Source organism: Bos mutus, chromosome 5 (assembly GCF_027580195.1).
Source record: "Bos mutus isolate GX-2022 chromosome 5, NWIPB_WYAK_1.1, whole genome shotgun sequence".
In the NCBI taxonomy this organism is placed as follows: Eukaryota; Metazoa; Chordata; class Mammalia; order Artiodactyla; family Bovidae; genus Bos; species Bos mutus.
In genome coordinates this window covers 81,240,675-81,384,853 of record NC_091621.1, presented here as the reverse complement: position 1 = coordinate 81,384,853, position 144,179 = coordinate 81,240,675, and the positions used below count along the sequence as shown (strand labels likewise).

General features: G+C 40.0%; 1 protein-coding gene and 1 pseudogene across 1 annotated transcript; both read right to left on the bottom strand.

The window, feature by feature from the left end:
• Nucleotides 1–49,954: 49,954 nt before the first annotated feature.
• LOC102272508 (C-terminal-binding protein 2-like) lies at nt 49,955–78,248 on the bottom strand (annotated as a pseudogene).
• A 5,067-nt stretch (nt 78,249–83,315) lies between these two features.
• On the bottom strand, nt 83,316–106,756 carry MGST1 (microsomal glutathione S-transferase 1). The gene is made up of 4 exons (XM_005907442.3): nt 106,597–106,756; nt 98,583–98,723; nt 95,682–95,776; nt 83,316–83,926 (listed from the first exon to the last, which is right to left on the bottom strand). Exons 2-4 carry the CDS (start codon nt 98,706–98,708, stop codon nt 83,680–83,682), a joined length of 468 nt encoding a protein of 155 aa, XP_005907504.2. The 5' UTR covers nt 98,709–98,723; nt 106,597–106,756; the 3' UTR covers nt 83,316–83,679.
• Nucleotides 106,757–144,179: the final 37,423 nt, after the last annotated feature.

Genomic DNA, 144,179 nt, shown 5'->3' with positions numbered 1-144,179 from the left:
GGAAAATAACATTTAGATTAGTAAATTATAGTGAAACATTTTATACATTTATAAGAACTAGAAAATCCATAATATTATTGAACTTTTGAATTCTGAACAATCAATTCAAGAAACCTCAACGGAGCCCCAAAGATGAGTTCTCTGTTTTGCTATGTATAGAAATAAGATTTCCATGTAAGCAAAAACAAGAAACAATCTCTATCCTCAACTCGTTTATAGTTTTTTAATTTTGATGTGTGTGTGTGTGTGTGTGTGTGTGTTGTGTGTGTGTGTGTGAAGATCTGGAGGCTTTTAGGGGGGAAAAATAGTTTAATTATCCAAGGCCAAGTTTCAGCTTCGTTTTTCGTTTACAAAGTTTAAAATACATCCCTATTTATTTGAGGCAGAGTTACAAATTGCATAACCAACAAAGAGCAGCTCACTCTGATCATCTGTGAGACTCTGGCCTCTGAGTGCACAGTGCCTCTCTACAAGGAAGACTTAAGCTTTGACAAGGTTTGCCCCTAATTTACTTGTGAGCGGGCATCCTTAACACATCCTTGAATATCTCCACTCTGTGCATTCTCAGTTTCTGGGTTGTGTCTGACATTTTATGACCCCATGAACTGTAGCCCCCCAGGCTCCTCTGTCCATGGGATTTTCCAGGCAAGAATACTGGAGTGGGTTGCCATTGCCTCCTCCAGGGGATCTTCGTGACCCAGGGGTCAAACCCTGTCTCTTGCTGAGTCACCTGGGAAGCGCTCTCTTCTCTTCAACAGGCCACAAATGCTCTCACAAGTCAAGCCTAGCTGCTTTCTTAGATTATCACAGTCTTACTGGAGGACAGTGAGTGGGTCCATGGGATTCTAGGACGGCATCTTCGAAAAAGAACTGCGGTCCGTGGGGTCGCAAAGACTCGGACACGACTGAGCGACCGAACTGAACTGAAGTGAAGAGTGCTAGGGTAGCTACAGTAACAAAGCAACCTCAAAATACAATCAGTCAAATAAAATAGAGCTCCAGCTTTCTCACATTTAACAGTGCAGAGATGCGTTAGAGGCTCAGAATACATCATAGCTTTCCCGGTCAAGATTCTCTCCCCTTCCTTTTCTACAATCTCCTAAATGTTGCTCACTGTGCATGGGTGAAGCTGATTCACCACCACCCCTGGAAAGGTGAGAGAAGTAAAAGGCAGTTTCATTGTTTTTTAAAAGAAAATGTCCTAGACATTGAACATATTATCTTAGCAAGACTGAGAAATGTACTCCCTAGCTAGACAGGCATGCTGCTGCTACTGCTAAGTCACTTCAGTCGTGTCCGACTCTGTGCGACCCCATAGACGGCAGCCCACCAGGCTCCCCCGTCCCTGGGATTCTCCAGGCAAGAACACTGGAGTGGGCTGCCATTTCCTTCTCCAATGCATGAACGTGAAAAGTGACAGCCATGCACCCTACTAAAAATGGTGGCAGTGGGCAATGGGGGAGGGGGGAGTAATGTGAGGAGTGATGGGGGATTCTGTTCTTACAAAGAAAAGGGAGTGAATAGACACTGAGTGGGGCAATTAGCGATCTGTACCTTAAGCATTCAATACATGGTTTATAAAATGACGCTTCTGATTAATCTATCTTCCAACAAATATTTCCTGAGTGCCTGTTTTGAATACAGCACTTATTAAATCCACAGAGAATTTTAACTATACACAAATTTTGACCCAGAAGAAACTTTTGATATTTTAGAGACATAAGCTTTATACACCAATAATAATACTGTCAATAGTGTTGCTAATAACATTATATCATAGGCACTCAATCAATGGTGCAGAAAATGTGTGATATTAGTATTCAGTATTCTTTTTCCTGATAGGAAGACTAAAGGAGAGGCAGCAGCCAACTCATGGATGTCCATTCTTCCTTTGCACTTTTCACCTAATAATAACAAAGACACAAACTTCCCTGGTTGTCCAGTGGTTAAGAATTCGCCTTGCAATGCAGAGGACACAGGTTAGATCTCTGGTTGGGGAAGATTCCACATGCCACAGGACAGCTAAGCCCGTTTGCCGTAACTACTGAAGCCCACACGCCCTCGAGTCTGTGCTCCACAACAAGAGAAACCACCAAAATGAGAAGCTGGTGCATCACAACCAGAGAAAGCCCACCCGCAGCAATGAGACCCAGCACAACTGAAAATAAATAAATTAACTAATTACAGCAAATAATAAGAACCCAATACAAATAAGGCCATTCCAGTTCTTCAAATCATAAAATTATATTTAAAAAATTATATATATGAATTACACATATATGAAATTCTGTATCTACATATGTATGTGGAGCAGGAGAATGTTATTGGTATTAATTTTGGCATATATATTACTCCCATACTCACCTTTTAGTTAAGCAGCATCCGTTCTTATTGTTAGTGAGGTTGAATCAATCAACTGCATTCTCTAATGATGGAAGCAGATGGAAATAGAATGAGCTTCTGAATCTTCCTCAAGGGCATTGTAGAGAACGCTGCACCCTTAACTGAAAATTGCTCAATTTCGCAATAGAGTTGGCCAATGTAGACATAGTCTTATATTTTCACTAATTTTGAATTAATACTCGAGAAACCAGCAGCTGACAATGAGCCTGAACAGTTGGTTTAACACCTGAGGCCTCTTTTAAAGATGATTCTCATCACAGTCAAACAACAGGAAGATATATTAGAGGGGAAATGAGTGCGTTTTCTCTAAGACCACTTAAGTAGGAGTTTCTCTTGAACTAATTAAGATTCAATTCTATTTCAGCAACTAATGTCTGAAGCAGACATTCTGTTTGGGAATTATTAATAAACGAAAGCAGAAGGTTCCAGAGCACTTGGAATGGTAGTTTTTTTGCCTGGTGGATGCTCAATAAAAATGCTGTTGAAAACAATTAAGTAGAGTATAAGATTTTAAGCATAATATCAAACATTCAAGGTGAATGATCATGGTATAAAAATTGTTAGTAAGGTCTAAGAACTTTTTAAGGTGGAATAAGGGACACTCTTGACTATATATATATATATATATATATATATATATATATAAAATCCCTTATCCCCTCAACATTAAGATTTCAGCTCTTAAAATTCTTAAAATTTCCCCCCAGGTATTTGAGAGGAACAAAAGACTGCAATATGACTGTTATTATTTTTTTCAGAGTAGATTGGGTATAGTACGAATTATAGCTCCATTCCGAAGGGAAAAAAATGTTTAAATATACATATTAAACTTACATTTTGGATGTGATGGTTCATGCAACCCAATTCAAAAAGATGTGCTGGTCTAAACCAGAAAAATGCTAATGTAGCATGGAGGGAGATATTTTTGCCTGGCAACCTCAATAAGCGCTCCAAAGTTGTCTGAATTATGCTCTGCATTTTCATATAATAAATTGCTACACATGTAAGCAGTAGGCTGGGAAGCACTGTCTTGCCTTTCATGTAAAGCCTCTTTCACAAAGTCTTGAAGGTGGACATTGCATTTTCCTTTTAGTGATCATCACACTCCATGAGGTTAGTGAGTAACAAAAGCCCTTCCTTAGATTTGTATTTTATATCATGTGACAACCCACATTTTTTTTTTTTTCCAAATAAAAGAGCCCTCTCTGTGGTGTTTCCTGTCATTTTATTTTCACAGCAGAAATAGTCATTCACCAAGGCCATCTGCCACCCACTATGAAGTCTTAGGGTCAAACTGCCTTTTACAAGTTGCATGGAACAGGGGTTACTGGGGGCACAGGGAAGGGAGAAGTGATAGCCGTGCTACAAAATTGTGGGAAATGTGAAATCTTCAGGGAAAAATGGGGGAAACATCAAAATGTTCAATAGTCAAGATTTCAAGGTGGGCAGGTTTTTAGTGCCTGATACAAAAGAGAAGGTATATTAAGAGAAAGAAAAATAGTTAATTATTTAATTCCACTTTTGACATTGTTACCAGTTTCTAGCCAGAGGAAATGCATGTCTAATTGGGATCCTTGCAGTTTGAGGCAGTGGTTCATTCTGTCTCACGCTAATATAAACAATATCCTGTGTTTAACTCTCCTAGAAGACTCATTCTTCTTATGTTCAATTGGCTCATATCTAATGATCTCAAAATAGCAATCTTTTCTTCTTCAGTGTGGTGTCAAAACCAATCTTAAATCAAAGTTTAGGGGGAAAAAATCAAGGTTTATGAATTTAAGACTTGATGACAAAAGTAAGCAGTGTTAGTCAAGTTTCAATAGTGACATTCTCAAAAGTGTCTAAGTCCAATTATAAGTCAAATCATTATGCTATATATTTCACCTTATACAGTGCTGTATGTCAATTATATCTCAATAGAACTGGAAAAAAGATTTAAGTTTAATTATTTACAGCAGAGAAGCCTTTCCTCTTGGGCTTCCCTGTGGCTCAGCTGGTAAAGAATCTGCCTGTTATGCAGGAGACCCAGGTTCGATCCCTGGGTTGGGCAGATCCCCTGGAGAAGGGAAAGGCTACCCACTCCTGTATTCTGGCCTGGAGAATTCCATGGACTATACAGTTTATGGGGTCGCAAACAGTCGGACCTAACTAAGCTACTTTCCCTTTCATATACAGCAGAATCCTTCATTTTTCTTCATACTCATTATGCTTAATCTAGACAGCTATTTACAGATATCAGGGTTCTGTGAGAGGAGTAGTGGGGCAAAGATCATGCGCCATTCATATGTCTATTTTTTCTTTTTCCAGAGCACAAAATTTGACAGCTTCCTTTGAGGTTCAGTGTGGCCCTGTTGACTTCTGGCCAACACTTGTGAGCAGAAATCAGAAATGTTACATGTCTTTAAAAAATGTAATAACTGAAGCAATCAGTGTATTATGCAAATTAATCATTCTTTTTTTCTTTTTCTTTTAAATTTTATTGAATTATAGTTATGTTAGTTTCAGGTGTACAGAAAAGTGATTCAGTTATGTATATACATACACGTGCTCAGTAGCTCAGTTATGTTTGACCCCCTGTGACCCCATGGACTGTAGCCCTTCAAGCTCCTCTGTACATGGAGTTTTTCTCAGGCAAGAAAACTGGAGTTGGTTGCCATTTCCTCCTCCAGGAGAACTGCCTGATCAAGGCATCAAACCCGCATCTCCTGTGTCTTCTGCTTTGGCAGACATATTCTCTTTACCACTGTCCCTTTTGTAAAGCCCATATATACATTATACATACACACATACATATATACATACATACACACACACACATATATATATATATAACTTTTCTCAGATTCTTTTTCATTATAGGTTATTACAAGATATTGAATATGGTTTCTTATGCTATACAGTAAGTCCTTTATGTTTCTCTATTTTATATATAGTGTATATCTGTCAATCCCATGTACTCAGATGTGTGTGCTCAGATGCTTAGTCGTGTCCAGCTCTTTTTGACTCCATGGAACCCACCAGGCTCCTCTTTCCATGGAATTTTCCAGGCAGGAATACTGGCGTGGGTTGCCATTCCCTCCTCCAGGAGATCTTCCCGACCCAGGGACTGAACCCACGTCTCCTGCACTGGCACGTGGATTTTACCACTAGTGCCATCTGAGAAGCCCATACTCCTAACTTATCGTTCATAAGCATAGACGCAATTCAGTTTTCAAATATACACAAATATTTCCATTAAAATGAATTTTCACCCTTACAGCCAGAGAGACCTAAATAGTTAAAAAACTGAGAACACATACAAACCAAAGGGTATGAAAAAGAAAAGTGGAAAGAACTCAGGTTGAAGGGGTAAGAGATGTAAAATTTGGGGTAACCAAGCCTACCTATCACACTTTACGGACTAAGAGCTCTATCCAATTCACGTAAATGTTAATCAGTTATATTTAGATCTTAAAATATAAGATGGGCATAGAGTTGAATCTGGTTTATCATTCTTTCCTGTCAATTGCATTTTCTTCAGAATAAAATGAATAGAGAAACAGCTTCATCTCTTGACTTTGCTTTTCATAGTTTTTGAGTTCAAAGCATCCCACTTTAAAAAACAAAACAATCTCCTAGTGGTCAGTGGAGCTTTTATTCCTTGTCCAAGCACACATCATGTCACCACACTTCACTTTGCTGTTATTGAAATTCAAGTCCAATAAGGAAGGCTCCTGGCTTCCCTAGTGGCTCAGTTGGTGAAGAATCTGCCTGCAATGCAGGAGACCTGGGTTCAATAGGGCCCTGAGTTGGGAAGATCCCCTGGAGAAGGGAATGGCAACCCACTCCAGCATTCTTGCCTGGGGAATTCCATGGACAGAGGAGTCTGGTGGGTTACTGTCCATGGGGTCACAAAGAATTGGACATGACTGAGGGAATAACACTTTCACTTTCACCAAGGAAGGCTTCTAGTTTCATGGTTAGGGTACATCTGGAGGCCAGGTTGGTCACACAGACAATTCTCTGATAAGAGGCAATGATGATACATGAGTATAGTATTTCTTATTTGCTTTTTCCAGGTCTGTGGAACACACAGCACTGCTGTATCAGGTAAACACGTGCATGGGAGAAAATGAGGCACGAACTCAGAGAAGGAAGTCAAATGGAAATCAAACGGACTTTCTCTTTGAGAATTCTTGTCTTCATTTTTAAGGTTATCCAATCGTTTCTTTAATTACATCACATATATTGGATTTCCCTGATGACTCAGATGGTAAACAATCTGCCTGCAATGCAGGAGACCCAGGTTTGATCCCTGGGTTGGGAAGATCCCCTGGAGAAAGAAATGGCAACCCACTCCAGTACTCCTCTCTGGAGAATTCCATGCAGCCTGGTGAATGCTTATTTCATCACTGACTATGGGACCGTGAGCAAGTTCAGTTCAGTTCAGTTCAGTCGCTCAGTCGTGTCTGACTCTTTGCGACCCCATGAATCACAGCACGCCAGGCCTCCCTGTCCATCACCAACTCCCGGAGTTCACTCAGACTCACGTCCATCGAGTCAGTGATGCCATCCCGCCATCTCATCCTCTGTCGTCCCCTTCTCCTCCTACCCCCAATCCCTCCCAGCATCAGACTCTTTTCCAATGAGTCAACTCTTCACATGAGGTGGCCAAAGTACTGGAGTTTCAGCTTTAGCATCATTCCTTCCAAAGAAATCCCAGGGCTGATCTCCTTCAGAATGGACTGGTTGGATCTCCTTGCAGTCCAAGGGACTCTCAAGAGTCTTCTCCAATACCACAGTTCAAAAGTATCAATTCTTACTTAACTATTATAAGCTTCATCTATAAAGTGGGTATAAGCGTGGGAGCAGGCACATGTGTGCTCAGTCATGTCCAGCTTTTTGCAACCCCATGGACTATAGCCCGCCAGCCTCCTCTGTCCATGGGATTTCCCTGGCAAGAATAGTGGAGTGGATTGCCATTCCCTTCTCCAGGAGATCTTCCCAACCCAGGGATCAAAACCAGGTCTCTTGCATTGCAGGCAGGTTCTTTACCATCTGAGCCAGCAGGGAAGCCCCCCAAAATGCAGGCTAATCATTGAAATAACTCATATACTCTTAGTTTCAGTTGCCCCTAAAGCAAATTTCACTCCCCTCTGTTATTTTATCACTTTTATTTTATTTCACTATTACTTAATTATTCAACATCCCACCCATTTATCCTACATCATCTTCTTCTGAATATTCTCTCAAATCTCTTCCACTGTGCAGGTAGGTAAAAGAATCACCAATCTCCATATGATTTAAGAGACACCCCAGAAAGCTTCTCGTTTTACACTATATCCATTATCAGCCTGAGATAGATCCTAAAAGTTACCTTTTCCAAGTGGTTTATTAAAAGACTGCATCATCAGACCTATTCAAACACAAAAGCCTCACATGTGTGCATTCATTTAATTACCCACTCAAGAAAGACATATTTTTTAAAAATCCATTGCAATTTAATCTGAAAGTGGATATGAGATTACTTACCAACGATGGAGGTTAGAGAATGGTGACTAGAAGTGATTAAACTGAAGGTGATTCACAACAAAAAGCACAGCACCCAGAACATGAAGCATTGCTCCAAAAAAGCTGACCTGAAGTACACCCCATCATGGGAAGCACAAGGCAGTCTCAAGCAGTGTGGAACTGGCACACTCAGGAAGAGAGTGCCCAGCAGTAATAGAGACCATTCAAAGTGGGGAGAGAGCTCTTAAAAGGAAGGTAGAGTATATGAGACAAAATGTTTAGCAACTTCCCTTTGACTCTAGATCCGTCTGTGTTCAGGATAGCTCTCTCACCTTGCCCTCCGTGAACTCTGATCCTCCAGCCAACCATATGGCTCCTAGTGAAAGTGAAAGTTGCTCAGTCGTGTCCAGCTCTTTGCGACCCCATGGACTATACAGTCCATGGAATTCTCCAGGCCAGAATACTGGAGTGGGTAGCCTTTCCCTTCTCTAGGGGATTCCCAACCCAAGGATTGAACCCAGGTCTCCTGCATGGCTCCTACAGTTCTCTCAATTTCTGATTTCTTCAGCATAAAATTACTATGCCGGGCTTTTTACTCAACATTTTATCAAGGAGAAATGGGTTCAATCCCTGGGTCAGGAAGATTCCCTGAAGGAAATGGCAACCCACTTCAGTAATTTTACCTGTGAAATCCCATAGAGAGAGGAGCCTGGCAAGCCACAGTCCATGAGGTCACAGTGAGACCTGACTGAGCAACTGACACTTAACGCTCATTGAATAAAACTAGCTCAAGTGGACATTTACTCTTTCATCCAAACCATTGTAAGGGGACACTGTAAGAAACCAAGGCTGTAAGAAATCAGGCAACCCAGATGTATTAACATGTCATCCTACTAACAACTAATCTTTATTGAGAACCCCTCTATACCAGGCACTATGTTAAATTCTTTACATGGACTATCTCCTTAATCCTGACATCAATCTTACACACAAAACGTCTTCCGTTACTATCTTCATCCACTGAGGAAACTGAGGTCTAGAGAGATTTAGTAACATGTCCAGTTACTTTGGGTCTTCCCTGGTGGCTCAGATGGTGAAGAATCTGCCTGCAAGGCAGGAAACCCAGGTTTAATACCAGGCTTGGGAAGATCCCCTGGAGAAGGAAACGGCTACCTACGTCAATATTCTTGCTTGGGAAATCCCCTGGACAGAGGAGCCTGGCGGGCTACAGTCCATGGGGTCACAAAGAATCGGACGTGACTAACATACTTAGCCTTTGGTTTCTACAACACAAGTGGTTAAAAGCTGTAGCATTCAGATTCATAAAACATGCCTCTTCCAAAGCCCCATGTGAATAATTAGTCCTGTTTTAGATTGTTTAAGCAAAGCCCCCCTGTAGAATTTCCCCGTAGGAAAGACATGACCCAAGGCCACATTCAAAGTAAACTTTCCCTTTGGCTTTATGTATATCATCAACATCCCGAGGGCTAAAGATGTAGTTGAGAAGCTGAGTTCCAGAATCTTTTGAGATATTCTAGCAAAAACCTGCGCCCCATTCTAAGTCAGATAAGATTCTGCACCTTAACTCCATAGCTCTTGGCATTCTCTTCCCACTTTTTCTCCACCACTTCTCCACCATTCCTTAGGAAAATCCAAAAATAAAACTTGGTTCTATATTCCAAGGTTAAATAAATCTTAACTAATAAAAATCAGACAGAAAGGTTTTAATTCCACTTCCTTCCTCCTGTATCACATTGTGCCAAATTAGAGGGGCAGGCAATCCCAACACCCCCAAATCATGGGATCAGCAGAAAGTTTCTTAGATGATGGTGTTATCTTCACACATCTTGAGATTTAAAATTTGTAGGAGGTTGGGAATCCTCAAGAGTTTACTATCCTTTATTTGATTAGGAAGTGAGTAGAAAAGACAAATAGGAACTGATTAATTTGTGAAAAATTGTCTTGAAATTTTGGGCTTCCCAGGTGGCCCAGTGGTAAAGAATCTACCTGTCAATGCAGGAGACATGGAGATGCAGGTTCGATCCCTGGGTAGGGAAGATCCCCTAGAGAAAACAGCAACCCACTCCAGTAGTTTTGCCTGGAAAATCCCATGGACAGAGGGGCCTCACTGGCTACAGTCCATGGGGTCACAGAGTTGGAACAACTGAGTGACTGAGCATCCATGCACGTCATGAAGTTTTAATAGACACATAGTTTTAACCATTTTATAATTTATAATAATGGGTAGGCCAGAGTTGTTACAAAAACTTAGTCATGCTCTGGGTATACAATACTGTCCCAAATGGCTTTGGAACCACTTAGATTTCTGTTTGAATTCCAGCTTTCTTCTTCTCTCTGGGCCAGCAGGATATGTCATGTAGCTCCCTTCAACAAGCCGCTGCTTACCACTGAACATGGAGACTTCAAGATGTACTTAACCTTGATGGAGGGAGACCTTGTATCTAATAAAGAGGAATCAAAATTCCAAATTACTGCAAAGCACTGCAGCAGGCAAGCTGCAATTCCAGTCATATGAAACCTCTGTTTACAGTAAAATGATGATATGATTCATGATGACTCTAATAGAAGGACTCAACTGCCTACCTAGTCATATTCCATATATTTATAATTTCATTTTCATACCAGCTTATTACACATATTAAAGCAATACTTTTCCTTGTACAGCCAAGATTCATTGATAAAACAATGAAGTGAACTAACACCCTTCCTAAATAAAGTTTCACCAATAGCACCGTATGTTAATGGACCTATTTCATTGTTAATGTGACTGACTGCTTATTGATTCTTGCAGGAATCTAGCAAGGGCTTCAGAGTACAATTTAGTTTGGAGAGCTCTGGGTCCAACATCTATGCTCAATTACAACTTTCAGAAGGAGAGATCAATAAAATTTAAATTGCTTATGGTAATCACAACTTCAAATCATTGCGATCAGCATAAGCAATCTGCTGACCCCAGCCAAGCTCCTAAATTGAAACTTGTAATGAGTGGTCATTTAGTTTGGGTCCATTCATATTATTTTGGAGGCAGGTGATGAACAATTAAAGATCAGCCAGCACCTTCTCTGCACAACATCCCCATCTTTATTCCCAAAGTATTAATATGCAGTAACCCTTGGGTTCATGCTTTTGCACTTCTTTAATGGGTATTCTGTATGAATAAGCAATTATATTTTCTATTAAACAATTTCAGTGTAATTGAATTAGCAGTTATAATATTGCTAGGGCAAGCAAAAGCTTTCCTAGGGAAAAATTAAGTGATATTGGGTAGTGCAAATTAATTTATAGAACTGAAAAATGTAACCAATTAAATAGAATTGCCTTTGCTCCCCCCACCCCACCAAAATACAATTAAGCAGCACATTGTTTCAAAGACTATGTTTCAGAGCAATTTGTTTTCAATCATAATAGCTGTTTTTCATTCATTATGAAAAGCTGTCTATTATAATGAAAATTTCATAGGCAGTTTTCCTTGACAAAGCAGGTTGCAAGTTTAAACAAAGATAGCCTGCAGATTACTTCCTTGATAAGGAGTCACCTTAGAATTACATTTTAATAAATCATTGAAAATAAATCTTCTGCATTACAGCATGAAGGTTTAGAAAAAGAAAAAGCAAATAGAGAGAAACTAATCAATGGAAATCTCCAGCTGCCAATATAATAACAGATGGACCAATGCTAATATATAAAGTGTATTACACTCACACACACAGCCAAAAAGAAAAATGTAAGATAAATACCACGGAAGTCAACTGTCACAAATGAGACTTGAGTAATAATCCCATCTTTACCATTCATCATTCCTACTGGGCCTCCTCCAAGCACTTTGCTGAATTATAAACTAGGGTATTTAGGCCACATATTTTGCAATCGAATAAGATGGCCATCTTTAGATTACTACTGAGATTTAAAGCATCCTACCAAGCTTTTCCAAACAAAATAAAATATAAATATATACACATATATGTAATGTATGTGTATATAATACATATAATATATGATATATATTAATATGTATATAGTTAGAAAGGAATTAAAACTGTTGTTGGAGCAACTGTAAATATTTAATAAATGTGCATTAGTAAGAAATTTGTAGCAAAAATATTTAGTAATACCAATGTCATCTCTTTTATGAATGCCTGGATCTGAAAAGACCACAGGTCTGTCCATGTGAATTCCATAAAAAAAGAATGGTTTAGATTCTTTAGAATTGTTTAGATTTTTGGGATAGCACTTAAAAGGCTTTTATGTAGCGAATGACCAGTCAGGTTTCTAACTTGAGTTCACTGAAGGCTGACTGGAAGGGCAGAGTGGACCAGAGCCAGGAAGGTCGGGTAGTGACTCTGAATTAGTCCAGGTTAGGAGGTGAGCATTTAAATTAAGGAAGAAGTGGAGAAGGAAAGGAAGTCATCAGTTTTCAGAAGCTAAATTGACAGACTTTCACTTTTCATTGGCTGTGGAGAAGGAGACGACTCGAGAATAGCTTGAAGGTTTCCATTTTGAAAAAACTGAAAGTCTGGTATCACTACTTATGAATTAGAGATGTAGATCAAGGTGTATGCAGAGGAGGTGACTAAGTTCATGTGTTAATTATGAGTATTTCCAAAAGACTCAATTAGATTAATGTTATTCCTGGACTCTCTGCCTCTGCTAAGACAATAGTGATTGAAAAAGGCATTTATTACAGAAATAACTACTGATGTTCTTAGGTAAGTTAATCATCAAATAATCTCATCTACCTTTTAAATCAGTGTGAGTTAGGTTCATTGTCTGTGAGGCTGTGGCTTCAGCCCTTAGAATTTTTTTGCAACCTAATAATATAGCTAATCTTTGGATTGGTACTAAGGTTTAAAGGTATACTAACAATTTTCTCAAAATAGAGGGTGAATATATATTTTATTCAGCCTCTAAGATTTAATGATACACACAGTGAATAATGCTTGGAACCTGTAGGAAACTTCATCTAACATTCAGAAAATAGTTGACAAAATTTTATATTCACCTAAAGGAAGTGGATATCAAAATTCTGCAGTTGGGAACAATAGTGAAGCTAAGTGTTTCTAGGTTTCTAAAGTTGAAGAAACTATTAACTAGAAGGTTTAACAATTTTTTTTTAATTTTAAAAATAGGGAGACATCCTGGAGCCTGGCACAATATCTGGTACAGAATAGAACGTCAATAAATGTGAAATATATATATTTATATTTGAAATGTAACATGAACAGCTGCCCATACATTTTAACTTGCCTGAATATTAGAAGCAGTCATTTATGTATTTTCAGTTCAGTTCAGTTCAGTCGCTCAGTCGTGTCCAACTCTTTGCGACCCCATGAATCGCAGCACGCCAGGCCTCCCTGTCCCTCACCAACTCCCGGAGTTCACTCAGACTCACACCATCGAGTTGGTTATGCCATCCAGCCATCTCATCCTCTGTCGTCCCCTTCTCCTCCTGCCCCCTATCCCTCCCAGCATCAGAGTCTTCTCCAATGAGTCAACTCTTCGCATGAGGTGGCCAAAGTACTGGAGTTTCAGCTTCAGCATCGCCGCCCGTGCTCTATTTATGTATTTTAGTATCAAACAAATAAAAACATTTAATAACTCAGTATAACTCTAAACACTCACACTATACTTATTTACTCATCACCTATTCTGTTTTAATAACTTACTCCTAAAAATTTTTATGGTTATACAATATTAACAATATAGTTCATATTTGAATTTTTTGGAAATAGACAATTGCAAAATATATAAACTTCTTGGATAAGAAAAGTTTTCCATGAGTTTCATGATCATTAGAAACTTAACTTTCTTATACCTGTTTCTGGAATTTTTAAGATCTGATGAGACATGACAATAGACGATGAAGTGTTTTTCTTCTTACACAGTTATCTCATTTATCCATTTTCTTTAATAGACTATATTATTCACATGATGAGGCTTTTTGATTCTGCTGTTTCTTTTCATTCTGTAGCATCATCTGCTTTATCCTCTGAGAACTCCCCTATGCTATTCAGCATTCCCATAGACACAATCCTTAATGTACTTTAACTTAAAACTTCAGTTCACTTTATCCAATATTAAGTACCTACCATGTGCTGCAACGGGTGAAAAAAAGTTAAATTAAATTCTTTCTTATATCATTTCTTCCTCTTTGGTGATATCAATGACTACCATATGTTCCAGCTATCCTACTTCTGGATATTTATCTGAAGTTAATTTGAAAAGATTATGTGTATCCCTGTGTTCACTGCATTATTCACAATAGCTGAGATATGAAAACAACCTACCTGCCCATTGATGGATTTGGCAAAACTAATACAATATTGTAAAGTTTAAAAATAAAATTAAATTAAAAAAAAAAAGAAGATGAGCTATATATATGCAGTGGAATACTACTCAGTCATAAAAAGATGAATTGTTGCTATTTGCAACAACATGAATGGACTTGAGGGTATTATGTTAAATGAAATGTCAGACAGAGAAAGATAAATACCATATGATGTCTTTCATATGTAGAATATAAAATTAATAATAAATGAACAAAACAAAAGCAAAAGCATAGATACAGAGAATAGAGTAGTGGTTATCAGAGTAGAAGAGGGCTGGGAGAGGTCAAAGCGGGTCAGTTGTATAGTGATTGATAGAAATGAAACTTGGTGGTAAGCACACTGTAGTGTATACAGAAGTCAAAATATACTATACACATAAACACATAATACTACAAACCAATGTTACCTTAAAAAATCAGGAGTGACATTGCTCTGAAAATTCAGTGGACCTTTTACTCTATAGCTTCTAAACTTCCCTTTCCTCATTTATAGAATGGAGATCAAAATAATACCCACTTGGAAAAGAATAAATACATGTATATGTATAACCAAATCACTTTGCTATGTAGCTAAAACTAATACAACATTGTTAATCAATTACACTCCAATATAAAATAAAATAAAGTAGTACCCACATTATAAATTTGTGGAGGGAAAAAAAGGCAATGTTTTCTATAAACACTTTAAAACAGTCCCTGAAACATAGAAGGTATTTAATCAATGTTGACTTCTATTTTCTTTGTATGGATCCATTTTTCAAACCAATATGATAGATTATTATGGACTATGTATGCTTGATACACTTACATCTAATTATTGTCTTTAAAATTCTGTGAACAAATGCCTTCCTGTAGCCAATATCAAAATTTTCATTCCACCATATTTATACCTACTTAGTAATCATTGCAGACCATGGGTTGCTAAAAGTCAGATAGGACTGAACTACTTCACTTTCACTTTTCACTTTCATGCATTGGAGAAGGAAATGACAACCCACTCCAGTGTTCTTGCCTGGAGAATCCCAGGGATGAAGGAGCCTGGTGGGCTGCCATCTATGGGGTCGCACAGAGTCGGACACAACTGAAGCAACTTAGCAGCAGCAGCAGCAGTAATCATTTACTGCAGCCTTGGCCCAGATGATACAAATATTCGTAAGATCTGTATCAAGTATAGAATTTTAGTCCAATAAATACTCTCTTCCTTCATCTTTTCCTAATGTGAGACATCTGACACTAACTTTTCCTGGTTCTCAAATCTCCCTAGTCTTTCCTCCTTGTCTATTTAAATTTACTGACCATTTTTTAATATTAACTACAAATTGTATCAATGAATCAACTTTGCTGCCTTGAATTCTTCTTTACACAACTTTTTTACTCACATGGGGTGTTTTTTTCCAATAGGAAAATTATATCTAAAATGATTTATCCCTGATCTCTTCTTCCTCTACATCTGTACAGGTTATTTTGTGATATCAAAAATCAAGTTTGTGAGACAGCTTAGTAATTGTTGAGAAACAAAGGACTTTAGGGTCAAATAGACCTATCTGATTTCTACCTATGTAACTTATCTGCATGACCTTGGTCAACTTATTTGACATCTTTGTCCTTTTCTCATCTTTACAATGAAAATAACCGTACCTACTTTTGAGGGTTATGATGAGGATAAATTGAGAGAGTGAAGTAGAGAGCTTTGGCAAAGCCCTTGTTATCTCAGTATCATTAGAAAGAGAAGAATTGAAGGGAGATTAAATTATCGCTATTTAAATATTGAATTATTGAATATATTGTTCTTGTACGCTTCCAGAATTTTCTATATACAGGACATGAACTATGGAGTCCCAACTTTAAAAATCTTAGCAATTTAATTTGAATATTAGAAAAAATCGGTTTCTAGATGAAATATTAATGTATGCATGCTCAGTCACTTAATTGTGTCTGACTCTGTGACCCCATGAACTTTGTAGCCTGCCAGGTTCTTCTGTCCATGGGATTTTCCAGGCAAGAATACTGGAGTGGGTTGCCATTTTCTTCTCTAGGGTATCTTCCTGACCCAGGAATCGAAACCCGTGTTTCCTGCATTTGTCTCCTGAAATGACAAGCGGATTCTTTACAACTTGAGCCACCTGGGAAGCCCTACCTTATTTGGAAACAGTGTCATTGCAGATGTTATTTCAGGAGGGTGGGCCCCTCACGCATGTGACAAGTGTTCCTATAAAAGGGAATAATTTGGAGATAAACATGCACACAGTGAGAAAGTCATGTGAAGATGAAGGCAGAGATTGAGCTGATACTTCTGCAAGCCAAAGAACATCAACAAGAGCTGGCAAAGCACCAGAAGAGAGGAGAGGCACCTAACAGATTTTTCTTCATAGGTCTCAGAAGGGATCAAACTTTTTTTCTTATTTTTATTGAAGTATACTCTATTTGCAGGGTAAGTCACTTCAGTCGTGTCAGACTTTTTGTGACCCTAATGGACTGTAGCCCACCAGACTCCTTTGTCCATGGGATTCTCCAGGTAAGAATACTGGCGTGAGTTGCCATGCCTTCTTCCAGAGGATCTTCCCAACCCAGGATAGTATCTGCATCTCTTATGTCTCCTGTATTGGCAGGCAAGTTCTTTATCACTACCACTACCTGGAACTTGATTTTCAGTGTGTTAATTTCTTCAGTACAGCAAAGTGACTCAGTTATACAAATATATATTCATTTCCATATTCTTTTCCATTATGGTTTGTCATAGTTCTTTGTGCTATACAGTGGGTCTTTGCTGTTTATCCATCCTATATGTATCAGTTTGCATCTGCTGATTCCAAACTCCCATTCCTTCCATTGGATTTGTGGCCTTCAGACCTGTGAGACTGTACATTTCTATTGTTTGAGCCATCCATTTTGCTGTCCTTTGTTATTGCAGCTCTGGAAAACTAATATATCATATTGCATAATTAACTAGAAAATGCTTAGCTTCAATTATAATACAAACACATATACATACATATGCACTGATATGTATAAAGAATATATAAACCAGAAAATGTGTTTGATTGGCTGTTTAAAGTAGACTGTTGATTGAAATATTGAGCAATTAAACATAGAATTCAATTACAAACATTAGAGTCTTCAATTGAGAAGAATAAGGAAAGAAAAGCTTCAAAATTATAATGGCTTTTTATATCAGAAATGCCCCTAAATATGTTTCCTCCTCTTTGAAGTCTAAGAGGATGTAGCTATCTCTAAATTGCCTCTCTCAGTTTTTAACAACTCCCTAAATGGGTTTCCTGAGCCCATGAGAAGAGCAGAAGATCTTTCCCTGTCAGCATTCTTGGTTCATATCACACTGGCTAGTTGCCTCTGTGGAATTCTGATTTTCTTATGAGACTGCTTTTCCCATTTGCCTTGCATTTCTTTTTGTGTCCCTTTCTGTGAACCCTGTGAGGGTAAGATTTAGAACAGTTTTACAAAATTTAAGAAATACCTAGTTGACCAGTGCCTACAAATCAGCAAACCATGTACCCTTTTTTCCTGCAGAAAAACCATGATTGATCATTTAGGCACATCTTATCATAAAACCTTCCTTCCTAAAACTACGAGGGGATCACTTGTAGCTGAAAAGGTCTCAGTTCAGTGCCGCAACATTTTAATGTCTGGTTGTTCACTGGAACATAGTAGCAGCTGCTTCTGTTAGGAAAATATCTTAGGGATATTTTTTAGAAGATTTTTAGTTTATAGAAATATGTCATAGTGATTAAAAACATCAGCTCTGGAGTTAAACTAGACTAGATTCAAATAGCTGGTTGTTTTGTTCTATGGCTATAATAGCTGGTGGTCCTGGGATTATTAGGTAACCTTCATAAATAGAGTCCTCATCTCTTCTAATAATAATACAACCTTGCAAGGTTTTAGGGAGGATTAATGAGATAATGTATGTAAAGTACTTAACATAGCACTTGGAGCAAAGTGTTGAATATGAAATGCTCAATAAAGGCATATTGTATTCTTCTTAGCAGTAGTATATGCATTAGTCACTCAGTCATGTCTGACTCTTTGTGACCCCATGGACTGTAGCCTACCAGGCTCCTCTGTCCATGGGATTCTCCAGGCAAGAATACTGGAGTGGAATGCCATTCCCTTCTCCAGGGGATCTTTCTGACCCAAGGATGGAACCTGGATCTCCTGCATTAGCAGGCAGAGTCTTTGCAGTCTGAGCCACCAGGAAAGCCCACTTTGGTGGTGGGCTTTAGTCGCTAAGTAATGTCCGACTCTTGGGACCACATGGACTGTAGCCTGCCAGGCTCCTCTGTCCATGGGATTCTCCAGGCAAGAATACTGGAGTGGGTTGCCATTTCCTTTTCCAGTGGTAGTAATGTCAATAGTATTTCCAGTTTTCAGAGTCCTAATCAACAATGAGACATTTCAGCTTGGCAGACTGAATGGCTTCACAGTGATCATAAGGCAGCTAAACCTGTTCAGGATTATTTGGCCACTTCGTTATCGACACGATCTAAGTTGGACCTCTGAATATTAGGACATGGAATTTGAAATCATTCACTGGTATACGATGTGGCACTCTTTGCTACCCACCAGGATTCACTCAAGGAAAACCCAATGTGTGACACAAAGATATAATAAAGATGCGAACTGTAAATAATTACTTTTAATCGCATAGCTCATTGTAAGAGAAAGCAAGAACTTTTCAACACTCTACAGTTTTCAGGATTTTGTACTCTGCCCACGTTTAGTTCCTCTGTCAGACCTGCCATTTTGTGTGTAATATAATACTGCTTAAGGTTATCAATCTTTAAAAAAGTATACCATTGCTTTATAGCCACTCCTGCTTTGCAATACAAATGACATAATTACTTGTTCTGGCTGGAGGGGGTCCAGTTTCTCTAGTTCATTTTTTAAATGCAAATCTTATTAAGTATTTTATCCTAAAATGGCTAATGCAAAAAGGGCAGTCCTAGACTAAGATGGACAACATGCCTAAAAAATAAATACTAGGCAAATAATGAAACCTGAATTAAATCAGTGCACTGGAAACCAAATTGATTACTTATTGAAATATGTTAACATAGTGTAATGGGTAACAGCCAAAGTCAGATATACAATAATATTCCATGAATCATTGTCAGATAATCCCAAAGTTTTATATGAGCATTAAGAAATTTTAAAATCTTTGCCACCAAAATCTAGATGCTCATAAAAAAAAATTACAGGTAGTTATCTGTGTATTATATAGTTCAGTTTAAGGACTCTTATTTTTTACAGGTCCTCTTTTTTTTTTGCTTTTCTCTAAAAGTCATAGGTCTGTTGTCAAATAGAATAATGGACAATTCTTCTATAAACATCCTGCAAGAAACTTTTACAAATGATAAATGCATTATTTCTACTCAATTCATTTTAAGATTTCAGCTATGCAGCAAGGTTTTTTGAAAAATTCTTTTTATTTGGAAATGTGTAATACATATAAAAATATATTTTCATACTTTCATATGTGTGCAGTTTGAAGAATAGAAAAATAAATGCTTTTGCACTGTACAGACCACTGTCCTAGCCTAAAATACTTGTAGTTTCTGTCTTTGGAGACACCTGCATGGAGCGATGCCTTTTAAGAGACTGCTTTAATTTTGAAACTATACTGAAAACAACTAATTGTTGGGTTGCTTTAAATATTGGTTTCTAGAATGTATCCATTCCCATTGTAGTTTAAAAAAATTTTTTTTAATTGTTTCAAAGTCCAGTTCAAACAATTTGCAATGTAATTTTGGAAACCAAAATGTTAATACTTCCTATGTGGCTCAGCGGTAAAGAATCACCCTGCAGTGCAAGAAAATGCCTGCAATGCAAGAGATGCAGGTTCGATCCCTGGGTGGGGAAGTTCCCCTGGGGAAGGGATTCATACCCACTCCAGTATTCTTGTTGGGATAATCCCATGAACAGAGGAAACTGGTAGGCTACAATTCATGGGATCGCAGAGTTGGACATGACTGAGCACACGCGCACACACACACACACATTTGTTCAGTGTTTAACAACTACAGAGCAATTCACAACTGTCGTTCTTTTGCAAATTATTTGTAAACTTGAAAGGCATAATTCCTGAGCAATGTTTATTAATTTCACAACATTTAAATAATAGTAGGGAAAAGCTGGGACAGCAAATCAATGCAAATGCTAATAAAGTACTACTTTTGAACTTTAGATTTGGTCTTTTATGCCTCAGTTTCCCCATAGATATGCTTGAAAAACATACGAACCACCTCCCAGGATTGACAAGATACTTGAGTATTTCAGTATGCCTGATCAAAGAGAGCTCAACACAGAGGGGAAAGACCATTGACTCATGCTGGGAAGAAAGTGACTTCATTAGCACATCCTAGGGGTGCCCCTTTGAAAGTGTGTTAAATTGTGTTAACAGTTTGATTCAGAGGCGGGAGTGAGACTAGTTTGAACTTGTCTCATTAATATACTCGTGTGATTCGGAGGTGGGTTTTGCAAGCCTGTTACAGTATTTTCTCACTGCTCTCTCCGGAATTCTTACACTGTCTACCTCTCAGCAGCTGACTGTTATCAGGGCTCCGTTCTTGAGTGATTTCTAGCCGTAGGACTCTTCTTTTGTTTCAGTCATCACAGACTATTAGCAATTCATTTTCCCAAGAAAGGGTCATTTCAATGTATTATTCTCTTGTTTTAGCAGCCCTTTGTCTTCCCCTTGAAGAAGAAACTAACCATCTTGCTTTCCAGAGAGGCCGGCACTGAGGGAAGCATATTGTTTTTTGTGATGAGAGATGTAGAAGGAGGCCCAAGTGACTGGACACACACACCCTAAGGGTTATCTGTGCAACCAATAATTAAGTTCTTAGAGGCTGATTACTTTCTGTTGCTTAGATGCAAAGCAAACAGAAGTGTCGTACACAGGATAAAAGCCAAAGCGCTGAGTATGTGTAAACCTCTTTTGGAAGATTTATTACATGTCACAATGTGGCTATAACTTATTCTCATCTGTCCCCCTTGGCACTTACCAACAGTGATGAAAATGGAGAGTCTTTACTCAGGGAACTCTTGACTGCATTACTATTAAATTATTTGCATATTGGTAGCACAGAGGGATCCTAGGATGGCATTTTTCCAAGTTTCATTACCCTAACCCTCACCACTCAATAATAGTTCCCACAATTCCGATGAGGTGGAGAGAAAACCATGGAACTATTTGCCTTCTGAGTATTTTTACTGTTAACTAATGAAAAATGCAGTTAATGACACTAAATGAAAGAATGGAGAAATGGATGGGTAGAAGGACTCAGTTGTTAACAGAGAAAAGTATCTGGGTCATGGAGGGATGGGTTTAAATGAATGAGTACAATTCTGTTGCAAAGCTGCAGAGCCCCCTATTGGTAATACAATATAGTTTATCTTGCTTATTGCCATTCTATTTTGAAGAACACCCCCATCATTAGATCACTTGTTACGCCATCAACAGATAGCCATGGATCTTTCTCAGTCCAACTGTGTGCCTCTCACTAACTTCCAAATATATTCACCTGGATACGCACTACCATACACTCGCCTTAACAACAAGACTTAATGTAGAGTTCAACATTGCCATCATCTTTTTGTTCCATCTTCCTATGCTTAAAATTGGGCTTTCCTGGTGGCTCAGTGGTAAAGAACTGCCTGTCAATGCAGACTCCCTGATCTGGGAAGATCCCCTGGGGGAGGAAACAGCAACCCATTCCAGTATTCTTGCCTGGGAAATCCCATGGAGAGAGGAGCCTGGTGGGCTACAGTCCATGGGGTTGCAAAAGAGTCAGACTTGACTCAGTGCCTAAACAACTAATGTTTAAAATTACCAGTGTCTTTATGGGCTATTTCTAATCATTGTTAGCTTGTCTTTTAAACATCTAATCGTCCCCCACCTTACTTACAAATGAGATCTAATTTAAAGTGAATTTCTGCCTTTCAGATCAATTAAGGTCATGTTTCCTACTTTCCCCTTGGATTTAGAATCTTCCACCCTGCTCTACTATCAACACATTAATACATTTTATTAGCAGAATCAGGATAGCTTGGGATGACATCGGAGACAAATAAAGGGCTCTCAAATCTGTAGTAGCCTCCCAAAGTCATCTCAAGTTGATTCATATAATTATTTAAATAATAAGAGAATCAGCAAATATGTGTTTGAAATCATTTTCAACCCAGTATTATTTTCGCTGATCTGTGTTACACACTTTAAACTTTTAAACTATATTTGCTAGGGTAATGCAACCTGAAGGCAAGTCACCTGAATCTGTTTTCAGGTACAGATTCGCCCCGAACCTTCACCAACAAAAAAAGTCAGGAGCCATTACTCCTTCTCTTCCACCCTGACATTTTTCAGGTTGGTTTCCTCATATTGCATCCCTGCAGCAAAATCTTAATCCTGCTCATGCTCAGCTGATGGCTGAAATAACCATCATCTATCCCATTCCATACTGCTTTAATCCAATTAGTTCTCAAGTTAAAACTCTTACTCTTCTTAGAAATTCTTCCCCATTGAACCCAAATCCTTGGTTCATCCAAAAATCTATACAATCCCTCTTTTGTTAGTCATATAAATTATTTTAAAATTCAATAAGTATTTAACTAATTTCAAGTACAAGAGAGTGTTTAAATATAATATTTACATTTCTGTCCCATTTTCAGCCTTTTCTGGATTCTCTTAATCTGGTATCCTTTAAATATTGTTCTTCCTTAATCTTATTTTAAAAAATTCTTCTTTATTTGACCCTTGTACAATCTTCCTTGAAAAATCTCAACATCCCTTACAACTTCTTTTAACTACTACCCACAGACAGACAACTGTCAATGCCTAGTCAACACTCTTATCAGGGTGTACTGGAATTCGTTCTGACTCAACAAACCTATTTATTCAACAATCATTTATTAAGAGACTTTCAGTTTGGACCATGACAGAGTACTTAGTCTTGTAATTAAATTTCCACCATAAACAAACAGAAAACCTAGAAAAAAATATAAAAGGGAACTGTTAAGTATTCAACAGTAACTGAGGTAAGGCTACAACATATGAATAAGGAGAAGCCCACGAGTGAGCATCATAATCACCTATCAGGGCCTTGGATAGCTCCTGGACCAACCATAAGCAGAGAGAACTTCTGGGATACCTAGCTGAAAACAGCTGCTGGACAAAAGTATAGAGTACTCAGTTAAGCCAGTTCTGTTATGCCAAGCTTAGGACCTTTGCAGGGGAAGTCTTGAACACTTAAATCAAAAATCCAAAAGGAAACCAATACAAATAGAATTGCCCAATTTGCTACATAGTTTCCAATAGAAGCTAGTGGGAGTAAAGATGATCTTTTCAATAAGTGATTCTGGAGCGACTGCATATCTCTATGGGATATAAACACCTTGAACCTTTCCACACATCATACAGAAAAATTAATTTGAGGTCGATATTAGACCTAAATTTGAAAGTTAATCAAATTTCTGAAAGAACCACAACACACTATCTTCATGAAATTGGATGAGATAAAGTTTCCTTAAAAGAACATAAAAAGGACTAATAAAGGAAAAATAATAAATTGGACTCAAGAACTTCTGCTCATCAAAAGAAAGGCAAACCACATCTGAGAAAATATATTTGCAATACCTCTGACAAAGGAATTACATCCAGATTTATAGAGAACTCCAACAAATGAATAAGAAAAGACACCCAATCCAACTAAAAATGTGCAAAAGAATTAAAGAGGCAGGGATTTCCTTGGTGGCCCAGTAGTTAAGAATCTGCCTAATCTCTGTTCAGGGAACTAAGATCCCACATGCAGCAGAGCGGCTCCACTTGCTCCAACTACGGAGCCTGAGAGCCACAACTAGAGAGTTCTCGTGTGCCTCAAGGAAAGATCCTGCCTGCACCTAAGACCAGACAAATAATAAATAAATATTTAAAAATTAAAAAAAGAATTGGAGAGGCACTTTACAAAAAATGATATTCAAATGGCCAATTAGTATATAAAAACTTGCTCAACATCATTGCTCATTAAGGACATAAATGTAAACTCTATCTACAAGGCTAAAATCAAGGACTAACAATATTGATTCCTGGCAAGGATACAAAACAACTAGGACTCATATTTAATTTGGGGGTGTATAAACTGGCCCAGCCATTTTTAGGAAGCAATAATACATTACAAGGCTAATCATGTACCTATCAAATGACCAGTCAATCTAATGCCGAGGTATATACTTAAAAAATAGTGTGCCCTTAGGTACTCAGTCATATCCAACTCTTTGCCACCCCAGTACTGCAGCCTGCCAGGCTCCTCTGTCCATGGAATTCTCCAGGCAAGAATACTGGAGTAGTTTGCCATGCCCTCCTCCAGGGGACCTTTCCAACCCAGGGATCGAACCCAGGTCTCCCACATTGCAGGTGGATTCTTTACCATCTGAACCACCAATAGTGTAAACATCCACAAAAAATAATAGGTACAACAAATATTAATAGTAACTTTGTTCATACGAATGGAAAGCTATAAATGGTTCATATGCTCATGAATAAGACAATGGAGAAATTCATGACATATTTATGCAATGGAATTCTACAGCATAATAAAAAAAATAAACATGTGATACCATGGATGAATCTCAAGAACATGCTAGGTGAAAAAAGTCAGACTCCAAAAAAGTAAATATAGTCTGATTCCAATTATGGAGTCCATATGTAGTTTAAGATCACTAAAATTAATTCACTGCATAAGAGTTAGAACAGAAGTTACCTCTGGTGGTGCAGAGAAGGTGTTGACTAGAAGGGGCAATAAGGAATGTCCTGGGAAGTTGGAATTTTTCTATGCCTTCATCTGAATAGCACTTATATGGAAGTATACAATGTAAAAATGACTGAACTCCACACTTAAGCTTTGTATACATTACCATATGATATAATTTATCAATAAATAATGAAAAGTACACATGTGTACAAATAATCTTTATATTATCTTATTATTCTATCATTATGATGCGGTTGCCTCTGTATTTAGAGTTAGGACTTAAAAGATGAATGAATATCCTAGCACACAATCTATGGGTAGAGTTAGGAAGACAGCCGCTTCAACAGACAAAGTAGAATATCATACCATTAATTCATTTTCAGAGTTATTATCATGTTACTGTGAAAATATCTAGGACAGAAACAACTAAGTCTTTTGGGAGTTGATGGAGAAGTCTTCACTCAAGAACCAATTTTGAGCTTGGAATTTCAAAAGAAACAGAAATGTGTTGGAGAGCAAGAAAATAGGTTAGGTGGAATTTGATATTTCACAAAGACCAATATATATATCTATATAGTGAGCCCTCTACCTGAGAAACTTTGTCATAAGAACCCACCACACTGGCAGGAGTATAACAAGTACCATCAGCATTTGTGGACAGAAGGAAAGATTGAGAATCTGCTTTAGGGCAAGACCACAGTGAGCCAAGAAAGGAAAGATGAGGATCTCATCAAAGGCAAAGGCAGAATTTCAAGCTGCGGGTGTACATGCTCAGTCACTCAATCTTGTCTGACTCTGTGACTCCATGGACTGTAGCCCGCCAGGCTCCTCTGTCCATGGGATTTCCCAGTCAAGAATACTGGAATGGGTTGCCATTTCCTTCTGCAGGGAATCTTCCCAACCCAGGGACTGAAGCCACATCTCATGTGTCTTCTGCATTGGCAGGTGGATTCTTTACCACTGCACCACCTGTGAAGCCTGAATTTCAAGCTATTTCTGAATTAAACATAATTGGACTTATAGTCTGATTGGAGGGGCAAGATAAAATCTATTCTTCCAATCGTGGAGAATATTATCCTTGTGTATTTCTGGGTTTCCACCTTGTCACGACACTGAAATAGATAATTCCTGACCTACCTATTTCTTACTAAAACAATATTACATTAATTATAAATGAATGAGAATTTTTCTCAAAGAGTGTATTTTTAAGGTTCACCATGTCCCTCTTGGAACCTGACAAATGCCACTCTGAAATAGTCCTCTGGTTTTGTGGCCAGATTGCATGCAATCGTAGGGGAATATGGGTAGTTTTCTATCTGACTTTTTTACATGTCTTACTCTTTTCCATACAATTTATGTTACACTGAGAAGTTGGAGATTCCTCACCTTTCATCTATAAAAATATTCTGTGTTGTCAAACCCTTTGAGCAGTACATCTGCCAAGCTTTCATGTTCCATCTTTCCCATTAAAAATCTGCACCATGAATAAATACCGCCCCCAGTAGTTAGTTAAAATAGTACCCTGCCACCTTTCACCTCTTTTGCTCACAAAGTAATCTAAACCTAGCACATTAAGGGAGAGATCAAAGTGATGTTGCTGTTTTATGTACAGTAGGTGCAGTTGGCTCATTTGTGAGTTACCACTCTCTAGGGCAGAGATAAGGCATATGAACAGTTAGCTGTGGCCTTTCACCTGCAAAATCGAGTTCATAGTGAAATATATGCGATGCACAAAAGAGATAAATAGGAAGAGATGTAGAAATCAACACAAAGAGGGAACGGAGGCAGAAACTAGACAAGATTTAAACGTTTTCTCGATATTAAAATGTCACAGGATTTAGAATGAATAATTACCACAGAATTTAAATTTCTTTGTACCTGCTACCATGGGGAATAGGCCTTATTATCTCTGTCCAACAAACACAGGACAGACAGACCAGGCGCCATGCAACCTCTATTCATATGTTAACCCTGAAAGTACCCTGCTAAGCAACTTCTGAAAACTCTTTTCTAAATTTGAACCTGATTTATCTCCCAAGTTATGAGCTTCATCACCAGACAGTCTGGTTCAAATATCAAACATTGTTCTTGAAAGGAAAAAAGTTACTCCCCCACCGTCAATGTAATTTTATCCCAGTGGCTGAGGATCACGTTTGCGATCGTGGGGCACATTTCGCCTTTTCTTTTGTCCTCCACTCCTTTTATAGAAAAATCGCATTAATGCCAGCCAGTATGTAGAATGCAGATGTCCAGACACTTCAGGAAAGTTCTGGAAGGAAAATGGCAGGTTTGACAAAACAGGCAATGTACATATCTTGCAGTATTTCTTTTAAGGATGTCTTCAGTTTTGTGCCATGTAGCACATTTTGTGAGTTGAGGAGCATTGCACTATATTTAGCATAATATTGTCTTCCAGGAACAGGAAATATTTTTTAAAAAATCTTTTACTGTACCACATAGGTAAGTCTAGGCATGCCAAATAATTATCTTTTAAAAAATTCTTTTTAATATTTTTTTTTCTTGGCTGCACCAGGTCTTAGTTGCAGGGGATCTTTAGCTTCAGCATATGGGATCTAGTTCCCTGACCAGGAATCAAACCCAAGTCCCCTGCACTGGGAGCATGGAGTCTTAGCCCACTGGACCACCAGGGAAATCCCCAAATAATTTTAAAATGATGTGTACACTGTGACGATAAGTGGGTCCTTTCAGAAAGGCAACTAGGGATACTGTAAGACATTTAATCTGGATTTTTCACTTTCTATGTGACAAGCTACCAACAAGTTACCTTCTGATAAAACTCATGAACAAACACATCTGTAAAGAGTTAATGTCCATCTATTCTAACTCTTACTATCTCTCATTTCTGCACTCACTCATCTTTTCCAAGCCAATTTTGTGATCCCTTCCATCAGGGCATGTTTGGAAAAGGATGGACAGTGTCTTCCTTCTCTTTTGAAAATGCTTAAACTTTGGAAAGTGATCCTGCTAAGAGCAGTGGACAGGGAGAGAAGAGAGTGACTTGCCTTCACAAATGGCTAGAGGAAGGAAAGGCTATTTTCCCAGGCTGGGGAATCTGAGATCTCCAAAGCATTAAGAATTTGAAAGCCAACTTGCTCCAGCCATCCATGAAGATGATAAAATGGAAGAATATTGGGGGTTAGTCTGGGGCAAATTTCTGGAAGCCACTTAATTCTGGGCACAGGATCTTCTTGTTTTGCAAGAGTCAAGTGTCACCAGATTTGAGGGATCAAGAAGAACCAGAGATTCAGCCTGTCACACAGGCGCTTCTACAGTATGCTTCAAACAGGCATTTCTGACTATTTTCTACCACTCTCAAAGAGATTTTTCTCCAGAGCACAGCCGTTGGTTGCTTAAAGTCACCCTACTTTGGTTCATAACATGCCCTCTCTCTAGGGTATGCTCTAGACATGTCTCCCAAACTGTCTAATCTTACTTATCTTCTAAAGACTAGTCTTCTTCCTACAGGAAGTCTTCCTGGAGTTTTCAAGGTTTTAATAAGCTTCCTTTTCTCTAACTAAATCATTTATGTCCTGGCTCCTCACTTCAAGATTAATTGCAACAGTTTTAATTTTAATGTAGTTATTACGATTCAATTATTTAAATGGCCTGAACTTATATAATTTTAAGCTCTCTGAAGGCAGTAATCATGTCATACCATTCTTCATATTAACCACAGTGCTTTGAGAAACATTATTGCTTGGTGGTTAAAATTTAGCATAGATATTGAAACCAGACTCCCTGGGATTAAGTCCTGGTTCAACCACTAACTAGCTGCATGTCCTCAGACAAGTTACTTAATTTTTATGCCTCAGTTTTCTCTTCAGTGCTATATAGGCATAACATTAGCAGTTATTTCAATAGAGTTGTGAAAATTAAATGAGTCTATACATTTAAAGAGTTAGAGTAGCACCTAATAAATGTTAGCTGTAGTAACAATTTTTAATTATTATTGCAATTTTGTTCACAGATTTCCTGGAATATCTTCTTTCATTGTTTTTACTTACGCAGATTCAATTAGAAAATATTTCTTTTGTTTCTATTAGTACAAAGCACTGTTCTACACACCATGGAGATGGAAAAACATGTGCAAAATGTTTCTCTCTCAATAAACTTAGAACATGAAGAGTACCTATTCTTTAAGAAAAACTTACTCCACCTGCTTGATCAAGTCTTTCTGAAAGCTTTCTCTGAATGTGCCCTTGTTGGTCAGCCTCTCCTTCGTGTCCAGCTCTTTGCGACCCCATGGACTGTAGCATGCTAGGCTTCCCTGTTCCTCACCATTGCCCAGAGTTTGCTCAAACTCATGTCCATTGAGTCAGTGATGCCATCCAACCATCTTGTCCTGGCCTATCACATGTCATAGCTTGCATAATGAGTTTATGAAATGCATGAGGACAGGGCCTGTCTTATTGTCCATTTTAGCACTCCTAGTATCTACCAGAATGTTTTTCACTTTGTAAGCACTGAGTAAATATTTAGTGATTGATTTGGCCCTGATGGCTCAGGGGGTAAAGAATCCACCTGCAGTGCAGGAGACACTGGAGACACTAGTTTGATCTCAGGGTTGGAAAGATCCTTAGGAGAAGGAAATGGCAACCTACTCCAGTATTCTTCCCTGGGAAATCCCATGGACAGAGGAGCTTGGAGGCTACAGTCCAAAGGGTAGTAGAGTCAGACACAATTGAGTGACTGAGCACATCTTGGCCTTATTTGTCATTGTTTCTTTAGCACAAATCTCAACAAAAGCAAATGTGTATGTGCTCAGTCTGACTCTGCAACCCCATGGAACATGGTCCTGCCAAGGTCCTCTGTCTACGGGATTTCCCAGCAAGAAGAGTAGAGTGGGTTACCATTTCCTTCTCCAAGGGATCTTCCCAACCCTGGGATCGAATCCATGTCTCTTGTGTGTCCTGCATTGCAGGCAGATTCTTTACCACTGTGCCACTTGGGGAGCCTCAAGAAAAGCAAATACTAGTTCTATTAGAAATGCCTTGTTGTTGGAAGAGGCAGAGTTTCCACAGTGTTGATCTTTGCAGTAATATCAGTTAGAAGTCCTAATAATTTTGGTGGAGTCAAGAAATTATGAAGTCAATTTTCAAAAACTGTTATATGTATATATATATATATATATATATATGTGTGTGTGTGTGTAAATTCTTGCAGTAGGGTGAAAATAACTTTTTTCAAGGATATTACATAGGTCCTATGTTTTGAATTTTTCTAAGTGGATCTTACAACTCATAAGCTATTAATTCAAGGTTGTCTTGGAATAGAATCTGAAGGTACAGTGTCTCTAAGTACAACACAACATTTGATTCTATATCTTATAAAAAGATAATAAACAATACAATCATGTATGATTTTTAATTTTCCACATTTGATCCTGAGTGGTTTGCCTGTTACTGATCTTCTTGGAGGTCTAGGGTTACAACTGTATTCATAACTTTTAGAATTAGAGTTCTGATTTGATTATATACCTTTTTATAACCCTACATCTAGCACTCAGCATGGAAGGAAGGACTAATAAATATTTGCTGCATGCAGAATGGATGAAAATTCTCTTCTGTTAATACAATATCAAAGAATAAAAGAGATTATTTGACAAACGTGTTTTTAACATAAACCAAACTTCATAGTAAGAATTTGATTGAAATAAGATATATTTTAGCTATAATTTGAAGAAATCACATTTAGAAAAAATGAAACTCAGGGGGAAGTTACTCTTCGTTTATACATTTAATAGGGATAAAGAAATAAAATCAGTATGAATAATGGATAATAAGATTCTGCTGTGAAAATTTATTATGTCAACTGGGTCCCCTGGGACTAGAATTGTGCCTGGCACATTGGCATATTCTAGGTGCTCAATAATATGAGCTGAAATTTTTTAAAAGTGAACTTCTTAGTTAAGAGATCAACTGCCTTCTGTTAGATACATTTAAAAGAGAATCTCAGATAAATTTTAAAATAAACAATGCAAGTTATACAAATCTGCTGGGTTAAGCTAACTGAAAATATCACTTCTATTCTAACTTTCATTGCTTATGTTCTTTCACTTTCATAGAAAAATTGTTTTCTAAATGAAACTAATATTAAACATGATCTTTGCTTATGAGGAAACCACATAGCAAGGCTACTGAAGTAGGGTTAAATTTACATTCTGTCAAATCGTTTTACTCTAAGAGTTCTTGGAAGTCAAGCATGCTGGCTAATTCCCCAAAGAGAACTGAATATTCCAAAAATAATTCAGAACTCCCACTCATACCTGCTAAAAGAAAACAGAAGAATAGAAGGAGTGCATAGGAGGTGGGAGAAGAAAGAAAAAGTTAAAAAGAAGAATGGCTGTTCAATTAAGGTGACAATGAATCTTTGAATTACCTAGAGACCAAACAAGTCATGGAATAATTCTCTGAGTCTTTCCTAGTATCCAGCTTATAGACACAAGCCAAATCTAGTTGAAGCATGTTGAAAATTGAACAGAATCATACACACGCACACACAAATTGAAATAAAATAAATGAGAATGACTTGGAACTATAATGAAACATAACAAGTGATCACAAGAACTAGCAATTTCCATTGTTTAATCTTGTGTTTTAAAACTGGAAAGTATTTTATAATGTTTCATAGCTCAACTATATGACTTTCTACCACCATTCATAAAATGAATTTCTTTCTCATTTGCATAATGTTTCATGATTTTTACATTAAAGATTTGTACTCAGTGATAATTCCATTCACCCATTCATTATTCATTCATTTATCTGTTCATTCAACGAACATTTATGGTGTGCCTACAGGAGGAGTATTCTTATTGGTCCAGAGAGAGTAGAAATAAATACATGTTTACATAGACATACACATAAAGTACAGTTCCCTAATGGGTTGGTGGAATGGACAATGTAATGGAGACTGGAGAAAGAGATGGATACAATAGGAATTAGTTTTGAAAAAGAGAAGCAATTTTCTCTAATAGAGGGGGAAAAATACTAGTGATATATAAATAATTTAGGAATTATAAGTAGAAGATTCCTGACAAAATGGAAAATTAGTACAGACTGCTGACTTTCTCTACCAAATTAACCCTGCAGATTTCAGAGATGAGAGATAGAAGCATAGATGTAAGAAATCAGTATAATAACTAACAGAAAGCCTGGGAACATTGAAGCCTGTCTCAAATTGGGCAGGGGAAGGGGAGGGAAGTGTTTGATGGTTACTTTTATGTGATCCTGACTGGGTCACAGGGTGCACTGTTATTTGGTCAAACTATTCTAGGTGTTTTCATGAAGGTATTTCTTAAAATAAGATTAACATTTCAATCTGTAGACTAAGTAAAGAAGATTACCCTGCCTAATGTGGGTGGGCTTCATCCAATCAGTTGAAGGGACTGAATAGAACAAAAAGACATATCTGAGTGAGAAAGAATTCATCCTACCTTACTGCCTTCAAATTCAGACATTGTCTTTTCCTTTCTTTGGGCTTGAACAAAAATATCAACTTTTCCTGGGTTTCAAGCCTGCTTGTTCTCAAACTACGGCTGTTCTCCTGGTTCTCAGGCCTTCAGATTAAGGCTGGAACTACACCATCAGCTCCTCTGGGTCCCCAGCTCAGCAGTTCACCCTGCGGACCTTGGGATTGTTCAGCCTCCATAATCGAGAGTCAATTTCTTACAACCTCTCTTTTTCTCTCTCTCCTTCTGTTTATCTGGAGAACTCAAATTATTATTGTGTGTGTGTGTGTGTGTGTGTGTGACAGAGAGAGAGAGATTTAGGGGTGAAAATGTAATATTGGAGTGACAATATAAAGTGCTGGGTAACAAAAGCAAAAGTAGGAGTTTAGGATGCTGAATCATTTTTAAGCTGTATTTGTGGCTCTCTCCCATTTGTCCCTAAGAGAATCATTATTTGCCCCATCACAACCATGTAGCAGAAATCAACAGGAAAAAATGTTGACTAGGTATTATGCAGGCTGCCCTAGGCATTCACTCACTGACTCCCACTACTCCAAGTCCTAACTGAGCTTGAGAGACATGGGGGAAGGAAGAAGTGTGCCATTTAAGAATGCCAAAGGAGTGAGTGGGACGAATTGAGAGAGTAGCATTCACATAAATACACCACCATATGTAAAACAGATAGCTAGTGAGGAACTGCTGTATAGAACAGGGAGCTCCGCTCAGTGCTCTGTGATGACCTAGAGGGGTGGGATGAGAGGGTTGGGAGGAAGGATCAAGAAGGAAGGGATATATGTATACATATAGCTGATCAATGGTGCTGTACAGCAGAAACTAACACACACTGTAAAACAATTATACTCCAATTAAAAAAATTAAAAGATAAAATTTTTAAAATATCCAGATTACTTATAATATTCAATACAATTTAAATGCTATGTATATAATTTCCCAGTATGTGGCAAATTCAACTTTTGCTTTTTGGAGACTTCTGGAATTAAAGAATATTTTTTTACCAAAATAAAAAAGGACAAAGAATGTCAAAGAAAAAAAAATTGTAGCATGTGGTGATGGATGTTAACTAATTTTATCATAGTGATCATTTCTCAACATTTACAAATATTAAATCATTATATTGTGCATCCAAAACTTAATATCATATTTTATGTCAAATATATCTCAGTTTAAAAATATCAAAAGAAAATTATAAGAACAAAACATCAACTAAAAAACAATAAGAATTTCAAACTTTCAACCTCAACACTAGAGTAATTATAAGAGACATAGAACATGGCTAAAATGATCCCATATACATGTATCTTTGAAGAAGAACAAATGCTAAAAATGGTAAGTTTTATAAATGTGAAATTAAAATAACAGTTGAAACAAGATATATAAAGAGCATAAAATAAGTAGGTGGGGAAAATGAACTCTGAAGAACCTATACCAAGACATATTCTTCCATTTACTTAGAAAAATATTTTTTTGCATTTTGTCTGCATGGCATATGGGAAGGTTCCCTGATCAGGGATCAAACCAGCAGTGAAATTTCTGGATCCTAACCAGTAGGCCACCAGGAAACTCCCCCATATTCTTTTAAACACCACTCTTCTAATTTGGTCCTTCTGATTTCCTCTGGACCAAGAAATCAAATTACAGAGATTTACCAGAAGGTGTAAACTGAGTCAATATGGCCTGAGAGCAGGCCTGGGTTTTCTTACCTCTATATCTCTGTAAAATTCTCTGATTTTATGCTTGTTGCTATTGTTAAGCTCACTTTTCAATGTTTGTTTTTTCTTCAGTTTCATGGACATTTTCTCATCTTTGCATATATCAGTGATCTTTAGGCTTTTGGCACATTTAAGAACCTGATTTTTTAAACTGTGCTAAATATACCCCCTCCATATAAATACATATAACATTTCTCCTAGAATTTCAGGGAGTTCCTAAATCCTTGAACTCTTAGAAAAGTTCATAGAATTTGATAGATAGACCATATATAAGATATATGGACTCTTAGATTAAGAAATATATAAACTGTTAGGCTGAGGAATATACAGAGCAATGTCACAGCTCTGGTATGAGATTAAAAACCTCTAAACATTTAGTTTAAAATATTCAATATTTGAGGATGGGGATACTTGTGTTGAAGGAATTCAAGGCTCATATTTCTGATGGGGAAAGAAGTTATATCTTATAGGTGATTCTCACTTCTTCAGAGAAAGGAATTCCAACTCTTTAAATGCAATCCTTTTTCAATTCAGCTGGAAAAACCATTCTCCCTAGCAATAGAGCAGAACAGAGCAGTCTATAGTCCATATTCATTCCATATTCATTTCCCTTCAATTGTAGTATCATGAAAACTCCTTCCGTTTGTGTTTTACCTCATCTTTACCAGCAGATAGTACAGAATTTATTACTCAGACGAAGAACAGTTGGGTAAATTGTTCAAAGCCATACAGTAAGATAGTGCTACAACCTTTCCCAGACCTTCAAATTCTCAGTCTAGCATTCTTTCCATACTAGACTGGAATATGGAACTGTATTCATTCATTCATTTCCTCATTCATCTAAGAAATATTTATTGAGTGCTCAGTTTGTATATGACTTCTTGACAATAAATTTAATTATATTACATGACATGCATTTTTTTTGAATGCTAAATCAATCAAATGCATCATACTTAATCTTGTTGTAGTTATAAAGGTTAAAAAATAGTTTCATTCATTCACTGAATAGATATTTATTGAATTCCTTTTATGTGCCAAACATGCTGATTAAAAGGTATGCTGCAATGAAGTAGGTAACATATGGTCTGGCAATGAAGATTTAAGCAATTACTCATGTACAATATGATATTAAGGAAAAGTTCATGTAACCATAAATGTTTTTTGGAAGATCAACACTTTCTAAGAATTCAGGGGAGACTCTCATTTATAAAGAGACACTTAGACTAAGCCTCAGGAGATGAGCAGGAATTATCTAGTTAAACAGGGGATTAAGGGCTGAGGGAGATAAAATAACCTGTATTTGACCTGGCAAACTTCATACAAATATAATAGAAGAAACATCGATAAGCATTTTAAATAAGTATTTAATTTATTTGATATAAGAGGGGGAAAAACAATTAAAAGAACACACAGGGAAGAACTATCTAATTTCAACTGGAACAATTTTTAACAGAATGGTCATTTGAATTTTGCCAAGAAGAATAGAATTTTTGACACAAAAGAGTAGAATGAGTGACTATTCCAATCAAAATGAATGTGTGTTACAAAACTGTGGATACAGGGAATCATGGTGCATATGTAGGAAAGAACTCGTGCAGCCAGAGTAGCAGTGCCTATAGTGAGTAGTAAGAAATAAAAGGGGTGTAAAGCAAAAGGAAATGTATATTGAATGTTTTGAACACTTATTTAATGACTAATTTCAGATCAAAGCCATGAATATCATACTATGAAATTTGAATTGCATTATAATGGCAATGAGGCATCCAAATTTTTTGGATCAGAAAAGAAAGTGACCAGATATCCCTTTAGAAAGACAAGTCTATTGGCAATGTGGAGGGTTACTGGTTAAGAGAAGAGATTGGAATCAAGGAGTCAATGAGGAGTCTACTGCAATCATCAAGGCAAGAGATACAAAATCAGAATACATTAGTGACAGTAACAATGAAATGGGGGTAAAATAAATGAAAGGTATTTTTTTCAGAAATGAAATGGATGTGTGAGATTTCCCTGGTGGTCCATGACTAAGACTACGTACTCCCAGTGCAGGGGGCCTGGGTTCTGTCCCTGGTCAGGGAACTAGATCCCCCATGCTGCAATTAAGAGTTTGAATGCACCAACTGAAAGATCCCTCATACCAGAACACAAATCAAAGATCCTGCATGCCACAACTAAGATCTGGTTCAGCCAAAGAGCTAACTAAATAAATAAATATAAATATAATAAATTAAAAAATAGAATAAGAAATGAATGGGATTAACTTACTGGGTTGAGAGAAAGGGATTTGAAAATATGCACACACTTTCATGCTTGAGTGACTAGAAAATAGGGAATAAAGAATGCATTTATGGAAAATGAGGACTTGAGTACATACAGATGGAACAGCCCAGTGAGCAGTTAGCCATGAGGGCTTTAAGCACAGGGAGTTTGTGAATGATTGCAGTGTTCAGTGTGTTTCCTGTAGGCTGTGCTTTGTAGCTGGGCATCTTTATGGGTATGGTATAGTATAGTATAAGAATTAGTGATGATTTAGATCAAAGGAGTATTCCACTTAATGATCAACAGAGCCAATACAAAAGTAAATGTTTATGATAAGTGAAACCACAAAGGTAACTCATGTATATGTATAAAATAATGAACCACATACTATGAAACAAACCAAAAAAAAAAATAAAGACACAATGAACTATCACTTCGCCCTGGTCAGACAGCCATCATAAAACCATCCCTAAAAAATAAATGCTGGAAAGAGTATAGAGAAAAGGGAATCCGCCTACACTGTCAGTGGGAATGTAAACTGGTACAATCATTATGGAGAACAGTATGGAGGGTCCTTAAAAAATTAAATATAGAATTACCATATGATCCAGCAGTCTCACTTCTGGGCATATATCTAGTGAAAAATCATAATTTGAAAAGATACATGCACCCCAATGTTCATTGCAGCTCTGTTCACAATAGCTAAGACATGGAAGCAATCTAAATGTCCATTGACAGAGGAATGGATAAAGAATATATGGTGCATTATACAATAGAATATCATTCAGGCATAAAAAGAACAAAATAATGCCATTTGCAGCAACATGCATGAACCTAGAGATTATCAAACCAAGTGACATAAGTCAGACAGAGAAAGACAATTAGGTTTCAAAAATATGTGTCCCTTCTTAGTACTTTTACCTGTAGGATCTTGTGGTCATCTTATTGCCATTGGTAGAATCCAACCATTTTATTATGCTTAAGTGGATAAAATATAAAACAAATCAACACTAAGCTAGACCACATTGGCTATAGATTTTTTTTAAAGTCATTTTCTAATTCCATATTGCTCCTACCCAAATCAAATCAACTCAGGGTCAGGGCTGGAGATATTAGATTCCCATAAGCTCCAATGAGATATGGTTGGGTGAAACAGATTTTATTCCTTCTTATATACTAACTCTACTATTTAGTTCAAAACATGTCTGGTTTTGTTTCTTTGTTTGGCATATGTACAGGTGAACAGAGATAAAGGAAAAGATTTATTTTGGGAAACTTTGACTTACAGACTTGCTCTATGAGTAGGGTAATAAAATAGAGGATATACTCCATGTTCTAAGTCTGATGGTAGTTTTAATGATGGGGGAAATGACAGCATGATGGTTTAAAAGATAAGTGCAATTTGTGCCAGATTTAGCTTGGATGGGTGGCAATATATGTATATGTTCATGTCACTCAGGTAAGAGTAGGTGTAAAACTGGAGCACAGCTGAGAAAGTTTGTGTTGAGATAAAGATTTGGAAACCATCTTATACATATAGGGGGAGGGACAAGTGAAGAAAGAAGTAACAGAGCACAGATTTCAATCTTGGACCTCAGAGGAAGGAACAATTAACTGGAAGAAAATATAAAAATAGCCAATCAATGCCCAGCCATGAGAAGGTGTCCATGAGAGATGAGAGTTGGAGGCAATCCATGGAAAATTATAGATCTGGGAGACTGTAGACTAGATTTTTGCAAAAAACATTGGAGATATTTGCAAAGTGGTATATGAAGGACTCTACTCCATAGAAAAGAGAAATTCATATTTTCTATCCAATAGTTTTCTCAGGAAGATTTAGGTCAAGATGAGGTTGATTCTATGACTGTTTTATTGGACATAAAGACAGTAGCATATTCATATATGTATAAAATAACATTGGGTTGGCCAAAAAGTTAGTTTTGGGTGTTCCATAAGATGTTAAGGAAAAACCCAAATGAGCTCTTGGCCCACCCAATATCTCCTTCACAAGAAAAATGTTAAAAACATTTGATGATTGATTACATTTGACGCAGCAATTTGGTTAGCATTACATCTCTTCTTGATCATCTACAAGACAAGAAGATGAATAAATCATGGGTCTTGCTCTCCACTGGCTTATAGTCTTGTTGCAGAGATATATACAACCACAGTAAAAAGCTGGATAAGTTATTTATTAAATGGAAATAGAACTGTCCTCTGGATATCTTATGGAATAGAATCCACATTGGATGGATTGGGGACACTCTCAGAATTGATGGGAAACTAAAACATTGAGAATCACCAAGGCCAGACAGGAAGCTAAGATGCCACCACAGAGGAATGATAGCAGGCAGAATCTGGTGAGGCTGTGCCTGCCCTGGTTGAATGACCATTCTCAGAAGAGAAAGGGAGTACAGGGGGCGTCCTTAGAGGTCCTTAGTGTGGCTAGGACTCCGAGCTCCCAAGACAGGTGGCCCAGGTTCGGTCCCTGGTCAGGGAAGTAAGACCCCACATGTAGTGAAGCAGCGAAGCCCACCAGCTGCAGCTACTGAACCTGTGCACTGTGGAGCCCAAGAGCCACAACTAGAGAGTCCATGTGCCACAACAAAAGACCCCACATGACCCACCAAGGTCCCACGTGCTGCATCTAAGACCCAGTGCAGCTAAAGAAGTAAATTAATATTTGAAAAAAGATGCAATTGGCTTCCCCAACCTAAAGACATGAATCTGCAGTTAGAGTGTTTCCCCTGAACGTTCGCGGGCATCTTGATGAAGTGATCTGAGATATCAAAATGTTCCTGAGTGTGATTAAATTCTAACAAATTAATATTTTTAAGCCCCTGATGACAGAGATGAGAAAAATTATCTTGCATAATTGTTAAAGCTAATACATAAAGACAAACTATAGAACCAATTGTAATAGAAATGAATTGTTAGCATAAACATTTCCTTCTAAATCACCCTTAATCCTTACACTGGAATCAAACTGCTTTCAGCATTAAAATACTTTGGGTTTTCACCAAAAATCCCTCTAGACAGCCTTCATCAGCTGCCAATACATCTCCATCACAGACCCAAGTAGTCTGTTCATTCTGATTAGACGGTGTGGAGCTAATTTAAAATATGGCCTTTGTTGTGTCTACAGAAGCCTAATCAGCTAGGCAGATTCTCTGACACGCTGGCATCCAATCCGTCTCCACGTCACTGAAGCAGAAAGACAAAGATTATGGCCATCAAAGTATATCTTCAGGCAGAGATGTAACTCTCCAAACTAGGGCTTAGTTAAAACTGTCATGTTTTAAAATCACTGTAAGGATACTCAGATTTTTGATAGAATTTTCAGGAAGCTTCGAAGTGTCTCAGTTGTTTTATCTTGACTAGGTCTTAATGGTAAGCGTCTTGCTTTTCCTACAGTATCTTACAGACAGAATGGTTTTATATACATAAAACAAGGTGATTTATTGAGAAAGTTTATATTATTTTGAGGGTTTTTTCCGATGTAATCTCACCAGAATATAATACACATCCTTCTCTTTCATCAGTAAGAGTAGACTGAAATTGTGTTTCTTTCTCTTTTTTTTTAGATTTTTTTTTAATGTGGGCCATTTTTAAAGCCTTTATCAAATTTGTTACAATATGGCTTCTGTTTTATGTTTTGATTTTTTTTGGCTCTGGGGCAGGTGGGATGTTATCTCCTCAACCAGGGATGGAATTTGCATTCTCTGCATTGGAAGGTGAAGTCTTAACCACTGGACTACCAGGGAAGCCCCCAGATTGTGTTTCTCAAGTTCTGGGTTCTGCCTTAACGCCCTTGGTAAAAAAAGAATGCCTTTTCTTCAGAGCCAGAGAAGGGAATCTGACAGACAATCTGTTTGGCTGTTTTCAAGGTAATAACTACAGAGGCTTGTGTGTTAATGAGATGTAGGCTCAGGTATCTTAGGACACATGGGGACAGAGCATATTGAAAAGGTAATGCCTCAAACTCAAATGCCTGGTTAGATTCAGGCAAGAAGGTTTTTGGATTCGGGTTTATGCAATTGGTGGTGACCTGGCCGAAATCAAATGAGTGGTAGAAACTTGAATAGAAACAACAACAATCCTAGGAAGTGCCACCATCTCAGAATAGGGCACATAAGCTTGGACATCACCAATGATCATCCTTCAGTAAGACTCATAAACTCTAAACATATCTGCTCCAAAGGGTAGGAGTGAGATCTCCAAATTCATCAGAGGACTTTTTACTAATCCTCGAAATAAACCAAACTTTGTTTACAATCTAAAGAACTGTATCATTTCTTGCCTCTAAGATTAGGGAGACAATTTATTTATACCTATCATATTTGTTTTTAAAATAATAATAGGAAAACTAACATTTCTTGAACACTCACTTTGGACTAGACAATATGTTCTATGTATCATCTTATTCACATCACACAAGTTTTTATAAATATATATATATATTAATATATAAAGGGCTTCCCTTGTGGCTCAGCTGGTAAAGAATCTGACTGCAATGCGGGAGACGTGGGTTTAATCCTGGGTTGGAAAGATCCCCTGGAGAAGGTAAAAGCTACCCACTCCAGTATTCTGGCCTAGAGAATTCCACGGATTGTATAGTTCATGGGGTGGCAAAGAGTTGGACACGACTGAGTGACTTTCACCTTCAATATATAAAAATTTTAAATATATTTTAATATAAAATTAAAAAACCATTTTCTTTGTTTATTTGGCTGTGTCAGGCCTTTGCTGTGTCATGCAGGATCTTTCCTTGTGGTTCTCAGACTCTCAAATTGCAGCTTGTGGGCTTAGTTACTCTGTGGCATGTGGGATCTTAGTTCTAGGAATCTTCAGACCAGAGATCAGACTCAAATCCACTGAATTGCAAGCAGATTCTTAAGCACTGGACAACCAGGGAAGTATAGGCGGTCAAATTTAGGAGTGAAACTTCATTATTATTGTCCCCACTGAGATAACCAAGATATAGGAAGGTAAAATAATTTGTTACATATATCTAGTCGGCTGTAAATGTGGATTTAAACACAGATACTCTGCCTCCAGAGCCCAGGATTTTATCTTTCTATTCCTCCATAAAGGCAGAATCATTCAGAAAATTCTCAGTGAGTATGAGCATTTGCTTCGGGGTACAGCACAAGTAAAGGAGGGAACTTGAGCTTGGTTCCTGATGCAGTATGTTGAAAAGCAATGTTTGATTAGAGAATAACAAGGATTATAAGCCCAGCCTATCTGCTGATAAATATTTGTTAATTCAACAAAAATCTAAATGAGCTCTTCTTTATTTATAACCTTCATTACTTTGCCAACAAAGGTTCGTCTAGTCAAGGCTATGGAAAAACCACCATAGCCTGTGGTCATGTATGGATGTGAGAGTTGGACTGTGAAGAAGGCTGAGTGCCCAAGAATTGATGCTTTTGAACTGTGGTGTTGGAGAAGACTCTTGAGAGTACCTTGGACTGCAAGGAGATCCAACCGGTCCATTCTGAAGGAGATCAGCCCTGGGATTTCTTTGGAAGGCATGATGCTAAAGCTGAAACTCCAGTACTTTGGCCACCTCATGTGAAGAGTTGACTCATTGGAAAAGACTCTGATGCTGGGAGGGATTGGGGGCAGGAGGAGAAGGGGACGACAGAGGATGAGATGGCTGGATGGCATCGCTGACTCGATGGACGTGAGTCTGAGTGAACTCCGGGAGTTGGTGATGGACAGGGAGGCCTGGAGTGCTGCGATTCATGGGGTCGCAAACAGTCGGACACAACTGAATAACTGAACTGAACTGACTTCTTCTTCTGGTGTTTCTTTCTTTTATTTAAATCTTGTTCTCATCCCCAGAGGTGGCATGTACACTGCAGAGAACGTGAATCTTGGAACCAGTTCCAAGGTTCCATAAACTAGCCTAGTTCCTTTTTTTTTTGTTTGTTTTTGTTTTTAACTCTTCCTGCAACATCTTGTTTTCCCAACCAGGGTTCAAATCCTTGTCCCTGCAATTGAAGAGAGTCTTAACCACCGAACTGGCAGGAAAGTCTCATCATTTCTGAGTCTGCCCTTTACAAACTGTGTCCTTCAGCACAGTTCTTAAAACATTTGGATTTAGGGAATTCCCTGGCTGTACAGAAGCTAGGACTTGTGCTTTCACTGCCAAGGACCCAGTTTCAATCCCTGGTTGGGGAACTAAGAGCCTGCAAGCTGCAGGGTGTGGGCCAAGAAAAAAATTTAAATTTAGTTTTCAGTAAGATAAAGACAAGAAACCCTACCACACAAGGTTATTTTGATGATTAAAGATACAACACACATAAAACTCGGGGCCCCTCAATGACACTCAATGCTCCTGAGTTCCCTTTGCCCTGCTTTGATTGCCTCGTTTTCCTGATGAAGGGACACAAGTGCAAATAGCTGCTGCTGCTGCTGCTACTGCTGCTAAGTCGCTTCAGTCGTGTCTGACTCTGGGCAACCCCATAGATGGCAGCCCACCAGGCTCCCCCATCCCTGGGATTCTCCAGGCAAGAACACTGGAGTGGGTTGCCATTTCCTTCTCCGATGCATGAAAGTGAAAAGTAAAAGTGAAGTGAGTCAGTCATGTCCGACTCTTCTTGACCCCATGGACTGCAGCCTATCAGGGTCCTCTATCCATGGGATTTTCCAGGCAAGAGTACTGGAGTGGGGTGCCATTGCCTTCTCCTGCAAATAGCTACCATGTCTTAAAAGCCTCTCCCTACAGCAAGGAGCAAGGAAGAGCTGCTCAAACTGGATATTGAAGATTTCCTATCTCCCTCATGTGTAGAATCACTTTAACTGTCATTATAAAATGACCTCAATTATATTTAAATACTCATCTTGATACTTTAAATACTTTCTTTAGTGCTTTTGTGTTTTAAAACCAACACCTTTGATGCCTTAGTACTTTTCTTTGGGAATGTATATTAGGTACCAAATTTGATCCCTTTTGTAGAGACTTTAGGGCCCATTAGCTCAGACTCTGTAGGTTAGTTTTAAGAGTTCCAGAATACCCAGGCCCTTATTAACCTACCGTGAGTTAGAGGTACTGATTTACTTACATCACTCTAGAGTATTTTCTGCTTTCAGTACTGGTCAAACTTCTAAACTTCAGCAAAAGCACTGAGGTGGAAATCACAACAGCTGGGTTCTCACCTTGGCTCTGCTGTTCTCTATCAGCCAGACCTAGAAACAAGAGCTCTCTGAGTTCCTCCAGAGGGCACGTTTCTCCTTCATTTTCTATTTTTTAACATTTATTTTACTTATTTGGCTGCATCTGGTCTTAGTTGCAGCACATGGGATCTTTAGTTGCAGTATACAAATACTTGCTTGTGGCATGTGGGATCTAGTTCCCTGACCAGGGATTGAACCTGAGCCCCCTGCATTGGGATTGTGGAGTCTTAGCCACTGGACCATCAGGGAAGTCCCTTTCCTTTATTCTTATACTCAGAGCACAGCAGAGCACTTGGAACAAAGTTCACGCGTGCTACGTCGCTTCAGCTGCGTCCGACTCTTTGTGACCGCATGGACTGTAGCCCACCAGACTCCTTGCCCATGGGATTCTCCAGGCAATAATACTGAAATGGTTTGCCCTGTCCTGCTCCAGGGAATCTTTCTGACCCAGGGATTGAACCCACAGGGCAACTAAGCGCATGGGCCACAATTACAGAGCCCACACACAACAACTACTGAAGCCCACAAACCCTAGAGCCTGTGCTCTGCAACAAGAGAAGCCACCACAATGAGATGCCCATGCACCACAATTAGAGAGTAATCCCCATTCACTACAACTGGAGAAAGCCTGGATGCAGCAACGAAGACCCAGCACAGCCAAAAATAAAAGAGACAGAGAGAGTCAAAGAACTAGAATATGAAGTAGAACCTGATGTGGTCGACTAATCTTTGATGAGGGTGTGAAGAATAAATGATGGGGAAAGGATAATCTCTTCAATAAGTGGCACTGGGGAAAATTGGACCACTATCTCATACCATACCCAAAAGCCAACTCAAAATGAATTAAAAGCTTAAATGTAACACCCAACTCCTAGAAGAAAACATAGAGAAAAAGCTGCTTGACATTGGTTTGACAATAATTTTTCAGATATGACACCAAAAGCTCAGGTAACAAAAGCAAAATAGACAAAAGACTATATTATAAAAAGCTTCTGCACAGCAAAAGAAACCATCAGGAGAGTGCAGAGGCAGCCTATGGAACGAGAGAAAATATTTGTGAATTAGATATCTGATAAGGGATTAATTTCCAAAATATGTAAAGAACTCACACAAATTAATTACAAAAACAAAACAAAACAAAACAAATAATCCAATTTAAAAATGGTCAAGGACTTGAATAGACATTTTTCCAAAGAAGATATACAAACAGGTATACAAAAGATGTTCAACATCACTAATCATCAGGAAATACAAAAAAAGGGGGGAATGCAAATCAAAACCACAATGAGTTATCACTTTTCACGTGTTAGGGTGGCTATGTTGTTGAGTCGAGGAGTCACGTCTGACTCTTTTGCAGTGCCATGGATGGTAGCCTGCCAGGCTCCTCTGTTCACGCAATTCTCCAGGCAAGAATACTGGAGTGGGTTGCTATATCCCTCTTCAGGGGCTCTTTCCCACCCAAGGATTGAACTCAGGTTTTCTGCATTGGCAGGCAGATTCTTTACCACTGAGCCATCTGGGAAGGCCTAGGATGGCTGTAATAATAATAATAAAAATAACAAAGATAACAAAGGTAGATGATATGGAGAAAAGGGGGCCCTTGCACACTATTGGTAGATATTTAAATTGGTGCAGCCACTATGGAAACCACTACAGTGGTTCTTAGAAAAAATAAAACAGAACTGCCATATTATCCAACAATTTCATTTCCATGTATATGTCTGAAGGAAATAAAATTATATCTGCAGCCCATATTCATTGTAGCATTATTCACAGTAGTCATGACATGGTAACAACCTAAGCATCCATTGATAAAGGAACGGATAAAAAATGTGATATCTATATCAAGGTCTATCTATCTATCTATCTATCTATATATATATATATATCTTTCACTTTGGTACAACATACAATAAACACATGCCACTTTAAAGTTCATTTCTTTCTGTCTTCCAAATGAAAATTTAAGGGTTACATCCAATTTGATGATTGGTATTATCTTCCTACTCATCCTGGTTCTTATTTTCTAACTCTGCAATGTTAAATAAAAAGAGATTCTTGTCTCAAAATAAAAAAAAAAAGAGCTTGAAGATGGACTGAATTGCTGCAATCTCATGATGAAACTTGAACTGATGAGGGATTGCTTCTTATAATGTAGAAAGAAGGTGCTTGATTGAGACGGAGACTGCTGAAGATACTGAGAAGATTGTTGAAATGACAACAAAGGATCTAGAAGATGACATAAACTTAGTTGATAAAGCAGCAGCATGTTTGAGAGGTGGACTCTACTTTTCAAAGAAGTTGTACTGTGGGTAAAATGCTATCAAACAGCATAGCATGCTACCAAAAAATCATTCAAGAAAGGAAGAGGGAGAGGGTGGGAAGATTTGGGAGAATGACATTGAAACATGTAAAATATCATGCAAGAAACGAGTTGCCAGTCCAGGTTCGATGCACGATACTGGATGCTTGGGGCTAGTGCACTGGGATGACCCAAGGGATGGTATGGGGAGGGAGGAGGGAGGAGGGTTCAGGATGGGGAACACATGTATACCTGTGGTGGATTCATTTTGATATTTGGCAAAACTAATACAATAATGTAAAGTTTAAAAATTAAATTAAATTAAAAATAAAAAAAATAAGATAGAACTGTGAAAATGGAGAATTGAAGCCTTGAAAGAATGGGAAAATTTTAGTGAATTCTATAGGTAATGCTTATTGAGGCATCTCAGGCCTATATGAACATGACTCATATTGATGAAGGCAGGAATAATTGTATAACAAAAATTCAACTTGCCTTCAAATAGTGCAAATGAACAGAAGGAAATCTGATTGCAGCATAGTCAATATATACTGCAGGATAACTTGGAGTTGTGCAGTAGTTTGAACATTCTTTGTCATTGCCTTTCTTTGGGATTGGAATGAAAACTTACCTTTTCCAGTCCCATGGCCACTGCTGAGTTTTCCAAATTTGATGCGTATTGAGCGCAGCACTTTCACAGCATCCTCTTTTAGGATTTGAAATAGCTCAACTGGAATTCCATCACCTCCACTAGCTTTGTTCATAGTGATGCTTCCTAAGGCCCACTTGACTTCACACTCCAGGATGTCTGGCTCCAGGTTAGTTTAAATGTTCAAGCTGGATTTAGAAAAGGCAGAGCAACCAGTGATCAAATTGCCAACATCCGTTAGATTATAGAAAAAGCAAGAGAGTTCCAGAAAAACGTCTATGTCTGCATTATTGAGTATGCCAAAGCCTTTGACTGTGTGGATCACAATAAACTGTGGAAAATTCTTAAAGAGATGGGAATACCAGTCCATCTGACCTGCTTCCTGAGAAATCTGTATGCAGATCAAGAAGCAACAGTTAGAACTGGACATGGAATAACAGACTGCTTACAAATCAGGGAAAGAGTACATCAAGGCCATATATTGTCACCCTGCTTATTTAACTTATATGGGGAGTACATCATGTGACATGACAGGCTGGATGAAGCACAAGCTGGAATCAAGATTGCTGGGAGAAGTATTAATAACCTCAGATATGCAGATGACACCACCCTTACAGCAGAAAGTGAAGAAGAACTAAAGAGCCTCTTGATGAAAGTGAAAGAGGAGAGTGAAAATGCTGCCTTAAAACTCAATATTCAGAAAGCTAAGATCATGGCATCTGGTCCCATCAATTCATGGCAAATAGATGGGGAAACAATGGAAACAGTGACAGATTTTATTTTGGGGGGTTCCAAAATCACTGCAGATGGTGACTTCAGCCATGGAATTAAGAGATGCTTGCTCATTGGAAAAAAAAGCTATGACCAACCTAGACACCATATTAAAAAGCAGAGACATTACTTTGCCAGCAAAGGTCCGTCTAGTCAAAGCTATGGTTTTTCCAGTAGTCATGTATGGATGTGAGAGTTGGACTATAAAGAAAGCTAAGCAGCAAAGAATTCAAAAGCAAAAGAGAAGACTTTTTAGAGTTCCTTGGACTGCAAGGAGATCCAATCAGTCCATCCTAAAGGAAATCAGTCCTGAATATTCATTGGAAGGAGTGATGCTGAAGCTAAAACTCCAATACTTTGGCTACTTGATATAAAGAAAAGACTCATTGGAAAAGACCTGATGCGGGAAAGATTGAAAGCAGGAGAAGAGGATGACAGAGGATGAGACAGTTGGATGGCATCACTGACTTAATGGATAGGAGTTTGACTAAGCTCAGGGAGTTGGAGATAGATAGGGAAGCCTGATGTGCTGCAGTCCATGGAGTCACAAAGAGTTGGACATGAATGAGTGACTGAACTGAACTGAACTTGGAGTTGAAGCTAATCAAATGGAATAGAAAGAGATGGGCAAAGCTTTTCTAGAGGAAGTCTAAATTCTTCCAATTTGCATTATCTCATTGGGAGTTTTAAAAATTCTACTAGTGTTGAACACAGATTCTACTAGTGTTGATTTATTCATACAACTTTACATTTAAAAAAAAAAAAAGCTCAAAAAAAAAAAAATAGAAAGGAAGAGTCAATCACTGCTGCAAACTTCATTGATGTCTTTATCACCACTACCCCACCCTTTAGCAACTGCCATCCTGATCAGCCAGCCTACATCAACATGGAGGCACAATCCTCCACTCACAAAAAGATTACCACTCACTGAAAGTTCAGATAATGGTTAACAGTTTTTAGCAATAAAGTATTTTTAAATTAAGCTATGAAATTAAAAGACGCTTACTCCTTGGAAGGAAAGTTATGACCAACCTAGATAGCATATTCAAAAGCAGAGACATTACTTTGCCAACAAAGGTCCATCTAGTCAAGGCTATGGTTTTTCCAATGGTCATGTATGGATGTGAGAGTTGGACTGTGAAGAAGGCTGAGTGCCAAAGAATTGATGCTTTTAAACTGTGGTGTTGGAGAAGACTCTTGAGAGTCCGTTGGACTGCAAGGAGATCCAACCAGTCCATCCTAAAGGAGATCAGTCCTGGGTGTTCATTAGAAGGACTGATGTTGAAGCTAAAACTCCAATACTTTGGCCACCTGATGCAAAGAGTTGACTCATTGAAAAAGACCCTGATGCTGGGAGGGATTGGGGGCAGGAGGAGAAAAAGGGACGACAGAGGATGAGATGGCTGGATGGCATCACTGACTTGATGGACATGAGTTTGGGTAAACTCTGGGAGTTAGTGATGGATGGAGGCCTGGCATGCTGTGATTCATGGGGTCACAAAGAGTTGGACACGACTAAGGGACTGAACTGAACTGATATCCATTTTTAGACATAATGCTATGGCACACTTAATAGACTACAGTACAGTGTAAACATAGTTTTTGTATGCACTGGGAAGCCAAATCCATTTGACTTACTTTATGGCAATACACCCTTTATTGTAGTGACCTGGAACCAGACCCATAATATCTCCAAGGTATGGTTGTATTTGTTAGCTTTTCTTTAAAAAGTTTTTACCTATGAGCATATACACTTTTTAAAAATTTATTTTTAATTGGAGGATAATTGTTTTACAATGTCATGTTGGTTTCTGCTGTACAACAATGTGAATCAACCATAAGGATACTCTCCTCTCTCTTGAGTCTTCCTCCTACCCCCTCATCCCACCCCTCCAGGTTGTCCGAGAGCACTGAGCTGAGATCCTTGTGTTAAACAGCAACTTCCCACCAGCTATCTATTTTACACATGGTACAAATGACAACCCACTCCAGTGTTCTTTCCTTGAGAATCCCAGGGACAGGGGAGCCTGATGGGCTGCCATCTATGGGGTGGCACAGGGTCAGACACGACTGAAGCGACTTAGCAGCAGCAGCAGCAGCAGCAGTGTATATATGTCAATGCTACTCACAATTTGTCCCACCCTCTCTGTCCCCTGCTCTGTTCACAAGTCTGTTCAGTTTTTTTTTTTTTTAATTCTATTAATATTTTATTTTGATGTTTGGAACTCTTGACGCAACATTCTAGAGCAAGGACCTGAACAGGACCTCCTGTGCCCAAGGAACTGATAAAGGAAACAGATCTATTTATTCTTTGTGATTTGATACACAGATGAAAAACTTAACACACAATAACAGAAGCTGGTCGTTAATAAATCACATCCTAGTCTCCTTCAGCGCTTGTGCAAGCAGAGGACATCTTCAGTTTTCCCACGTCTCGACTTCTAGCTCTTTTGTAGTTGTAACACTGCAATGTCAATGATGCATATGTCCAGAATCAGTTAAAAAGACTGTCAAATTCCTTTTCTCTTAGTTCATTTATTTTTCAGTCTCTTGGTCCCAGGTGTATCTGAATGATTACCTTTCGTCACTTGCTGCTATTGCTCGTTGAGGTGCTCTCGATTATCCCCGTATTTCGTGGGTGGGTTGGGAGAGGGAACTTGGGAGGGATGTGCCACCGTGGGGAGGTTGTGGATCACCAGGATGTCTCTGGAGATGATCCCTTCCTTGGCAGCAGGAAGTCCTCCCAGAGCCACGCCCACAATGCCTGGCAGGTTTCTGTATGTGGCACCATTCAGCTCTGGATGAATTGCTTGGTGATCTATTACTGACCAGGGAGCTGTTGCGACAAGGAATTCCTTGTTCACACAGTTTATTAAGCTTTCTGGGATGCGACCTGTGATAGCCCGTCGGATATCACTGGCAGCCTCCTCCCTCATCTCCAATGAGGCTTGCTCACTATACCAGGCTGTGTGGGGAGTACAGATGAGATTCTTTCAAGGGACCCTGAGCAAAGCTGAAAGGCTCCGACTTGTGCACGTTGAGGGCCGCCCCTCATATTCTTCCTTCTTTGAGGGCTTGGGCTAAGGCTTTCTCCTCCACCAGTCTGCCGCAGGCCGCGATCACTAGGAAGGCGCCTTGCCTCATCTTCTTTATAGTTAAGTCATTGATGAGGTGGTGGTTATGTTCGTTGAGATTGCAGTGCAGGGAGACATAGTAGCTCTGGAACAGTAAGTCCTGCAGGGTATAGATTCTCTACATGCCCAGGGACCGCTCCGTCTCATCTTGCAGTAGGGGTTATAAAATAGGACGCTGAATCCAAAGGCCTTCACTCGAACCACAACTGCCTGCCCCATTGCGACCGAAGCCAACGAGGCCCAGTGTCTACCAGCGGATGTGCGCACCCTGCCCCCCGCCCGAGGCAACCTCCCAGATCTGCTCGACGCTCTGCACCTGCGTGCCTTCACGCAACGCCTGGTACAGCCAGGTATTCAGCCCGTACAGATTAAGGATGCGGCAGACAGTTGAGTCCACTGTCTCTTCCACTGCTGCGGACAGGATGTTGCACACTGCCATCCCGAGTTCACCTGCAGCCTTGACATCGACATAGTCGTCAGATCAGATCAGATCAGTCGCTCAGTCGTGTCCAACTCTTTGCGACCCCATGAATCGAAGCACTCCAGGCCTCCCTGTCCATCACCAATTCCCGGAGTTCACTGAGACTCACATCCATCGAGTCAGTGATGCCATCCAGCCATCTCATCCTCTGTTATCCCCTTCTCCTCCTGCCCCCAATCCCTCCCAGCATCAGAGTCTTTTCCAATGAGTCAACTCTTCGCATGAGGTGGCCAAAGTACTGGAGTTTCAGCTTCAGCATCATTCCTTCCAAAGAAATCCCAGGGCTGATCTCCTTCAGAATGGACTGGTTGGATCTCCTTGCAGTCCAAGGGACTCTCAAGAGTCTTCTCCAACACCACAGTTCAAAAGCATCAATTCTTTGGCACTCAGCCTTCTTCACAGTCCAACTCTCACATCCATACATGACCACAGGAAAAACCATGGCCTTGATTAGATGGACCTTTTTTGGCAAAGTAATGTCTCTGCTTTTGAATATGCTATCTAGGTTGGTCATAACTTTCCTTCCAAGGAGTAAGCGTCTTTTAATTTCATGGCTGGAGTCACCATCTGTAGTGATTTTGGAGCCCCCAAAAATAAAGTCTGACACTGTTTCCACTGTTTCCCCATCTATTTCCCATGAAGTGATGGGACCGGATGCCATGATCTTCATTTTCTGAATGTTGAGCTTTAAGCCAACTTTTCACTCTCCACTTTCACCTTCATCAAGAGGCTTTTGAGTTCCTCTTCACTTTCTGCCATAAGGGTGGTGTCATCTGCATATCTGAGGTGATTGATATTTCTCCCGGCAATCTTGATTCCAGTTTGTGTTTCTTCCAGTCCAGCGTTTCTCATGATGTACTCTGCATATAAGTTAAATAAACAGGGTGACAATATACAGCCTTGATGAACTCCTTTTCCTATTTGGAACCAGTCTGTTGTTCCCCGTCCAGTTCTAACTGTTGCTTCCTGACCTGCATACAAATTTCTCAAGAGGCAGATCAGGTGGTCTGGTATTCCCATCTCTTTTAGAATTTTCCACAGTTTATTGTGATCCACACAGTCAAAAGCTTTGGCATAGTCAATAAAGCAGAAATAGATGTTTTTCTGGAACTCTCTTGCTTTTTCTATGATCCAGCAGATGTTGGCAATTTGATCTCTGGTTCCTCTGCCTTTTCTAAATCCAGCTTGAACATCAGGAAGTTCACGGTTCACATATTGCTTAAGCCTGGCTTGGAGAATTTTGAGCATTACTTTACTAGCATGTGAGATGAGTGCAATTGTGTGGTAGTTTGAGCATTCTTTGGCATTGCCTTTCTTTGGGATTGGAATGAAAACTGACCTTTTCCAGTCCTGTGGCCACTGCTGAGTTTTCCAGATGTGCTGGCATATTAAATGCAGCACTTTCACAGCATCATCCTTCAGGATTGGAAATAGCTCAACTGGAATTCCATCATCTCCACTAGCTTTGTTTGTAGTGATGCTTTCTAAGGCCCACTTGACTTCACATTCCAGGATGTCTGGCTCTAGGTCAGTGATCACACCATTGTGATTATCTGGGTCGTGAAGATCTTTTTTGTACAGTTCTGTGTATTCTTGCCATCTCTTCTTAATATCTTCTGCTTCTGTTAGGTCCATACAATTTCTGTCCTTTATCGAGCTCATCTTTGCATGAAATGTTCCCTTGGTATCTCTGATTTTCTTGAAGAGATCTCTAGTCTTTCCCATTCTGTTGTTTTCCTCTATTTGTTTGCATTGATCACTGAAGAAGGCTTTCTTATCTCTTCTTGCTATTCTTTGGAACTCTGCATTCAGATGTTTTATCTTTCCTTTTCTCCTTTGCTTTTCACTTCTCTTCTTTTCACAGCTATTTGTAAGGCCTCCCCAGACAGCCATTTTGCTTTTTTGCATTTCTTTTATATGGGAATGGTCTTGATCCCTGTCTCCTGTACAATGTCATGAACCTCATTCCATAGTTCATCAGGCACTCTATCTATCAGATCTAGGCCCTTAAATCTATTTCTCACTTCCACTGTATAATCATAAGGGATTTGATTTAGGTCATACCTGAATGGTCTAGTGGTTTTCCCTACTTTCTTCAATTTAAGTCTGAATTTGGCAATAAGGAGTTCATGGTCTGAGCCACAGTCAGCTCCTGGTCTTGTTTTTGCTGACTGTATGGAGCTTCTCCATCTTTGGCTGCAAAGAATATAATCAATCTGATTTCGGTGTTGACCATCTGGTGATGTCCACGTGTAGAGTCTTCTCTTGTGTTGTTGGAAGAGGGTGTTTGCTATGACCAGTGAATTTTCTTGGCAAAACTCTATCAGTCTTTGCCCTGCTTCATTCTGTATTCCAAGGCCAAATTTGCCTGTTACTTCAGGTGTTTCTTGACTTCCTACTTTTGCATTCCAGTCCCCTATAATGAAAAGGACATCTTTTTTGGATGTTAGTTCTAAAAGGTCTTGTAAGTCTTCATAGAACCGTTCAACTTCAGCTGGCACGCCAAGCGTGACAAAGAGGAGCCACCCCACGTCTGAGGTCAGGGGCAGAAGCTGGGAGGACCCCATGCCCGAATGGCGGCGGCCAAGAGGAGTTACCCCACATCCGAGGTCAGGGGCAGTGGCCGAGAGTACCAGACTGCAACAGCACAGGCACGGCCGAGAGGAGCTACCCCGTGTCCAAGGTCAGGGGTGGCGACGAGAGGAGTTACCCCGTGTCCGAGGTCAGGGGCAGCGTCCGGGAGGAGATACCCCACCCCCCAAGCCTGAGGCCAGGGGGGTCAGGCGGGAGGAGCTACCCCATGCCCTTAAGCCCAAGGCCAAGGGCAGCGGCGGGGAGGAGCAACCCCATGTCCAAGGAGCCGTGGCTGCGCGGGCACAGGAGGGCCTAGAGGAGCTATCCCACGTTGAAGGTCAGGAAGGGCGGTGGTGAGGAGATAACCCTCGTCCAAGGTAAGGATCAATGGCTGCGCTTTGCTGGAGCAGCCCTGAAGAGATATCCCATGCCCAAGGTAAGAGAAACCCAAGTAAGATGGTAGGTGTTGCAAGAGGGCATCAGAGGGCAGACGCACTGAAACCATACTCACAGAAAACTATTCAATCTAATCACACTAGGACCACAGCCTTGTCTAACTCAATGAAACTAAGCCATGCCTGTGGGGCAACCCAAGACGGGCGGGTCATGGTGGAGAGATTTGACAGAATGTGGTCCACTGGAGAAGGGAATGGCAAACCACTTCAGTATTCTTGCCTTGAGAACCCCATGAACAGTATGAAAAGGCATAATGATAGGATACTGAAAGAGAAACTCCCCAGGTCAATAGGTGCCCAGTATGCTACTGGAGATCAGTGGAGAAATAACTCCAGAAAGAATGAAGGGATGGAGCCAAAACAAAAAGAATAACCAGCTGTGGATGTGACTGGTGATAGAAGCAAGGTCTGATGCTGTAAAGAGCAATATTGCATAGGAACCTGGAATGTCAGGTCCATGAATCAAGGCAAATTGGAAGTGGTCAAACAAGAGATGGCAAGAGTGAATGTCGACATTCTAGGAATCAGCAAACTGAAATGGACTGGAATGGGTGAATTTAGCTCAGATGACCATTATATCTACTACTGCGGGCAGGAATCCCTCAGAAGAAATGGAGTGGCCATCATGGTCAACAAGAGTCCGAAATGCAGTACTTGGATGCAATCTCAAAAACGACAGAATGATCTCTGTTCGTTTCCAAGGCAAACCATTCAATATCACAGTAATCGAAGTCTATGCCCCAACCAGTAACGCTGAAGAAGCTGAAGTTGAACGGTTCTATGAAGACCTACAAGACATAGTCGTAACCGCTGCCTATCCACACGTGATGGTGTGATACATCATGGCGCCAACTGCCTCGTTTAAAACCTTCTCGTGGATCTCCTGAGTGAACTGTCGTCGCAGAAGGCCACAGCGGCCAGGTCCCTCAGGATGGGCATCTCCACCGGGTGCTGTCTCTGCCAGCCAGCAGCGCCACCAGGGGGCGGGGGTGCCGGGGGCTGTTCTGGGGGCGGATACCTCCGCAAATTCTGTCCAGTCGCTGTTGCTTGACTTTGTGCTTATCCACAAGGGCCGTTCTTTATCGAGCTTTGCACCTCTCTGATTCAAAAGGCAAAGCGGCCCTCTAAGAACTTAGGGGCCCTTGCAGGAATCTGCGGGCATTACACCACTATGCGCCCAATACAAATTTGTCCACAAACTCTGTAGTTCCCACAATGGGCTGTCTGTCTTTTTAAAGATAATCCAGCTTCATTGGTTTAAAACCGTTTAAGGCAATGAAACCCTAGTCCTGGGCAGCCGGCATCCACCACAAAGGGCTTCCACATGGGAGGTGCTGCAGCGGCGGCAGCTGTGCGATGCTCCAGTCAGCATGGCATGGGTCCCGACTCCGGCCCTCGCTCATCAGGCCACCCAGGCTCCTCTGGGCCGTTTCCTGGCCACCTTAAAAAGACCCACAAGTCTGTTCTTTATGTCTGCATCTCTTTCTGCCCTGCAAATAGCTTCATTGGTACCATTTTTCTACATTCCATATATATGTGTTAATTATATGATTTTTGTTTTTTCCAACTTCTGTATAACAACTTATATAATTTGTTATACAACTTCTGTATAACAACTGACTCTGTATAACAGGCTCTACATTCATCCACTTCACTCAGTTCAGTCCAGTTCAGTCGCTCAGTCGTGTCCGACTCTTTGCGACCCAATGAATTGCAGCACTCCAGGCCTCCCTGTCCATCACCAACTCCCGGAGTTCATTCAAACTCACGTCCATCAAGTCGGTGACGCCATCCAGCCATCTCATCCTCTGTCATTCCCTTCTCCTCCTGCCCCCAATCCCTCCCAGCATCAGAGTCTTTTCCAATGAGTCAACTCTTCGCATGAGGTGGCCAAAATACTGGAGTTTCAGCTTTAGCATCATAACTTCCAAAGAACACCCAGGACTGATCTCCTTTAGAATGGACTGGTTGGATCTCCTTGCAGTCCAAAGGACTCTCAAGAGTCTTCTCCAACACCACAGTTCAAAAGCATCAAGTCTTCACAGTCCAACTGTGAAAGAAAGTGCTCAGCTTTCTTCACAGTCCAACTCTCACATCCATACATGACCACTGGAAAAACCATAGCCTTGACTAGATGGACCTTTGTTGGCAAACTACAACTGACAAAATTCATTCCTTTTATGACTGAGTGATATTTCACTGTATATATATATATACACACCTATATACCACAACGTTGTTATCCATTCATCTGTTGATGGACATCTACTTTTAAAAGTGGATATATTGTTTTTATTTATTTTCTTATCTAAATAAATATATATTTTATACCTAATTTTATATTTTTTAAGTTTGCTTTTTTTCCCCCTAAATTGCCAACAAACTGTTTACGCTTTTGGTTCCATGAAACCTATATCTTTCCCACCTCTATTATATTACCCATCAGAGACACTAAAGATGTTGGTCCACACTAGAGTCATCTTTCTGGAAGGACACATTTAGGGCTTCTCCTGAGGGGCTTCAGCCCCCACAATGTAAGTATATGAAAATAAGCCTTCATCTGTGGAATTTCAATCCCCTGCTGACAAAGCTGCATATATTGTCCTTCAACTCTCTTCTCATATGAACACTTCTCTCATCTTCCTTTTTCATTTGTGTGGCTTCATCCTAGTCTTCCAGTTGATAACATTTGATTCAGTGCTTTTAGATCCCACCACGTGACTTTTCCTTCTCCAAGAGGTCACATGCCTGACTCCCAGCCACCCCTGCACAAAGGTCCCAAAACTGCCCATGAAACATGATTTCATACTTCAAGTTCTAAATAAACAGTTAATAGAACCCTTCATCCTGCTTCTTTGCTAGCTACTGCTATGAAGGATTCATGTGATCTTGTTGTCCATCCCCACCAGAGCAAGGAAGTCTATACAAATCCTGTTTCTCCACAGGGCATCCTGAGAAAGAAGAGAAACTTCTCTCAAAATTTGGAACTGGGTTCTCAAATACTTATAACAATGTTCTCTGCTGCTTGACTTGACCCATGGAATCATAACAAAGAGAGAAACAGTGTTTATTTAACTCAATTACTGCCTGGTTTAAATGGTTTTCTGTGAGTGAACAGGAAAATTAACCACCATTCTCAACATTGTTTTTAAGGCAAATTGTGCTCTTACATCACAAATAACTGGCTTAATAAATGATGGTTGGAGCACAAACTGTTGGTGCGTTGAGTAAACAAACTGTTTCTCTTCAGTTTGTGAAGTTAAAATTCTTCCACTATTTCTGTAATTGGAGCTGGTTGCAGCATAAAGCAGCAGATGACTGACCACCCAGGTGTCACTATGGCTAATTATTAAAATGAATCCAGGTACATGATATTTACCATCCTTCATCACCTTTATTTCTCTTTTAAAGTACAGAGCAGACAAGATTCACTTAATTTCTGCAAAAAGATTTGTAATAAAGAAGAACCTTTGTGTTCTGTTATATGTTGATTACTAAAGAGATGGTGCCTGTAAGTTTAAATTATACACAATGGTCCACCTCTGGGAACACTGCCTCCCAGGTAAGGAGCCTTATACCTTTTGCTCACAGCAAACATCCTGACCAGGCCTACTTGGGAATGAATACAGGAAGGAAGAAATTAACACATCCTCTCTGGAGACTGACCAGAAGCAGGAAATTTTTGACTTTACTTTTTCCCCTTTTAATATAAAAGAAGCCTGAATTCTAATTAGGCAAGATGGTTCTTTGGAACACAAAGATCTGCTTGCTTTCTGAATCAAGTCACTATTCCTTGCCCCAAGAGCTCATCTCTAGATTTACTGGCCTTCTGTGTGCCTTGCAGAACTGTTTGGACTTGATAACAGGTTCAGAAGTTGCAAAAACTTTCATTTCCTTTTTGCTGCTGCAGTCTTTGGGGATCACCCATTGCATTTTGTTTGAAGTGAAAGTGAAAGTGTTAGTTGCTCAGTTGTGTCTGACTCTTTACGACCCCATGGACTGTAGCCTGCCAGGCTCCTCTATCCATGGGATTCTCCAGGCAAGAATACTAGAGTGGGAAGCCATTCCCTTCTCCAGGGCATCTTCCCAACCCAGGGGTCAAACCCTGGTCTCCTGCAGTGCAGGAAGATTCTTTACCATCTGAGTGACTAGGGAAGGCCGGTTTTTTTCTTTAATGTTGCCCTAATCTGAGATTCAGTGCAGTAGCTCAGTGGAAGATTCAGGCCTGACCTGGGGCAGAAGGACAGAGACCACAACTTTCAGCATATTGTGTGAGTCTCTATTCAAGTCATCTAAAGCTGCCTTGAGCTGCTCCAGTTCCTCACAGCCCATTAGTTTTCATTTAAGTTTGTAGAACTAAGCCTTATAATGATGTCTAACCCAGTGCCATGCTAAGCATGATCCTTGTATCAGCAGCGGTCTGCAAGCTGTTACCAGTCAACAGCTGTACCAACTGTTACAAAAGAAATACAGAAATCAAGAGAATGTCTGTAAAACAAAACCTTGTACAGTCAGCTGACATTGCTGTGCAACATCACATTTAAGTATATTATCAGTCATTTCATTGAACAGGAAACACTCACTTTGGTTGTTATCGAACTCACCAAGTGAGTTACCTGTGATGTCAAGCACAGTAAGACCATGTGTTGGTCTGCAAGAGAGTAGAAGTGAAAAAAAAATTTTTAAACCAGTTCTCCATGATAATTTTTAAAGCTTTGGTCTAGGTTACCAAGTTGGAGAAGGAAATGGCAACCCACTCCAGTGTTCTTGCTTGGAGAATCCCAGGGACGGGGGAGCCTGGTGGGCTGCTGTCTATGGGGTCGCACAGAGTCGGACACGACTGAAGCGACTTAGCAGCAGCAGCAGCAGGTTACCAAGAGGGCACTGGGAGGCAGGGAAATTTTAATGAATACAAGTTGAAAAGAACTGGGACCTCTGTGGAGATAGTCCTGATTTCTGTGCAGACTCAGATAACTCTCCAGCTTCGTCATGCCCTTAGACTTGAATGAGTGTACTAGGGCTAAGTTGTGCCTGGTCCCAGCTTGGATAATGTATGCGTGTTAAGTCACTTCAGTAGTGTGGACTCTTTGCAACCCCAAGGACTGTAGCCCGCAAAGTTCCTCTGTCCATGGAATTCTCCAGGCAAGAATACTAGAGTGAGTTGCCGTTCCCTTCTCCAGAGGATCTTCCCAACCCAGGTATTGAATACAGGTCTCCCACATTGCAGGCAGATTCTTTACTATATGAGCCACCATAGAAGCCCAGCTTGGATGATATTCCATGATAAACAGCCTCTTCAGAGACTGCGATGCACTTTGCTTCCATCCAGCAGAGCAGAGGTAACTGACGTCCGGTACAGCTCTGGTGTCCAAAAGAAAAGCCACACAGGGACATCTAGTGGTAAGGAGAAATCGCCAACCTGCTCCAAAGGAGTTCAAGAATTTCCAAACCCCAAGCCGCCTGGGGATTTGGATTCATTTATTGAATTTTACCTCACACTCGAGCAAATTAGTCACTGCGTTTGAAGGAAAGCAGAGGTCAACATAATGCCTGGCTCTCAAAATGGAGCTGGACACACCAGCCACTTGTTAGGACACCTCTAACAAGTCTCTGTACATCCAGAGTGAAGGCAATAGATAGATTCTTCAGGCAAGAGTGCCAAGGAGAGAATACAGATAGAAGATCATCATTTTACGAACAATTACTTCAGTACTGTCTTTCTGGTTGGCTGTAAAATGGACCTAATTCCAGAGAGGCAGAAATGATGCAAAGCTCCAAAATAAACTGAATACATTAAAAACAGTCCTCCAAACTTGCTGATCTATAAATTAGCATCAGCAAAACTCTTAATGAGATTTACCAGTGAGTCCCCCAGCAAGATGACAAAGCTGAATCAAAGCTAGCCACCCAGACTGATAAAACAAAGCCCTTAGAAGAAGCAGATCTCTCCTGGCATTTGACGGAAAGACTGAAGCTACAATAAATAAAGTTGTGTCAGACTTTTGTTGTCAAAAGCTGACTCTTACACAGGCTGATAGATGTGCAAATAAATTCAATTAGGTGCAAATTAATAGCTAGTAAAAATCATAGTAGATTTTACTATGAGAAACATATCTAAGGTCTATAATTGGTGGGTTTTGCCTTTTTATGCGTTGTTGTTTAGTCATTCACCAGAAAGGCTCTATACTACAACTCATGTATCATCATATAGCTTTTTAAATGTATCTAATGGAATGGGCTTTCCTGGTCGCTCAGCTGGTAGAAAATCCGCCTTCAGTGCAGGAGCCCTGGGTTGCAAAGATTCCCTGGAGAAGGGAACAGCTACCCAGTCCAGTATTCTGGCCTGGAGAATTCCATGGACAAAGGAGCCTGGCAGGCTACATACAGTCAGTCCATGGGGTCGCAAAGAGTCTGACACAACTGAGCGACATTCACTTTCAGTTGATGTAACATTGAAGATCTTCCTTCAACCCACCTACTTCCACCAGCTAATGACCAGAAAATTATTGCAGTTGTCCAATTCATGATCATTAACACCCTTCTTGATTACAATGGCCCATTGCAGTTGAATTTGTATTATGGCTGAAACTCTTCTAACAACTTAAGTTTCTCCTTCTTTCCCAACAGAAATTTGGGACAAGAAGAAGATGAAACTGGGGAGGTGATCTCTAGTCCCTGTGTTGTATTTCTCTTCTTGCTCCTACTTCTCTGAGCTGAAACTGGATCCCCCTGCTGTCTGACTGTATTTAGACTGTCCTATCTAAATCCATGGGGCTTCCTTGGTGGCTCAGTCAATAAAGAATCTGCCTGCAATTCAGGAGACCCAGGTTTGATCCCTGAGTCAAGAAGATCTCCTGGAGAAGTGATTGGCAACCAATTCCAGTATTATTGCCTGGGAAAGCCCATGAGCAGAGGAGCCTGGTGGGCTACAGTCTATCGGGTAGCAAAGACTCAGACACGACTTGGCGACTAAACCACCACCATCTAAATCCACTCTATGTCCATACTGGTGAAATCCATGGTTTGCTGTTGGCTCATTTGTTGTCTGGTATTACTTCATCCTTCCCAACCAACTTCGTCTTCGGTCTATACCTCCTGTCTCCACCTACAGGTCCCGCTACAGCACTCACTGGAGTCATCCTTCGGGACAGGGATCTCTTGTTCGGTCCACTAGTTTCTCAGCGATGCCATCAAGAGTATGTCAGAACTCCAAGGAACAGTTTGTGACAGTGAGTCAGTGGAGAGCTGAAGCTCTAATTTCTGGACCTCTCCTGAACCACGTGACACTGATGTTACTACTCCTTGAGCCAATCTGGTCACTCTGGAGCACCCTGTGGGGTGCACTCCTCCCATAGTTCCCTATGAGAAGCAGGGTGTTTTCATTTGATACAGCTGCAGTAGCACATTGTCACAAATGCAGCAGCTTAAAACAATGGTAAATAAATTGATTCTTTTCCAGCTCTAGAGGCCAGAGTCTGAAATCAAGTGGTCAGCAGGGTGGGTTCTGTCTAGAGGCTCTGAAAGAGAATCTGCTCTATGCCTCTCTCCTAGCTCCTGGCAGCTACTGGCAATCTTGTCATTCCTTGGCATTCCTGGACTTCATAACTCCGGTCTCTGCCTCCATCTTCCCATTACCTGCTTCTCTTTCTACGGTAAGTCCCCTATCTATGAACAAGTTCTGTTCTGAGAGTGCATTTGGTAAGTCCATCAAAGTTAGTCTAGGTACCCAACTAACACAATCGACTATACACTATTGTCCTGTAATAGGTTTATAATACTTTTTATACAAATAATACATAAAAAACAAACACAAAAAATAAAGAAAATATTTTAAATCTCACACTGTAGTGCCTTGGAAAGTACAGTACTACAGTACAACCGCTGGCATATGGGGGCTGACATCAAGTGAACAGACAAGAAGAGACTGGAGGAGGGAGAGGTTATGAGAGATGGTAGAGCTGAAGGATTGTCAGCCGTAGGAGACGGAGTGTAAGCTACAATGTCACTCACACCTGACATTGATGGAATGCATGTTCATATCTTTGAAAGTTTGTAGCATGAAGTTTGTATGTAGAGGAGGTACTGTGTCTGTGTCTCTTTTCCCTTCTCATCTCTGATGAGGTTTTGCCATTGGTTTTAAATCTCATCCTAATCCAGAATAATCTCATTTTGAGATCATTAATTTAATTATACCTGCAACAACCCTTTGTCCACATAAGGTCATATTTATAAGTTCCAGGGGTTAAAACATCTCAAGGTTGTGAGGGCACTATTAACCAATGACATAGGCCTTCTCATAAAGTCCAGAGGTGTGTAGTCCCCTCAGGGGATCCCAGTAGCACCCCAATCCCACATCCAGTCTCTCTGAACTCCTTCCTTTTTGCACCAGAAGCATTTCTGTCTCCTGCCCCTCTTCCAGGAGGAATTCCCCTGTCAGATCCGCCCTCTTCCTACTTCTGAGCCTCTGCTTTCTAGTAGGTACCTACTTTCTTCTTTCTGGGAGTGATAAAAACTCAGACATACAGTAATGGCAAAAAAAAAAAGCATGGTTTAAAAGAGAGATTGTATTATTTGTGAACATATTTCAAAAACATTATCTCCATTGTATATATACAGACATACACAGAGTCTATTACATCAAAACATTGGCCCCACATGGCAACATCTTAACCAAAACTGTAAAGGAGAAATTCCTGGTGGCTCAGATGGTAAAGATTCTGCCTGCAATGTGGGAAAGCTGGATTCAATCCCTGGGAAGATCCCCTGGAGAAGGGAATGGCTACCAACTCAGTATTCTTGCCTAGAGAATTCCATGGACAGCTACACCCCATGGGGTCCCAAGAGTCAGACATGACTGAGCGACTAACACTTTCACTACTCCACACTTGGAAAATAATCTAAAGTTTGGGGACTTCCCTGGTGATCCAGGGATTAAGACTGTGTTTCCAATGCTGAGGACATGGGTTCCAGCTTTCATTGAGGAACTAAAATCCTGCAAGCTGTGCAGCATGACCAAAAAATAAATACATAAAACACACATTAAAATAAATGCAAAATGAAAAGTTTTATTTATAAAAATGATAATCACAAGTACCCACTAATACAATTCAGCTTATATATATTTTCCTCTCTGCTGCTGCGGCTCCTAAATCGCTTCAGTCGTGTCCGACTCTATGCAACCCCATAGACGGCAGCCCGCCAGGCTCCTGCGTCCCTGGGATTCTCCAGGCAAGAACACTGGAGTGGGTTGCCATTTCCTTATCCAATGCATGAAAGTGAAAAGTGAAAGTGAAGTCGCTCACTCGTGTCCAACTCTTCGAAACCCCATGGACTGCAGCCTACCAGACTCCTCCGTCCATGGGATTTTCCAGGCAAGAGTACTGGAGTGGGGTGCCATCGCCTTCTCCAATTTTCCTCTCTAGAGGACAAAATATTGTTAAAGTATTAGTTCAACAGGCAACTGCAACTCATTTAAGTTTTGATAAGCCATAGTTCTAGGTCTTAGAAGAATTTGCTTGCTGCTATCCCATTTACTATTTTATTTTAGTACATTTTAAATATAAATAAAAGCAGAGCAAACAGTATAATAATTCTCTATGTACCTACCACTCAGCTTCAACAGTCCACAACTCATGACCAAACTTGCTTCCTTGATACTTGATACCTTCGTGTCTCTCTCTAACCCATCCCTGAGTTTTGAAGCTATCACATCATCTTTAAATGTTTTTCTAAAAGATGGAGACTCTTTTTTTGTACATTCAATAACATGATAATCCTTCAACTTTCTAAAACAGCTCTTTTATAATTTTTTTATTTTTTTAACACTGGAAACATTTTGTATTGGAGTATAGCTGATAAGCAATGTTGTAATAGTTTCGGGTGAGCAGTGAAGGCACTCAGCCATACACATATATGTATCCATTCTTCCCCAAGCCCCTCTTCCTTCCAGGCTGGCACACAACATTGAGCAGAGTTTATCAAATATTCAACCATGCTTCAATTTCCCCATTTTTTTATATCATTTTCACTTTGTTTTTGAATTAGAATCCAAATGACATCCATACATAGAGAGATGATAAACCTCTCACGTTTCTTTAAATCTTTAGGTTGTCTCCATATGTCTGTCTGTCTCTCTTTTTCTTTTCTCTCTCTTCAAGCTTTTGTTGAAGAAATGTATGGTTCATCCTATGAGGTTTTCCTCAGTCTACATTTTTCTGGATTTATCCTCATGGTGATTTTTGTCCTTTATATTTAATGTAAATTTGTTTTCAAAAAGACAATCCCTGGTTGTCTTTGTGTGTGTGTATAATGTTAGCAGTCATTGATAATAGTTACTTAGATCCAGTAATTCTTAATGTGTTAAAAAGATAAATTATTTCTTTAATTCTTAGCTGGTAGGCTTTTAAGAGCTATTTTTCCCTCATAAGCAATTGTTTATGCTGAGGTACAGTTTGCGTAGGAGAGGCAAGATAAGTGCTTGGTTATTTAATATGTATATGTGACCTCCTATGTATATTGTATATGCATGTGCATGCATGTTAAAGCACTTCAGTCGTGTCCAACTCTTTATGACTCTATGGACTGTAGTCTGCCAGGCCTCCATGGGGATTCTCCAGGCAAAAATACTGGGATGGGTTGCCATGACCTCCTCCAGGGGATCTTCCCAACCCAAAGACTGAACCTACGTCTCGTACATCTCCTGCATTGGCAAGCAGATTCTTTACCACTAGCACCACCTGGGAAGACCATATATAGGTACACATCTGTGTGCAAATGTGTATATACGTATTTTATTAGCACATTAAGAAATCTTTGATGTCTTACAATTTATTGCCATTATTACACTTACTAATACTTAAGTCATCCTCCTTTTGTTAAGGGAGTCAATGCACGTAGGCCCCCAAGTCCTTTAGAGATGATGTTAATAGTCTTGAATAGTATTCTTATTTTCTGATGTGACAAGATTCATTTTGCGTTTCCTACATATGGCTGCTAGTCCTTTTTAGTGGCGAGAGATAGAAAATATCATCTTAGTTTTGTTTCAGATAAAATACATCACAACTTCAAACTAATACTTCCAATTCAAATTTAGGAATACAGGGTTTTTACCTAACCCAGCTGATTTCATATCTATTTCACTCTCTGCCGTGCCCCAAACCCTGATTTCAATGACATAAATATAATTATTTCTTTCCTTTATCCATACTATTATATGATGGTCTCAGAATAAAACAAACACTACCACCAATTATATCATTACTGAGGAGAGTCTTTCCTTTTTTTAAACTTATTTTGTCCCACTGGGGATGCACAATTCAACTGTGATGTCTTAAAGTCACCTGGAATAATTTCTCTCTGAAAGGTTGTAACATCAATAGGATACACTTTGAAATTTCTTTTCTTTTTGCTTTCAATATTTAGGAATTCCATTTTGTTTCTAATTTTTTTACTATGTAAAACATTTACATTTCAAAAGATGCATCTTCAAAATAAAGAAAGTTAAAAGATTGAAGGAAATTAAAAGAACAGTTTCTATCCCTCTCTCTTCCATCTATTCCCTCCTCTTCTTATATTTAGCTATGAATATACTTTTTAAACTTTATGCTTTGTCTTTGTCTTTTCGTTGGTTTATAATCACACACACTTTCTTATGTCCTGGAGATTATTCCATAGTAACACTAAATTTTTCTCATTCATTTTATGCCTGCATAATAATCCGTTGTGTGCATACATTATAGTTTATTCAACCATTCCTTATTGGTATTTGAATTATTTGCAGTACTTCGCCATTACAAATGGTGCTTCAGTGACTAGGTTTGTTCACAAGTACGCTTTTAAGTATTTTTTTGTTGTAAAAAAATGTTTATTATGCTTTTGCTATTTTGTTTATCTTTAATGAGAATACTAGATCTTGTAAATATTTAAACCTTATATTTTATTTGCAGATGATATTTAATTGAGTAGTTTTAATATTAGTTACAGTGCTGTGATATGGGTATGTGAAATCAGTTAATACCTCAATTTTTTAGAAATGAAAATGTTGATTCTAAACCCAATCAATTTGAATTATTTGCAGTACTTTGCTATTACAAATGGTACTTCAATGAACAGGCTTGTTCACAAGTACTTTTTAAAATATTTATTTACTGATAGATGATTTTTGGCTGCACTGGGCCTTCGTTTCTGTGCATGGGCTTTCTGTAGTTGTGGGGCTTGGGGTCGACGCTTTAGTTGTGGTGAGCGGGTTTCTCGTTGTGGGGGCTTCTCTTGCTGCGGAGCACAGGCTCTGGAGCGCACAGGCTTCCCCAGTGAGCGGGTTTCTCGTTGTGGGGGCTTCTCTTGCTGCGGAGCACAGGCTCTGGAGCGCACAGGCTTCCCCAGTGAGCGGGTTTCTCGTTGTGGGGGCTTCTCTTGCTGCGGAGCACAGGCTCTGGAGCGCACAGGCTTCCCCAGTTATGGCTCATGGGCTCAGTGGTTGTGGCGCACAGGCTTATTTGTCCCTCGACATGTGGAATCTTCCCAGATCAGGGACTGAACCCATATGCCCTGCACTGACAGGCAGATTCTTAACCCCTGGACCCCAGAGAAGTCCCATAAGTACTTTTATATTTTTGATCTATGTATCTTTGGAATAGACTCCTAAAAATGGAAATCTGTGTAATTTTTCTCACTCATATTTTGAAACATACTTTAAAATGTTAACTCAGAATTCTAAACATAATGGTCGTTGGTTTTGATAAAGAGTTTGGGGTAATTTTTTAATTAGAAAATTTCACATTTGTGTGGCAGAGCAGTCATGCTTTTCCTAGAGGAGCAGTATACTATTTCTCCATGAAATAGTGATAAATTTAAATCCATCAAAGATACTAGGAGCAATTCTAAAAGCAATAACTGTGACTATGTTATATGTATGCAATATAAAATCACTACCATGAGCATAAATGTCCCAGGAAAAAACAAAGATGTTAAATTAGACCTCATCAACTGTTTCTGAGTTTTCTGTTCAGTTTCATTTGGCCATAGCTTATTCTGCTCTGTTAGTGTAAATTCCTTGGCATTGGGTATGAAATGATGAAACATTAATGATTTTAACTACCATTTTTGAGAAGTGAGTGATGTAATGGAGTTACATTGGAAGCGTCATAATTTCTATGTATCTGTGTGCATTATGCTAAGTCACTTCAGTCATGTCTGACTCTTTGCAGTCCTATAGACTGTAGCCCACCAGGCTCCTCTGTCCACAGGGATTCTCTAGGCCAGAATACTGGAATGGGTTGCCAGGCCCTCCTCTTCTATTTATCTATTCCAAGCAAAAGTAGACTCTTCCAGCCAAAGGGGCTTTAAAACTTCAATATCCATCAGAGTAACATCAAGAACACTGATCTCAGAAGACAAATACCATATGATATCACCTACATGTTATCACTCATTCCACTTATGTGACATCTAAATTACAACACAAAGGAATATATCTACTAAACAAAAACAGACTTACAGACATAGAGAACAAATTTGTGGTTGCCAAGGGGGAGGGGGGAAGGGAGGGAAGGACTGAGAGTGTGGGATTAACAGATACAAACTATTATGAAAAGGATGTAGAGACAACAAGGTCCTACTGTATAGCACAGGGAACTATATTCAGTATCCTGTGATAAACCATAATGGAAAAGACTATGAAAAGGAATATAAATAACTGAAGTCAACCCATTCCAGTATGCTTGTCTGGAAAATTCTATGGACAGAGGATCCTGGCAGGCTACAGTCCGTGAAGTTGCAAAAATTTGGACAAGACTGAGAGACAGAGCACAACATAACTGAGTCACTTTGCTGTACAGATGAAGTCAAGCACAACCTTGTCTATTACTTCAACAGAATTTTTTTAAAAAGGCTCTTACCTCAGAGAGAAAATTCCACTACCAAGGATAGCACATACAGACTCAAAACATGCTGGTAATAGCTGTTTTTTGGTTGTTGTTTTGTTTTTGGTGTTTAATTTTTATTTTATATTAGAGAATAGTTTATTTACAATGTTGTGTTAGTTTCAGGTGTACAGCAAAGTGATTCAGTTCTACATGTACATATATCCATTCTTCTTCAGATGGAAAAGAATTTATCCCTGGACATCACCAGATGGTCAACACCGAAATCAGATTGATTATATTCTTTGCAGCCAAAGATGGAGAAGCTCTATACAGTCAGCAAAAACAAGACTGGGAGCTGGCTGTGGCTCAGATCATGAACTCCTTATTGCCAAATTCAGACTGAAATTGAAGAAAGTAGGGAAAACCACTAGACCATTCAGTTCATTTCAGTCACTCAGTCATGTCCGATTCCTTGCACCCTATGAATTGCAGCACGCCAGGCCTCCCTGTCCATCACCAACTCCCAGAGTTCACTCAAGCTCATGTCCATCGAGTCAGTGATGCAATCCAGCCATCTCATCCTCTGTCGTCCCCTTCTCCTCTTGCCCCCAATCCCTCCCAGCATCAGTCTTTTCCAATGAGTCAACACTTCGAATGAGGTAGCCAAAGTATTGGAATTTCAACTTTAGCATCATTCCTTCCACAGAACACTCAGGACTGATCTCCTTTAGAATGGACTGCTTGGACATCCTTACAGTCCAAGGGACTCTCAAGAGTCTTCTCCAACACCACAGTTCAAAAGCATCAATTCTTCGGCGCTCAGCTTTCTTCACAGTCCAACTCTCACATCCATACATGACCACTGGAAAAACCATAGCCTTGACTAGATGAACCTTTGTTGGCAAAGTAATATCTCTGCTTATTAATATGCTATCTAGGTTGGTCAAAACTTTCCTTCCAAGGAGTAAACGTCTTTTAATTTCATGGCTACAATCACTATTTGCAGTGATTTTGGAGCTCAGAAAAATAAAGTCTGACACTGTTTCCCCATCTATTTCCCATGAAGTGATGGGACCAGATGCCATGATCTTAGTTTTCTGAATGTTGAGCTTTAAGCCAACTTTTTTCACTCTCTTCTTTCACTTTCATCAAGAGGATTTTTAGTTCCTCTTCACTTTCTGCCATAAGGGTGGTGTCATCTGCATATCTGAGCTTATTGATATTTCTCCTGGAAATCTTGATTCCAGCTTGTACTTCTTCCAGAACAGTGTTTCTCATGATGTACTCTGCATAAAAGTTAGATAAGCAGGGTGACAATATACAGCCTTGACGTACTCCTTTTCCTATTTGGAACCAGTCTGTTGTTCCATGTCCAATTCTAACTGTTGATTCCTGACATGCATACAGGTTTCTCAAGGGGTAGGTCAGGTTGTCTGGTATTCCCATCTCTTTCAGAATTTTCCACAGTTTATTGTGATCCACACAGTCAAAGGCTTTGGCATAGTCAATACAGCAGAAATAGATGTTTTTCTGGAATTCTCTTCCTTTTTCCATGATGCAGCAGATGTTGGCAATTTGATCTCTGGTTCCTCTGCCTTTTCTAAAACCAGCTTGAACATCTGGAAGGTCACGGTTCACGTATTGCTGAAGCCTCGCTTGGAGAATTTTGAGCATTACTTTACTAGCGTGTGAGATGAGTGCAATTGTGCAGTAGTTTGAGCATTCTTTGGCATTGCCTTTCTTTGGGATTGGAATGAAAACTGACGTTTTCCAGTCTTGTGGCCACTGCTGAGTTTTCCAGATTTGCTGGCATATTGAATGCAGCACTTTCACAGCATCATCTTTCAGGATTTGAAATAGCTCAACTGGAATTCCATCACCTCCACTAGCTTTGTTCATAGTGATGCTTCCTAAGGCCCACTTGACTTCACATTCCAGGATGTCTGGCTCTAGGTGAGTGATCACACCATCATGATTATCTGGGTCATAAAGATCTTTTTTGTACAGTTCTTCTGTGTATTCTTGCCACCTCTTCTTAATATCTTCTGCTTCTCTTAGGTCCATACCATTTCTATCCTTTATTGAGCCCATCTTTGCATGACCATTCAGGTATGACCTAAATCAAATCCCTTATCACTATACAGTGGAAGTGACAAATAGATTTAAGGGACTAGATCTGATAGTGTGCCTGATTTACTATGGATGGAGGTTCGTGACATTGTACTGGAGACAGGAATCAAGACCATCCCCAAGAAAAAGAAATGCAAAATAGCAAAATGGCTGTCTGAGGAGGCCTTACAAATAGCTGTGAAAAGAATGGGAAGCTAAAAGCAAAGGAGAAAAGGAAAGATATTCCTATCTGAATGCAGAGTTCTGAAGAATAGCAAGGAGAGATAAGAAAGCCTTTGTCAGTGATCAATGCAAAAAAATAGAGGAAAGCAATAGAATGGGAAAGACTAGAGATCTCTTCAGGAAAATTAGAGATACCAAGGGAGCATTTCATGCAAAGATGGGCTCAATAAAGGAGAGAAATGGTAGGGACCTAACAGAAGCAGAAGATATTAAGAAGAGGTGGCAAGAATACACAGAAGAGCTGTACAAAAAAGATCTTCACTACCCAGATAATCACAATGGTGTGATCACTCACCTAGAGCCAGACATCCTGGAATGTGAAGTCAAGTGGGCCTTAGGAAGCATCACTATGAACAAAGCTAGTGGAGGTGATGGAATTCCAGTTGAGCTATTTCAAATCCTGAAAGATGATGCTGTGAAAGTGCTGCACTCAATATGCCAGCAAATCTGGAAAACTCAGCAGTGGCCACAGGACTGGAAAAGGTCAGTTTTCATTCCAATCCCAAAGAAAGGCAATGCCAAAGAATGCTCAAACTACTGCACAATTGCACTCATCTCACATGCTAGTAAAGTAATGCTTAAAATTCTCCAAGTGAGGCTTCAGCAATATGTGAAGCATGACCTTCCAGATGGTCATGCTGGTTTTAGAAAAGGCAGAGGAACCAGCAATCAAATTACCAACATCTGCTGGATCATGGAAAAAGGAAGAGAGTTCTAGAAAAACATCTATTTCTGCTTTATTGACTATGCCAAAGCTTTTGACTGTGTGGATCACAATAAACTGTGGAAAATTCTTCAAGAGATGGGAATACCAGACCACCTGATCTGCCTCTTGAGAAATCTGTATGCAGGTCAGGAAGCAACAGTTAGAATTGGACATGGAACAACAGACTGGTTCCAAATAGGAAAAGGAGCATGTTAAGGCTGTATATTGTCACCTGCTTATTTAACTTATATGCAGAGTACATCATGAGAAACACTGGGCTGGAGGAAGCACAAGCTGGAATCAAGATTTCTGGGGGAAATATCAATAAGCTCAGATATGCAGATGACACCACCCTTATGGCAGAAAGTGAAGAACTAAAGAGCCGCTTGATGAAAGTGAAAGAGGAGAGTGAAAAAGTTGGCTTAAAGCTCAACATTCAGAAAATGAAGATCATGGCATCTGGTCCAATCACTTCATGGGAAATAGATGGGGAAACAGTGGAAACAGTGTCAGACTTTATTTTTCTGAGCTCCAAAATCACTGCAAATGATGATTGCAGCCATGAAATTAAAAGACTCCTGGGAAGGAAAGTTATGACCAACCTAGACAGCATATAAAAAAGCAGAGACATTACTTTACCAACAAAGGTCCGTCTAGTCAAGGCTATGGTTTTTCCAGTGATCATTTGTGGATGTGAGAGGTGGACTATAAAGAAACTGAGCACCAAAGAATTGATGCTTTTGAACTGTGGTGTTGGATAAGACTCTTGAGAGTCCCTTGGACTGCAAGGAGATCCAACCAGTCCATCCTAAAGGAGATCAGCCCTGGGTGTTCACTGGAAGGACTGATGTTGAAGCTGAAACTCCAGTATTTTGGCCACTGATACGAAGAGCTGACTCATTGGAAAAGACTCTGATGCTGGGAAAGATTGAGGGCAGGAGGAGAAGCGGACGACAGAGGATGAAATGGTTAAATAGCATCATCAACTCAATGGACGTGGGTTTGGGTGGACTCCGGGAGTTGATGGACAGAGAGGCCTGGTGTGCTGCATTTCATGGGGTCACAATTTATCCCTTCCCCTACCTTTCCCCTTTGGCAACCACAAGGTTGTTTTCAAAGTAGATGAATCTGTTTCTGTTTTATAAATAAGTTCATTTGTATCATTTTTTAGATACCACATGTAAGTGATATCAGATGATATCTGCTTTTTCTCTGATATACTTCACTTAGTATGATAATCTCTAGGTCTATCCATGTTGCTACAAATGGCATTATTTCATTCTTTTTTGTTACTGAGTAATATTCCTTTATATGTATGTATCACATCTTCCTTATTCATTTCTCTGTTGGTGGACATTTAGGTTGCTTCTATATCTTGGCTATTGTAAATAGTGCTGCAATGAAAACTGGAGTACATGTATCTTTTCAAATTGTGGTTTTCTTCAGATATATGCCCAGGAGTGAGATTGCTGGATCATATATTTTCAATTTTCTAAAGAACTGTTCTCCACAGTGACTGTACACTTTTCATTTCCACCAATGATGTGGGAGGTTTCTGTTTCCCCATACCTTCTGCAGCATTTATCATTTGTAGACTTTTTGGTGATGGCCATTCCAACTGGTGTGAGATGATACCTCATTGTAGTTTTGATTTGCATGTCTCTAATAATTAGCAATGTTGTGCATCTTTTCATGTGCTTTTTGGTAATCTATATGTCTTCTTTTCATACTATTCATGGGGTTCTCGGTCCCATCACTTCATGGGAAATAGATGGGGAAACAGTGGAAACAGGGTCAGACTTTATTTTTCTGGGCTCCAAAATCACTACAGATGGTGACTCCAGCCATGAAATTAAAAGACGCTTACTCCTGGGATGGAAAGTTATGACCAACCTAGATAGCATATTCAAAAGCAGAGACATTACTTTGCCAACAAAGGTTCGTCTAGTCAAGGCTATGGTTTTTCCTGTGGTCATGTATGGATGTGAGAGTTGGACTGTGAAGAAGGCTGAGTGCTGAAGAATTGATGCTTTTGAACCGTGGTGTTGGAGAAGACTCTTGGGAGTCCCTTGGACTGCAAGGAGATCCAACCAGTCCATTCTGAAGGAGATCAGCCCTGGGATTTCTTTGGAAGGAATGATGCTAAAGCTGAAACTCTAGTACTTTGGCCACCTCATGTGAAGAGTTGACTCATTGGAAAAGACTCTGATGCTGGGAGGGATTGGGGGCAGGAGGAGAAGGGGACGACAGAGGATGAGATGGCTGGATGGCATCACTGACTCGATGGAGGTGAGTCTGAGTGAACTCCGGGAGTTGGTGATGGACAGGGAGGCCTGGCGTGCTGTGATTCATGGGGTTGCAAAGAGTTGGACACAACTGAATGACTGATCTGATCTGATCTGATGGGGTTTTCAAGGCAAGAATATAGGAGTGGTTTGCCATTCCCTATTCACTGGAAGGACTGATGCTGAAGCTGAAGCTCCAATACTTTGGTCACTTGATGCAAACAGCTGACTCACTGGAAATGACCCTGATGCTGGGAAAGATCGAGGGTGGAGGAGAAGGGGATGACAGAGGATGAGATGTGTGGATAGCATCCCTGATTCAGTGGACATGAGTTTGAACAAACTCCAGGAGATACTGAAGGACAGGGAAGACTGGTGTGCTGTAGTCCATGGGGTTGCAAAGAGTTAGATAACAACTTAGCGACTGAACAACAACAACAAATGTCTTCTTTGAAGAAATGTCTATTTAGATCTGCCCATCAGAGAAGGCAATGGCACCCCACTCCAGTACTCTTACCTGGAGAATCCCAGGGATAGGGGAGCCTGCCTGGCTTCCATCTATGGGATCGCACAGAGTCAGACATGACTGAAGCAACTTAGCAGCAGCATTTTTTGATTGGTTTGATTTTAGTATTGAGCTATATGAGATGTTCTTTTATTTTGGAGATTAATCCCTTGTCAGTCACTTCATTTATACATATTTTCTGCTGTTCTGTGGGTTGTCTTTTTGTTTGTTTGTTTTTTAATAGATTAAAGACCTAAATGTAAGACCAGATACTATAAAACTCTTAGAAGGAAATGTAGGCAGAACACTCTTTGACATAAATCACAGCAGTATCTTTTTGGATCCACCTCCTAGAGTAATGAAGATTAAAAGAAAAATAAACAAGTGGGACTGAAACTTAAAAGCTTTGGACAGCAAAGGAAACCATATACCAAATGAAAAGCTTTGTTTTCACAGAGGTCAATTAACAATATCTCAATCCTTTAACAAATGAGAAAACAATTGCTTATAAGATTACCAAATACTCCAGCATGTACCATACCATATAAGACATAATAATTTGAACAAAGATAGATAATAATTTAAATATAAAATAATGCTGAAATAAAGTTTTTAAGTTGTTTTGATTAAATTCAGTTATTTAGTGAAAGAGAACTAGAAAAATTCCTGTATCCATTCATATTCTTTGTATTCAATTGTATAGATCAGGCATTGAGAAACTTTTTCTGTAAAAGGCCAGATAGTAAATACTAGACTTTCTGAGCTAAAAGGCAAAATCAATCATGCTATGTAGGAACTTAGGAACTTATATAACAAATAAGAAAATAAATTTCCACATCTTTTATTCAAAAAATAAAAATGAAGTTAAAAAAATAATGATAAAGAACAACTTTGTTTTTGTAATTCAGATTTACTAGTGAGAAGGAAATTTTATTCAGAGGATAACATTTTGCCAAAGTGGAATTCAAGGTTAATGTTCCCTATCATCAGATTTATTGCAAATGTTCATTAGGAAAAAAAAAAAATTAGCTCAGAAGCCAAAAAAAACAAGTAGAAGACCAGATTGGGCCCACAGGCCCTAGTGGACTACCACTGGCATAGAAAATTCTTATGATAATATGGGTTCAATCAGTTCAACAAATCCTTTTGCTTTCTTTACAATCCCTAAATTAAAGACTTCCCACTAGAAGGCAAACTGTGTGTCTATTCACCGATGCATAGCAAATGCCTAGAACAGAACCTGGCACATAGGAGGCCCTCAGTATAGATTTCTTTCACAAAAAAAATTAAGTAATATACATAAAATATCTATTTTGCATATAAATATTTGGACTAAGTAGAAAGTAACTCTTAGAGTCAAGATTCTGGGAGCCTAGGGTGAAAAAGACCAAGGAACTCTACTTCACTTTCTTCTTGCATTCTATTTGTTTGTTCCACAGTCACTATTACTAGTGACTGACCTACTTAAGTGATAGCACATTCAATGTCTGAAGAAAACTTAATGGAAGGAAATCTTAAAGAAAGGATGTGTGTGTATGTGTGTTAGTCTCTCAGCATGTCCAACTCTTTGCGAGCCCAAAGACTGTAGCCCACCAGGCTCCTCTGTCCATGGGATTCTCAAGGCAAAAATATTGGAGTGGGTTGCCATTTCCTTCTCCAGGGGATCTTCCTGACCCAGAGATTGAAGCCAGGTCTCCCACATTGCAGTCAGATTCTTTACCATCTGAGCCAGCAGGGAAGCCCTAAAGTGGGGGTAACTCAGTGCATTTCTTTATTTCTGAAATTAACACACAACCCTTTGAATTTGGTAGCATCACAATCGTGATTCAGAGAAAATTAATTTAAAGATTATTATGCTAAGACACTAACCACAAAATGCTATTTAACACACAAATCTAGCTTTGACCCCATTAATAGAGGCTACAAGCTTCCTACCATAATTATTCCCACAACTTTCTATTCATATTTTATCAATGGAAAAGGAGGAGACCAACACATGCCTCGAGAACAAACAGAATTTCTAGGGTCAGAGACAGTTTTAATTATTTTTCTAACTTAATCCCTTGATTTTAAATGTGACAACATGGAGAGAGAAAGAGTAGGTGATTTGCCAGTGTCTCATGCAAATCAATGGGAAGCTATGATTAGAACCAGTTCTTGGTTCTCAACACTGTATTGTCATGAAAGATGAGTTATAAAGAAAAAGTAAATTACATTCCATCAGCTATCAAGTTATAGACATAGTTCAGACAAGGATTTAGTACAGCCCTTATTTTCATGATTAATTCAATCCATAGAAAGATAAAATACAATGATTCCAGTAAATACTAACACAAAAATTTGTGCCAGTAGTGTTGTCTGTGCTACACTCAATGCACTAATAATCAGAACTTGATTAATTTTGATGAAACACTTGGTTGGGAGCACGGTGCAGATGATAATTTCAAGAGAACAGACTGGGCAGCATTCGGGAACCAACTTGATTATAGAGGCGATAAGGCTATCCAAATATTTGTTCCTTGTCCCATATGTCCCCTCAAGGAGTACATTGCAAATGAGAGCAAGAAGGCCAAGTTCACATACCACATAGTTAGTTATAACTATTCCTATCACACCAAGTATATAACAGGTTATAACCACTAATATGATAAAATTAGGATGCATTAGAATGAATGCTGTTTAATCACATAGTTTTGTAGAGTTAATATGTTTTACATGTGTCTGACTTGAACCCCTCATAATAATATCCTAAAGTGGGCAGGTGTGGTAGATTGGTTGCATAAATAGACTAAATTCCTCATCTCTTCAGGCATCCAGGTCCCTGGGCCACACGATGTTGCTATTCTTCTAATAGACTGAGTCTGTGTCCTAGCACTTTAATTCTGCAGTCACACATATGACTTTCTTTGGCCAATAGCATTTTAGCTAATCTGATATTTGCAGAATCTTGAAAAGGTGTTTACACATTTCCATTTTATTTTTTACTCTGCCATGGCCATGATGGCACATCTAGGCTAGCCTACAAGAGCAAGAGTCAGCACACTTTTTCTGTAAAAGACCAGATAAGTAAATCTTTTTGGTTTTGTTGGCCACATGGCCTCTAGTGTCACTATTCAACTACTCAAAGCTGCCATTGTGGCCTAAAAGTAGCTACAAAAAAATATGGAAATGAATGAGCACAATTGCATTCCAATGAACACATTTATGGAAATATTTATAATAATGTTTGTTATTTATAGAAACAACCCATGGACTGGATTTGGCCAATGAGCCATAGTTTGCTGACCCCCACACTAGAAGATGAGATACATACAGTAGAGTTCAGTAACCCTAGTTGAGATCATTTAGAATCAGCCAAGCTCCAGCCAATACCTCTCTCCAGCCAGGTAAACGAGAGAGTCAGACACATGGCCAGGAAAACTACTCAGCCAACTTGTAGCTCACAGAAGACACATGAGCAAACTCGGCCAACGTCAGTCGAACCCTGCAAAATCATTTGCAAAGCCCCTGAGTCATGGATGATTTGTTATGCAGAATTATTATGGCCAAAGATTATTAATACCATAGGTAAAGGCTTAATTATGCCATTTTAGAATTAAAGATGGGATTTAAGGAAGTTAAATACTTGGTCATTATCTCAGGCAGCCAGAAAGTGTCAGAGTCAAGATTCAAATATAAGTGCTTTCAAATCCAATGTTCTATTCACTATATAAAACTGCTTCAATTCTTTACTTTTCTCTTTATTTTAGATGGTTTTGTTTATATAGCGATGCAGATATAGATGGGCTTTCCCTGGTGTCTCAGTGGCAAAGAATCTGCCTGCCAATACAGGAGACGTAGGAGACACCGGTTTGATCCCTGGGTTGGGAAGATCCCCTGGAGGAGGAAATAGCAACCCACTCCAGTATTCTTGCCTGGAAAATTCCATAGACAAAGGAGCCTGGCAGGCTACAATCCATGGGGTTGCAAAAGAGTCAGACACAACTGAGTGACTAAACAAAAGCAACAAATAGATATAGATATGTAATGTGAGTGAAACTCGCTCAGCCGTGTCCGACACTTTGCGACCCCATGAATTGCAGCCCGCCACGCTCCTCTGTCCATGGAATTCTCCAGGCAAGAATATTGGAGTCGGTTGCCATTTCTTTCTCCACAGATATGTATAATTTAGGGTAAAAGATGAAGGATTTTAGACAGCTCTGACTCCACTAACTCCCCTTTTAGCTATAAAAAATCATGTCACCCAGGCTTAACATTTAGACAATTTTCTTTAAATTGCTAACGCAGATCTCTTCATGATGTACCCTAGTCTATTTCATCCTGGTTCTTATTTTCCGGAACTCCAGTAAGGAGGAAATAACTTAGATGGCTCCTCTTGCACGCAGCTCCTACCTCTCCATTTTACTGCTTCCGTTTTATGCAGGGCTGTCAGGGCTTTCTGAATTAAATGTGACTTAGGGCCTGCGCTTGCTGACTGAGGAGGCTCATAGGTCCTATAGCTCATCCACAATCTTGTACTTGAGCTGTCAAGCATGAGAGATTGGTGCCAAATTCAAGCCAACATAGCCCCTTCCCAGTAGTCTGCCTTTGACAACCCCTCCTTGTCAAATCCAACAGTTTACATAGGATGTATGGTGAATAAAGTGCTCTGAAAGATACGAATGTAGAGGTGGTGCTTCCACTGATCGCGGGAACACCTATCAGCTTCCCACAGGGCTGACATTTCAGGCTGGCAGGGGGGAGATGATCATAGGATTTTTGTGCTGCTGTTTCTAAATGGATTGTAGAGACTTTCAAGGCAAATTGCCTACTTCTCACCACCTGCCTCCAAGAAGACTCAGTGTGAAGCAACTTTGCAACTCAAAAAAAAAAAAAAAAAAAAAATTGGGGGGCAGGGGCGAGGGTAGTTATAAAGGAGAAGCCTCAGGTGAATGGTTTCTAGAACTTAGGTTATCCTGGATTCCCTAGGCTTGACATGAAAGTTGAATGCTTTGGGCACCAGAATTGCTATTCCCTTCTTCTCAATGTCTAGAGAAATATCTGGCCTTGGAATCACTGAATGTTACACCGAGCTGTTAGCAGTGCTTAGGTGTTGCTTGCAGGAATGTGCCATCACTCAGTTGTGTCCAACTCTTTGTACAGCCCACCAGACTCCTCTGTCCATGGGATTTCTCAGGCAAGAATACTAGAGTGGACTGCCATTTCCTACTTCAAGGGTTCTTCCCAACCCAGAAACTGAACCCACATTTCCTTCACTGGCAGGCAGACTCTTTGCCACTGAACCACCTATGTGTTTCTTGAGGTTCCCCTAAAAAATAGGAATCAGAAGTTGTACATTTGACCTTTGATGATTAACCACTTAGGCCAGCACAGCATAGATAAGGGCAGTTGCTCACTTTCAGGTCAAGAAGACCCAAGAGGTAGACTCTGACTTTTAGTGTGGTGCAAAGAGAACTATTTCACTCGGAAGAAGGATTAGACAGCCAAGGAAACAGACAAAAAGAAGAATGCAAAGATAAGTGTTGACTGTACTTAAGTGCCCACAATGGTGAGGAATTTGTGTCTTTAGACTTGGTCTTTCAATCCCACTCACAAGACTGGCTCAGGTGTGGAGATGAATGTGTGGTACTGTAGCCAATGGACTGTGAATATTTTTAGTACCACTCATGACATCATCTTTATGAAATGGATCTATGTATGAGAAGATCCATTTGAAATGGATGTATCAGATTGCCTAATCTTATGCCATTGAATATTTGACTCATCCAACTTTGGTCTAAATCCATACTCACCAGACCACACAAACCTTTTTTTTTTTTTTTTTTTGCCACATAAGCCTACTTACAATATGCAGAGCACTGGGTCATGGAGTAACTTTGGTACCTTTGGCAGTGCTCCCCCAGAAAAATTCAACAGGTTATTTCTGATCATAATTTAGTTTCCAAAGCAGCTTAACCACAATGCCAGAATGGACTAATCCCTGGGTTTCAGACCACTTGATCATGAGGAAGTTACAAGACTGAGTTTCTATGAATTCTTTGCTTTTATGACTTACACTCAAGTTTCATTTATGAGCCTACCTCTCAGGGCCTAGTCACATTGATACCCTGATAGAGTAATGAGTTTTCAAAACAGAGGGACTCACCCACTTGGCATTGATTAGATAAGGTTTGCTCAGTCTTTTGAAACCAGAGAGCCCTTTAATATATATAAAATTCTGATGTCCCACAACCTGCTTTCAACATGTCCAAGCCAAAGAAGAACGTCATAGAGGTAGATGTCCCCACCTGCTAAGAAGATTCTACTCTATATACTACATGAAATAACCATAGGGAATATGTCCTAAATAACATAGATTATATATATCTTGTGTGTGTAGATGCTAGCTGTAGAGATTCTGATAAAACCTGCCCCATCCTCCAGCCCCATTTGAGAGTCACTCACCCTCTCCCTTAAAACTCCCATCACTATAAGAATTACAGATAAATACCTTCTGATTTCTGCAGAAAGATCTTCACTTACTTATTGCAGAGTTTGTTTAGGGTCTGTAACAAGACACCAAGGTGTGAGTGAAGGGATTGGTGAAATTTGAAAAAGTAACTTGTTACCTAATTACTAAGTATATCCATAATGGTTAATTTAATACTGGTGATGGTGGTGGTATAATATTAACTGTGTGTGTCTGTGTGGAGTCCAAGAATGGGGTATGTGAATACAGATGTGTATGTCCATGTACATGAATCAAAATATATATACAAAGATAAAGAAACACAATTGTGGCTTTCAAAGAGTTCTAATTAAGTGGTAGAAATGTGAGCATGTTCATCACATCCCTCACAGGTTAACAGTGTTAATACAGCTGTGCAATCTCTTCTCCACCTCTGTCCCATCACAAGGCAAAGTCATTTATGGCACAGACTCCACCAACCCCCCCCCCCCCACAGAGCCCAGTGTGTTGTATGATCAGGTGGGGATTCTTTGGTGCAGGGAACACTGAACCAGTAAATATTCTTACCTTTCATCCACTCTCTCCCATTATAAGTTTCACTAATAAATTCTCCAACACCTACAGCTTCTCTTCTGAGTGAATATACAGTTAGAAACCACTTTAAATTCAGACTTGGTAATGGAAGTTAGTAATCTCTAGACATTTTCATTTCTTCTTAGGCATGTTCTGGACATATACATAGTTCTTATATCTCTCCGAATATGTAACTTAAATGTCCTTTCTTTTCCTGATAGTCATTAAGTAATGGCTATAAAGTATTAGCAGCTGAGTGCGTACCCATTATAATAACCACAGCGCATTTTGATGCTACTCTGAGAAGCAATACCAGGGAAGCAGAAAATTTATTAAAACAATTATAGAAGTGATGATGGTTAAACAAGTAACTCACATAGAACTCAGCTAACTGAATCTTTGTGCTTGATAGATTACCCAAAAATTTACATATGGAGGACACTTTATTGTTTAGAATATCCTTTCTTCATATTTTTCATGTACATAGATCATTTCATCTTAAAAACTCTCAAAAGTATAAGGGAACTATATATTGGACAGGGTAATAGGTTACCCAGATCCAGAGGGCTGGGTGTGTGCATGTGTGTGTGTTTATGCAGGTGGAGATAATCCTTAAATTTTGAACTTTTCACTTCTGAGTTCATGGTCTTTCCCATTATTTACAGCACAAAGCTTTCCTGATATGCAAAGCTGCTTTTAACATTAGGAAAAGAAGTAAAATGAAACTTGTACCGAACGCTCATGGTCAATTGTCCAAAGCATTTTATGAACTTAAGAGCTGCTCAAATTATGAAACTTATAATATAACACAGTAACTTTTCTTTTGTGTGGTAAACCTAAATGAACAATTATGAGAGCCACTATAAGCACTATTTAAGAAATATGTATTTAGAATTAAGGTCAATCAAGAGATATAAAAACTAATAATATAAATGTCAAGTATAATAAAAATATCATTTTAAATGCTCATCATTTATTAAAAAGGTTTAAGTACACATAATTCCATTTAAGATGAAAAAATCTAAATGTGTATAGATGTATACAGTGTTTTATAGGCTTGTAAACATTCATGTTTTATGATTATATATTTTTATACGGAAACAAAACTGAGCATTTTTGATGCTAAATCCATTGGGTAAAAGTTTATAGGAAGACAGGATTTGCACAGTCTCAATTTATCACCTAAATATGATTATAAAGTTAAAAAGATAGCTTTACAATGGATAAATCTGGTCAATACTACCTAACTAAATTGATCACCACTAATGGGACAAACTGACATATGTCTATTAATGTACTGTAATCTGAAGAACACATTACCAAAAATGTTTAATCTGAATCCAAGAATGAGAAAATAATAGACAAAATCAAATCAGATTAAGGATCACTCTGTAAAACCAGCCTCAAACTCATCAAAAATGCTAGTGTCATAAAAGACAAAAAAAAAAAAAAAAAAAAAAAGAACTCATCCATTTTATTGAAAAGTAAATAGAAATGATAACAAAAAGCAGTGTAAGGTCCTTGTCTGATTCCTAGATCAAAAATAAAACTTATAAAGGACATGATTGGGAAAATTAGGGAAACTTTAAATATGAACTATGTATGTTAAATATATATGTTAAAATGGGCTTCCCTGGTGGCTCAGTCGATAAACAATCTGCATGCAATGTGGGAGACCTGGGTTCGATCCCTGGGTTGGGAAGATCCCCTGGAGAAGGGAACGGCTATCCACTCTAGTATTCTCGCCTAGAGAATTTCATGGACTATATAGTCCACGGGGTCACAGAGTCAGACACAACTGAGCAACTTTCACTACTCACCATATATGTTAAATAATACTACTGTATTAGAGTTATATTTCTTTTTTAAATTGGAGTATAATTGCTTTAAAGTGTCTCATTAGTTTCTGCTGTTCAGAGTGAATCAGCTATATGTATACATAAATATCCCCTTCCTCTTGGACCTCCCTCCCACCCCCATCCCATCCATCTAGGTCATCACAGAGCACAAAGTGAGATCTCTATTTCTTCCCTGCAAATGGGTTCATCTATACCATCTTAGTTAAATTTCTTTGGTGCGATGATATGGTTATTTGGAGACTGTTTTGTACATAGAAGATACATGTTAAAGTATTTAGAGTTAAGTGTCTTACAAGCAGCTCACTTTCAAAATGGTTGGATGGCATCACTGACTCAGTGGACAGGAGTCTGAGCAAACTCCCAGAGATAGTGAAACACAGGAAAGCCTGATGTGCTACAGTCCATGGGGCCAAAAAGAGTCAGACACGACTTAGCAATTGAACTCAATGGACAGGAATTTGAGCAAACTCCCAGAGATAGTGAAGGACAGGGAAGCCTGGTGTGCTACAGTCCATGGGGCCAAAGAGAGTCAGACATGACTTAGCAATTGAACAACTTTCAAATTGTTCAGAAAAAACATTGAATGATGGAACTAAAGCAAATATGGCGAAACGTTAACAAGTGGTAAATCTAGGTGAAACATATATAAAAGTTCATGGTACTACTTTTCTGTAGCTTGAAACTTTTGTAAATATTTTGAGAAAAATAAAACTAAATGAAATTATCCTCTGAATTCTTTATTTCATATACCCATTTCATCAACACTGAAATACAGGTTTAACATACCTGTACTTACTCTTTTTAAAGATTTAAAATATGATATGTTGAACAAATGTTACAAATTATAATCAAAATTTATGACAAAGTACTTTATGAATAAGACAAAGGAATTAAAAATTATGTTAAATGTCCTGTGTAAATACAAAATAAGAATAAAGGCTATTGGTGGCATTAATATGCAGATTGGGTTTTCTCTATCTTAATTTCTCTGCTTCCCTCCCGCTTAAAATCATAAAAGGATTCATTATAAATTGGAAGTACAGAATTTTTAGAAAATCATTGGATAATGGGTTGTATGATTCTCTTTACAGGTACAGTTTACTCTTCAGCAATCTGTAAGCCATTGAAAGTGTAACTCCATAGCCAATGAAAAAAGCCAAAGCGCGATTTGGCTGGGGAAGGGGTGTCAAATATGCAATCGTGTGGTAGATTCGTGCTCCGACAAAGAGTCTGAAGTGCAGGATGGCTGTAGAGAGGTCTGGACCACTCAAGGAATACAGAAGGCCAATACCAAGAAATGGCACGATGTTTTCAAGGTCATTCAAGTGGGCTCTGTGGAAAAAAAAGACTTGTAAAACCCTAATTTCAAAATCAGCAGAAATATATTCACTTTCCCCTCTCTTCTGAAACTAAATAGAAGTGTTAATGGATCTTCAACATGCAAAGTAAGATTCATTTTATTTCTCTCAAATTCCCTTGCTTCCCTATCCACTTGGCTGTTATTTAGAATGACTCATTATTTTGTTTCTTTTATTTTCAGTGTATCTCAATATATAAGAAAGAAGGCTTTTTGCACTTCCAAGAATATCAAAAGTGCGTCTACATAATAAAACTCCCATCATTTTTATACATATAAAATATTTTTTTCTTCTGAGGTCTGTACAACAGCAATTCAAGATTCCTCTTATAAAAATTCTTCTTCCCAAAAGCAGAAAATCCTTTGGGTTAGTATCATTCTTAAGACTCCCCTCACTTGTGCTAGGATGCAAAATGGTCACTGATACCACCCTTGCCCATTCACCCAAGCCACTAGGTTACCAGAAATCAATTTACCAATCTTAATATCAAGAATTCCATTTTCTCCACATACAGATTACAGAATACATAACTAGCCTTTCAAACATGGGGAAAATGGCAGCCAACCTATCCTAAAATTACAAAAGGAATTAGTTAGTAGTGATGGGGCAAAATATACACAAATAGACAATAATAAAGGGAAAGTCATGCATCCTAGATCTGAATTTCATACCACAGCTAGAAAACAGAAAGCATGGCTTAGACGCAACTTTTTCTCCAATTCATGGCACCTCTGGCTACGATCGTGAACACAAGACACGTCAATTACTGACAGGATTTTTTTTTAATATAAAGTGTGTATTTATAAAAAATATATATATTTATAAATATATTTATAAAGTACTTAATTCTCAAATCTGGTAACCCTGTTCTAGTTTCCACAGTTAAAAACTTCTTAAGAATCTAGACTATAAATTGAGATTTTGATAGAACTTGTAAGCTATTGATCAGATCAGATCAGTCGCTCAGTCATGTCCGACTCTTTGCAACCCCATGAATCGCAGCACGCCAGGCCTCCCTGTCCATCACCAACTCCCGGAGTTCACTGAGACTCACATCCATCGAGTCAGTGATGCCATCCAGCCATCTCATCCTCTGTCGTCCCCTTCTCCTCCTGCCCCCAATCCCTCCCAGCATCAGAGTCTTTTTCAATGAGTCAACTCTTCACATGAGGTGGCCAAAGTACTGGAGTTTCAGCTTTAGCATCAGTCCTTCCAAAGAAATCCCAGGGCTGATCTCCTTCAGAATGGACTGGTTGGATCTCCTTGCAGTCCAAGGGACTCTCAAGAGTCTTCTCCAACACCACAGTTCAAAAGCATCAATTCTTCGGCGCTAAGCCTTCTTTCACAGTCCAACTCTCACATCCATACATGACCACAGGAAAAACCATAGCCTTGACTAGATGAACCTTTGTTGGCAAAGTAATGTCTCTGCTTTTCAATATGCTATCTAGGTTGGTCATAATTTTCCTTCCAAGGAGTAAACGTCTTTTAATTTCATGGCTGGAGTCACCATCTGTAGTGATTTTGGAGTCCAGAAAAATAAAATCTGACTCTGTTCCCACTGTTTCCCCATCTATTTCCCATGAAGTGGTGGGACCGGATGCCATGATCTTCGTTTTCTGAATGTTGAGCTTTAAGCCAACTTTTTCACTCTCCACTTTCACCTTCATCAAGAGGCTTTTGAGTTCCTCTTCACTCTCTGCCATAAGGGTGGTGTCATCTGCATATCTAAATTTATTGATATTCCTCCCGGCAACCTTGATTCCAGTTTGTGTTTCTTCCAGTCCAGCGTTTCTCATGATGTACTCTGCATATAAGTTAAATAAACAGGGTGACAATATACAGCCTTGATGAACTCCTTTTCCTATTTGGAACCAGTCTGTTGTTCCCCGTCCAGTTCTAACTGTTGCTTCCTGACCTGCATACAAATTTCTCAAGAGGCAGATCAGGATTGCGACAGCAACCATGTCTGGTCGTGGGAAGGGTGGAAAAAAAAAAAAAAAAGAGGCAGATCAGGTGGTCTGGTATTCCCATCTCTTTCAGAATTTTCCACAGTTTATTGTGATCCACACAGTCAAAGGCTTTGGCATAGTCAATAAAGCAGAAATAGATGTTTTTCTGGAACTCTCTTGCTTTTTCTATGATCCAGCGGATGTTGGCAATTTGATCTCTGGTTCCTCTGCCTTTTCTAAAACCAGCTTGAACATCTGGAAGTTCACGGTTCACATATTGCTGAAGCCTGGCTTGGAGAATTTTGAGCATTACTTTACTAGCGTGTGAGATGAGTGCAATCGTGCGGTAGTTTGAGCATTCTTTGGCATTGCCTTTCTTTGGGATTGGAATGAAACCTGACCTTTTCCAGTCCTGTGGCCACTGCTGAGTTTTCCAAATTTGCTGGCATATTGAGTGCAGCACTTTCACAGCATCATTTTTCAGGATTTGGAATATCCCATAGGCGGCCGGGAGGAGAAACCCACGCCCGAGGCCAGGGGCAGCGAAGAGAGGAGTTACCCCGCGTCCAAGGTCAAGAGCGGCCGCCGGGAGGAGATACCCCACGCCTCAAGCCCGAGGCCAGGGGTGACGGGCGGGAGGAGCTACCCAACGCCCCTAAGCCCGAGGCCAAGGGCCACGGCAGGGAGGAGCAACCGCACGACAGAGGCCAGGGGCGGTGGCCGGGAGGACCAACCCCACGTCCAAGGAGCCGTGGATGCGCGGGCGCAGGAGGGCCTTGAGGAGCTATCCCACATTGAAGGTCAGGAAGGGCAGCGGTGAGGAGATAGTCCAAGGTAAGGAGCAATGGCTGCGCTTTGCTGGAGCAGCCGTGAAGAGATACCCCACGCCCAAGGTAAGAAAAACCCAAGCTATTGATACATATTTCAAAATGAAAGATAGAGACCTGGGTTCAATCCCTGGGTTGGGAAGATCCCCTGGAGAAGGGAAAGCCTACCCATTCTAGTATTCTGGCCTGGAGAATTCCATAGACTATGCAGTGCATGGGGTGGCAAAGAGTCCATTGACTGGACTGAAATTCGACTGAGCGAATTTCACTTTTTTCGATTCATGGGGTTGCAAAGAGTCGGACAGGACTGAGCGACTGATCTGATCTGATCTGAAAGATCACCATTATCATCTCCTTTCCTTTCTCTTGTAGATTATCTCTAAGTTCTCCTGACAAACAGAATAACAACATAAAGGCATGCAGAAGGTAACAGTAACTTAGATACATAACAATTTTGAAAGATTTAAATAAACAACCACATGTTCCTAAATAAAGCCAAGACAGAAAGGGTATGAGTATTCTTGTTCCCTCTGTTTTATGGAACAACCCAAGGGTTACTGAAAGCGAGGTGGGCAAGAAAGGGCAGAAACACTGTTTTCTACTAAAGATGAGCTCACATCACCAATTACACCAAGGGTATTTGTTTGGATCCTTTGAATTCTCCTGCTGGACCACAGATATTTCTTCACCTCCCATCTAGGCCATGTTACTTTTCTCCTTTACCACATTCTAAAAGGACAGACATTTTTAAAGTTGAGAAAGAACCTATAATGATGAGACCATGTAGAAATCTGTTTGCGCTCAGTTGCTCAGTTGTGTCCAACTCTTTGTGACCCCACGGACTGCAGCCTGTCCATGGATCCTCTGTCCATGGGATTCTCCAGGCAAGAATGCAGGAGTGGGTTGCCATTTCCTCCTCCAAGGGATCTTCCTGACCCAGGGATCGAACCTGTGTCTCTTATGTCTCCTGCACTGGCAGGCAGATTCTTTACCACTGCACTGCCTGGGAAGCCCCAAGTCTATATTAAGCAATTGACAAATAGAATACAGTGTGAAAACAGAGAAGAAAGTCAAGGAAAATTAGGGGTAAATAGCTCCAGTGGTGGGGCTTTGGGGAAGGAAATTCAAGGGCAGGGGTTCCTTGGAACTTACTGGCCTCTCCATTTTTTCTGGCCTCCCTCTATTTTTTTCATTCAGTTCTTTTTCCTTGTCCTCAACCCTCAAAATGGTCTCACAGTATTCCTCACTGTTCTAGTAAGGCCAGTTTTCAATGGAGCCTCACACTGTGTTAATTTATGCCATCTTATATGCTCTTCTTTTTTAATTTTATTTTTTAACTTTTTATTTTATATCGGAGTATAGCCGATTTACAATGTTGTGATAGTTTCAGGTGGACAGCAAAGAGACTCAGCCATACATATACATGTATTCATTCTCCCCCAAACTCCCCTCCCATCCAGGCTGCCACATAATATTGAGCAGAGTTCCCTGTGCTCTACAGCAGGTCCTTGCTGGTTATCCTTTCTAAATATAACAGTGTGTACCTGTCGATCACTCTTCCTTTTAGACCCCACCGCAGACACACCCTCTCCCGGTGAGCATCTGCTGTAGTTCAGTATCACCTTCCCACTGTAACCCTTTCTCTACTCAAACAACAGAAAGCATCCTAAAGGGGAAGCTTCCTTCATTTCAGTGTCATTCCTAGATGGCTACCAAAATCTAGTAGCAGATGGACATCCACCTTTATGAGCACTTCCTACCAGGGTCTGTTACTTCCTCTCCATCATCCCATGTTCCCATGTCCTTTCTCTTTTGGGCAGATGCCCCTTGGTGCAAGCTTGTTCTGGACTGACCTTAACTCCAGCCCTGCTCTGTGCTCAAGATGCTTCAGTCAGATCAGAACCACTTGGATCTCAGCATCGCCCTGACCTAAACCAGAGTTGCTATACATCATTGAGAACTGTCAGGGGGTGGCCAACCACAAGAGGAGCTTCACACCAGACCAGCTGACTCCTTTCTCTTACCCAAAGCTCTTTATGCTCAGCGTGTAGCAGTGTGTTCAAGTTCCTGCAAAGAAATTTTTCCAAACTCCCACGTCCTCTCATTTCCTTTTTTCCTTCCAAATCCTAACATTCTTCAACTTCTTCCCTTATGAAATATTCCCAAAGACCCTAGGAAGTTATATTTGTATCCTGCTACTTAACATCTAATGAGAGATAGCTTTATATCATTCTTTAAGTACCACATGCACGTTAGTCTGCTTTTCAGTGGAAAAGTTATAGACCCCTCAAGGGCAGGGAGTCAGTCTTAAAGCCATTTTACAGCATTCCAATAAAAGGAGTGACAGTGAGACACACAGTAATCCCTCAATAAATGCTTCATTCATGCATTGGAGCCAGAAAGGAATCATCTAGCTTTAAGTTTTATCCCATCCTCCACTTCCTTCAAGAATTCCCAGTGAGTGTCAACTGGACCCCACTGAAAAGTCTCAATAAAGAGGTATTCTCTATTGAGAGACAGAAGTAGGGGCTGAGAAGGGAGAGTGGAAGGCATCTAAAATCCCCAAATTAAACTTCACTGAAGGTAGCTTATTCAAACATCTCTTCCTAAGTACTAAAACCCTTTTTTTTTTCTCTTTTAAATGTTTCACCTTATTTCTTCAGCTGCCCTGGTTTTTATCTTGTTGTAAGGAATGTACATGGGACTTCCCAGGTAGCTCAGTGGTAAAGAATTCACCTGTCAATGCAGGAGATGCAAAAGACGTGGGTTTGATCCCTCAGTCAGGAAGATCCCCTGGAGTAGGAAATGGCAACCCACTCCAGTATTCTTGCCTGGAAAAATCCATGGACAGAGGACCCTGACAGGCTGCAGCCCAAGGGGCTGCAAAGAGTTGGACATGACAGAGCGACTAAGTGTGCGTGTGTGTGCACGCATGCACACGCATGCACACACACACACATGGGCAATGTATATAGTCTTGAATTCTTTCTAGAACAATATGGGATAGGATTAAATAAATGCATAATGTAAAAGGCTTTCTAAACATTATTGATTTCCATATGCCCAAAATATAAATAACTTACTTTAGGCTACTTATCTTGACATTTCAACACATATTACTTTATATTTTTAATTAAGGGTCCCATATGTATAGTGTATATTTTCTCAATATTGCATGCCTAAAAGCATAACTTTCATGCCCTTTGTAGCCAAATTCAGTCCCTGTCACCAAAATATGCTAATAGAAACAACTTGATAATTACAAATAGAAGTAATGAAAAAGAAAAATTCTAGGTTAAAAATGGAGAGGGGAGATTGTGGGAACTTTTATTCTGAAAAGTATCTCCAAAAGTGATTTAGTAAATCACTTTGTTAACAGAACTGATCTGATCTCAAAAAATACACCTGGAAACTAGAAGCTTCTCTTTCCTGGAGATTCTTTCTTGCCACATTGAAAAGCCAGTGTCTGATCACCAGGGGGCGCTGTACACACAGTCCCTGCACCTCCTCAAGGGCACTCACTCCTTTCACAACTAAGGGCAATTGTTGTCACTAAATTTTATTTGTTGTTCACAATCTGATGAGAAGGTCAGCTTAGATAATGGCTTTCTCCTCTAGAAATACCATCCCATGGGCAAGAGAGACAGAAGTAGGGGCTGAGAAGGGAAAATGGAAGGCATCTAAAATCCCCAAATACTATTTCTTTAGCTAAGCTTTCATGGGCATACTGTGGTCCATGGAGTCACAAAGTCAGACACATCGGACTTAGCCACCAAACTTAGCCACCGAACAATCTGAACAACAACACGAGTGTAAAGAGAGAAGTTCAGGAGCCCCCTGTGCCACCATCTTGACTGACCTCCCCACTGAAGAATTTCCTCTACTGAGATTCTATTGCCAATCCATCTTTCTAACACGAGAAACACTGAAGTTATGTGCCATCTTCATTTAGTGTTTTCTACTGCACACCTACACTGTGGTGTAATTCTAGACACATTTCACAGGATAAGCAAAATTATATAAAATTAAAGAAGCAGTGAGGAGTTTTCACAGCCATACTTAAACATTTAGATATTTAGTTTTCTGATGAATAGTTAAGATAGGAAACACCATGAATATATTTGACTACACTTCTAAAATTTGGTGAGTATAAATAGATAATGAAATGGAGACTGAAAAAAAAATTTACTTCTCTAATTCAGGTATCAGCTGCAGCATCTAATCCCTTTAGAATCAAGATCATATTTGCCTTTTCACTTTTGATTTTCTGGAAAGTCTGAAGCCCCTCCAAAGATTTCTGCAGATTCCCTTATGGTATATAGTCTCAAGATTAACTTAGTCTTCAATCCTGCATTTGTGCACATCTTCATATTCTTCTTTTGATATAAACTTGGCTCTTTCCTCAACTTTCTCAATAAATCAGTTAGAAAATGTGGATTAAGATTTGTTGTTGTTGTTTAGTCATTAAGTCACTTGCATGCATTAAAAGCTAAGTTGTTATCAACTTAAAATAGACTATTACTAATATAAAACAAGATGTTTTACATAAGACTCAGGGTAACCACCAAGTAAAAACTCATAGTAGATACACAAAAGATAAAAGGAAAGCAATCAAAGCTTACCCTTAGAGAAAAATCACCAAATCACAATGAAAGAGAAAGGAACAAAGGAATTCCAAAACAACGAAGAAAAAAATTAACAAAATGGCAATAAGTACAAGAAGTGAAGTGAAAGTGTTAGTCACTCAGTCATGTCTGACTCTTGGTGACCCCATGGACTGTAGCCCGCCAGGCCCCTCTGTCCTGGGAATTCTGCAGGCAAGAACACTGGAGTGGGTAGCCATTGTCTTCTCCAGGGGACCTTCCCAACTTAGGGATCAAACTCAGGACCCCTGCATTGCATTCAGATTCTTTACCATCTGGGCCACCAGGAAAGCATCAGAAATTACTTTAAATCAAAATGGGCTAACTTCTCCAATCAAATAAGAATGAGTGAACAGACAAAAATAAGACAAGACCTAACAATATGCTGCCTATGAAGAGTTAAAGTCATACATAGACACAAGGTGAAGGAGTAGAAAAAGATATTCCATGCAAAAGGAAGCCAAAAGAAAGCTGAAAAATCTATACTTATATCAAAACAAACTGTAACAAGAGACAAAAAAGTTCATTATATAATGATAAAGGGGATCAAGGCATTAAGAGGACATAACATTGGTAAATATATACGCACCCAACATAGGAAACTTTAATATATAAAGCAAACAGTAACGGATCTGAAGGAGAAATAACAATACCATAATTATAGAGGACTTCAATATCTCATTTTCAACAATGGATAGATCATCTAGAAAGATCACTTAGCTCAGATGGACCTAAAAGACATTTATAGAACTTTACATCCAACAGCAACAGAATATACATTCTTCCCAGGCACACATAGAACATTCTCCAATATAGATCATATCTTAAGCCAAAAAGCAAGTCTTAATAAATTTAAGAAGTGCAAAATCAAGCATTTATTCCAACCACAACAATATGAAACTAGAAATCAATTACAAAAAGAAAACTGGAAAATTCACAAACAAGTCAAAGAAAAAAGAGAAATCAATACTATCTTGAGACAGATAAAGATAGAAACAGAACATACCAAACTCATGAGGACTCAGCAAAGGAAATCTAAGAATGAAGTTTATAGTGATAAACGCCCACATTTAAGAAAAAAATCTCAAATGAACAACCTAACCTGACGTATCAAGAAACTAAAAAAAGAAAAGCAAACTAAGCCCAAAATTAGTAAAGGAAAGAAATAACAAAGATCAGAATAGACATAAAGGAAATAGAAACTAAAAATACAATAGAAAAAATCAATGAAACGAAGAGCTGATTTTTTGGAAGGATAAAATAGACTAACTTTATTGCTGTTGCTGTTTAGTCACTAAGCTGTACCCGACCCTTTGAGTCCCCATGGACTGTAGCCCAGCAGGCTCCTCTGTCCATGGGATCTCCAAGGGAAGAATACTGGAGTGGGTTGCCATTTCCTTCTCCAGGGGATCTTCCCGACCCAGGGATTGAACCTGTCTTCTGCTTGGCAACTGGATTCTTTTCCACTAAGTCACCTGGGGAAGACAAACTTTAAAATAGCATCAAAAAGAATAAAATGCTTAGGAATAAACTTAACCAAAGAGGGGAAGAGCTATATACTAAAAACCATAACATACTGATGAAAGAAATATAAATAAATGGAAAGATATTCTCTCCTCATGGACTGGAAAAATTGTTAACACTGTTAAAATGTCCACACAACCCAGAGTAATCTACAGATTCAATGTACTCCCTCTCAAAATCCCAAAGGCATTTTTTGAGAATTTTTTTTTTAAAGTCTGCAAATTTGTGTGAAACCACAAATGACCCTGAATATCCAAGCAATCTTGAGCAATAAAAACAAAGCTGGAGACTTCACACTTCCCGATTTCAAACTACATTACAAAGCTATAGACAACAAGTCAGTATTTTTTGGCATAAAAGCAGACTCACAGATCAATGGAACAGAATAGAGAACCCAAAAATAAACTCAGGCATGTATACTCAATTTTTTACACAGAAGCCAAGAATACACAGCAGGAAAGGGCAGCCTCTGCAGTAAATTGTGTCAGGAAAACTAGATTTCCACATGCAAAAGAAACTGAACCCTATCTTATACCATACACAAAAATCAACTCAAAATGAATTAAAGACTTGAACATAAGACCTGAAACCATAAAATTTCTAGAGGGAATATAAAGGTGGTAAGCTCTTTGACACTGGTCTTGGCAATGATATCTTTGAATTTGACACCAAAAGCAAAAAAAAAATAAACAAGTGGGACTACATCAAATCAAAAAGCTCCTGCTCAGCAAAAGAAGCCATCAACAAAATTGAAAGGCAAGTTATGTAATGGGAAAAAATATTTGCAAACCTCATATCTGATAAGCAGTTAATATTAAAAATATATAAGGAACTCACAATTTCATAGCCCCAAACTAATAGATAAATAAAATATTCCAATTAAAAAAGGGAGACCCAAATAGGCATTTTTCCAAAGAAGACATCCAAATGGCCAAGAGGTACATGAAAAGGTACTCACCATCACTAATCAGCTGGGTAAATGCAAATCAAAACTAAAATGAGTTATCACATTACACCTATTAAGATGGCTACTGTGAAAAAGGCAAGAGGTAGCAAATACTTGCCAGAATATGGAGAAAAGAGAACTCTTCTACATTGCTGCCAGGAATGTAAACCAGTACAGCCACTATGGAGAACAGTTTGGAAGGTCCTCCCTGCTGACTTAGATGTTAAAAGAATCTGCCTGCAATGCGAGAGACTTGTGTTCGATCCCTGGGTTGGGAAGATACCTGGAGGAGAGCATGGCAGCCCACTCCAGTATTCTTGACTGGAGAATCCTCATAGACAGAGGTGCCTCATGGGCTACAGTCCATGGGGTCACAAAGAGTTGGACACAACTGAGCAACTAAGCACAGCACAGCATAGCACAGAACTTACCTACCATTATCCCAAAAAGATCAGAATATTATTCGGTCTTAAAAAAAAAAAAAAAGGAAATCTTGTCATTTGGATGAACCTGGAGGACATTATGGTGAATGAAATCACTAAGACAGAGAAAGACAAATATTGTATGGTATCATTTATAAATGGAATCTACCAAAAGGAAAAAAGGCTGAACTCATAAGAACAGAAAGTAGTCGTTTCCAGGGGATAGGGGTTGGGGGAAATCTGGAGAGGTTGAGAAAATAGTACTGTCAGTTATAAGATGAACAAGGTCTGAGGATCTAAAGGATAACACACTGACTACAGCAGATAACACTGTTATTGTGTAACTGTGTAACTGAAAGCTGGGGCTTCCCAGGCGCCACTGTGGTAAAGAAACGGCCTGCCAATGCAGGAGATGCGAGAGATGCGAGTGCAATACCTGGGTCGGGAAGATCCCATGGAGTAGGAAATGGCAACCCTCTCCAGTATTCTTGACTGGAAAATTCCATGGACAGAGGAGGCTGGCGGGTTAAGAGTCCAGGGGGCCACAAAAGAGTCAGACATTACTGAGCAACTGAGCACATAGCACATATAACTGAAAGTTGCTATGAGAGCAGAATTTAAATGTTCTCACCAAAAGAGAGGGGAGGAGAGATGAAATCTGAGAGGTGATGGAAGTGTTAATTAATGAAATTCATTAATTAATGTCAACTAATTCAATGGAAGGACTCCTTAGAAATATATATGTGTATCAAATGACATTGTACACTGCAAATTGTACACTTACAATTTTGTCAATTAAGCTTCAGTAAAGATGAAAGAAAAAGTTTGTAATTTACATCACTTTATGACAAGGATTAAGAAATATACCTTCAGAACTAGAATTGAATGTGCTTTTAAAATAAGTTTATTAGTGGTATCACTAGGAAGCTGGGTAGATGGTATCTTGGCTTTTTGCTTTTCATTGTTCACTGAATTCTCTGTACATTAAATATAATATCTACAAAGGAGGGAGAGAGATGATAGGGAGAGATTTCCCAAGTTCATACTTTCCATTTTATACAAAAATACCTAGTTCTTCAAACTTTTACCCAAGCTGACAGTCTCACCTCTGGAGAAAGAGGACAAAAACTGCAAGAATCTACCGTCCTCATTTCACCTCCTACCTGTCATTACTTTTGATAAATCCCTACACAGAACAAAGTCATTACCCCTAACAAAGTGCACAGAAAAGCTAAATTGGAAATACATGCAATCACAGTGATAGTTGGAAACTTCTAGATTGCTAATTTTCTATAATTATACACAGTAGGTAAAATGATTGACTTTTCTTTTTCTTCAAGACCCCAACATCCTCACTTGACTCTGAGACCAACATCCTGTGATCAAATGAGTCATTTCAGGAGACACTGGTTTACCTTCGAACACGTTCCACCCTGTCATCTGTCCGAAGATACTTCTTGGCATTTTCTCCTTTGCCGAAGCCCGCGCAGTCTTCTGGGTTGGCAAAAACCTATTCCAAATACCAAGAAAAAAACAAACCTATTTCAAATACCAAATAACATGGGGCGGGGGGGTACTCTACCTGATATTCATATTTTATCAGAAGAAATACAGGCATCCAAGTTGGTCATTGTGAAAAAAAAAATTTGGGAGCTATAGATCAAACCCAGTGTTAGGAGAAAGAATGTGGATTCTCATGTAGCTTAGTGGTAAAGAATCTGCCTGCCAACATAAGAGACACAGAAAATGCAGGTTTGATCCCTGGGTCCGGAAGATCCCCTGGAGGAGGAAATGGCAACCCACTCCAGTATTCTTGCCTGGGAAATCCCATGAACAGAGGAGCCTGGCAGGCTACAGTCCATAAGGTAGCAGAAAGTTGGACACAACTGAGCACATACACACAGGAGAAAGCATCTCTCTTAAAACCTGAATTTTTAATAACAGTGTAAAAAATTTTTAAAGAGAAGCATAAATAAGAACTTAAATAAAAACCAATAAATAAAAACAGTGAAAAGGCAGCAAAACCAGAAAAAAGTATAATTCTGAGTCCTCATTAAAATAATAAAAAGTTATTATTGTGGTGAACTGGCACTTAATAGTAATGTTGATGCACTTTTCCTGAAGAACATTATTTCCAACTGATTGGCTCATATGAAAGTCATTAGTTTATTTGCCAAAGATACCAGAGAACAGGCATGCAGCATAAAAGAGTGGGGAGAGGTAAAGTGTTTTGTACTTTGTTAGGATATGTGTGCCTCTTTTTCCTCTGAATTAACTAAAACTTTAGGTTGAACAATCCAGTGAAATATAAGAAGCTGAATTGCATTCCGATAAACACCAAGCACATGTTCCAGGGCATATTTGTACATAGTCCTTCCTGTCATTATTATGCTCTTTGAAATGATTTCCCTATTCCCTGAAACTTGAAACATGCATTTAAAAATACTTATGTTCCACTATTTAATGATTTATAATAAAGAAAAACATGAACTATAAAATTAGCCTTAATTTAAGCTGAGAAACTTCATAAATATTATAGTATTTTTCTTAATACGACATGAGCATTTATTTCAGATAAAGATGTTGAGGAGAACTGATCAGCTCTTGAGGGCAGATCTGTCTGTCTGGTTCTGAAATAAATGCATGGCACATACTGGATGTTCAATAAAGAGATTTTGAGTAAGTAAATAATGTATTACAACGGAAAGTGCTTGAAATAGGAGTTTAAACCAATCTGAATTTGAATCTCAGCCTCAGCCTTGGTTGGTGTGTAATCTTGGGAAAACTACTGAACCACTCTGATTTTGATTTCCTCATCCATAAAATGGGAAGAGTAATGCTCATCTCACAGGATAATGCTAACAATTATGTAAAATGCTTCCATGACCTGGCACACAGAGTGTCACGGTGCCTAGCATAGATCACTGGCACTTCACAAATTCGAATTCCCTTCCCCTTTTCTTCTAAGACAAGCAACATTTCTGCTGTCCTTGACATCACAGTTTTCTAGAGGATAGTGAGGATCTGGTGGTTGCTCGTTTAGTCTCTCAGCTGTGTCTGACTCTTTTGAGACCACCATGGACCATAGTCCACCAGGCTCCTCTGTCCATGGGATTTCCCAGGCAAGAATACTGGAGTGGGTTGCCATTTCCTGCTCCAGGGGACTTCCTGACTCAGGGATCAAATCCTCATTTCTTATGTCTGCTGCACTGGCAGGTGGATTCTTTACCACTGAGTTAAGACCCGGTAGTAGCAGCCACTTTATAGCCAAGAGGTTTACCCGTGTGGATATGTGCCCCATTAAAATGCAAACATCATTGGGAAGGAATGATACCTCAAGACAGTAATAAGGAAATACCTTAGGGAGGACTATGACTTCTAAATAAAGCAAGGCTCTGGAGGACAGAAACTCAGGACCGGGACCAAGAGAGAGAAATGATGTTTTCCAGAAAGAAGCTGGTGAACGGGCACAGGAGTCACACCAGTAAAAACCATCTAACTGTGTAGCTTTGCTTTACCCATGTCACTGTTGTCACAAAACCAACTTGCATACAGGTTGCGTGCTCAGTCACTCAGTCGTGTCTGACTTTTTCGCGACCCCATGGACTGCAGCCTGCCAGGTTCCTCTGTCCATGGGATTCTGTAGGCTAGAATACTGGAGTGGGTTGCTATTTTCTCCTCCAGGGATCTGCCTAGACCAGGGGCTGAATCCATGTCTCTTGCATCTCCTGCACTGCAGGCGGATTCTTTTCTACTGAGCCATCAGGGAAGCTCTACCCCTCTATATGGGTTATGTGTTTCAAAACTTTCTACCACCTTCCCCAAGCCTCCATTAAAAAAAAAATTGTTATAATGCTGGGTAGAAATACTATTCACTTAAGAAATCATAACAACACAGAATTCAAATGCCTTGTCCCAATCATAGAGACTCTCTTGATAACAATAAGAACTTAATTCTGTGCCCTAAGGCATATCCCTGATCTGTAATAGAGCTGAAAACATCAATTCACTGTCTAGAAAGTGACTATTTTCTAAGCTCTAGTTAGCAAAATTAACTTCAATATCACAAAGTTTCCTTGAAAAATCTGATACTTCAGAAATCTCATATGCTAACTGAACAATAAAAACAAACAACCATTTACTGATTTCTGGGAGAAACTACCTATTCTGTAAATATATCAGAACCACTTGAACTAAATGACTGCATATTCATTTACAGTATTAAACAATATGCCACTGGGTTTCACAAAAAAAAAAAAATAAGAAAATTGCTTTCCAGAATCCCAACTGTTAAAATACTGCCTCCCGTGTCTTACCTTTCTTGTCAGTCTATAGAATGCAGTTGCAGTGCTCATAAACATCATTTTTGAAAGCACAATTGTCGTGTAGGAGGCAAAGGCCATGAATACTTCATTCTCCATTAGCTGCGAAAGGTTGGCCATTTTTTTGATTTTGGTCTGGAATGTTAAAAAGATTTTAGATAAGATAGGAAAAAACAGACATAAATACCCCCAAATAACTTGATGGTCACTTGGTGTCCTTATACTACAGTATTAACCACATTGTTCTTGAAAATATTTTGAGTTATTTGAAGAAAAAATAATCATTTAGATTTTTTTTAATGAATAGTATCATGTTTTTTTTTTTAGTTCTTTTTTTTTCCATTTTAATCATTTATTTAAGTTACTCTTTTTATGTAAGTCAAGAAATACAAATAGTCTTTGCTCTTATCCATGGTGTTCTTTTTTTTTAATTTGTTTTTATTAGAGTATAGCTGCTTTACTCTTGCCTGGAAAATCCCATGGACAGAGGAGCCTGGTAGGCTACAGTCCATGGGGTTGCTAAGAGTTGGACTCGACTGAGCGACTTCACTTTCACTTTTCACTTTCATGCATTGGAGAAGGAAATGGCAAGCCACTCTGGTGTTCTGGCTTGGAGAATCCCAGGGACAGGGGAGCCTGGTGGGCTGCCATCTGTGGGGTCGCACAGAGTCGGACACAACTGAAGCGATTTAGCAGCAGCAGCAGCAGCAGCAGCTGCTTTACAATGTCGTATTAATTTCTGCTGCTGCTGCTGCTAAAGCGCTTCAGTCGTGTCCAACTCTGTGCGACCCCATAGATGGCAGCCCACCAGGCTCCCCCGTCCCTGGGATTCTCCAGGCAAGAGTACTGGAGTGGGTTTCCATTGCCTTCTCCGGTATTAATTTCTAGTGTACAGCAAAGTGAATCAGCTATACCTATTCATACAGCCACTCTTTTTTTGGATTCCCTTCCCATTTAGGTCACAACTAAGCACTAAGTAGAGTTCCCTGTGCTGTAGAGTAGGCTCTCATTCATTAGTCATCTATTTTATACATAGTATCAATAGCGTATATATGTCAGTCCTAATCTCCCAATTCATCTCACCCCCTCCCTGGTTTTTTCTGGTTCTATATTATTAAGCTTGAACATATCAAACAAGTACTGTGTGAAAATGAAAATATAGGGGTTATCACAAGCAAATATACATAGGTTAACTTCACTAAAGCTAGAATAAAATCATATTTTGCATCAAGATGAGCCACAAATTGGACACAAACCAGAATCCATGAATCTCTTTCAAAACATCAGACTATGTACATAGTAGTACCATTAATGTTTGAGTAGAAATGCCTAAGTTCTCATACATGCCCTTCTTTATAAATCCAGTTCACAACCTTTTGTCATTTCAGTGGTAATCAAGATCTCAGACTCCAGGATTTGAATTCCAGTCACATCATTTGGTTATTGTCTTTGCTTTAGAGATTTAGCCTCTGTGAACTGGATTTGTTCATTGGTAAGATAGGAATAGTTGTTGTTCAGCAGTTACTAACTCGTGTCCAACTCTGCAACCCCACGGACTGCAGCACGCCAGGCTTCCCTGTCCTTCACCATCTCCGGGAGTTTGCTCAAACTGAGGTACATTGCATCGGTGATGCTATCCAACCATCTCATCCTCTGTCCCCGCCATTTTCCTCCTGCCCTCAGTCTTTCCCAGCATCAGGGTCTTTTCCAATGAGTTGGCATCTCCCAACTTAGTGGGTTATTGTCAAGATTTAAGTGAGATAACATGTGGAACATACCTAGCACAGTGCCAGGTCCATGAAAACCCTCAATAAAGCTTATTATCTCCTTATCATGATCATCACGATCACCATGACCAGGGTCCTCATTCACACCAACACAAGTGAAGAGGGTGAAACAGGATAATGGAAACATAAAATAAAAGGCTTGCAAATGTGGGGGGAGAAATAAGCATTTATGATACTTTCATAGAAGGGACAAGGGGAGGAGGATTAGCTTTACAAAACTCTTCAAGTCACTTCATATTCTATATTTACTCGCATCGAAAAGCTGTCAAGAGTAAATGGAATGTAACTCCCTGAATCTAGAGTTGGAAGAGTAACTGGGGAAGTGCTCAGGAGGAGGAAGAAGGGGTGCACAGATGATACTCAAATCCAAGTGGGTAAGAATTTCGGAAAAAGCTCAAAGTCTGCACTATCTGACATTCTTTTTAACCTCCTCTGTTCTATTATCAGCCCCACTACTACACCTTCTCTTTCTTCCACATAAACACACATCTTTTATCATGAGGGCATATGTGCATGCATGCTAAGTCGCTTCAGTCATGTCCAGTTCTCTGCAACCCTATGGACTGTAGCCCGCCAGGCTCCACTGTTCATGGGATTCTCCAGGCAAGAATACTGGAGTGGGTTGTTGTGCCCTTCTCCAGGGGATCTTCCCGACCCAGGGATCAAACCCGCGTCTCTTACATCTCCTGCGTTGGCAGGTGGGTTCTTTGCTACTAGTGCCACCTGGGAAGCCCATCTTTTCTCATACCCAAGCTTAAACACCATTTTACTGGCTTAGCATGGAGTGTTGCCTCTTGCAGACATATCTGTTCCTGCCTTTAAAACTCAACCCCTGCATGCAACCTATTTAGAGAAATTATTCTAATCATTTTATCCATCTACCAAAAATCTATAAACCTATATATCTTTCCAGACTCTGCTACTGGTCATCCAGTTGTCTGTATGTTACTGTTGAATGTGACAAGTCTATATATATGTCTATATATATATAATACATATATATTTAATTTTATAAGACTTGGCTATATTATACCATGTACTTTATGTGCGTTACCTTACATAATTTCTATAAGACTATAATCCTCATGAGTATATCTATTCTACAGATGAAAAAAATGGAAATTAGAGATATTGAGTAGCCACACTGGGAGAAGAACCCAAGTCTCTGATCTCACATCTCATAAACCAACCACACTGCGCTGTCTCCTTCAAGAGACTGCAAACTGCTTAATTCTGATTCAGCTAACATTGAGTGAATGCCTATCCTGCCCCTACCCTACACCTGCCCCAGTGCCAGCACCCATTCTACCAGTTATCTTCCTTCTTCTTCCAATTATACTACAAGGTAAGTATTAGTCCCATTTTGGAAATAAAAACCCAAAGCTTCCTAAGCAATCTCTAGTTTGAAAGGTAGGCTAAAAATAGCCTCCTTGGGTTCAGGCAAATAGAAATGTACAGTTAACCCTTGAACAACACAGATCTGAATCATGTGGATCTACTTATATTTGGATTTTTTTCGATACTAAATACCAGAGTGGTACACAATCAGTAGTTGGTTGAATCTGCAGATGCAGAGCCATGGATATAGAGGAACTGTGTATAAGGAGGGGGTGACTATAAGTTATACGTGGATTCTCACCTACCCATAGGATAGGTCCCCAACCCCCATGATGTTCAAGGATCAGCTGCATTTAGCTTAAACACTCACACACACACACACACAGTAGCAAATTAATCCACCTCCACAGGTCAGTAGTCTTGAAAGCAAGTATGATAGATTCTGCCAGCTAAAGACTGTCACTTGCCATCTGATTCTATGAGAATCTTTATCATGCCCTGAAAGGAGTTCAGAGTTTATCTGAAAGAAGTCACCCTGTGTTCTAGGAAAACTGGCAAAACTGGCTTTCAGATAGTTAGACATTTTCCAGGAGAAACTTTTATGAGCCAGATTTATTGTATCTTCTCATACCTAGAAAAGCACTAAAATCATTAATGGAGACATCTATTCCTCATAACCAGCAGCAACCTTCTACCAAGATCTGGGTTTGACTGCACATACCCCCTTTACCAAATCATTTATATACTGACTTCTCCATATACCTCTTTAGAGAAGTTCCTCAGCTTTAGAGAAGCTAGCTGAGGGGCTGTCTCCTGGACTACAGTCCTCAGTAAGCCTCAACAAAAACTGAACTCATAGCTCTCACATTATGTTTTTTTCAGTCCACATTTCTCAGTGCAAGATAATATTATACTTTTAGTAACATTTTTAAAGATTTTTTTTTTTTTTGCTGTGGATTTTCTTCCCAACTGTTGCTGGACAAAGAACCAGTTGTTAAAACACTGGTTCTGTTTTATGGGGCCTTTTTTTTTTTTTTTGGCCACCAAGGCACGTGAGATCTTAGTGCCCCACCCCCGACAGGGATCAAACCCACACCCGCCTACATGGCAAAGTCTCAACCTCTAGACTGCCAGGAAGCCTTCACCCCTTGCTTTTTGCAACATTTAATGTATCTACTATTGTTCTAGTATGGGGGTGGGGAGGAGTCACCAATAAACTGCATTCTTCTTCACAGTACTGCTACTGCTAAATCACTTCAGTCGTGTCCGACTCTGTGCGACCCCATAGACGGCAGCCCACCAGGCTCCCTCGTCCCTGGGATTCTCCAGGCAAGAACATTGGAGTGGGTCGCCATTTCCTTCTCCAATGCGTGAAAGTGAAAAGTGAAAGTGAAGTCGCTCAGTAGTGTCCGACCCTCAGCGACCCCATGGACTGCAGCCTTCCAGGCTCCTCCGTCCATGGGATTTCCGAGGCAAGAGTACTGGAGTGGGGTGCCATTGCCTTCTCCGACTTCACAGTGCACTTGGAGTAATTAGCTTAATAAGGAATCCCTAAATCCTATGTCTCTGGACAGACACAGCAGGGAGGTTAATTTAAAAAAAAAAAAAAACAAACAAGAAAAGTTTATCAAGTAGGAGGTGCTACCATCCAACCCTAGTTTTAAAAGTCAACGGGTTTTGGTAGGTCTTCACCAATGTTCTCAGAATGAAATGCATTTAGCAGTGAAAGAAAAGTTGAGAAGATGGTTTTCTCTCAGTAAACATGGGTATTGAAAGAGGAAAGAAAATGTGGAAGACTTTCAGACTGTTGCTGGGAAAAGAACACAAAATCCTGAGCAGTTGGGGACAAAGGTCAACGGCAGGATTTTTTTTTTTTTTTTTCCTCTAAATGTGAACAATGCACAAAGTGTACTTCACAGAGAGAATTTCTCAATCCCCAAGAATGTGGCTTAGCTCCTCCAGTCTGTGGTTTTGGGAGATGGCCAATACTGAGCTCCTGACACTGCACTCTGTGGGCCCACAAATCGCCTCTGAGGATGGACGTGATCCACTCCCAGCACATCTGAGGGTGGGGTAAGCAGAGCTAAAGGTAAGACATTAAGAAATAGGAGTAATTTATAGCATAAAATTAGGTGGTGCTAATCTAGACTTTTTTTTTCAAGGTTTATTTGTTGATAGCTGCCTTGAACTTGCACCATGCCATTGCACTGCACTCCAAAAAGAAGTTACTAGAAACTTTGTTCATGAAAGATCATCAAGAGAGGAGAGCGGTAGAGCAGTAATAATAATAATTCAGAAGTTAAAGTGTTCAGTGGTTTGAGTGGTCAAGGAATGCAGTAGAAATTTTCTAAGAAAAGTAAGCAGAGCAAAACATGAAACTTGGTGATGAGTTACAGAAATTATTCCAGTGATAAATTCTATTTGGACAGTGTGTTGTCCCTTTCATTGGTTGGCATAATAGAGAATATATGTACCTATCTCACCAGAGAAGGGGACTCAGTCACCTAATGTGGAGGGGGTGCCTTTACAAAGGACAAAGACAGGCTCCAGAACTAGATGTAGTGGATCCAGTTCTGTCATTTACCAGCTGTGATTAACGAATCTTCCCTGCAACATGAGGTTAATAAAACCTCCTACCTCACAAAACTCTTGGGAGGATTAAGTGAATAGAGCATAAAGTGGGGAGTCTGGGAAAGAGTGGATGTGTGCCTGTGAGTGGCTGGGTCCCTTCCCTGTTTGCCTGGAACTGTCACAGCATTGTTAATTGGCTATGCCGCGGTACAAAATAAAAAGTTTGAAATAAAAAAATGAAAAAAGAAAGGCAGTGGGATCTGGTAAGTGCTAGGTAAGTATTTGGTGAATAAATAAGCCCTTACCTTGGCACTGTTCTAAGCACTGAGGATACAATTTCAGAGTTTTCAAAGGCCATAGCATTATCTCTCTTGAGAACTTGGAGAAATTCAAGTAGTCAGAGCAAATATTCATCTCTACCTTGAACATATAACGAAACTGAGACCCAGAGAGGTAGAATTAGTAATCTGACCCAAATTCACAGTGGAGGGCCCAAGACTGGAACCCAGTTTTCTCTAATATTGGACCTGTAGGCTATCCCCCATCAAGGAGAATTCTGGACTACCCTGGTCTTCTGGGGAATTCTTTCTGTCAAATCCCCTTCCTGTTTTATCCCCCTCACTCTCCCCCTAGAATCCCACCCCCACCCCTTATTGTCTATCACAGTTTAGTGACAGATACTATTAACTGAGAAATAGCCCGCTTCTCTTTATAGACTCTTGGCCAAAAAGAGCAAAGTTCTCTTATTTATGGCGGCCTTTCTCCATCAATATTGTGCAACACATAGAAAATGTGAGCACACATTCCCATGGTCAGGACTCTGCGATTTCAGACCTTCTTAAAGCAACAGAACACTGCCCGTGAGATAAAGAGAAAAGACAGTTCAGTGGTCTCCTTGCTGTTTGTGAGTTCTAGAATTTATGGAAAAGACTGAGTGACTGCAGACATGGCCCCCTATGCTTCAGGGCCCAGGTGTTCGGGGTGAGGGTGGGGGGAATGCTGCTGGGCTGTGGGGGGAGGGGGACTATGCTCAGGAAACTATGCTGACCTCCTTTTCTAGTCTCAGCATTAAAGAAACTCCACTCTCAAACCCTCAGAAAAACCGCCCCTGCCACAGAAAGTAATATGCAAATTTGGACTGATTTGCTATTTTTCAAAGATGGCCAACACACACACACACACAGGCCTCTTACTTTGGAAACTTCAGAAGACAGCAAAACTCAATACCAGCCTAATTCCCCAAGAACTCAAAAGGTGTGTCTTCTTTGGTATTCACAGCAGGCTAGGGCTCTGAGAACACTGGGCTGGCCTGGTTTAAAGCCTGTTAGCTGGGGGTCTGGACAAGTTTCCAAAGGCTATTCAATAATGTTTGATGACAGCCCACTTGGCACTTTCTTAGAGAGTAAACAGCAGAGGGAAAAGGAGAAAATAAAAAGTGGTGTCAGGACTACCAAAAGGGCTTGTGACTATTTCAAAGAACGCCGCAGCAGGGAGATAGAATCTGCAGGCACCCTGGCCCCCACCGCCCAAGTGCAGCAATGGCAGTCACAGATGAGGCCTTAACTCCCAGGGAAGGGCTCCTCTCTCCTCTACTCCTTCCACATGGCTTCCACCTCCAGACTGGGCTCCCCTCACCCACCCCCACAGTTGAGAACCTTCCCAAGGGGTTTGATCCTTAGCTTTCCAGTCAACTGACTGCTGCTGCTGCTGCTGCCAAGTTGCTTCAGTCATGTCTGACTCTGTGGTATCTAATTCATCTAATAGGATCTGATTCAGGTCATGCTGCACTTTGTTCATTATTACTATTATTTTTACCTTGCTGATGTTTCTCTGGCCTGTCAAAGTGAACCAAGAAAAGCAAGTTCTATCTTTCAGGCGATGCAAAGGCCAGTTTGTCCTGGATCTCAGAAGTTCTGCAGGATTTTACCCCCTTAGGATGAACAGAAGTTTCTTAAACTGCAGCCATTCCTCGATTGTTGTTACATGAGCTCACGTTTTACTCCCCCAAAGCTCAACTGGCGCCCTTTCCAAGTGGATGCTCCCTTGGCTTGAGAATTCAAAGTAGGTAAATCATCACTTAAACACAAAAAGAATTATTCTCTCAAGTTTTAATCCTGGAGTTTGACAGTTTATCTACGGGGTTGGGGGGTAAAGGAACGAAACTCCCTTTTAAAAGTAGTGGATTGAAAAGCAAACTTTTAGCAGTTACTCTGTGCAAACAAGTTTCAGGTCGGCAGAGATACCCCAAGCCTGCACCTGCCACCCCGGCCCCCTTCCCGGCGCCACCCTCTCTCTTCTCACCCTCTACTTACACACCACTCCCGAGCAGGTGCTGTGAATCTGAGCAGGAGAAAGACCACGAGCCGGTCCCAGAAGCGCGTCGCGCGGGAGCTGTGGGACTTTTCACTGCGCGGGGCTGGCGGGACACAGAGGCCACGCCCGCTCTGGTTAATTTCCTCTGCTTTTGGCTCCGGGTCGCTGAAAGCACTCGGGTCGACCTCGCCCAAACTCCTCCCCTAAGTCGCCTGATTTTTCTCTCTCGGAGTAACCGCCGCCCATCGGTTGCGCTTTCGGAACTCTTTCTTTTCCCCGCGGGCGGAAGCTCTCAACTCCAAAGGCCACTTGCTCGCTGCAGCGCCTGGGGACCTTTCAAGTTTATGCAGTTGCAATTTTTAAAGGTTTCAGTGTTGAAACCACTGAAAGCTTTAGAGAAGGTTTAAATCTAGGGGGCGGGGCAAGGAAGGAACCTGATTAGAAGTCGCTGATACTTCTGTTGAACTTTGCTTTCCCTGCTTCGAAAGGCTGGCACTGACAACGATGTAACCTTTGGTGTAGATTACCTAAAAGTCTTCCAAATCAGTGATCCTGGACAATTTGCTTCCCCACTCTGAACAGAAAGGGTTCAGAGGAAGAAATTAAACTGGGTCAGCTCTTACACAATCAGCTTAGTATAGCTTTTGTAAAGACTTAAGGGGAGTGTTTAAGAAAGGTGTAGTTATTCCAATACCAGTATCTAGGCTGCAAGGAGATCAAATCAGTCAATCCTAAAGCAGATCACAGTCCTGAATATTCATTGGAAGGACTGATGCTAAAGCTGAAGCTCTAATACTTTGGCCACCTGATGTAAAGAGCCCACTCATTGGAAAAGACCCTGATGCTGGGAAAGATTGAGGGCAAGAGTAGAAGGGGACAACATAGGGTGAGAAGGCTAGATGGCATGACTGACTCAAAGGACATGAGTTTGAGCTAACTCCAGGAGAGAGTGGAGGACAGAGGAGCCTGGCGTGCTGCAGTCCATGGGGTTGCAAAAAGTCTGACACAACTTAGCAACTGCATGACAACAACATCTCAAGCCTCCTTGTCCCACAACAGTATTTATGGATGTAACTTCAGTCAACTACAAATTGGCACTTGCCATTGGCACTTAATAAACTGTGGAAAATTCTGAAAGAGATGGGAATACCAGACCACCTGACCTGCCTCTTGAGAAATCTGTATGCAGGTCAGGAAGCAACAGTTAGAACTGGACATGGAACAACAGACTGGTTCCAAATAGGAAAAGGAGTACGTCAAGGCTGTATATTGTCACCCTGTTTATTTAACTTATATGCAGAGTACATCATGAGAAACGCTGGACTGGAAGAAACACAAGCTGGAATCAAGATTGCCAGGAGAAATATCAATAACCTCAGATATGCAGATGACACCACCCTTATGGCAGAAAGTGAAGAGGAACTCAAAAGCCTCTTGGTGAAGGTGAAAGTGGAGAGTGAAAAAGTTGGCTTAAAGCTCAACATTCAGAAAATGAAGATCATGGCATCCGGTCCCATCACTTCATGGGAAATAGATGGGGAAACAGTGGAAACAGTGTCAGACTTTATTTTTGGGGGCTCCAAAATCACTACAGATGGTGACTCCAGCCATGAAATTAAAAGATGCTTACTCCTTGGAAGGAAAGTTATGACCAACCTAGACAGCATATTCAAAAGCAGAGACGTTACTTTGCCAATAAAGGTTCGTCTAGTCAAGGCTATGGTTTTTCCAGTGGTCACGTATGGATGTGAGAGTTGGACTGTGAAGAAGGCTGAGCGCCAAAGAATTGATGCTTTTGAACTGTGATGTTGGAGAAGACTCTTGAGAGTCCCTTGGACTGCAAGGAGATCCAACCAGTCCATTCTGAAGGAGATCAGCCCTGGGATTTCTTTGGAAGGAATGATGCTAAAGCTGAAACTCCAGTACTTTGGCCACCTCATGTGAAGAGTTGACTCATTGGAAAAGACTCTGATGCTGGGAGGGATTGGGGGCAAGAGGAGAAGGGGACGACAGAGGATGAGATGGCTGGATGGCATCACTGACTCGATGGACGTGAGTCTGAGTGAACTCTGGGAGTTGGCGATGGACAGGAAGGCCTGGCGTGCTGCGATTCATGGGGTCGAAAAGAGTCGGACACGACTGAGCGACTGATCTGATCTGATCTGATCTGAATTGGCACTTATCCTCTATCTCTATAAGAATTAAATATGTTCTACTGCAGCTGCTGATTTTCAACCCCTGCCAAGAAGAGTTCAGAGTGGAGCAGAAATGAGGCACTCTGGCTGAATGTGGGGACAGGTCAAGGTAGGGCAGGAAGTACTGGCAGAACAGGTCTTCAGATGTATTTTCAGGAGGTGATTTTAGGAGCCCAATTCTTGTATCTTCTCATATCTAGAAAAACACGAAAATCCTTCATGGTGACATCTGCTCCTTGTGACTAAGGAAATTTCTGCAAAAAAAAAAAATATGTGATTGATTGCATGTACTCCCGCTTCACCAAATCACGTGTATATTGACCTTTTCCCCTGCTTCTTTACAACAGTTTCTTAGAGCTATCTGAGGTGATGTTTTCCCAGGCTGCAGTCCTCATTTTTCCCCAGATAAAACATAACTCACAACTCTCACATTCTGCATTTTTTTTTAAAGTCAGCACTTCCATGGCTTTATTGAAACATGTTTAAGGATTTATGTTTTCCATCTATGTTACTTCTCCTGTGCTCCTACCTCTTACACATTTACCACCTGCTGTGTGTAGCGTACTTCCTTTTTTTGACATCATTTTACCTCTTTTTGGCTTTAAAAGGTGCCTCCAGGACTAGCTGTCTAAGATTTGATGGACAAATCCATATTCTATCAAAAAAGGAAGTAAGATTTACCAGTTTGCTCTAGGAAGCAGAAATTAATCACAGGCCCGGGAACACTTTCTACAGAAGCATATCAGGAGAAGAATCAGAAAGTCTAGCATGAGCAGACATGAGTGCTTCACTTGCATTGTCTGAGTCTTTTGAAAACTACATATATTTATTCTATCTCGGTCAAGTACACTGGAACTTGGCTGTGACACTCACTGGAATAAGAATTTGAGATAATTCTGAATTCTTGTCAGGGGATTTTAATACTACAAGTATTTAGAAGACTCTTTTCATTTATTATGAGGTAAAATGGCTTTAATCTTATGGATAACATTACAGAAAAAGGTACAGAGAGCTATTATTTAAATAATTCGATATGCAGAATTCCAGTTGAGCGGTTCTAACAAGTTTTTGAAATGATCACCAGACTCATCTGGTGCTCTAATTATAAAATGAATTCAAACTATTAATCAATCAGTGAATAAGTACTGAGTTCCTGTTATCAATAAATCATGTACAATTATTGCCTATCTGTTATATATATGACATTGTCTATAATAGTCAGCTACTTACTGTAAAGAATTTAATAGATAGTTATGAAGTGAATACAGGGCACTTGGTTTGATGCTAAGATTTGAAACTAAGATGTGTGTATTAGTTGCTCAGTCATGTCCAACTCTTTGTGAGCCCATGGACCATAGCCTGCCAGATTCCTTTGTCCATGGAATTCTCCAGGCAAGAATACTGGAGTGGGTAGCCATTCTGTTCTCCAGGGCATCTTCCTGACCCAAGCATCAAACTTGGATCTCCTGCATTACAGGAAGATTCTTTACCATCTGAGCTACCAGGGAAGGCCCATGAAACTAAGATAAATGACATCAAATAATTGTGCTCCAGGAGTTTGCAATCGAGTAAAAACAGTAGCCAAAAGTAAGAAGCTGCTACTAAACCAAAGGAAGAGGAATTTCAACTTAAAAATGAGAATGAGAATTGGGGCATGATCTAGGGTAGTAATAGCTTCCCTTGTGGCTCAGCTCATAAAGAATCCGCCTACAATGCAGGAGATCTGGGTTCCATCCCTGGGTTGGGAAGATCCCCCGGAAAAGGAAAAGACTACCCACTCCAGTATTCTGGCCTGGAGAATTCCATGGACTGTATAGTTCATGGTGTCACAAAGAGTCGGACACGACTGAACGACTTTCACTCACTCACTCACTCACTAGGGTAGTAATAGGAAAAAGGTTATGAAAGAATTTACACTTCTACTCATCTCTGTTGCATGCCCTTAGATGAGTGAGGAAGAGAAAGAGTTATTTTTCAGCTTGTTTTAGTTTAGGTAAAGGGAAGGGTTCAAACTCTGAACCCTTCTGCTCACCACCATTTTAAGCCTATAATGAGGTCTTTCAGGGAAACTCAATCCAAGGTTCAGGACAAGTAATTCCACAGTAAATATTAAAACAGTTTAAAAGGTCACTGATGTGGGGTGGGGAGAGCAAAGGTCATTCAGCAAAGAGTAGCTGCTACAACAAAGAAAAGGGATATCAAATCAGAACAATCTGGAAGAATAAAGCATTAGAAATCTAATAGTTCTTGCCTTGAAAAAAAAAAAACACAGACAAATGAAAAATGTCAGAAGGTATTGCTATCACTGCTAGACTAGGTTTCTCATATAAGTGGGAAGGAATCAGGTGCCCATCACTCTTTTTGATTCTCTTGGAACTTTGTTTATTCTCTAATCCATGCAGTACCTGCCTCTGCAAATCTGAAACTAAGGATATAGACCGTTCTTGGATATTTCAGTAAACATACGTGAGAACATGTCTTAAGATCATGTGAAGCAAAAAGTGAAAGAAAAACAATCAGCATTCTAATCTTACAAAGATTATTGTGGAATTATGATACACTTTTTAAAGGTATTGTGTTGTTGTTGTTTAATCACTAAGTCATGTCCAACTCTTTTAAGACCCCATGAACTGTAGCCCACCAGACTCCTCTGTCCCTGGCATTTCCCAGGAAGGAATACTGGAGTGAGTTGCCATTTCCTTTTACAGGGGCTCTTCCCTACCCAGGGATGGAACCCACATCTCCTGCATTGGCAGGCATGTTCTCTACCACTGAGCCACCAGGAAAGCCCCTTTTAAAGGTACACTAGATTGTTCACCTCTCCTGGCAACCCAATAAGAGAGTTTTTATTTTTCCTGTTTTACAGTCACTGAGGTCCAGAGGAGTTTGAAAATTGTGTTAACTTTTAAAATAAAATCTGAACCTAATATCTGCTGGAGTTAAAAGTAGCCACAAAAACAGAAGTAAAAAATGATAAAACTCATGAAGGTAATTAAGAGAATATGGTAAAGGTTTAGGATAAACAAGTGGGTCAAAAGAGCAGAAAGGAATCTAGAAATAGAATCACACTTAGTTGGTCAGTTGACTTTCAGGACATTGTGCACTGTGCCAAGTTCTTCAGTCGAGTCTGACTCTTTGTGATCCTATGGACTGTAGCTCTCCAGGCTCCTCTGTCCGTGGGATTCTCCAGGCAAGAATACTGAAGTGGGTTGTCATGTCCTCCTCCAGGGGATCTGCCCAACCCAAGAATGGAACCCACGTCTCTTGAGACTCCTGCATTGGCAGGTGGGTTCTTTACTACTAGTGTTAGATTTTCAGCAAAGCAATGCAATAGAAAAAGGAAAGTTTTCAATAAACGGAGCTGGAACAACGGGATAGCCATATGGAAAAAAAGGAACTTCAACCCCAGCTCACACCATACATATAAAAATAATTCAAGATGGGTCATAGACTTAAAAGCTAATACTATACTATAAAACTTCTAGAATAAGACATAGGAAAATATCTTCATGACGTAGGAGTTGACAAAGATTTCTTAGGCTAGACACAAAAAGCATTATTTGTAAGAGAAAAAAATTGATACACTGGAGTTCATCAAAATTAAGAATTCTGCTCATCAAATGATATCATTAAGGAAATGAATAGGGGACTTACCTGGCGATCCAGTGGTTAAGACTTCACCGTCCAATGTAGGGGACTTGAATTTGATCCCTGGTCAGGGAGCTAAGATCCCACATGACTTGCAGCCAAAAAAGCAAAACATAAAACAGAAGCAGTATTGAAACAAATTCAATAAAGACCTAAAAAAAATGAGTAGACAAGCCACAGTCTGGGAGAAAATAGTCTCAATACATTTATCTAACAAAGAACATGTATGCAAAATATGTAAAGACTATCTCTAGCAGTAATTAGGAGATAAAATATATAATTAAAAACAGAGAAATTGCAAAAGTTTTGGACAGACACTTCACAAAAGAAGATATATGAATGGTTAAGAAACGTATGCAACAGTGCCCAATGGCATTAGTCTTAAGAGATATGCAGTCAAACCACAGTGAGATATTTCTTCCCAAATATTAGAATGGCAACAGTTAAAGAGACAGATAACATACTGATGAGGGTGTGAAGCTACTGGGATTCTCACATGTTGCCTGTGAGTGTAAAAATGGGGTATCCACACTAGGAAAACCATCTTGTAGGTTCCTATAAACAAAAACATAGGCTTAGGCTATGGTCCTAATCCAGGTGGGAGACCTGGGATTGATCCCTGGGTCAGGAAGATCCCCTGGAGAAGGAAATGGCAGCCCACTCCAGTATTCTTGCCTGGAGAACTCCATGGACAGAGGAGCCTGGCAGGCTACAGTCCATGGGGTCCAAAGACTTGGACATTACTGAGCAACTAACATGCACACACATGTATAGGATTGAATTTTGTGACTGGAGTTGTTGGGATTCTTTCTTTGGACCTATAGTAGGACCTAATGCAATATTTCCACTCTAAGGTATCACTCAAGAGAAATGAGAACATTTAGACACAAAAGGGATTGCTTGAGAATGTCTTCACTGTTTTATTTGTAATTGCCCCAAACTGGAAAAACCTAAATGCCCATCAGCAGAAGAATGGGAAAACAAATTGTGTTATGTGTGGATAAAAACTCTGTGCTAAGTCACTTTAGTCATGTCCGACTCTTTGCGACCCTATGGACTGTAGCCTGCCAGGCTCCTCTGTCCATGGGATTATCCAGGCAAGAATACTGGAGTGGACTACCATTTCCTTCTCCAGGGGATCTTCCCAACCCAGGCCTCCCACATTGCAGGCAGATTCTTACTGTCTGAGTCACCAGGGCCAACCCAAAATTTGCTAGTTCAACATTCCATATGTGTGTTAGTAATCATATACATACTTAGGTTAATTAAATCAAGCCCTTCAGGGTAGATAATATGTTGGATATAGATATTAAAATAAAACAAAAACCTGAATTCACAGAAGCAAACCTGAAAATAGTCTCAAGTTTAGAGACCAAGCAATGGGTACCACTTGCTATGTCCATAATTGCTTTTATCTCTTTGACATCATAGAAGTTCTGTGATAACAATTACCAGGACATGCTAATAAAAGTTACTGTCATTTCTTATCATGGAGGCCCTTTTAAAAATATTAGAAGCTTCCATTGTGTTGAGAAAAGGCACTTGGCAAATCTTGTAGAAGCTTTTTTTCCTTCTGCCAAGCCCATTTAAAATTCTTCTTTTTCTCAGTTTTGATTTAGTAACTTTAGATCTCTGCATTATGTTGTGTTTTGCACAGAGCTATTGACTTCAGCTAAGGAACCGTGAACAGTAATTATTTTGCATGAATGAGCGCTGGTACACCATTGTCAGACAGGCACTTTACAGTACCACTGGTTTCAAAATTTAGGACAGAACTGTCAAACAAGCAAATGCCTACACCAAAGACTTCTATTTTCAAGCTACAAGCATGAGTTCTATGATGTGCAATAATAGAGTGAATCTTTGCGTTCTCGTGAAAGCTCCTGATTTGACAGTCCTGGAAACGACAGCCTGTTCCTTTCTAGAACAGATAGATCAATGGTAGCAAGAGTACAAATTTTCAAGCAGGGCTGAGGAATGGCATGAGTGCAAGAAAAGGGAGACTTCAGCACTGAGATTATTCAATGTTATTAAGAAGTATTAGTTTTATGGTGAGCAGAGAACAAATTATCCTGAATTGAGAATATCTGATTTGGTTCGCTTCAGTGGACATCTTTCTAATCATTCCAGGAAAACTTTTATGGACTTATCAATGTAAACCCACTAAAACTTTTTATCCTCGAAAATAATATGCATAATTCAAATATTTCTTGACATTTTACAAACCCCAGGAATGTAGTAAAGAATCTGCCTGCAATGCAGGAGACCTGGGTTCAATCCATGGGTTTAGAAGATCCCCTGGAGAAGGGAATAGCAACCCATTCCAGTATTCTTACTTGGAGAATCCCATGGACAGAGGAGCCTGAGGGCTGCAGTCCATGGGGTTGCAAAGAGTCAGACATGACTGAGAGACTTGTCACTTTCAAGAATTAAGCTTGTGACAGTAAATATTCATAGACTAGGGCATACATTTTATATAAATTAACGTATTTTGAGTTGGGCTATACAGAAGGCTGAGAGCTGAAGAATTGATGGTTTTGAACTGTGGTGTTGGAGAAGATTCTTCAGAGTCTCTTGGACTGCAAGGAGATAAACCCAGTCAATCCTAAAGGAAATCAGTCCTGATTATTCATTGGAAAGACTGATGCTGAGGCTGAAGCTCCAGTACTTTGGACACCTGATGAAAACAGCTGACTTGTTAGAAAAGATCCTGATGCTAGGAAAGATTGAGGGCAGGAGGAGAAGGGGATGACAGAGGGTGAGATGGTTGGATGGCATCACTGACTCAATGGTCTTGAGTTTGAGTAAGCTCCAGGAGATGGTGAAGCATAGGGAAACCTGGCATGCTGCAGTCTATGGGGTCACAAAGAGTTGGAAACAACTGAGCGACTAAACAACAACAACCACCCTTTCAGTACAGCTAGGTATGACTGATAGGAGCATAAGGCCAAACAATTTCCTGTCATAAATTTAATTTTCATCACTTTACATTTTTATAACACCTCATTTTTTTTCCTAGTGTCTTTCCTTCTACTGATAACTTGATTCTTCTTTTTCCTTTTTTTAATTAAAAAAATTTAATTGGAGATTAGTTGCTTTACAATATTGTGTTACTTTTTGCCATACATCAACAGGAATTCACTATAGATATCCATTTATCCCCTCCCTGTTGAACTTCCCTTCCACCTCCCACCCCACCCTACCCCTCTGGGCTGTCACAGATCTCTGGGTTTGAGCTCCCAGCATCATACAGCAAATTCTCACTGGCTGTCTGTTTTACATATGGTAATGTGGATGTCTCAATGTTACTCTTTCAATTTGTCCCTCCCTCTGCTTCTCCCACTCTGTCCACAAGTCTGTTCTCTATGTCTGTGTCTCCATTGCTGCCCTGCAAACACGTTCATCAGTACCATCTTCCTTGATTCCATATATATGCATTAATATATGATACTTGTGTTTCTCTTTCTGACTTACTTCCCTCCGTGTAGTAGGTTCTAGGTTCATCGACCTCATTAGAACTGACTCAAATGTGTTCCTTTTTATGGCTGAGTAATACTGATCTGCCTCTTGAGAAATTTGTATGTAGGTCAGAAAGCAACAGTTAGACTGGTTCCAAATAGGAAAAGGAGTACGTCAAGGCTGTATGTTGTCACCCTGTTTATTTAACTTATATGCAGAGTACATCATGAGAAATGCTGGACTGGAAGAAACACAAACTGGAATCAAGATTGCCAGGAGAGATATCAATAACCTCAGATATGCAGATGACACCACCCTTAGGGCAGAAAGTGAAGAGGAACTCAAAAGCCTCTTGATGAAGGTGAAAGTGGAGAGTGAAAAAGTTGGCTTAAAGCTCAACATTCAGAAAACAAAGATCATGGCATCTGGTCCCATCACTTCATGGAAAATAGTTGGGGAAACAGTGTCAGACTTTATTTTTTGGGGCTCCAAAATCACTGCAGATGGTGACTGCAGCCATGAAATTAAAAGACGCTTACTCCGGGGAAACAGTGTCAGACTTTATTTTTTGGGGCTCCAAAATCGCTGCAGATGGTGACTGCAGCCATGAAATTAAAAGACGCTTACTCCTTGGAAGGAAAGTTATGACCAACCTAGACAGCATATTCAAAAGCAGAGATATTACTTTGCCAACAAAGGTTCGTCTAGTCAAGGCTATGGTTTTTCCTGTGGTCATGTATGGATGTGAGAGTTGGACTGTGAAGAAGGCTGAGCGCCAAAGAATTGATGCTTTTGAACTGGGGTGTTGGAGAAGACTCTTGAGAGTCCCTTGGACTGCAAGGAAATCCAACCAGTCCATTCTGAAGGAGATCAGCCCTGGGATTTCTTTGGAAGGAATGATGCTAAAGCTGAAACTCCAGTACTTTGGCCACCTCATGTGAAGAGTTGACTCATTGGAAAAGACTCTGATGCTGGGAGGGACTGGGGGCAGGAGGAGAAGGGGACGACAGAGGATGAGATGGCTGGATGGCATCACTGACTCGATGGACTTGAGTCTGAGTGAACTCCGGGAGTTGGTGATGGACAGGGAGGCCTGGCATGCTGCGATTCATGGGGTCACAAAGAGTCGGACACGACTGATCGACTGAACTGAACTGAATATTCCATTGTATGGTAATTTGATTCTTAAAAGAACACTTTAGAAAAAGTATTATCTTCCTTACCTATATTAGGAAACTGAAGAACAGATATAAATGACCTTGAAATGAAATATATCAATTAGAAAGTAAAGGGGAAAGCGGGGACAAAACTTACTAAGATGTCACACAGATTCCTCTGTCTTACTATTTTACATATAAGTATTTAATTTAATATTAAAATACTTGAAATATTTCCCTTTTATTGGCCCAGATGAGTATTCAGTCTCTCCAAAATGAATTCATACTTGCATATTTAGTATTGCTGATTTATTAAACTAGAATTTTATTAGGTTAAAAAATAGGTTAAAAAGCCTTTCCACTGACCAGATTAGTCAAATCTTCTTTACAAAGTACTCCTTTCCTAGGTGGAAAAGCAAATGGGAAATAATAAATTGTCCAGAACAAAAAGATACCTCACCTAGCCTATAAGCAGAACTTGGAGAATTATCTTAGGTTCCCTTCAGGGGACACCTTTCCAGCGGCCACAGAAGTAACAGAATTTTTAAACTGGATTCTCCAATTTTAGCCTCTTTCCCCACCAATATGGCCTACCCAGCATTGCTACAGCACCAATTAAGCCACTCTTCTAGAAACTTGCAGTAGAATTTAAGCAACAATGATTTCAACTGATCTGTCTTGCCATTCTCATCAGTGGGATGAATCGGAGGGCAGAAAAGGTAAAGTACTTGGGACATGGGATGGTCTTATTATCTGGTTCAGTCAACTCCTGGGACATTAAAACCTTGACGCTGATAGTGAGGTCAACTGGACATGCAACCAGTTATAATAGTACCCAAAAGAGTGCTTATGTGTAACTCAAAATTCTTCCTGTTGAAAGAGTATGAAAGATCTGTTGAAAACTACTAAACAGACATTCAGAAAACAGACAATACATGTTAGTACACATATAAAATTGTGAAATTCAAAGTAGAGAAAGTTTGCAACTTTACAATTTTCTGGCACCTTCCAAAGAAGTTGGCAAACAATAAAGTAATATGAAAAAAATTTTAGGTAATTTTTTTAAAACTTAGAAAAAAAAAAAGACAAGTTTTAAATAGCTCTGTATAAGATAGAAGACAGAGAAGGATAGAGGGTTACTCGAGCAGATACCTGACAAACCAGGGCCAGTAGATCAACAGGAGCAGCTAAGGGAAGTATTGAGAAAGAGATGAAGTGGCTGGTGAAAAAGAGGAACTTCAGAGGGAGGAGAGATATAGCTAAAGAGGATTTTCATGAGGATTTCAAGCATAGTATGTAATATAACCCTCCTCTTCTTTTCCCATTAGTCTTCAATAAAGAATCCAACTCTCTAAAGACTTAGGGAGTTGGTTTTTCTTTAAGGACTCATGAGAGGTGCTGAGCTGGGCTCTACTAAGCAGGTTCAGAATGTAAATACCCTTGAAGCATAGCTATGTCTTAGTCAAACAACTAATACACAATGAACTCTCAGCAGGCTCTGATCCCAGTGTCAGTTCTTCCTTGGAAAGAAACTGGCAGTCACCGGATTCAATGGTTCAGTAACCAGCAATAACTTGATTCAGATTGAATTTTCCGCCTACATGTTCTACTGTTTTGTCCAGCAAAACCTATGCAGCATCAGTCTTTACTTGGGTGAAGTATCAGTCTTTACTTGGTTACTTGCTCATAGCACAGTATATATATATGAAAGTCTGTATGTGACATCTGTGGAAATTGCTGACTGACTACAGACAAGGATGATCTTCATGTTGCCGTCTCTGTAAGATCAATGATGTTCTATTCTGGTACTCACATGGCTTAAGAAAGATAGGGATGGAGTTTATACCCCCTATTATGATAAAAAATAGTTGCTTCTTACTTCACATGGTATCTGAAAATAGATTGCTCTACACTGACATTCAATTCAGTTCAGTTCAGTTGCTCAGTCATGTCCCCAACCCCATGGGCTGGCTGCAGCATGCCAGGCTTCCCTGTCCATCACCAACTCCCAGAGTTTGCTCAAACTCATGTCCATTGAGTTGGTGATGCCATCCAACCATCTCATCCTCTGTCATCTCCTTCTCCTCCCACCTTCAATCTTTCCCAGCATCAGGGTCTTTTCAAATGAGTCGGCTCTTCACATCAAGTGGCCAGAGTATTGGAGTTTCAGCTTCAACACCAGTACTTCCAAAGAATATTCAGGACTGATTTCCTTTCGGATGGACTAGTTGAATCTCCTTGCAGTCCAAGGGACTCTCAAGAGTCTTCTCCAATACCACAGTTCAAAAGCATCAATTCTTCGGCACTCAGCTTTCTTTATAGTCCAACTCTCACATCTGTACATGACTACTGGAAAAACCATAGCCTTAACTAGATGGACCTTTATTGACAAAGTAATGTCTCTGCTTTTTAATATGCTGTCTAGGTTGGTCATAACTTTTCTTCCAAGGAGTAAGTGTCTTTTAATTTCATGATTGCAGTTACCATCAGCAGTGATGTTGGAGCCCAAAAAAATAAAGTCTGACACTGTTTCCACTATTTCACCATCTATTTCCCATGAGTAATGGGACCAGATGCCATGATCCTAGTTTTCTGAATGTGGAGCTTTAAGCCAGCTTTTTCACTCTCTTCTTTCACTTTCATCAAGAGGCTCTGTAATTCTTCATCATTTTCTGCCATAGGGTGGTGTCATCTGCATATCTGAGGTTATTAATACTTCTCCCGGCAATCTTGATTCCAGCTTGTACTTCATCTAATCCAGCATTTCTCATGATGTACTCCATATAAGTTAAATAAGCAGGATGACAATATACAGCCTTGACATACTCCTTTCCCAATTTGGAACCAGTCTGTTGTTCCATGTCCAGTTCTAACTGTTACCTCCTGACCTCCATACAGGTTTCTCAGGAGGCAGGTCAGGTGGTCTGATATTCCCATCTCTTTCAGAATTTTCCAGTTTATTGTGATTCACAATCAAAGGCTTTGGCATAGTCAATAAAGCAGAAGTAGATGTTTTTCTACTCTCTTGCTTTTTCAGTGATCCAGAGGATGCTAGCAATTTGATCGCTGGTTCCTCTGCCTTTTCTAAATTCAGCTTGAATATCTGGAAGTTCACAGTTCACATATTGTTGAAGCCTGGCTTGGAGAATTTTGGGCATTACTTTACTAGCATGTGAGATGAGTACAATTGTGCGATAGTTTGAGCATTCTTTGGCATTGCCTTTCTTTGGGATTGGAATGAAAACTGACCTTTTCCAGTCCTGTGGCCACTGCTGAGTTTTCCAAATTTGCTGGCATATTGAGTGCAGCACTTTCACAGCATCATCTTTTAGGATATGAAATAGCTCTACTGGAATTCCATCACCTCCACTAGCTTTGTTCGTAGTGATGCTTCCTAATGCCCACTTGACTTCACAAACAGGATGTCTGGCTCTAGGTGAGTGATCACACCATCATGATTATCTGGGTTGTGAAGATCTTTTTTGTATAGTTCTGTGTATTCTTGCCACCTCTTCTTAATATCTTCTGCTTCTGTTAAGTCCATACCATTTCTGTCCTTTATTGTGCCTATCTTTGCATGAAATGTTCCCTTGGTATCTCTAATTTTCTTGAAGAGATCTCTAGTCTTTCCCATTCTGTTGTTTTCCTCTATTTCTTTGCACTGATCACTGAGAAAGGCTTTCTTACCTCTCCTTGCTGTTCTTTGGAACTCTGCATCAAATGGGTATATCTTTCCTTTTCTTCTTTGCTTTTTGCTTCTCTTCTTTTCACAGCTATTTGTAAGGCCTCCTCAGACAGCCATTTTGCCTTTTTGCATTTCTTTTTCTTGGGGATAGTCTTGATCCCTGTCTCCTGTACAATGTCACAAACCTCCATCCATAGTTCATCAGGCACTCTGTCAGATCTAGTCCCTTAAATCTATTTCTCACTTCCACTATATAATCATTAAGGATTTGATTTAGGTCATACCTGAATGATATAGTGGTTTTCTCTACTTTGTTCAATTTAAGTCTGAATTTGGCAATAAAGGGTACATGATCTGAGCCACAGTCAGCTCCTGGTCTTATTTTTGCTGACAGTATAGAACTTTTCCATCTTTGGCTTCAAAGATATAATCAGTCTGATTTCAGTGCTGACCATCTGGTGATGTCCATGTGCAGAGTCTTCTCTTGTGTTGTTGGAAGAGAGTGTTTGCTATGACCAGTGGCCAAACTCTTGGCAAAACTCCATTACCCTTTGCCCTACTTCATTCTGTACTCCAAGGCCAAATTTGCCTGGTGTTTCTTGATTTCCCACTTTTGCATTCCAGCTGAAACTCCAGTACTTTGGCCACCTCATTCAAGAGTTGACTCATTGGAAAAGACTCTGATGCTGGAAGGGATTGGGGGCAGGAGGAGAAGGGGATGACAGAGGATGAGATGGCTGGATGGCATCGCTGACTCGATGGACGTGAGTCTGAGTGAACTCCGGGAGTTGGTGATGGACAGGGAGGCCTGGCGTGCTGTGATTCATGGGGTCGCAAAGAGTTGGACATGACTGAGTGACTAATCTGATCTGATAGTGAAAAGGACATCTTTTCTGGGTGTTAGTTCTAGAAGGTCTTGTAAGTCTTCATAGAACCATTCTACTTCAGCTTCTTCAGCATTACTAGTTGGGGCATAGACTTGGATAACCATGATATTGAATGGTGCGTGGTGCTGGAGCGGTGAGAAGAGATACCTCACGTCCAAGGTCAGGAGGGGCAACTGCGCTTTGCTGGAGCAGCTGTGAAGAGGTACCCCGCATTGACATTGATAGGGCCCTTTGTGTCAACTCTGAATCTTCTATCCTATGTCAGCAATGGCTTAAGAAAGCCAGAATATGTTAATAGTTTATGGGACCAGTATACAAATTGTTTCTCATTGAGATATAGTTGATGTGCAATATTATATATGTTTCAGGTGTACAACATAAAGATCCACAATTTTAAAGGTTATATTGCATTTATAGTTATTATAAAATATTAACTCTATTCCTTGTGTTGTCTGTATATCCTTATAGATTATTTATTTTATACATAGTAGTTTCTACTTCTTAATGCCCTGTCCCTCTTATGCCCCTCCCCTCTTCCCACTCACCACTGGTAACCACTAGTTAGTTCTCTGAGTCTGTTTCTTTCTTGTTATATTCACTAGTTTGTCTTGTTTGTTAAGTTCCACATACCATATAGTATTTGTCTTTGTCTGATGTATTTCACTTAGCATAATACCCTCTGAGTCCATCCATGTAGTTGCAAATGGCAAAACTTCATTATTTTTTATGGCTGAGTAATATTCCATTGTGTATATTGTATGCATATGTTGTATATATACAATACATATATTGTATATATATTGTACATCTTTATCCATTCATCTGTTAATAGACACTTAGGTTGCTTCCATATGTTGGCAATTATAAATAATGCTGCTATTTTAGCTACAGCGATATAATTTGGAGATATTGAAGGTTCAGTTCCAGACTTCCACTATCAACTGAATATCACAATAAAGCAAGTCACAGGAATATTTTGGTTTCTCAGTGCATATAAAAGTTATATTTGGATTATATGCAGTCTCTTCAATGTGCAATAGCATTATGTCTAGAAAAAATAATGTACACACCTCAAGTAAAAAGCACTTTATTGCTAAAAATTCTAACCATCATATGAGCCTTCAATGAATTGTAATCTTTTTGCTGGTGGAGGCTTTAAAATTTTGTGAGAATTATCAAATTGTGACACAAAGACATGAAATGAGTAAATGCTGATGGAAAATTGAGCTGATAGACTTGCTCAGTGCAGGGTTGCCACAAACCTTTAATTTGTAAAAAGTGCAGTATCTGTGAAACACAAGAAGACAAGGCCTGCCTGTGTGTGAAATGCCAAGCCAGGAACAGAAAGCAGAGACTAGAGAGATAGCCTAGATGGATTTCTCACTCTGGAACTGATCAATCAACACATGTTCCCCTCATTTCCATTTCGATAACCTCTCCTCTTATCTGATAATATCTCCTCTCTCACATCAGTCTATCTAAAACCCATTGGACTTCTTTTCCCTTAATTCTGAAACTTCTACCCAGTTAAACGTGATCTCAGGGACTTCCCTGGTGATCCAGTAGGTAAGACTCCACGCTTCCAATGCAGGGGGCATGGGTTCAACTCCTGGATAAGGAGGAAGTTCTGCATGCCTTATGTTGCAGCCAAAAAATAAAAATATTGCTTTTGTTTAAAGTGATCTCATTTCTGCTGAGTTTAAAAAAAAAAAAAAAAAGGTTTATTATTTTTATTTTTTGGTTATAGTGGGTCTTCACTGCAGCACTTGGGCTTTCTCTAGGTTTAGCGAGTGGGGGTTACTCTTCATTGCAGTGTGCAGGCTTCTCATTGCAATGGCTTCTCTTGTTGCAGAGCACAGGCTCTAGGGCACCTGGGTTTCAGGTGTAACTCATGGTCTCAGCAGTTATGGCTTAAGGGCTCTAAAGTGTGGTTATAGCTTAAGGGCTCAGTAGTTGTGATGCTTAGGCTCAGTTGCTCCTCAACATGGAGGACCTTTGCTCTCTAGTCTTCCCAGATCAGGGATCAAACCTGTGTCCCCTGCGTTGCAAGGCAGATTCTTAACCACTGGACTACCAGAGAAGCCTTCTGCTTAACTTTTGTAGCAGATTGTATTTATTTCTTTTATAGCATGTTTACATGGTCTTGTAATCTGGTTACTTTTGTAATATTTTAACACTGCTGCTAAGTCACTTCAGTTATGTTTGACTCTGTGCGACCCCAGAGACGGCAGCCCACCAGGCTTCCCCATCCCTGGGATTCTCCAGGCAAGAACACTGGAGTGGTTTGCCATTTCCTTCTCCAATGCATGAAAGTGAAAAGTGAAAGTGAAGTCTCTCAGTCATACCACACTATTCCTACTCACCTTAAAAGGTACAGAATATAAATAAAGGGCCTTAAGTTTGTTGAAAAACCTTGTGGTGTGGGCATGCACACACACAAACACAAAAAAGACAGGAAGAAAATAAAGGAAATGGTGATGATTATTTTCTCCAGCTTAACGGCATCCATATGCCTTCCACCTTCTTCCTTATACTTCTCTTTACTGTTAAAAAAAAGTGTATTATATGTAATACATCAGAACGTGTACTACTTTTTAATGTAAAATACGATTGTAAATATATTTGATCAGAAATCCAAATATCTGATTTCTTCCTTTGCCAAAGGTACTTTAGGCCCTTTTCTTCACAAGACACTCTCAACTGATATCAATAAAACACAAATCACTTATCATCTAGGGCTATTTGGTGGAAGGATAAATAATTCTAGCTTATAGCATAAAATCAGACTCTAGTAGCATCTGTTCAAGTAGTTTTCAAACTTTTTTTTTTCAGTAGAGTTCTATTTTCAAACGAACTCTTACACAGAACCTTAATATTTAAAATAATTTTCAGCAAGGTGCAGGATTCTCAGATGGTCTAAAATCTTTAGTGATTGGAGCAAATATGAACCCTGAATCACCGCCTTAGAACCTTGTGTTCCTTTGGCTCAACCCTCTCATTTTACCAGAGAGGAAACTGAGTCACAGAGAGGTTATAATGCCTGTTCAAGATCACTCAGCTGGAAAATAGAACCTACATTTTCTAAGGCTAAGTTTCCAGCTCTTATGTTGTGCAGTCATGATACTTGTTTGGGATTATTTTATTTTATTTGGGGGGGGAGGGCGGATTATTTTAGAGCATTCTATTTGTCTGACCTAATTCCAGATTAAGACCTATATCAAATTTAAATCAGAGAGTCTTTACCCTGTGCTTACGCCCCTAATCTCAATGCCTAAAGTCTTGGTTTCATTTCATACTCCAAGTAAAGCTTCCTTGCCCAAAATTTCTGTCACTCTGGCTATTTCCTGACTTCTGGGCTTGTTCTCAATGCCTGATTTGTTGATTTGTTATCATGTGTTCATCACTACGTTGCTCCTCCTTTGAGAGACTGATGATACATTTGAACCTGAAGGTACTGACATCTTTTTGTCTAATATGGTCTGATTTTGCAATTGAAAGCATTCCAGTCTCCATGTGCCTATCTCTAAGTTAAGGTTAAGCAATACATCTAGATCTTTCCTTGTTCTGTTTTCTTTCTTGCCCGACCTATAGGGCAAATCCTTGAGTGCATTCTAATTTGGTCTTCTAAGAATAAATTGGAGTGGTTCATCTCTCTTTTTCTTTCATGGACACGAGCCTACAAAGTAATCATACAAGACATGACTAAGTGCTCAGATGAGTAGAAAAGGCAATATACCAACCTTGATGGTTTTAGAAAAAGATCAATCTGAGTGAAAACAAACAGGAAAATGCTCTTGAAGAGGACAGCACTTTTTGGTACCATCAGATAGACAGTTAGCAGGGAGACAATGTGAGCAAAAGAAAAGTCTGAAATACAGTGAGGTTGACCAGGATTGAGAAAAAAGGGAAAATGTTTGTACAAGGGACTTGTGAAAGATTATTTTTGCTGGAGCTTAAGATGAATTATTTTCTAGAGTACATTAAAGTAATTTTAGTCACCAAGCCTTCAAAAAATTCTGGTTTTATTTTATTGATGTGTGGCCACATCCTTCTCTTTATTTGTTGTCATTAAGCGAGTTTTAGGTGAAACCATGAAGCAGGCAGAAAAGGTCAGCCTGGCTTTTCCTTGAACCTAGAAATACACAAAAATGCCTGCAGTGTTTTCTTGGACCTGTCTGATAGCTGCCACAGTCTTTTTGATGGTGTGTGTGTGTGGAGGCGGGGGTGGGTGGTATGTTCAGTCATTCAGTCATGTCCAACACTTTGGGACCCCATGGACTATTGCCCTCCAGGCTCCTCTTTCCATGGAATTTTCCAGGCAAGAATACTGGAGTGGAGTGCCATTTCCTCCTCCAAGGGATCTTCCCAACACAGGGATTGAACTTGCGTCTCTTACATCTCCTGGCAGATTCTTTACCTCTACACCATCTGGGAAGCCCAATAAATCATGGTAGCTGCCTATAACCTGAAGTTGATCTCAAAACCTTTGGGATCATTCCATGCCAAACTTCTCTATATATATTTGTTAGAACTTTTTATGTTGCAAGTATCAGAATGCTCAACTCAAATTCAATTAGAAAAGATTCATCAAGTCTCATAATTGGATAGTCCACAGGTATATCTAGCTTCCACAATGCTTGGATCAAGTTTCATAAGATAAAATTGGGATGTCTCTCTGCCACTCTGCTCTGCTTCCTTGGTGTTGGCTGCACTCCAGGCAACCTCTTCCCTCATATTTGCAAGAGAGTCCTGTCTCTGGAAACACATTAAATCACAGAGATAAGCTTTCTTGGCTCTAATTGGTTTTAATCAGGTCAAGAATCCATCTCAGAAATAGTGTAGATGAAATACACTGAATGGCTTACACTGATGAGGTGGTTAGATCAACTTGGAAGATATTTTTGAATGAGTTTAATTTGTAAATTGATGAACACTGAATAAACATATTGTCCTCCATAATATGGGTGGGCTGCATCCAATCAGTTGAAGACCTAAATAGAACAAAAAAAGTTGGCCTCCCAGAGCAAGAAGGACTTTTCAGCCAATTGCTTTTGGTCTTCGTCTGCAGCATTGGTCTCCCAGGTCTTCAAGCTACCAGCCCACACTGAAGATTACTGACTTCTCAGCTTATATCATCACACGAACCAGGTTTTTTATAATAACTCTATCATCTATCTATCTGTCTACTTATCTACCCTTTTCTGTCTTAGAAAACTCTGACTAATACAATCACTGAGTTGCTCATAATAAGACAATGAAGAAACATCCACTAATATTTTGCAATTTTCTACAACCTTTGGTCTCATTTCTGAGACCCAGAGACTGGCTTTGAATCTCAGTTCAGCTTTTTATTAGATATACAATCAATAAAGATACCTGACTTCTCTGTTCCTCATTTCCGTCTTCTCCATTCCCTATTTAAAGGCAATAGCTCCTACCTCGTAGTGTTGTGGTGGTGATTACAAAAATAAATATTTGTAAAATGACTTAGGGCCAAAACATAGAAAGTATACTACTGTGTTGTTATTATCATCATCATCTCCTCCCATCTCTTCTTCTTCCTCACCATTTATTGGGTTTCCAGTTTTTCTACATTGCATTGCCCAGGGCTTTCAACTGAGCATTCTTGGCCTAGTTTTTTCAGTTGCTTCTGCCCCTTCAATCATAATTTACTCATGCCAAGAAGATTTTCATCAATGTATTCTTTCTATAATTTACAAAGCTGAATGGACAGCCTGGAATCGTAGATTTTGAAAGCTGGTGGAGATCATTGAGTCCTGTAGTTTACAAAGTAGGGTGCATATGATCTTGATATCTTGATTCAGTCCTGAGGGGAAAATACAAAGATTTATATTTTTAATGTAAAATTAAGAAAGCCATAAGCTCATTAATTAATGAATGGATTCACAATACTATACGTGTGACTTACTGTAAATACATATTCATCAATAAATGCTCCAAGATTTTTTATTAATTAATAAGATAGTATAATCAAAAAAGTTGAGAGACCGGTGATCTTAGCTATTCCTGTTACTTCACCGAGGAGGCTGCTGCTGCTGCTAAGTCGCTTCAGTCGTGTCCAACTCTATTCGACCCCATAGACGACAGCCCACCAGGCTCCCCCATCCCTGGGATTCTCCAGGCAAGAACACTGGAGTGAGTTGCCATTTCCTTCTCCAATGCATGAAAATACAAAGTGAAAGTGAAGTCGCTCAGTCCTGTCTGACTCTTAGCGACCCCCTGGACTGCAGCCCACCAGGCTCCTCTGTCCCTGGGATTTTCCAGGCAAGAGTACTGGAGTGGGGTGCCATTGCCTTCTCCGACCGAGGAGGCAAGTGACCCCAAAGAAAGGAATGACTTACCCAAGATCTCAACTGTGAGTAGAAAACTCTGGTAATCAGTGGAAGAGTATGAAATGCCCCGAGCTAAATTATTTAACCCCACTGGGTCTCAGTTTCCTCATCTTTAAAGGCGAAATTAAGAACCTTAAAAAGAAAATTGTAGTGAGTTTTAAATTAAATGAGAGAATATTTAAAGAGGGTAGTACAGTGTTTATGCCAATTTTTGGCCTAAACACCTAAAAACACCTAAACACCTAAGAACGGTGTGGACTGTTTTTAAAGTCTTTGTGGAATTTGTTACAATATTGCTTCTGTTTTATGTTTTTTGGTGTTTTGGCCCCAATATATGTGGGACCCTAGCTCCCTGACCAGGGGTCAAATCTGTACCCCCTGCATTGGAAGATGAAGTCCTAACCACTGGACTGCCAGGAAAGTCCCAGCTTGGTCCCATTTAAGGGCTGATTAATGTTCCTTCTCTTCCTTTAGTGTCTGTGTGTGGGTGTTAACCACTCAGTCCTGTCTGACTTTTTGTGACTCCAGGGAATGTAGCCCACCACTGGTTGCCTCCAGTGGTTCCCTTCTCCAGGGTTTAGTGTCTAAGGAGGTCTTTCTGTTAAACAATAGCCTTTCAAAAAGTGGAATAAATAGCTCTGCATTATTTAGGGCTAAGTAAAAACTGTCACTGGAGAAGGCAATGGCAACCCACTTCAGTACACTTGCCTGGAAAATCCCATGGACAGAGGAGCCTGGTGGGCTGCAGTCCATGGGATCGCTAAGAGTCGGACACGACTGAGTGACTTCACTTTGGCTTTTCACTTTCATGCACTGGAGAAGGAAATGGCAACACACTCCAGTGTTCTTGCCTTGAGAATCCCAGGGATGGGGGAGCCTGGTGGGCTGCCGTCTATGGGATTGCACAGAGTTGGACACAACTGAAGCGACTTCGCAGCAGCAGCAAAAAATGTCACTAAGTAAAATTTTTCCAATTCAAAATATTCTTAGAGGATGGAAAGACTATAATAATAATAATAAACCCAAGTACCACAGTATCCTGGTGGCTCAGGGATGCAGGGGGAAGGGATTCCTTTGCTACCCTCCATATCAACCCTCACGGGTCAACACTAGTTGGTACCAGGATTCTCTGTTGAGGAGTTAGGATCAGTACTCTGTTTGGAAAGGGAAACCAAGGACTTGTCTTAAAGTTGGTATATATAGAAACACACTGATTACTTAATGAATATTCATTTGGGATCATATTTTTAGGGGGTCGTTCTATTTTAATAGGGTTGTTCTATTGCTCACTCCAACCCCCCAGCCATCACTACACTGAGGCCACTTATTGTCACACATGCCTGTATTCTTAGCTTGGCAGTCCTTCCATTCCTTCTCAAAATCCTATGCAAATAAGAGTAAATCTCCTTCATATTCCTATGTGCTCTAAATAGCCACTATACTGTTCGAACTCTCCACTTTCAACTTAATAAGTCTTCCCATCCCTAAATCAAAACTAATTAGCTTTGTTTTTCAAATTGCTGACACTGGGGGTCTTCGCTATAACCAACCTGTGTGTGATTAGTGATATAACGGCTGGTGCTGAGCTTGGGCAAATATTTATAGAGTAATCATATTGGATAGGGTTGAATAACCTCTTGGATTAAGTGTGAGCTTCTGCCAGACGGTGCTGCAAAATTGTGCTAATTTAATGGTACAGTCCATTGTTCTGTCTGCTGATACAACCTCTATGACACTGATACAAATATAATCAGGGATATTAGGGCATAGTATGATTCCTTTATCGGCGCTCTTGGCAATAATGTGCCAGAAGAATCCAAATATCACTTTGCAAATATAAATTATGTGGTTGGTAAATGGAAGCTCATACAGAGAGACAATTAACTACAGACCTAGCACAGAGATGAGCTTAAGGTAAGTCATCACTGAATAAATACTTGTTATGTTATTAGTATATTCGATACCAGAGGAACAATTTTGCTTTTATTTACTTCCAGGAACAGTGAACAAATCCTAATGAGGCAAGCCGGTTTGAGTGTTAAAGGGGGATTTCTTCTATATCAAGCTGATTGATATGAACTCCAAGTTCTCACAAAGACGCAGCAAGTGAATCTGAAAATACACAGTCCATTCTTAATATGTAGTCCTTAACCTGCAGTCTGAAAGGAGACTCAGACCTTGGGAAGGAAGAGTTGAAGGCAGTAGTTTATAAAGGTCACGCAGTTAAGCAGTGACCAAACAGAGACTAGAAATCTCATCTTCACATACCCTGCCCCAGTGCTTTTCCAACCTGGGTATAAGGACCTAGTAAAACAATATACTGTAATATTGACGTCCAAACAACTTTAGGAAACTGGATCATTTTCTTACTTATATTCCTTACTCATATTGTTATTTGGTTTTTAGCTTAACAAAGATTATATATTTGCTATACATAGGTAATAAGACATTGAGCTTTTTATTTGTGTAGATTAATTGCGATTGTACCATTTTAAAAATACAGCTTAGCTATCTGCCTTAGACACTCCAACCAGTTGGTTATATTTAGATGTGAGGAGGAGGCAGAGTAATTCTTAAAGAGTTCTATGTTTCTTACAACTGACTTGACTGACAGTCCTTAAGTGCTATTTCTTTCAAAGCAGATATGACTCACAGCCCTTAGGTAGAGTGTGCACAGGCTAGAAATATTGATCTGTTCACATCCCAGAAACATTAAGACACAATAAAAAGAATTCTTAACTTAATTCTGAATAATGCAATAGGAAAAACATAGGAAGAGTACACAATCGACAATGGTAATGGATCTGTAATGTTTCATAATGTCAAGGATTTAATTTAAACTCCAGAGAAAGAAACTGTCTTTCCAGCCTGAACTCACCCCCTTCAGCTTAACTGTGACAGTTCTGAGAATAGGAGGTATCTAAAGAAACTTATTTAAAGATATAAATAAATATGCATTATTTAAGTTCTGGAAGACCAGATACCCATCTTGGAAATCACTCTAAGTCAACAGTGTCAACATTTAGAAATGAGAGCAACCAAGAAGGAATTTGGTAACTCTTCGCTTTGGGGTTTGCTAATGTTCCCAATGGCTCCACATCAACACTGGCCAGAGGTAAATGGAGGAAGAGGTGGTTGCGAAAGGCAGCAGGAGAACCAGAAGTCCCACTTGGTAGCGCTTCCTCTCTGGTGCTTCTTGAACTACTCAGAAACCTGTTTTTCTATTTGCCCCCAGCCAGCCTTCTTGCTAAAATCATTTCTGATTCCCACAGAAGGCAGCAGAGAATAATCAATACTGCTGTGGGTTACAAAACATGAAGTTTTCTCAATTTGGGCTTCTCCCAGCCCCACAGAAGTGCCAACAGCTGGGTTCTTCCTTCCAGCAGTGGCTCAATGACAGGGTTGCAGACTGAACTGTGGTCACTACCTGAAGAGTAGTAGTTTCATTCTTTTTTTTAAAGTTAAACTCTCTACAAATAGCTCTGTTTCCATTTAATAAATGTGTATAATGCTTTCCTAGGGCAATAGAGATTGGCTTCCACAATTACATTATTTGGGGAACAAATGTCAATGGATGAGAGGAAAACGGTCTAAAGGCAGAGACAGCCGGTGAGTGTGGAAGGAAAAATACTGGCAGGTCTCTGAAGGACATCTCCTTGCCTGCTGAGTTCTCCTCTTTTCTCATTCCCTGCCCCCACCTCTGCAAATCACCGCCATCCTCTTTCACCCACTCCGTTCTCAGTCTCTCGCTGGAATTTGCAACACTGGGCTTCTCCATCATCACATAGATCAGAGTTATTGCTTGGATAATTGTCCACTTAGCCTTCCTCTGTAGGCTGCAATTTGACCCATAGGGCAAAATCAACCCAGTCCTTAGGCAGAGGACTAAGTGTTCATATTTAAGAAGCTTTATCACCACAATGGCAACGCACTCCAGTACTCTTGCCTGGAAAATCCCATGGACAGAGGAGCCTGGTAGACTGCAGTCCATGGGGTCGCTAGGAGTCGGACACGACTGAGCGACTTCACTTTCACTTTTCACTTTCATGCGTTGGAGACGGAAATGGCGACCCACTCCATTGTTCTTGCCTGGAGAATCCCAGGGACGGGGGAGCCTGGTGGGCTGCCGTCTCTGGGGTCGCACAGAGTCGGACACGACTGAAGCGACTTAGCAGCAGCAGCAGCATCACCACATTTCATCTTTTTTTTTTTTTTGCTATTCTTACCCTGTGCAGCCAAGTCTCCTCAAGGCTGGATTCTAGTTGCTGCGTCATCTTTACCACCTAGTCTTTCACCTAATTTGCACCATATCCCTGCAACTAGGCTCTTGGCATCCACTGCTGAGTATCTGAATACATGTCTCTTTAGATTCTTGATAGCTCTCTCTACAGGGTTGGAGTCTCAGTGGACCCTGTAACTATATGCTCTGTCTCTGCTTAAGGTGACACATGAGGTTCCCTCTAACCCTCATTCATATCTTAGCTGTTTTTCCATACTTGGAATCATTTCCCAATTTCAGATCCCCTTTCTGTACTCACATCCATGCCCTTCCAAGGCTAGATCAATAACTTGATTATAATCCTATTCTAGAGACTCTGGGAGTGTCTATGGATTCTTGGACCTGATCTTCTCTGGTCTGATTCAGTTCCACAATAATATATGTAATAAGTAATAAAAAGCATGAATGCTAATAGTAACTTTTACTTTTTGAATACCTACAGGATTCTAGGCACTGCAATTTTAAACATTATTTTAATATTCCCAACCATCTGAATTTATTGAGAGCTGCTAGCCTGCTGATAGGCATAAGGACATCGCCTTCCCAATTATGGAAATACTGTAATACTTTCTCATGGGTTAGTAAATACCCACGGCCTTAGTCTTCCAAGTGCTCCCCACCTGACTCCTCAACTCCCAGGCTCTCCTGCAATCAACTGCTCTCCCCGTGAATGGGAACTAAAAAGTTGATGCCTGGGGACTTCTCTGATGGTCCAGTGGTTAAGACTACATCTTCCAGTTCAGGGGGTGCGGTTTGATCCCTATTCAGGGAGCTATGATTCAACATACATCGTGGCCAAAAACCAAAACAGAAAACAGAAACAGTTGTAACAAATTCATTTCAGTTCAGTTCAGTCGCTCAGTGGTGTCTGACTCTTTGCGACTCCATGAATCCCAGCATGCCTGGCCTCCCTGTCCATCACCAACTCCCAGAGTTTACTCAAAGTCATGGCCATCGAGCTGGTGATGCCATCCAGCCATCTCATCCTCTGTCGTCCCCTTCTCCTCCTGCCCCCAATCCTTCCCAGCATTAGGGTCTTTTCCAATAAGTCAACTTTTCTCATTAGTGGCCAAAGTATTGGAGTTTCAGCTTCAACATCAGTCCTTCCAATGAACACCCAGGACTGATCTCCTTTAGGATGGACTGGTTGGATCTTCTTTATTGGACCCTTGGACTTGCAATAAAGTCCAAGTCTTGATTGAACAAATTCAATAAAGACTTAAAAAAAGAAATCAATGCCTGGCACAGAGCTCTGGATAGTATTGATTCTAATTGGTGGCTGCCATGCCACCAGGCTGTCAAATATTTTTAGTATCAGTCTCTATTAGTATTATCCTTAATCTACTGATTAGAAAAATGAGGATCAGAGAAGTTTACTTGCCAGGCCACATAATTAGGAAATGAGAAAGCAGAGACTCAAGTCCATGTCTACCTGTCTTCATAGACCATTTTCTTTCCCCTAGACCAACAGCTCATAGACACAGAGCAATGTTTCCCAAAATTATCTGATAGTAAAAGTAAGCCTTTGCCAAAATTATATATTCCTGGGCTCCTCCCTCTGTAGATTCTGATCCAAGTAGTTTCTGGTTAGAATCTACATTTTTCAAGAAGGTTATTCTTACAGTCAAAGAAGGCAATGGCAACCCACTCCAGTACTCTTGCTTGGAAAATCCCATGGATGGAGGAGTCTGGTAGGCTGCAGTCCATGGGGTCACTAAGAGTTGGACATGACTGAGTGGCTTCCCTTTCACTTTTCACTTTCATGCATTGGAGAAGGAAATGGCAACCTAGGTCTCCAGTGTTCTTGCCTGGAGAATCCCAGGGATGGGGAAGCCTGGTGGGCTGCCGTCTCTGGGGTCGCCCAGAGTCCGACACAACTGAAGCCACTTAGCAGCAGCAGCATCACTCTTAACCATTATTAGAGCTAACATTGCACTGCTGCTACAGCTAAGTCACTTCAGTCGTGTCCGACTCTGTGCGACCCCATAGACGGCAGCCCACCAGGCTCCACCATCCCTGGGATTCTCTAGGCAAGAACACTGGAGTGGGTTGTCATTTCCTTCTCCAACTCATGAAAGGGAAAAGTGAAAGTGAAGTCGCTCAGTTGTGTCCAACTCTTTGTGACCCATGGACTGCAGGCCACCAAGCTCCTCTGTCCATGGGATTTTCCAGGCAAGAGTACTGGAGTGGATGGCCGTTGCCTTCTCCAACATTGCACTAGAGCATTTTTTTCCAGAACACAATCTGAAACCAACTAGAATTTGATGATATCTGAGTGTCTTAAGTGAGCAAATAAAAACTTTAACACCACTGCTTCCCTGGTGACTCAGTGGTAAAGAACCTGCCTGCAGTGCAGGAGATTTGTGTTAGATCCCTGCAGAAGGAAATGGCAACCCTCCCTAGTATTCTTGCCTGGGAAATCCCATGAACAGAGAAGCCTGGCAGGCTACCATCCATGGGATCACAAGATTCAGATACAACTGAGTGACTAGACCACCAATCCTGAATCACAGAAAATGTTTTTGAACAGAACAGGGTATGTGTATCAGGAAGTGGGCTAGTCGCTGCTTGTTTTAAGTGAGGTGGTACAATCCACTGTATAGCAAGTGGAACTCTGCTCAGTGTTATGTGGCAGCCTGGATGGGAGGGGAGTTTGGGAGAGAATGGATACATGTATATGTATGCCTGAGTCCCTTTGGTGTTTGCCTGAAACTATCACAACATTGTTAATACTCCAATACAAAGCAAAAAGTTTAAAAACAAAGTAAAAATTTATTTAAAAGAAATAAAATTTTAAAAACAAAAACTCCCTAAATGTCATTGTTTTGCATCTCTGGAAACATCATTAGAGATAGTCTATAGTTAAGGAGGCCTGGAGTGCTGCGATTCATGGAGTCACAAAGAGTCGGACAGGACTGAGCGACTGAACTGAACTGATAGTTAGAATGAAGCAAGACTGCAGTTTACAGATAGGTCAAGTGAAAAAGACCTAGAAGGAGAGTTAAAACAAAAATGATTCCATGAAACCTGGAGAGGGAACACCAAGTTTACTAAGAAAAACATCCTGGTTCTAAAAGCTACCAATTTACCCCAATAGCATTTCAGAATCTGCTTTGCAGAACATCTACCTGTGAATAAAGAAGTTAGAGGAACTTAAATGCACGTGGTTGTCTGTGGGTGTCATTGGTGTCTCTCCCCTGTGTTTTGTCATTGATCTGCGGTCCTATTTTTTTCCAGTAATGCTTGACAATGTGGTTCATCACATAAAGCCTTTCGAGTAGTTTCTCTCTCCTGACATCTTCTATCCCATTTCTGCTGTTAGCAAATGCTCATCATGAAACGTAAAATGATGTCCCCCCCAAAAAAGGCAAGGATCACACATTAATTACACAAGGCAGGTTTAGGATGCAATTTTCTTTCTCAGGAAAAGGCTTAGAAAGAAACAGGAAGAAAAAGAGCAAAATAGACAAGCGATTGTCTCCAGCCTACTCTTCTAATGGGAACTGATTCATTAAATATTTCTGAGGATGGCAGAGTCATCTAACTCAATAGAACCTCTTAGAGGCTCTTCCCTGACAAGTAAATCATCGATGAGCGGGAGAAACCTACAGCGGAGCTGAAATTTACTACCACAGGACATGGCCCAAGCTGGGTTGGTTCTCTTCCAAGTGACAAATCCTGCCAAACGCTTAAACACCTGCCACAGTTATCAGTACACATACTCCCTTAGACAACTGAGAAAAAGCTCATCGGATAAACCAATAAGTAAAATAAAGTGCCAAATGCACGCTCAGCAGAGGCTGATAAAATTAAACATTTAAATAAATTTAACTGAATGCTTCCAAATGGCACACCTGACAATGAGGAGAACGCACATGGGCGGAAGCCATGGAGAGAAAAACTATATTGCGCCATTTTTCTATAATTCTAGAAAGCCAAACTTGTGTGTAACCGCACCCGCATCATCTACAAATAATGCGACGTTCCACCCTAGAGTGGAGAAAAAGAAAATAAAATAAAATACCAACAGCGAAGATCATCAAGCTTAGAATTACACGGTACAAGGGACTTGGAGTAAGCAATGCTGTCTTCCCTTATTTATTTGGGTGAAGAATAAAGCTTTTCTTCGTTGACTTGTTAGGGTTGATTTTTTTTTTTTTCCTCCAGTACTTAACACCTGTATGAAACTCCCTGACTTAAGAGGTCGGTCTTAGCTAATGAGGTGTGTCAACACAATTGGAAGCCCATTTCTAAATGAAAATTGCACTGTGCTGTGAGCACAATCCCTTCGGGTTGAAGAGAGCATTTATAAAGCAGCAGGGGTGGTAGCGGGGTCTTTCTCTGCAAGAAGGGGCTGGTGGAGTTACCGCAGCTGGGGGAGAGAGACGCTGAACGACAGCTATGGGCTAACGTGATAATTCTCCTCCAAATTAGTCGTATTTCTCCGGGTTACCTTGGTAGACAGTGAGCAAAGGCAGATATAATCCCTCTCCTAATTGTAAACCAGCACCAGCCTAATTATATTCCCATTTACCCCAGATACTCTAAAATCATAGGCTTTCTGTTTGCTAATTCCTCTTATTCATGGTTTTATGGCTCCAGAGGAGGCTTTGGGGAGAATGAATTGAAAAACAGTGCAGCCAGTTAGTTCCACATAGACATTAACTATGAAAAAGTAATGGAATGAAGGAGAAAAGGGGGGAGGGGAGGAAAAGCCTTATATTTAGTTTAGTTTGATTTCAATTAAGACTGGAGAAAGGCTGGAGGCCTTGCCACACAGTCCAGGGAGTCAAGGTCATAGTTCCAAGAGTACAATGTTACAGACATCCAGCCTGTGTTTCCTATCCCCTGAACAGAGCCCTTCTGTGATGAACTGCACTGCCTTTATTTTAGAATGTGTTTTATCTGTATCCCCAGTTTTTATCTAAGATCTATGTAATTATGAGTGTTTTTATGTCAACTGATTAACGTTAGCCTTGGGAGGGACCCACGCACCAAAACTCTCGGGATAATGCTGAAAATCAGACCATGTTGGAAGCCGACAAGTAAGATAAATAGTGAGGGTCACAGTGGTAAACAAATTCATTCAAGTCTTTCAGTTAGTGTCACCCCCATGCTCCTTTTCCCAGTTCTCACCCCTTATGATGTCTGTGGGTGTAGTCTGTGTCAGGGGGATGATAATATTAGAATATTATATAACTGTATGCTGCGAGAAGGCTATTATGTGTGTGCTCACATGCATGTCTGTGTGTGTACTAGAGAGATCAAGATACATAATTCTTGATTGAAAACAAACTTTTTTAAATTGATTTATTTTTAATTGGAGGATAATTACTTTACAATGTTGTGTTGGTTTCTGCCATATGTCAGCATGAATCAGTCATAGGCATCCATAAGACCCCCCTCCTTGAACCTCCCTCTTACCAGGCCCCGGGCCCCATATCTCACGCCCCTGGGTCATAACACAGCACCAGATTGAGCTCCCTGAGTTACACAGCAATTTCCCTCCAGCTATCTGTTTTACATATGGTAATGTATATTTTCATGCTACTCTCTCAATTTGTCCCACCCTATCCTTCCCCCTCTGTATCCATTAGTCTGTTCTCTATATCTGAGTCTCTACTCCTGCCGAAGTATAGTGTGTGTTAGCAGGTCAGCTGTGTCTGACTCTTTGTGACCCCATGGACAGTTAGCTGCTGTCCATGGAATTCTCCAAGCAAGAATACTGGAGCGGGTAGCTAGTCCCTTTTCCAGGGGATCTTCCTCACCCAGGGATCCAATCAAGGTCTCTCGCATTGCAGGCAGATTCTGTATCATAGTGTTGTGTTTCTGCTTATAACAAAATGATTCAGTTATACATGTATATATTCTTTTTCATATTCTTATCCATTATGGTTTATTACAGAACCATACTGAATATAGTTCCCAGTAAGACCTTGTTGTTTATCCAGTCTATATACAATAGTTTGTATCTGCAAATCCCGAACTTCCAATCCATCCCTTCCATACCCGCATCCCTATTGGCAACAACAAATCTACCTATGATCTTGAACCTTTCTTTTCCAGGTCAGGAAACATTGAGAAGTTGAATTTAAATTTGAAGGTTACTTGGTAAATACAGCTGGCCCTCTGTACCCACAGGCTCCACATCTACAGATTCAACTAATTGCAGATTGAAATAATTGGAAAAAATTCAGAAAGTTCCAAAAAGCAAAATTGGAATTTGCTGCCAACTGGCAACAATTCACAGCCTGACATTTACATTGTATTTATTACTATTTACATAGCATTTACATTGTATTAGGTTCCATAAGTAATCTAGAGATAATATAATATATACAGGAGGATGTGCATAGGTTATGTGTTAATATTTTTCCATTTTATATAAGGGACTTGAACATCTGGAAATTGTTGGTACTGTGGGGGAAGTCAGGAAGATCCCTTGGAGGAGGGCATTATGACAACCCACTCCAGTATTCTTGCCTGGAGAATTCCATGGACAGAGGAGCCTGGCAAGCAATAGTCCATGGGGTCACAAACAGTTGGACACAACTGAAGCAACTTAGTATACACACACACGGGGCTGTGAGGTTGTCCTGGAACCAATCTCTGTGGATACCAAGGAGTCACTGTACAGAATCAGTGACTTAAAAATTGCATAGCCTCTAGAGATAATATTTTCATCATATTTTCATCAAGCTATGAAGCCTCATGAATCATTCCTCTCCACTGAAGGGTCTGTTTGCCAATTTCATCATGTATTTGTGTTCTCTAGTCAAGTTACCCTCTTTCTTTGGAATACCATTCTTTCCCTGGAAACACAGTCATTTATCCTACTTTTTTCTGGATTCTATAAAAATCTTATCATCTGTATTATCAAAATGTTCCCTGTTTTTATTTTATCATCTTTTTTTTCCTGATGACCTCTAGAATATTCTTTCAACTAACTTGTTGATTTTTAAGGTCTAGCTTAAGACTTTTCTTTCCTCACCTACCCTGCTGATTCAACCCTACCCGATTCAACCTGATATATGACCATCACATGTAAGGTAGAGAATTAACTGCTAAGTGGATATGAACAGTTATGAGCTATGATCCTTGCTTGCATCATTCAGTATCTATATCATGTTGATGAGCCTGTTAGACTACTTTAGAGAGTCACAGAGTGGGGTAGCTATGTGGACAAGATTGTTGGATTCACATCCTCCCCTCATGTTTGCTAACTGTGTGATCTTGAGCATCAGTTTACTCAACTCCTTTGCAACTATTTCCTCATCTATAAAATACGGGTGCTAATAACAGCTTCTATTTGGTGGGGTTATAGTGAGACTTAAAGAATTAATATGCTTCCTTTTCTTAGAACAATGCCTGACAAACAAACAAAAACAATGTGTTTGCAATTATTATGCGCTTCTTTCTCAACTGTTAAAACCTTCACATTTACTTCTTTTCAACTACCCGTAGGCACAGAGACATCTTGTACATTATCGTGATTGTGGGTGGTCTTCATCATCACTTCATTTTCTAACTCTCTTAGTCATGGAAACATGGATGGTCAATAATACTGCCTCGTGTTCATTTGTTCATTCATTTGCTCACTAAACAAATATTTACTGAGTACTTGTTCTATGCCAGGCTCATTTAACATTGCAGATACAATGCTAAACAAGATAGAAATAAGGCTTCTGGCTTCATGTAGCTCTTATAGAAGAGAGAGGCTTATACAAATGAAATAATAGAGAAATGAGATAATGACAATAAAAAAGTGCTGTAAAGTAAAAGAAAGGGGTGATCATTTGTGAACACAAATTTGGGACTTGTCATGAGCTGGGAGAGATGAGACCAGTGAAAAGGCCCCGAATAAGAAAGCAGCCAAGAAAGAAACAAAAAGGGCTTGATATTTTGAAAAAAAAAATAAGATCTGTGGCTGCTTTTAATGATATCGATGTGACAGAAATCTACTAATGGGAGACATTGGAAGTCATGATTAGGAGTTTGGATTTTACTCTAATCAAAACAAGGGCTTCCTTGGTTGCTCAGATGGTAAAGAATCTGCCTGCAATGCAGGAGACTGGGGTTCGATCCCTGAGTCAGGAAGATACCCTGGAGAAGGGAATGGCTACACACTCCAGTATTCTTGCCTGGAGAATTCAATGGACAGGGGAGCCTGGCAGGCTACAGTCCATGGGGTCACAAAGAGTCAGACATGATGAACACCTAACATTAACTAATACCTAATGAACTAAAACAGGAATCAATTGAACTGTTCTCAATGCCATCTCTGTGTTAAGGGGAGAACAGATTGTAGGGGAAAAAAATGAAAATGAGCTCCATCAGGAGGTCACTGCCACTGTCAAAGCCATGTATTAATAGATGGTGAAAGATGGAGAATTTAAGGTGCGTTTTGGAGGTAAGGCAGACCATCCACCTCCAAGTGAATACGTAAGACTTTAACACTGAAAAGCCACTTTCCCAGGGAGCTAAAAAGCAAGGCAGGCAAATGACACTTCCACAGGGGTGGGGGGAGGGGTCACTTGGAATCATTCAGTTTATTTAAATTATGAACAATATGAGTTAAGAGAAAAAAATGTATCCCAAATCTAAATTTACTAACAATGATCATCCATTATCTGAAAGCCCTTTTCCAGACTGGATTATAAAGTAGGTAATGTTTGTCTTTGGCTTTCCAATTCACACTTTTAAAAATATTATTAATAATTTTTTGAGAGCTTAGCATAAATGGAGTACCCTTCATTCATGTTTCCATTTAAATCACATAACAGCCCTTTAGGTATTTATTATGATTATGCTCAATTTTATAGATATGGTGTAACTGAATCTTAGTGAAGTAATTTTTCCAAGAGCCAAAGACAACAGGTCTAAGATGAAACCCAAGTGACAGACACAAGAATCTTAATAGAACCACTATTTTACACCATTGATGACACCACCTTTCTCTTTCTTTCTCACACGCACACAATCTTCCCTCAGAGAGAATCTGTTACTTTCAGTCTCTCCAAATCCACTAATGACCTACCAAATTTTGACAGATTACATCCTTCATCTCAATAGTAGAACCACTAATTGTGAAAATCCAGCTTGAGCAAGGCAGTAAAGAGATACTTCCTGAAACAGAGCAGCCTTACTGGTACCTCTGATAGCACATCATAGCCAGCCCTGTGGATAAATGTGGCCTTAGCCAGGAAAGGATAAATGATAGATGATTTGGAAGAAATAAATGACAGGAGTGTTAAAATGTTTTAGGGCAGGGGACATTCAAATAAATGCTATTGGATGATTTATTTTCCAAAAGGTATTATATTCACTGCTGAAACACACCTCCATGTCTGCCAGAAATGTGGCCATAAAAAATCTATGTGTATAAAAAATTTACACTGTAGCAAGCTGACCTCAACCTTGCATTTACCAAAGCCACCACCTTAGCTGCAAGAATGCTTTTCCAACTTTCTCCCAGACTTCAACACCTGGATGTTGCCCCCCTAGCACCTCAAGCAGGATATATTCAAAATTCAGCTCATTACCTTCTCTCCAAACATTTAATATTTGAAATCTTCATTAACACATCATTTCAGCAGTTGCCAATACCATCAACTTCAAAGGTTTTATAATTGCCTCTCTTCCTCAGCTCTTCAGTTCCAGTCCAAAGCACTAGCAAATACAGACAGTTCTTCTCTTGGATTAACTCAGCCATCTACCCTTCTTTACCTTCTGCACTGTGACTCAGGTAGTTCAAGTCTTTCAACGTGACTCAGGTAGTTCAAGTCTTTCAACATGCCTCAAGTGCAATATTTCAGGCCAGGTTTCTAAAACATCAGAATCAAAGGCAAAGCCAAAGTGCTAACACTGAATATTGAGGGGAGGGGCGAGGGGCAAAAAAAAAAAATTGAGACAGGGAAGAAGGAAGTACAAGATGATCTGCTTCTGAACTGGCACAGCTTCTCAAGGAAATCCTGGTGCTTCTCCATTCCACAAGACAGAATGAAAGCCCCACTAGGTAGAATCTATTCGAGAGGATGGGTGAACAGATTTTCTTCAGATCATGTCTTCCATCTCTTATTGGTCAAAGAGATAACCAATTTCTTTTGAGCTTTAACTTTCTCCTTTAGGCTTTAACTTCCTCAACAATTCCATCTTGGTCTCCAGGTCCCTCTGGACAGCCACGGAAGAAACTGGAGCCTCCAGGTACCCCAGCTCAGGCTGGAACGAAGCGCTAGCACTACTCTGGCTCACTAGTTGCAGTGGGTGGTATGGAGTGTGTGTGTGCACTCAGTTGCTCAGTTGTGTCAAACTCTGTGAGACTCCATGGACTGCGACCTGCCAGGCTCTTCTGTCCATGGGATTTCCCAGGCAAGAACACTGGAGCAGGTTGCCATTTCCTTTAGCAGGGGATCTTCCTGACTCAGGGATTGAACCTGTGTCCCCTTTGTGTCCTGCACTGGGAGGTGGGTTCTTTACCTGCTGAGCCACTAGGGAAGTCCATGCACTTCCAAGTGACATAGAGGTTGTGTCAGAACTCAGCCCTTACCTCCTGGGGAAGGTGTAAACAGTTGGAGGTTTGGTGGCTATAAAGCGATTTCAGAGTGTAGCACGAAATGCTGTGAGAAGTTTCCAGGGCCAGTCTGGACAGAAAAGAAAGCAAACCACTGAATTTGGGGTGGGGAGGCAAGCTGGTGTGGGGCGACACACACTGAATCTAATAATCTTTACTCAGTGATACTCAGCTCTGCTCACAAAATCCAATAAAATACCAATGTTAAGGACTTCCCTGGCATGCCAGTGGTTAAGAGTCTATGCTCCCCAATGCAGGGGACATTGGTTCAATCCCTGGTCTAGGAGCTAAGATATCACACGCAAGTCAAGTGAAGTCACTCAGTCGTGTCCGACTCTTTGCGACCCCATGGACTGTAGCCTACCAGGCTCCTCTGTCCATGGGATTTTCCAGGCAAGAATACTGGAATGGGTTGCCATTTCCTTCTCCACGTGCTACATGGCATGGCCTAAAAATAAATAAAATGACAGACAATAAAAAACACCATGGAAAAAATAAAGGGGCAGAAAATGCAAGCAGACAATTAAATAAACATTTTTTTAAAAAGTACCAATCTTAGATGTATAGAAGGTGGCCTCACTTCTTCCCCAGGTGGTTGTGGTGGTTTAGTTTCCAAGTCCTGTTCAACTCTTGCAACCGCATGGATTGTAGACTGCAAGGTTCCTCTGTCCATGGGATTTCACAGGCAAGAATACTGGAGTGGGTTGCCATCTCCTTCTCCAAGGGATCTTCCTAACCCAGGGATCGAACCATGCCTCCTGCATTGCAGGCAAATTCTTTATCATCTGAGCCATAAAGGAAGCCCCACTTACTTTCTCAGTTTTCATTCAGTCGCTAAGTTGTATCTGATTCTTTGTGACCCCATGGACTGCAGCATGCCAGACTTCCCTGTCCTTCAATATTTCCTGGAGTTTGCTCAAACTCATGTCCATTGAGTCAGTGATGCTATTTAATCATCTCATCCTCAGCCACTGACCCCTTCTCCTTTTGCCTTCAGTCTTTCCCAGAATCAGGGTTATTTCCAAAGAGTCGGCTCTTCACATCAGGTGGCCAAAGTATTGAAGCTTTAGCTTTAGCATCAGTCCTTCCAATGAATATTCAGGATGGATTTCCTTTAGGATTTACTTACATGTGGATTTTTTTTTCAATAAATTCATGCTGCAGTACTACATGATCTGAGGTTGAATAAATCCACCTATATGAAGCCACAGATATCAGTGGCTCACTGTAAAGTTATACGTGGATTTTAGACTGCATGGGGTTAGCACCCCTCACCCCTATGTTGCTCAAAGGTCAGCTACATTAGTTCTTTATTACAGTTATAACAGACCATCACAATTAGTCACTTA

Coding starts and splice junctions, on each gene's coding strand:
- MGST1 (XM_005907442.3), bottom strand. CDS start 98,708: ATGGCCAACCTTTCGCAGCTAATGGAGAATGAAGTATTCATGGCCTTT. Junction 95,777..98,582: donor TCTATAGACTGACAAGAAAG/GTAAGACACGGG, acceptor TATTTGGAATAG/GTTTTTGCCAACCCAGAAGA. Junction 83,927..95,681: donor AGGGTGGAACGTGTTCGAAG/GTAAACCAGTGT, acceptor TTTTTTCCACAG/AGCCCACTTGAATGACCTTG.